Source organism: Mytilus trossulus, chromosome 1 (genome assembly GCF_036588685.1).
Source record: "Mytilus trossulus isolate FHL-02 chromosome 1, PNRI_Mtr1.1.1.hap1, whole genome shotgun sequence".
NCBI classification, from domain to species: Eukaryota; Metazoa; Mollusca; class Bivalvia; order Mytilida; family Mytilidae; genus Mytilus; species Mytilus trossulus.
Window position 1 is genome coordinate 9,866,025 of NC_086373.1, and position 144,179 is coordinate 10,010,203.

The 144,179-nt window shown below is 32.6% G+C and overlaps 8 protein-coding genes and 1 long non-coding RNA gene across 12 annotated transcripts in view; 6 read left to right on the top strand and 3 right to left on the bottom strand.

Annotated features, from left to right (window-relative positions):
• Nucleotides 1–14,384: 14,384 nt before the first annotated feature.
• Nucleotides 14,385–19,589, bottom strand: LOC134714757 (uncharacterized). Its single transcript, XR_010106576.1, has 3 exons — nt 19,424–19,589; nt 15,226–15,367; nt 14,385–14,607 (listed from the first exon to the last, which is right to left on the bottom strand). It is a non-coding gene; the product is annotated as an uncharacterized LOC134714757 (long non-coding RNA).
• Nucleotides 19,590–21,239: 1,650 nt separating this feature from the next.
• On the top strand, nt 21,240–27,949 carry LOC134699276 (melatonin receptor type 1B-A-like). The gene is made up of 2 exons (XM_063560885.1): nt 21,240–21,387; nt 27,166–27,949. Exons 1-2 carry the CDS (start codon nt 21,240–21,242, stop codon nt 27,936–27,938), a joined length of 921 nt encoding a protein of 306 aa, XP_063416955.1. The 3' UTR covers nt 27,939–27,949.
• Nucleotides 27,950–35,024: 7,075 nt separating this feature from the next.
• LOC134699287 (melatonin receptor type 1B-A-like) lies at nt 35,025–40,698 on the top strand. Its single transcript, XM_063560892.1, has 2 exons — nt 35,025–35,292; nt 39,947–40,698. Exons 1-2 carry the CDS (start codon nt 35,025–35,027, stop codon nt 40,696–40,698), a joined length of 1,020 nt encoding a protein of 339 aa, XP_063416962.1.
• A 10,049-nt stretch (nt 40,699–50,747) lies between these two features.
• LOC134714761 (protein sll1483-like) lies at nt 50,748–55,369 on the top strand. The gene is made up of 5 exons (XM_063576292.1): nt 50,748–51,141; nt 51,854–52,077; nt 53,330–53,519; nt 53,944–54,153; nt 54,809–55,369. Exons 1-5 carry the CDS (start codon nt 50,994–50,996, stop codon nt 54,922–54,924), a joined length of 888 nt encoding a protein of 295 aa, XP_063432362.1. The 5' UTR covers nt 50,748–50,993; the 3' UTR covers nt 54,925–55,369.
• A 2,287-nt stretch (nt 55,370–57,656) lies between these two features.
• LOC134714770 (melatonin receptor type 1B-like) lies at nt 57,657–63,364 on the top strand. The gene is made up of 2 exons (XM_063576305.1): nt 57,657–58,152; nt 60,193–63,364. Exons 1-2 carry the CDS (start codon nt 57,891–57,893, stop codon nt 61,032–61,034), a joined length of 1,104 nt encoding a protein of 367 aa, XP_063432375.1. The 5' UTR covers nt 57,657–57,890; the 3' UTR covers nt 61,035–63,364.
• Nucleotides 63,365–76,643: 13,279 nt separating this feature from the next.
• Nucleotides 76,644–80,033, top strand: LOC134714772 (melatonin receptor type 1B-A-like). Its single transcript, XM_063576322.1, has 2 exons — nt 76,644–77,356; nt 79,228–80,033. Exons 1-2 carry the CDS (start codon nt 77,095–77,097, stop codon nt 79,989–79,991), a joined length of 1,026 nt encoding a protein of 341 aa, XP_063432392.1. The 5' UTR covers nt 76,644–77,094; the 3' UTR covers nt 79,992–80,033.
• Nucleotides 80,034–85,717: 5,684 nt separating this feature from the next.
• Nucleotides 85,718–114,050, bottom strand: LOC134714777 (nicotinamide phosphoribosyltransferase-like). 3 transcript variants are annotated; one of them, XM_063576350.1, is made up of 10 exons: nt 113,668–113,767; nt 112,847–112,942; nt 109,198–109,428; nt 106,713–106,841; nt 105,442–105,600; nt 103,594–103,724; nt 94,704–94,929; nt 92,570–92,830; nt 90,164–90,286; nt 85,718–88,492 (listed from the first exon to the last, which is right to left on the bottom strand). In XM_063576350.1, exons 2-10 carry the CDS (start codon nt 112,901–112,903, stop codon nt 88,409–88,411), a joined length of 1,401 nt encoding a protein of 466 aa, XP_063432420.1. In that variant the 5' UTR covers nt 112,904–112,942; nt 113,668–113,767; the 3' UTR covers nt 85,718–88,408. The 3 variants fall into 3 exon arrangements, with proteins under 3 accessions (XP_063432420.1, XP_063432413.1, XP_063432404.1); XM_063576343.1 differs by lacking the exons at nt 105,442–105,600; nt 113,668–113,767 and adding an exon at nt 113,970–114,050; XM_063576334.1 differs by lacking the exon at nt 105,442–105,600.
• Nucleotides 114,051–115,413: 1,363 nt separating this feature from the next.
• LOC134714794 (serine/threonine-protein kinase Nek4-like) lies at nt 115,414–127,829 on the bottom strand. Of its 2 annotated transcripts, XM_063576360.1 has the most exons (11): nt 127,600–127,829; nt 125,955–126,236; nt 125,115–125,215; nt 124,794–124,893; nt 123,971–124,078; nt 122,768–122,948; nt 121,635–121,688; nt 121,172–121,222; nt 119,757–119,841; nt 118,677–118,776; nt 115,414–117,165 (listed from the first exon to the last, which is right to left on the bottom strand). In XM_063576360.1, the coding sequence occupies exons 1-11, from the start codon at nt 127,732–127,734 to the stop codon at nt 117,040–117,042; spliced, it is 1,323 nt and encodes a 440-aa protein (XP_063432430.1). In that variant the 5' UTR covers nt 127,735–127,829; the 3' UTR covers nt 115,414–117,039. The 2 variants fall into 2 exon arrangements, with proteins under 2 accessions (XP_063432430.1, XP_063432439.1); XM_063576369.1 differs by lacking the exon at nt 121,635–121,688.
• A 12,454-nt stretch (nt 127,830–140,283) lies between these two features.
• LOC134714801 (G-protein coupled receptor moody-like) overlaps nt 140,284–144,179 on the top strand; it is a 20,073-nt gene continuing 16,177 nt past the window's right edge. Inside the window, exon 1 of the mRNA XM_063576383.1 lies at nt 140,284–140,406. The gene's annotated coding sequence lies outside the window, so the exon portion shown is untranslated. The remainder of the gene's footprint in view (nt 140,407–144,179) is intronic.

The following is a 144,179-nucleotide window of genomic DNA, read 5'->3' on the forward strand; positions in this document are numbered from 1 at the left end:
CATGTCTGGGCGGTGCTGGGGCAAGATTTTCACTATAATTGACATTTGCCTTTATGTTGGTTTTCTTGGTTTTTATGATGGTTTTTCGTGTTTTTCGCTTAATGAGGCACCTATTTATGTTGGAAAACACATGTTAAAGTTATCCAAGGCCTTTACGGTAAAAATGACACCTTGTATGGACCAATGCCATGCTCAGTTTTGTCTCTACGGTGAAAAGATCCGAGGTAGGTATGGTCAATATTGGCGTCTGGCGATCAAAATAGGGGGTAGGGGTCGATTAAATATTTTCTTGGCTTACGTTCACATATTTCAGTATAAATAAACATTCAGGCATGTAGTAGACACCCTAAGCCTTAGTTTGAGCTATAAAATATCTCAATGGCATGTCTGGGCGGTGCTGGGGGAAGATTTTCACTATAATTGACATTTGCCTTTATGTTGGTTTTCTTGTTTTTTCTGATGGTTTTTCGTGTTTTTCGCTTAATGAGGCACCTATTTATGTTGGAAAACACATGTTAAAGTTTGCCAAGGCCTTTACGGTAAAAATGACACCTTGTATGAACCAATGGCATGATCAGTTTTGTCTCTACGGTGAAAAGATCCGGGGTAGGTATGGCCAATATTGGCGTCTGGCAGTCCAAATAGGGGGTAGGGGTCGATTAAATATTTTCTTGGCTTACGTTCACATATTTCAATATAAACAAAGATTCAGGCATGTAGTAGACACCCTAAGCATTAGTGTGAGCTATAATATACCTCAATGGCATGTCTGGGCGGTGCTGGAGGAAGATTTTCACTATAATTGACATTTGCCTTTATGTTGGTTTTCTTAGTTTTTATGATGGTTTTTCGTATTTTTCGCTTAATGAGGCACCTATTTATGTTGGAAAACACAAGTTAAAGTTCGCCAAGGCCTTTATGGTATAAAATGACACCTTGTATGGACCAATGGCATGCTCAGTTTTGTCTCTACGGTGAAAAGATCCTGGGTAGGTATGGTCAATATTGGCGTCTGGCAATCCAAATAGGAGGTAGGGATCGATTAAATATTTTCTTGGCTTACGTTCACATATTTCAATATAAACAAAGATTCAGGCATGTAAAAGACACCCTAAGCATTAGTTTGAGCTATAAAATACCTCAATGGCATGTCTGGGCGGTGCTAGTGGAAGATTTTCACTATAATTGACATTTGCCTTTATGTTGGTTTTCTTGGTTTTTATGATGGTTTTTCGTGTTTTTCGCTTAATGAGGCACCTATTTATGTTGGAAAACACATGTTAAAGTTTGCCAAGGCCTTTACGGTAAAAATGACACCTTGTATGAACCAATGGCATGATCAGTTTTGTCTCTACGGTGAAAAGATCCGGGGTAGGTATGGCCAATATTGGCGTCTGGCAATCCAAATAGGGGGTAGGGGTCGATTAAATATTTTCTTGGCTTACGTTCACATATTTCAATATAAACAAAGATTCAGGCATGTAGTAGACACCCTAAGCATTAGTTTGAGCTATAATATACCTCAATGGCATGTCTGGGTGGTGCTGGAGGAAGATTTTCACTATAATTGACATTTGCCTTTATGTTGGTTTTCTTGGTTTTTATGATGGTTTTTCGTATTTTTCGCTTAATGAGGCACCTATTTATGTTGGAAAACACAAGTTAAAGTTCGCCAAGGCCTTTACGGTATAAAATGACACCTTGTATGGACCAATGGCATGCTCAGTTTTGTCTCTACGGTGAAAAGATCCGGGGTAGGTATGGTCAATATTGGCGTCTGGCAATCCAAATAGGAGGTAGGGATCGATTAAATATTTTCTTGGCTTACGTTCACATATTTCAATATAAACATAGATTCAGGCATGTAGTAGACACCCTAAGCATTAGTTTGAGCTATAAAATACCTCAATGGCATGTCTGGGCGGTGCTAGTGGAAGATTTTCACTATAATTGACATTTGCCTTTATGTTGGTTTTCTTGGTTTTTATGATGGTTTTTCGTGTTTTTCGCGTAATGAGGCACCTATTTATGTTAGAAAACACATGTTAAAGTTAGCCAAGGCCTTGACGGTAAAAATGACACCTTGTATGAACCAATGCCATGCTCAGGTTTTGTCTCTACGATGAAAAGATCCGGGGTAGGTATGGTCAATATTGGCGTCTGGCGATCCAAATATGGGGTAGGGGTCGATTAGATATTTTCTTGACTTACGTTCACATATTTCAGTATAAATAAAGATTCAGGCATGTATTAGACACCCTAAGCATTAGTTTGAGCTATAAAATATCTCAATGGCATGTCTGGGCGGTGCTGGGGGAAGATTTTCACTATAATTGACATTTGCCTTCATGTTGGTTTTCTTGGTTTTTATGATGGTTTTTCGTGTTTTTCGCTTAATGAGGCACCTATTTATGTTGGAAAACACGTGTTAAAGTTAGCCAAGGCCTCTACAGTAAAAATGACACCTTGTATGGACCAATGGCATGCTCAGTTTTGTCTCTACGGTGAAAAGATCCGGGGTAGGTATGGTCAATATTGGCGTCTGGCGATCCAATATATGGGGTAGGGGTCGATTAGATATTTTCTTGACTTACGTTCACATATTTCAGTATAAATAAAGATTCAGGCATGTATTAGACACCCTAAGCATTAGTTTGAGCTATAAAATATCTCAATGGCATGTCTGGGCGGTGCTGGGGGAAGATTTTCACTATAATTGACATTTGCCTTTATGTTGGTTTTCTTGGTTTTTCTGATGGTTTTTCGTGTTTTTCGCTTAATGAGGCACCTATTTATGTTGGAAAACACATGTTAAAGTTTGCCAAGGCCTTTACGGTAAAAATGACACCTTGTATGAACCAATGGCATGATCAGTTTTGTCTCTACGGTGAAAAGATCCGGGGTAGGTATGGCCAATATTGGCGTCTGGCAATCCAAATAGGGGGTAGGGGTCGATTAAATATTTTCTTGGCTTACGTTCACATATTTCAATATAAACAAAGATTCAAGCATGTAGTAGACACCCTAAGCATTAGTTTGAGCTATAATATACCTCAATGGCATGTCTGGGCGGTGCTGGAGGAAGATTTTCACTATAATTGACATTTGCCTTTATGTTGGTTTTCTTGGTTTTTATGATGGTTTTTCGTATTTTTCGCTTAATGAGGCACCTATTTATGTTGGAAAACACAAGTTAAAGTTCGCCAATGCCTTTACGGTATAAAATGACACCTTGTATGGACCAATGGCATGCTCAGTTTTGTCTCTACGGTGAAAAGATCCGGGGTAGGTATGGTCAATATTGGCGTCTGGCAATCCAAATAGGAGGTAGGGATCGATTAAATATTTTCTTGGCTTACGTTCACATATTTCAATATATACAAAGATTCAGGCATGTAAAAGACACCCTAAGCATTAGTTTGAGCTATAAAATACCTCAATGGCATGTCTGGGCGGTGCTAGTGGAAGATTTTCACTATAATTGACATTTGCCTTTATGTTGGTTTTCTTGGTTTTTATGATGGTTTTTCGTGTTTTTCGCGTAATGAGGCACCTATTTATGTTAGAAAACACATGTTAAAGTTAGCCAAGGCCTTGACGGTAAAAATGACACATTGAATGAACCAATGCCATGCTCAGTTTTGTCTCTACGGTGAAAAGATCTGGGGTAGGTATGGTCAATATTGGCGTCTGGCAATCCAAATAGGGGATAGGGGTCGATTAAATATTTTCTTGGCTTACGTTCACATATTTCAGTATAAATAAAGATTCAGGCATGTAGTAGACACCCTAAGCATTAGTTTGAGCTATAAAATACCTCAATGGCATGTTTTTGGCGGTGCTGGGGGAGGATTTTCACTATAATTGTCATTGCCTTTATGTTGGTTTTCTTGGTTTTTATGATGGTTTTTCGAGTTTTCCGCTTAATGAGGCACCTATTTATGTTGGTAAACACATGTTAAAGTTGCCAAGGCCTTTACGATAAAAATGACACCTTGTATGGACCAATGGCATGCTCAGTTTTGTCTCTACGGTGAAAAGATCCGGGGTAGGTATGGTCAATATTGGCGTCTGGCAATCCAAATAGGAGGTAGGGGTCGAATGAATATTTTCTTGGCTTACGTTCACATATTTCAATATAAACAAAGATTCAGGCATGTAGAAGACACCCTAAGCATTAGTTTGAGCTATAAAATACCTCAATGGCATGTCTGGGCGATGCTGGGGGAAGATTTTCACTATAATTGACATTTGCCTTTATGTTGGTTTTCTTGGTTTTTATGATGGTTTTTCGTGTTTTTCGTTTAATGAGGCACCTATTTATGTTGGAAAACACATGTTAAAGTTAGCCAAGGCCTTTACGGTAAAAATGACACCTTGTATGGACCAATGGCATGCTCAGTTTTGTCTCTACGGTGAAAAGATCCGGGGTAGGTATGGTCAATATTGGCGTCTTGCAATCCAAATAGGGGGTAGGGGTCGATTAAATATTTTCTTGGCTTACGTTCACATATGTCAGTATAAATAAAGATTCAGGCATGTAGTAGACACCCTACGCATTAGTTTGAGCTATAATATACCTCAATGGCATGTCTGGGTGGTGCTGGGGGAAGATTTTCACTATAATTGATATTTGCCTTCATGTTGGTTTTCTTGGTTTTTATTATGTTTTTTCGTGTTTTCCGCCTAATAAGGCACCTATTTATGTTGGAAAACACACGTTCAAGTTAGACAAGGCCTTTACGGTAAAAATGACACCTTGTTTAGACCAATGACATGCTCAGTTTTGTCTCTAGGGTGAAAAGATCCGGGGTAGGTATGGTCAATATTGGCGTCTGGCGATCCAAATTGGGGGTAGGGGTCGATTAAATATTTTCTTGGCTTACGTTCACATATTTTAGTATAAATAAAAATTCAGGCATACAGTAGAAACCCTTAGCATTAGTTTGAAATATAATATACCTCAATGGCATGTCTGGGCGGTGCTGAGGGAAGATTTTCACTATAATTGAGATTTCCCTTTATGTTGGTTTTCTTGGCTTTTTTGATGGTTTTTCGTGTTTTACGCATAATGAGGCACCTATTTATGTTGGAAAACACATGTTAAAGTTAGACAAGGACTTTACGGTAAAAATGACACATTGTATAGACCAATGACATGCTCAGTTTTGTCTCTAGGGTGAAAAGATCCGGGGTAGGTATGGTCAATATAGGCGTCTGACTATCAAAATTGGGGGTAGGGGTCGATTAAATATTGTCTTGGCTTACGTTCACATATTTCAGTATAAATAAAGATTCAGGCATGTAGTAGACACCCTAAGCATTAGTTTGAAATATAATATACCTCAACGGCATGTCTGGGCGGTGCTGGGGGAAGAATTTCACTATAATTGATATTTGCCTTTATGTTGATTTTTTAGGCTTTTATGATGGTTTTTCGTGTTTTCCGCTTAATGAGGCACCTATTTAAGTTGGAAAACACAAGTTAAAGTTAGACAAGGACTTTACGGTAAAAATGACACCTTGTATAGACCAATGACATGCTCAGTTTGGCCTCTAGGGTGAAAAGATCCGGGGTAGGTATGGTCAATATTGGCGTCTGGCGATCCAAATTGGGGTAAGGGGTCGATTAAATATTTTCTTGGCTTACGTTCACATATTTTAGTATAAATAAAAATTCAGGCATATAGTAGACACCCTTAGCATTAGTTTGAAATATAATATACCTCAATGGCATGTCTGGGCGGTGCTGAGGGAAGATTTTCACTATAATTGAGATTTCCCTTTATGTTGGTTTTCTTGGCTTTTTTGATGGTTTTTCGTGTTTTACGCATAATGAGGCACCTATTTATGTTGGAAAACACATGTTAAAGTTAGTCAAGGACTTTACGGTAAAAATGACACCTTGTATAGACAAATGAAATGCTCAGTTTTGTCTCTAGGGTGAAAAGATCCGGGGTAGGTATGGTCAATATAGGCGTCTGACTATCAAAATTGGGGGTAGGGGTCGATTAAATATTGTCTCGGCTTACGTTCACATATTTCAGTATAAATAAAGATTCAGGCATGTAGTAGACACCCTAAGCATTAGTTTGAAATATAATATACCTCAACGGCATGTCTGGGCGGTGCTGGGGGATAATTTTCACTATAATTGATATTTGCCTTTATGTTGATTTTTTAGGCTTTTATGATGGTTTTTCGTGTTTTCCGCTTAATGAGGCACCTATTTAAGTTGGAAAACACAAGTTAAAGTTAGACAAGGACTTTACGGTAAAAATGACACCTTGTATAGACCAATGACATGCTCAGTTTGGTCTCTAGGGTGAAAAGATCCGGGGTAGGTATGGTCAATATTGGCGTCTGGCTATCCAAATTGGGAGTAGGGGTCGATTAAATACATTTTTGGCTTACGTTCACATATTTCAGTATAAATAAAGATTTAGGCATGTAGTAGACACCCTAAGCATTAGTTTGAGCTATAATATACCTCAATGGCATGTCTAGGCGGTGCTGGGGGAAGATTTTCACTATAATTGATATTTGCCTTTGTCTTGGTTTTCTTGGCTTTTATGATGGTTTTTCGTGTTTCTCGCTTAATAAGGCACCTATTTATGTTGGAAAACACATGTTAATGTTAGCCAATGCCTTTACGGTAAAAATGACACCTTGTATAGACCAATGACATGCTCAATTCGGTCTCTAGGGTCAAAAGATCCGGGGTAGGTATGGTCAATATTGGCGTCTAGCTATCCAAATTGGGGTTAGGGGTCGATTAAATATTTTCTTGGCTGACGTTCATATATTTCAGTATAAATAAAGATTCAGGCATGTAGTAGACACCCTAAGCATTAGTTTGAGCTATAATATACCTCAATGGCATGTCTGGGCGGTGCTGGGGGAAGATTTTCACTATAATTGATATTTGCCTTTATGTTGATTTTCTAGGCTTTTATGATGGTTTTTCGTGTTTCGAATCCATAATTCGGATATGTACGGACTTTCATCCATGTGAACCTAGAGTAATGTTAATTCAATTCATCAGGATATTTCAAAACTTTTGTCACTTACGAGATTTACTACATTGTACTAGTATAAGTTGTCATTAAAGGCTAATACACCAAATTTAAATCCAATAAAACCAGATTTTAATTATTTTATTATATGGCTATAAATTATTCGCCATGTCATTTGGTAAAAACAAAGGAAATTATTTTTGTTAAAATATTTTATTTATTGCGGCAAAAATTACGAGAGGTGATTATAAGGCTTAGACTAGCGTCCATGTAGCTTAATATATTTTATTTTTATTTTCTTCTTGTTTTCGGTGTATTTGGTCTCTTCTTTTTTTTTTGGGGGGGGGGGGGCATATTTGTTTGTTATGACCTCATTGAAAATGTAGACTTATGAAAATTATCCAGTGTATTCAAAAGAACTTAGTGGCAATAAAGCATAATCTGGATTGGTCCAGACTTTTATCTCCGGTCCAATGTAAAATAAAAAAAATTGTAATTTTTCGCTCCGGATATTTCCGGACTTGTACCACCGGTCTGAGGGAATTTAATGAGATTTTCACCAAAAATCCGGAAATATCCGGACTTTCAAACCCGGTAAAAGGTAAACCAACAAAGTTATTACTATAACCACTCCGTATAATTACACTCTTTTTTTACCAGTCTGAGGGAACTTGAGATTACCACCCATAATGCAGTTATGTCCGGATATTCAACGGAGGTCATAGGGAACATTGCGAAATGATTATCATATCACTTCCGATATTCAGGACCGAATATTTAGGCAGTCTAAGTACGCTTATTGAGATTTCTTTCTTAAACTCGTATTTGTCTTGGCATTAATCTTGGTCAAATAAAAACCTGCAAAATTGCTTTTATACCACTCCGGATATTTCCGGACTTCTTTATCCGGTCGGAGGGAATTATTGAGATTTCCACCAATAATACGTATACGTCTGGACTTTCGTCCTCAATCAAAGGGGAACAAACGACATTGTGTTAGTAGTTTACCACTCTGATTATTTCCAGACTTCTTTCATCGATCTGAAGAAATCAATTGAAATGTCCACCCATGATCCGGTCATATCTGAATATTTATTGGAAGTGAAAGGAAATCTAGCAAAATTGTTATTGTACTACTCCGGACTACTTTCGCTAGTTTGAAGGAACTTATTGAGATATACATAGGTAATCCGTATATTTCCGGACTTTCGTTCATGGTCAAAGATAGAGAAAACGACGAAATAGTCATTATACCACTTCTTTCGTCGGTCCGAATCAACTTATTTGGATTTCAATCCATAATCCGGATATGTCCGGACTTTCATCCATCGGAACTTAGAGTAATGTTAATTCAATTCACCAGGATACTTCAAACCTTCTGTCACTATTGAGATTTACTACTACCATAAGTTGCCATTAAAGGCTAATACACACAATCTAAATCCAATCAAACCAGAGTTTAATTATTTTATTATATGGCTATAAATGTTTCGCCATGTCATTTGGTAAAAACAAAGGAAATTATTTTTGATAAAATATTTTATTTATTGCGGCAAAAATTACGAGAGATGATTATAAGGCTTAGACTAGCGTCCATGTACCTTAATATATTTTATTTTTATTTTCTTCTTGTTTTCGGTGTATTTGGTCTCTTCTTTTTTTTTTTGGGGGGGGGGGGGGGGCATATTTGTTTTTTATGACCTTATTGAAAATGTAGACTTATGAAAATTATCTAGTGTATGCAAAAGAACTTAGTGGCAATAAAGCATAATCTGGATTGGTCCAGACCTTTATCTCCGGTCCAATGGAAATTAACAAATTTAGTAATTTTTCGCTCCGGATATTTCCGGACTTGTACTACCGGTCTGAGGGAATTTAATGAGATTTTCACCAAAAATCCGGAAATATCCGGACTTTCAAACCCGATAAAAGGTAAACCAACAAAGTTATTACTATAACCACTCCGTATAATTACACTCTTTTTTTACCAGTCTGAGGGAACTTGAGATTACCACCCATAATGCAGTTATGTCCGGATATTCCACGGAGGTCATAGGGAATATTGCGAAATGATTATCATATCACTTCCGATATTCAGGACCGAATATTTAGGCAGTCTAAGTACACTTATTGAGATTTCTTTCTTAAACTCGTATTTGTCTTGGCATTAATAATGGTCAAATAAAAACCTGCAAAATTGCTTTTATACCACTCCGGATATTTCCGGACTTCTTTATCCGGTCGGAGGGAATTATTGAGATTTCCACCAATAATACGTATACGTCTGGACTTTCGTCCTCAATCAAAGGGGAACAAACGACATTGTGTTAGTAGTTTACCACTCTGATTATTTCCAGACTTCTTTCATCGATCTGAAGAAATCAATTGAAATGTCCACCCATGATCCGGTCATATCTGAATATTTATTGGAAGTGAAAGGAAATCTAGCAAAATTGTTATTGTACTACTCCGGACTACTTTCGCTAGTTTGAAGGAACTTATTGAGATATACATAGGTAATCCGTATATTTCCGGACTTTCGTTCATGGTCAAAGATAGAGAAAACGACGAAATAGTCATTATACCACTTCTTTCGTCGGTCCGAATCAACTTATTTGGATTTCAATCCATAATCCGGATATGTCCGGACTTTCATCCATCGGAACTTAGAGTAATGTTAATTCAATTCACCAGGATACTTCAAACCTTCTGTCACTATTGAGATTTACTACTACCATAAGTTGCCATTAAAGGCTAATACACACAATCTAAATCCAATCAAACCAGAGTTTAATTATTTTATTATATGGCTATAAATGTTTCGCCATGTCATTTGGTAAAAACAAAGGAAATTATTTTTGATAAAATATTTTATTTATTGCGGCAAAAATTACGAGAGATGATTATAAGGCTTAGACTAGCGTCCATGTACCTTAATATATTTTATTTTTATTTTCTTCTTGTTTTCGGTGTATTTGGTCTCTTCTTTTTTTTTTTGGGGGGGGGGGGGGGGGGGCATATTTGTTTTTTATGACCTTATTGAAAATGTAGACTTATGAAAATTATCTAGTGTATGCAAAAGAACTTAGTGGCAATAAAGCATAATCTGGATTGGTCCAGACCTTTATCTCCGGTCCAATGGAAATTAACAAATTTAGTAATTTTTCGCTCCGGATATTTCCGGACTTGTACTACCGGTCTGAGGGAATTTAATGAGATTTTCACCAAAAATCCGGAAATATCCGGACTTTCAAACCCGATAAAAGGTAAACCAACAAAGTTATTACTATAACCACTCCGTATAATTACACTCTTTTTTTACCAGTCTGAGGGAACTTGAGATTACCACCCATAATGCAGTTATGTCCGGATATTCCACGGAGGTCATAGGGAATATTGCGAAATGATTATCATATCACTTCCGATATTCAGGACCGAATATTTAGGCAGTCTAAGTACACTTATTGAGATTTCTTTCTTAAACTCGTATTTGTCTTGGCATTAATAATGGTCAAATAAAAACCTGCAAAATTGCTTTTATACCACTCCGGATATTTCCGGACTTCTTTATCCGGTCGGAGGGAATTATTGAGATTTACACCTATAATACGTATACGTCTGGACTTTCGTCCTCATTCAAAGGGGAACAAACGAAATTGTGTTAGTAGTTTACCACTCTGATTATTTCTAGACTTCTTTCATCGATCTGAAGAAATCAATTGAAATTTCCACCCATGATCCGGTCATATCTGAATATTTATTGGAAGTGAAAGGAAATCTAGCAAAATTGTTATTGTACTACTCCGGACTACTTTCGCTGGTCTGAAGAAACTTATTGAGATATACATAGGTAATCCGTATATTTCCGGACTTTCGTTCATGGTCAGAGATAGAGAAACGACGAAATAGTCATTATACCACTTCTTTCGTCGGTCCGAATCAACTTATTTGGATTTCAATCCATAATCCGGATATGTCCGGACTTTCATCCATCGGAACCTAGAGTAATGTTAATTCAAATCACCAGGATACTTCAAAACTTCTGTCACTATTGAGATTTACTAAAATTATAAGTACCATAAGTTGTCATTAAAGGCTAATACACACAATCTGAATCCAATCAAACCAGAGTTTAATTATTTCATTATATGGCTATAAATGTTTCGCCATGTCATTTGGTAAAAACAAAGGAAATAATTTTTATGAGATATTTTATTTATTGCTGCAAAAATTACGAGAGGAGAATATAAGGCTTGGACTATCGTCCATGTACCTGAATATAAATTTTCCAAGGTAACACCAATGACGTCGATTTATGACGTCAAGGTTAATTTACTTTTTTCCCCCATTTTTGCCTCGTTTTCGGTGTATTTGTTGTCTTGTTGTTTGGTTAGGGTCACTCCTACATGCAAGAATCGTTTCTTACTATAAATCACTCGAACGTCAGCCAAAAACAATTTAAATCGATCCTACCCGACATACGGATATTTATTACCTCCCGTAGTAGATTTTCATGTTTTTGTGTGTAATGTTAGTATTGTATTGATATAATTATAGATATATGATGAAAATGAAATGAGCGAACATTGAAGTGATGTTTGGCCTAACTAAAATTGTAAAGTTCTTGATTTTTTGAACACGCGCCAAAAACAATTTTTAATCAATCCTACCTTAATATTTCACACATATAGTACAGTAAAGGGTGTACAACTCAACTACTTGTACATTTAATTTTTAAGGTATGGTTGTTACTAATTAATTCATCATTTAAGATCATATGTTATATTTTTATATAAAAAATGTTTAAGACATCTTTTATGACAAAAGTAATATAATAAACAAAACCGAGCGTCATTAATATATTGTTTGTAGAATTATTTATATTGAAACATTTTAAACTGTTTGTCGTCATCCTTTTCTTTTATGTATTTGTTTTATATAAGGCGTTCTGTGAAACATTTGGGTTGAAATGTGTTGCAGGTGGCAATACTATTATCTTATTAGATATAAGGTGTTTAAACAACTATTTTGGGGGGAGAATAAAATGTCCACTAAAAGAACATGCGTAAGGTTTGAGCCAAGCTGACATGGTGACCATCAGTCTGATCTTTCCGTTCATAAACAACCATAAAACTCATGATGTCATCTATAATTCATTGCTCAACGTTTCAACTGGGTCTACACAATAAACAGGATGAACGTTAATTGTGATCTAAACACATGCGCTTATTATTACTGTGGTAAGAATATTTTAGATTTTTTTAAAATAATACCATATCTATTTTCCGTTCAAATCTGCACCCATTATTTGCTACTATTTCCCGAAAACAATGTTTCATAACAGAAAAAAAATGATTTACAATTAAATCAAGCAAGGAATAACACATTTTAACAGGATGAACGTTAATTGTGATCTGAACACCTGCGCTTATCAATTACTGTGGTAAGAATATTTCAGATTTTTAAAAAAATAATACCATATCTTTTTTCAGTACAAATCTGCACCCATCATTTGCTACTTTTTCCCGAAAACATGTTTTACAACAGAAGAAAAAATAATTTACAATTAAATCAAGCAAAGACTATGCAGCTCAAATTAACCCGTTTTAACTATTTTTAAGTTGTATATTTTATAATTTATATTAAACTATAAAATTAAGATTATATATGTACAGGTCATATCAACGCACAGTTTTTCTGCGGTCTGTCATTTATTTAGATTTAAACCAATCATCTTGGTGGATTCGGTTATATTTTTCGTCTTCGATCGTCCTGAAAGTGAATGAAATATTGGCCACTGCACGTTAAAGTATCAGAACTGAATTAATAGTTCGACTCCTGTCAAATGTGACCAATTGAATTGTTATTTTAATCACTACGGATATGTCCAGATTTCTTTTAACGGTCTGTTAGAGAACGTATTGAGATGTCCATCCATTGTCCAGACATGTTTTAACACCAGAAAAAGGAAACCACCGAAAAATTTAGATGCCATCAAGGCAACGATATTTCTCCACACAAGACAGTTAAATTTAAGGATCGAACAATTATTTGAAACTTTGTACACAGTAAAATGTTTGAAAAGTACGACAACTTTATGTCATGAATATTCTGAACGTTGACAAATTTCAAACGAGTAGCAATTCCTTATAATGAAACCCTGTCATTGAGAAATTAATAACTACAATAAATTGTTTTATTTCTCAGAATACAAATTGCTGTTTTCAACTACAAAGAGAGTTCCAAATTAATCAAATTGTGAAAAAAAAAGACGTGGTAGGAGTGATAACGCTTTACAATAGTCCAAATGACACATAAATTACTATATTATAATTTATGTTAGTATGTTCTGGACCATATGAGTATTTGGACCGTACGCGTACGGTATGAACCGTATGTGTACTTTTTTCAAAATACTCGTGGGGTCTGGACCGTATGTGTACTTTTTCAAAATACTCCTACGGTCTGGCTAATTTTAACCAAGTTCACTGATTAGACTAAAATATATATTACAGATCAAGATAACAAAAATTTTATTATGGAAATAAATTAAGTAATAAAAAAATAAGGATTCATATAGACAATTAAATAAATACTTAATTTCAATTAAAATCCAATGTTCACTTATTCATCTTATTCATGTAATTGTAATAAAATTGATTTTTAAAATCCAATAAAAGATATGTTCCAGCTTGAACTAGACCGTGACAAGTATACGCATACGTGGCGCATACGGTCCGGACCGTACGCGTATTGTCCAAATACGCATATGGTCACGAGTATACGCATACGGTCCGGACCATACGCGTATTGTCCAAATACTCATGGTCTGGATCAAATTTATTACTTTTTTATTAATGATTTTCAGTAATGATTGATAAGTTTGTAGGGGGATATTGAACATGCAATTATCGCAGCATACTGTTGGTTAAAAGGAAGTAATTAAATATAATTTCATCTAGTTTTAGTGGAAACAACATAATGAACATGGTAAGCGGAGAGTTTGGCGCCCGCTAACATGTTTTATACCGTCGCATTCTGTATGTATGGATATGAACTAAGTTAGGAACCTGTTGTTCAGTGTCGTTTGTTGCTAACTTGCTAAGTCACATATTTGCTTTTTGGTTTATTGTTTTGTGTATAACTCTGATTAGTTTTTCTCGATTAAATTGTTTAACATTTGTCATTGATGGACCTTTTATTATAGCTGATAAGTGGTACACGCTTTGATCATTGCTGAACTTTTGTTCTTAATTTTAGCGTTTTGTAAAGAGTTTTCTCATTAGCAATCTTACCCCATCACTTTATATATAAAGCCTTTTTATGACGTAACAATTGGAAATTTGAAAGAAAAAAAAAACAAGAATATTACGTATCATTAACATGATTTAATCAAAAGACAAACGGATGAAATTAAATGAAATATAGGCCATGCTTTCCCAAAAAGGTTCCGTCCTCACTACAACTTTGGATCATGTGCATGAGGGTCTGTTGAGCCGTACCCAGTACTCCATTTCAGATCCGTAGGCTGGATTCTGCCAGGATTTTTGGCCAAGTCGCCTTTAGATACCTTTAAAGGGTTTTGTCACTGCTGAATTAGAAATATAAAAATGTACACTCAATAAATAAGAATGAATCAATGCATGCAATTCCCTTTTCTCAAACACCTATTTTGAACAAACAAATAAAATGTGATGTGAAGGTTTAGCCTTACGACATGCACTTTAATATGTGACATAATTATTTTACCTACCATTTTTCTTGGAAGATACGGAAGATCGTCAGAAAATTTCAATGACTTTCGGTTTTGGAACTCATTTTCTATTGTACCAGTATTAGGTTCAGTTGAAACAGATATATGGAAATCAGTCAATATTTAGTCTAGATACTTTTTTTAATCAATATGAAACAAAGGTCTGTGAATTCGTTCTTGTTAACCCGACAATGAATTGAAGATTGTATTGGCATCAAGATAAAAAAAAATATATTTCGGTATTCTTAAACTGTAACAAGTATCTATCATAGGTCGCTGTTATCAAATTATTTTTGGTCAAGTGCGTGTTTGCTATTTTGTGTTTTTGTTGACTGGGACGATGGTTCGAGGAGAAATGTCGCGTAACATCAGTAGTATGACATAACCATATAACGTTTTTGTATGTATATTTTTCTATTTCATGATAAATCAAAATATATTTTTGTAAATAATTACCTTTCACAAAATGCTTCTCTGCATATTAATGTCATAGGAAACGTGCTCCTATTCAGGACATTCAGCTGTTAAATCTTTGGTGAAGGATTCCTGAGTGCACTAAGGACTATACAATGCCACTCTTGAAGGACTAGAAGGAGTGCTGTAATATGTATTATTTTTACATATGATATTAAATGCATAAATTTCAAATTGTATCGGAAAATAATCATAAATAAACAAGATATTCAACATTATTTAGACACGTGTCCGTTTTTCTTTGATATGCCGAAAATCGATGAACCGTCTGACACGTGCCTGTTACATTTTGTTATTAAGATCATGCTGTTAATTATATTTATAAACCATTTATTTGTAAACATCGCATATCTGCTCGCTGTTTGAATATAGTACTGATCGATTTTAAAATATTGAGAGACATCTGAGATTTTGTAATATGTTTGATAAACAAGTAATTGAAGATGAATATCATTTTATTTTAGTATGTGAAAAGAATAATGAACTTCAAAAGAAATTTATCAAACCATATTATTTGAGAAAACCTTCAAATTTTGAACTCATACAACTACTATCTTTTCATAATGTTAAGGAACTTAACAATTTAGGGAATTTTTCTGGCATTAGGAATGCTTAATGTGTTATGTTTAAAATACTCTGCTGTACTGTTATGGGTATACTTACTTATATGAATTTTTGACTAATTGTTTAAATGTTAATATATTTCACTGATGTAATTGAATATTTGTAATATTTATAATTTCTATAAGCTGTATTGCTGACGAATAAAAGATTATAAATCTAAACCGGAAATAAATCTCAGCTTGATTTGACATCTTAGCTTTATCCGTTAATTAATCCCAGCTTCAACATGCGTGATTTATGACAACTTATTGTTTGGTGTGTAAATATTGACACCTCTTTTTAAAAGATTTGATGTTAAAAACAACAAATGTATATACATGTACTTGTTGATATGAAAAGTATGATCTTTTTAAAAATTTTAATTTCTATTTTCAAAATAAGATTTTCTAACTGAATGTCGTGTTTTCTTTTCAATAATATTTTCAAAGGAAACCAACAACTTTTATACAAAAATACTGCCCCAACCCTCTTTCCACAAAAAAAAAAGAATTTGTTTGTCATTTTTTTTTTTATATATAATCATTAATAAACCGCAATTGCATATTGTAAAAATTAAAGAGGTGATTGTTGGTTACTTAACGTCGTGTCATACATGCTTAGGACAATTATAATAAAGATTAATTGACAAAAGAATAAAGTGAAATGTTAGAAAAAATAACGATAGAGAACTATAGAAATGATGATCTGACATCTGTGATTTAAAATATTAAGTAGACCAATTTCAAAGAAACAAGACCATTTAAAAAAGTAAACGAAATTATTGTAACATAGCGTAATCAATTAAATTCTTATAATGAATAAAATATTACCAGAGACATATAATACAATTTGTATTATATGTCTCTGATATTACTATTACCCCCCCCCCCCCCCCCCCTTCGGACTTCCAGGTTCTTGATACGCCCTTGTTATTTTTTCGGTATATTTTTTATACGTGTTAATCGGTATTCTTTCTCATTTTCATGTTATAAGATAACTGTTCCAGACCGTATGAGGATTTGGACCGTACACGTACGGTCTGGACCGTATGCGTACTTTTTCAAAATACTCATACGGTCGGACCGTACGCATACGGTCGGACCGTACGCGTACGGTCTGGCTAATTATGAGAAGTTGGTCAAGTTCATAAGATACAAATGCATATACCATGTATAACAGATCAACATAACTTAACTTAATTGTAATTGAAGTAAAAAATATATTTTAACTATCTTAAAAATTTACGCTAATTAATTCCATTAATCTCGTGTATTTAGCATGCGATCTGTAATACATTAATTAAATCATGATCACTGAAATCGAAGATATAGGAAATAAACATAATGTGGGAGGATATTTTTAAAAATATTTTAGCCACTTTACAAAAATGCAAATGCAACGGAACATGCATGAACTGCAAACGTGTAAATAAAAAATAATAGTACGTTATACTTGTGGTAGCAAGTGTCACCTTGGGCGAGAGTACCAAAATAGGATTCAGATACAATTAAACAAATATTGGATTTCAATTACTCGTTAATTCATTTTATTTATCTTATTGAAGTAATATTAATTTGTAAAACGAAAAAAAAAAGAATGTGATATGTATTTGTTTATATTAAACCCATATGATCAAATGACACTATTGTTTGCTCGTACTGGACCATACGCGTATACTCATACGGTCCGACCGTTCGCGTATGGTCGGACCGTACGAGTATACGTATACGGTCCGGACCGTACGCGTACGGTCCAAATACTCATATGGTCTGGAACATGACCACTTAAACATTTACCGGCTTTCTTGTATATGTAGAATTGCTCTATACTATAGTGTACTACTTTCCAGACACCTCGAATCGGACGGCATAACAGTTACTAAGTGGTTACTCTATTTTGTAAAAAAGAAAGACTTCCTTAATTGGATTGGATGTTGAACAGAAAAAGAAGCATGCATATAAATATATTACATATCTAAAACTTGCAAAACGCAAAAAAATATACTTCCTTTAATATTCGAACGACCAAAAGACGAGATATATATATATATGTCACAGTATGGCCTTTAACGATGTACAAAACCAATACCATTTAGTAAGCTTTAAAGAAATGGCATTCTATGCGGCCCTTACTATGAAGGGCGTTTAAAAATAAATTTAGTGGCAAAGAACGTATTTGAAGAAGAAGAAAAACGTGTCCGCTTTCATACTCCAAATCTCTCATAAAAAGGAAAAAAGATCGTACCTAAACATTATTTCTTTCGAAAGTTTACAGGTAAATGTTAAATTCGATTACACAGTGTCCGTGTAATTTTGTTTGTTACCAGACTTTACCTGACATTATACAATCTTACATAATAATACCTATGTGATAATAGTATTAATGAGGATATTTGTCAATTGCAATATACAGTAATAAATAACAACCATGTCAAAACTTATTTTGTTAAAGAGTTAATGAAATGATTGTTACATAACATAATTAATCAAATCGTTAGAATGAATTATATATTAGACTTAATCGAAAATTAGAAAAAGTTTCCTTATAACTTAAATGAGGACCCAAAAAACTAGAAAGTAAAGCAGAAAGTCACAGGACAAAAAGTCACAATTCATTTTTTCTGATATTTTCTTTGAATAAAAAACGCCTATTTCTACAAAAATATTTTAGTATTTTTCTTGAACTATTGTAAATAAACCAACTTATTAACAAAATTTATCAAAAGCATATCAAACATGATGAAATGATATTTAAAAAAAACAAAATGTCAAAGTGGCTTCAGTTGGCACTTAAATGGCTTCATGGTGCCCAGAAATCTTTCTTTTGCATTAATAAATTTAAATAAATTAAATAATTTTTCAAGTATAATGACACATTTTCTAAACTTTATTATGAATATATGTATGAAAAAGTAATCATTTCAAGATAATTCTCTTACATATTCAAACAATTGTCAACAGATTATTTGTGACTTTTGTCCTGTGACTGTTAGGTGATTTTTTGTCCTGTGACTTTCTGTCCGTTTACCAAAAAATAGATAGGGCTCTCTGATCTGTTTTTGGGATTGTGATCTATTATAGATAAGAACTGTCACAAACGGCTCAAAAGGGTATACTCAATTCAAGTAAATGATAGCTAAAATACATATATGTATAGGAACATAGTCCCCTATGACTTTTTTCAAAGCGCTTTTAGGACTATAGGACATGATTTTTTTACTAAGGACATGTATGTGCCTTTAGCCTTTTTCAAACAATCGTATATTCGGAAAGTCATAGGAATCGTCTCATTAATCAAATCGACTCTTAGATGTAATTTCAATTTAACAAAGATGAAAACTTAATCGTTCTATTCTATAACATCAAATAAAAGATGAAAAAGGGTTTCAGTCAAGAGTGAGACTCCTTCCTAAAAATGGGAACTCTATATACTTCATACAATGCTATTCTTAAATCTGTCCCGAAGTCAAACTATTATTTTTTTTAAATTTCTTACGAAAATGATCTTAAATTAAAATATATTTTTTTATTTTGATCAATTATAACTGTTAAAACAAAAACAACCAAAATATAAGTACCGTATTCTATCTTTGTTTTCTCGTTGACGATATTCCATTACCAATCTTCTTTTTGCTGGATGAAAGAAATACTGTCGCTCTGTCGAAGTTCAATTGCAAAACTACATATGACAGTACTTTTTTAACCAAAGCATTTTGATTAAACCATGGAAGTATTATATTGTCAATATAATACTTCCATGATTAAACCAATCAAAATACCTACATTGAAAGACTTGTTCCCTGTCCTTTAAAGGATATTTGAGATACCCGGTACGGTATATTAGAGATAGAGGACCAGCCTATTGTATTTCTGCATGGTTTTGAATTCTAGATATCATGTGTTATTATATTATTTCTCACTGAACCTACATTTACTAGAAGTATTTTAAAATTATAAGCGAATTAAAACTGAAAAATACCGTATTCTGTCATAATAAATAAATTGAAGTGCAATCAGCAAAAGGTTCTGTTTGCAACATGTTTGTCGCGTTTATGTTACATTATTTATCAAAAAGCACTAACGATATTTTTTCTATTATTTATTTATGCTTCATAGGTTTGAAGGCTGTACAGATATGATATACATGTATATACAAGTTTAAACAACGTTCGAACCTATGATATTGCTTTGGATTTTGTTTTACACATGTGCATGCAAAACAAATTTCTTGGTAGAGGTGTCTAAATACAGCACAAATAACGTTTTTAAAAGACCGAACAGTGAACAAGTATATTTTGACAAAACGCATTTGACTGACAGGTCGAACAAAGGATGTTAATCCTATGTTCAGTATTTTAGTACTTGATTCAATATAGTAACACTTTTTTCGTAATTTTTTGTTGTAAAACTTGTACTTTATTATATCAATATTTGTTTGCTTTTGTTTTTGTGAGGGCGAGAAAAAGTAAACTTGAAGTATTTGATTTTGAGGATTTACTCAACTTTTTCAAAGAGCTAAACTCAGGTAACTCAGATCCAATTGACTTGCCAACAAATGATACAAATTTGATGAGTGAACTGAATGATAATTTGAATAGTCCAATTACGAAAGAAGAAATATTAAAATGTATTAAGAATTTAAAAAATAACAAAGCTTGTGGTGATGATATGATTATTAACGAATATATTAAGACTTCTGGTGATTTTTTTATTGATGTTTATGCTGCATTGTTTAACCTGATTTTTAGAACTGGAATAGTACCAGTATCTTGGGTGATTGGAACGATTAAGCCATTTTATAAAAACAAAGGCAATAAGTTTGATCCTAAAAACTATAGACCCATTACTATTGTAAGTTGTATGGGTAAATTATTTACAGCTATTTTAAGTAATAGACTTGCAAAATTCTCTGATGAAGTTTTACTACTCAATGAAAATCAGTGTGGATTTCGAAATGGTTACTCAACTTGTGATTGTATCTTTACATTACACTCTTTTTTTGAAATTTTGAAATTAAAAAAGAAAAAAATGTTCTGTGCTTTTGTCGATTTTGAGAAAGCATTTGACACAGTGACTAGAGATGCTTTATGGTATAAGATGTTAGTAAATAATATTAATGGTTATATGTATAAGATTATTCATAACATGTATGCTGATATAAAATCATGCCTGTCATACAATGGTGAAAAATCTGATTATTTTCCAAGTAACATTGGTCTACGCCAAGGGGAGAATTTATCCCCTTTTCTTTTTTCGCTTTTTTTGAACGATTTGGAAGATTACTTTTGTAAAGGGAATTTGATAGGCTTAAAAACTATATCAGATGCCCTAGAAAACGAACTAAATATATATGTTAAACTGTTTGCAATTCTTTACGCAGACGATACTGTATTAATGGCTGAATCAGCCACAGAACTTAATTTGTTATTAGAAAAATTCGAATCATATTGTGATGTTTGGAAAATGAAAGTCAATGTAGATAAGACTAAAATCATGATTTTTTGCAATGGTAGACAACCTGCTGATCTTAAATTTAATTATGGTAATACTGATTTAGAAATTGTAAATGAGTTTAATTATCTTGGGATTTATTTTTCAAAAAATGTCTCATTTAAAGCAAACAAGAAGCATCTCGCAGAAAAGGCGACGAGAGCCATGTATGAAGTTATCAAAAAGGGGAGAAAGCATGGCTTATCCATAAGCTGTCAATTAGATTTATTTGATAAATTGGTTAAACCTGTTTTACTTTATGGCTGTGAAATTTGGGGATTTGGAAATAATGATATATTAGAAAGGGTTCATTTGAAATTTTGTAAACTTCTACTACATCTTAAATCTTCTACCCCGAATTGTGTTATATATGGAGAACTAGGACGTTATCCTATTAGTTTAGATATCAAGGTTCGCATGATTTCATACTGGGCGAAACTGATTTTTAGCAAACCCAGTAAATTATCAGCAATTGCATACAAATTAATTTTTTAATTAAAATGTTTAGTTTATATCATGGAAATAATGTTAAACTTTATTGGATGAAATGTATAGAATTTATCCTTAATGAAACTGGTTTATCTTATGTATGGTTATCTCAAACTTGTGTAAATGAAATTTGGTTAAAGACTGTTGTAAGAACATCTCTCCAAGATCAATTTAAACAAACATGGTACTCAGATATTCAAACGAGCTCAAAAACATTAAATTATCGCCTTTTTAAGGAACTTTTCGGATTCGAAAAGTATTTAGACATTTTGGAACCCCGTGATATTTATACTTTGTGTCAATTTAGACTCATTAACCACAGATTACCTATAGAAAGTGGAAGATGGAAAAAAATTCAGAGAGATAAAAGAATATGCGAACTATGTGACTTAAAAGATCTTGGAGATGAATTCCACTATGTAATGAAATGTAAATTTATGGCTATAGAAAGACAAAAGTATATCGCTAAAAAGTATATTGATTATCCAAATATAATTAAATTTAAGGAAATAATGAATATGAAAAAACAATCATATTTAAAAAAGCTATGTACATTTATAAGGCATATTAATTCATGTGTGTGTTCTCCTGGCTAAACTCAACTTATACATGTATTTGTAAATAGTGTACATATTATGTTTTCTCTAATTTATAACTGTGTTATTTATTACATGTAACTTCTGTATACCATTGTATTTACGAAGGTTTGTCAGAATAAAGATATATATATATATAAGTAGTTGAAAACCATACAGGTACATACACATGTCCGACTTTTTTTTAATATGTCGGAATTATATGCCATAATAAAGAAAGCAAAAAATAACCAATTAATCAACTGCCATGGACGTAGTTTTGTTTTGTAATTCCAAAATGTTTTTAATCAAAATATAAATAAAATAGATAATTTGCTTCGGTTTAAAACATATGCAGCATGGGCTTTGCTCATTGTTGGGCGCCGTACGGTGACCTATAGTTGTTAATTTCTGTGTCATGTCTCTTGTGGACAGTTGTCTCATTGGCAATCATACCACATCGTCTTTTTTTATATGTGTCTGTGTGTGGAACAAAAATACAGGAACCAAAACAATTTGGAAAGTGGAACTTCTTATTGTCCTTTTATTTAGCTGATCATCAAACGTCTTTAAATTTTGCTCATAGGAATCTTTACTCTACAATCATTTACGGTACCAACGAAACAAACACAGAAATAGGACAAGTAGCTCCTCATAATATATCATTTCCCTTGTGTAACTCTGTTAACTTATATAATAAATATTTGTTCAGATTTCTCATGCCTCATGCGTAGGCCTCAAAATATTAATGTACGATACATTGACCACTGTTATACTACTAGTTCCAATCTATATAGAATTCTTATAAATAGCAAACGGCGAAAATCCAATTTCAAACAAAAAGAAATATATATTAATATCAAATGGAATGAAGTTAGGTGATATCTAATCGCCATCGTGGCGGGTTGAGCATACGTTTACGACTTTTCCTTCCATAGACATGTAGGTTGAAAAATCACAAATGTTCATGTAAAATTGTAACCAATTAGATAATTGGTTATTTTGATACATTTCCATGTCTTCATATGAATTGGTAAAACAGTTAACAGTAATTAAGTAATTTTTATTATAGTGACATGTGTAATATATCAGTTCAGTAAAGTTCAAAATATATATTACACATACACAACAAGTGTGGACACAGATTAGTGTTGATAGTATGTTTGGAGGTGTGACAGTGTTTTATATGACAAAAGGAGTTCTGCGATTTTCCTATATGGTGTTATTAATAATGTTAACTGAGACACTAATTGCATTAATTACCAAATGATTTTTATGATAGAATATGGCCGTGTTCACACCAAACGCCGTGTACAGTATAAGCATGTTTACACTTGGTTTAATGTAATCTACACTAGTTTCACATAAGATTTGTCCAAATCTATACACCTTGTTTAGTTACCTGTACATAAGATTTGTTCACACTTGTAAACTATATGTCATTTAAATGTCATTACGTAGAACCGAACTCAAATTTTCGAACAACTTTTCTAGCAGTAAGGGAACGACCATTTGACCTAAAAAAAAAGGGGGGAGGATGGATTTTCCCACAATTTGATTAAAAAAAAACGGGTCATACAGATGATAAAAATGAAAATATAGTCTGATTCCAAAGTTTCCCCATACATTATGGTGTTAAATATTGAATTGGTACCATCGAACAAAATTGAATATTAACTTTCGCGCGAGAAAAAATTCAGACTAAGACCCCCCCCCCCCCCCCCCCCCCCCTTTTTTAGGTAAAGTGGTTGCTCCTTTAAAAAGTCATTTTGGATGATTTGCAGAAGTTTAAAGATGCCTCGACTACGCATTAAAAATATAGGCTGCATCAGCGTGCTTAAAGACAAAGAAACAGAATTGCGATGTTAAGGATCACTACATTTCTATCTTTTCTGTTTGTTTCAAATTATATTTTTTCTCCAATGAGTATTTAGCAAAAAAGGAAGGGGTGATGTTTTTTGTTTTTGTTATTTCTTACTATCTAACGGATCTGAGATACTAAACCTCACCCTTTTTCAGTAATGCATTTTTGAGTGAATCATTGTTTGAGTAAAGGCCAGTGGCAAATATTTCTGTCAGTGTGTACGTCCAGTCGATTCGGGAAGACCTTTTCAAATGGATTATGTGTTCGGCAATAATGGTGAATGAGTCTTGTCTGTAAAGTGTTTTTATAACAAATAAATATATCAAGTATAGAAAAATATTTTTGTAAATAACTTTATTCATAAGTGTTATAAGTATCAATTTTATATAAAAATTGCTTCTTTTTTTAAATATACATGGGAAAATCAGAGTTCTGAATGCTTATTTTTGTGTACACTTAACCTACACAAGGCCTACATCGACTATCGACTGCATGTATACAAAACATGATTTACACTACATGTAAACATTGAGTTTTATCAATGGGAACGTAATTATATAGATATAGGAAGATGTGGTGTGAGTGCCAATGAGACAACTCTCCATCCAAATAACAATTTAAAAATTAAACCATTATAGGTTAAAGTACGGCCTTCAACACGGAGCATTGGCTCACACCGAACAACAAGCTATAAAGGGCCCCAAAATTACTAGTGTAAAACCATTCAAACGGGAAAAACCAACGGTCTAATCTATATAAACAAAACGAGAAACGAGAAACACGTATATATTACATAAACAAACGACAACTGCTGTACATCAGATTCCTGACTTAGGACAGGTGCAAATGTTTAGTTTATGTGTGAGTTACACGAACACAACACCAAATTTAGGTCAATGTGAACACGGCCTATGTTCCGCATCTTTGATTTTGGATACATTTTGTAGCTAGGAGAGCAACACATAAAATTTTAGTTTACATTTGTTTATATAATAACAATCATTGAGGTTTCTGTAATCAACATCAATGTGAAATCATAATGCAGAGACTCTAAAGACACATGCAGCGCTTATGTGAACCCTTGTTCGGTTGCTTTCTGTCAAATTAGTTTTTTTCTAACCGGGTTTTAAAAACCATTATTTAAGAATTGAATGCTTCTTTTTGTAACTCCATCGGGATGTAAAAGCGTTGAACGAAGTACATTTTGTACGAAGCGCGGAAGCGCTCTATTTAAAAAAATGTGCACACGGTCAACGCTATTACAACCTTACGAAGTTACAAAATGAAGCATTCAATACTTATAATTACATTTCTTTTAGCTAGGATCATGAAAACACGGTTTTTACCAAGTTTTCATTTAACTTACTTGTGCACTTTATTGTGGAACCTCGGCGTGTCATTATGCATGAGAAATTTTATTGTGTTATGAAGTTGATTAAGGAATAACGCGAGATTGCAATGTAGCCAATCAAAATAACGTGTTATAATGAAACATACATCTACTGTAATTATATCTTCATGGCAATGGTTTAAACTTTGTTATATATTATGTAAGATGTTGTAAGATTGCCAATGACTAAATGTTATCCTCTGTATGTTGTCGCAAGGCCCTCAACAATGAGTCAGATTCATGTTTTGTTTCATAGTGGACATTTACGACACCCTTATTTGAAAGAGAGATATTTCTGAAGTAAAACCGATCCCAGAATTATTTTGCGATTTAAAAAAATTAAAAAAAAATTCAGACATCATTTTTGTACCAGAAACAAAAGGAACCACGAAATGTTTAATTTTAATCTTTGACCAACCTGATGTTCCAAGTTTAATTTCCATAATCATGACGACCTCTATACTCCACAAAGAATTTATATTAGATGTGAAATAAGTGAAGAAAGTGTTTCGTGATAAATGTACTGACTCATTAAAGGGCATTTGAAGTATACAAATACAAGAAAGATATATTTGATTTTAATACCAAATATTCATCTCCCTTTCATTTATCTCTTTCTTATTCGTGTTACTTTTTATATATATCATCACAGAAACAAGCTATTGGAACCATATTTAACGTATAACTCTTTTGAAAAAACTACACCTATTTGTCACTGCACGAACTCATTATTAAACTGAATTTTAATTTCAAGCACTGAGAAGGACTTCAATCTGTTATTTTTACGAATGTTTACTTGATTTTGATTTAAACGTTCTCCTGAAACACAAAAAGGCCATAAAAATGTGCTCCGGAATATTCCGGACTGGATTGCAATTTCAAAATTGGGCATGGTAAGTGAGTCCGGAATATTCCGGAGTGGTCGGAGTCCGGAGCCCAGGTGACTCCGGAATATTCCGTACCAGTCCGGAATATTCCGGAGTAAGGGAATCGGGATTCACGTCCAGGTCCGGAATATTCCGGAGTGGTCCGGAATATTCCGGAGTGAGGGAATCGGGATTCACCTGGGTCCGGAATATTCCGGAGTGGTCCGGACAGATCCGGAGTGAGGGAACGGGGATTCAGGCGGAGGGAATCGGGATTCGGGCGGAGGGAGGATCCCACCTGGTACATGAATGCACAAACTCGACACGAAGACAAATAAAGTCAACACCGTAAAATTAAAATAAAAAAAAATAACTTCAGCACATAAAATGTTTAACTGAAGACCGTGTGGTATTATTTGTGAATATTTGAATATATGTTAAATAAATAATATTTAAAAAAAAGCTAAAAACCTTAAAAACTAGACGTAGTCTGACCAATGAACAATAATCAATGCAATACAATACAATATAAAATCACTACATTCAGTAATGGAAATTTCATATTTATTATTTCTTTTTTCCCTATATTGTTTTTGAGTTGTTTGTAAATAAATGATAGACTGCAGATTTATTCTTCCTTTTTTAGGTAAAATTGAAGGCCGGCCATTCTTCACGCAGTATCCATTACTGTGCGATATAATCGGAAAAGTGTGTACAGTTTCATGTATTGTGTCCCTAGGGTCAATCACATTTCTCAGTCTGAACAGATACATATTAATCTGTCACAACTCACACTACGAGAAAATATTTACTCGACGATCATGTATTATAATGTGCACATCACTGTATCTCGTTGGTATGATCATGGTTCTACTTAATTCAGCTGGAATTGGTGGACATGGTTTTGATGACAAAAGTTTGGAATGTATTTGGGACAGAATGGCAACATACAGTTATACCGTTGTATTTTCAGTTTGTCTTGTGTGGATTCCATTAATAGTTGTAGGAATTTCTTACTTAAAACTGTTTTTATATGTCCGACATAAACGAAAAAAGGTCACAAGTACAGAAAACGCAACACATGTTGACAATAAATCAATTAGACTAGCAAAAACAATATTTATTGTGTATGCAGTATTTTCGATATGTTGGATACCGTTTGCAATGCTACTTGTTGCGGATGCGGAAGATACATTTTCCCACGAAGTACATCTTTCCATCACAGTTTTTGCTCATTTGCATCCGTCAATTAACTGGTTAATTTATTATTATACAAATGGACACTTCAAAACAGGATGTCTTAAAATATTCAAAATTCGTGGACAACAGTCCTCACCATCGCCTATCGGTACTGTACCTAAATCTGTGCCTGTCGTGAGCATTCATATGAAATCACTTTCCTATGAAGATTTGAATTAAATTAACCTTAATGAACGCATTAAAATCACTTTTTGTTCCAAATTAACATCTTACTGTCTGAACCATACTTCAGCTGAAATTTATTCTAAAAAGCAAATTTCTAATAAATAGTTCAAGTATTTATATAAGTACTTAATGTGCTTTTGCAGGGCAACATATGCAACTAGATAATTATATCTTTTACCAGTATAACTTTCTAATTTTATGTTACAAGATTTGAAAATTTAAGGCTGCCATGATTCACAGATAACGACGGATTCCGATTGTCATAACCACAATATGTCGTCCTTCCCCATAAGATGACCTTTATAATTTGACAACGGGTGCCACTTGTGGAATATATTTGCCTACCTTTCTGGAGTCCTTGCAATCAACCCTGTTTTCTATTTTTTTTTATTCTTTCTTGTAGAGTTGGAGGGGAGGGAGCATCGGTACTTCTTTTTTTTTTGTCAAGTTTAGCAAATGCTTTTTTTTTTAAATTTTGGGTCCTTCAGCTTAATATAGATATAAGAAAATGAGGTATGAGTGCCAAAGAGACAACTCTGATTCCAACTCTGAATCAATTAATACTTGTTTGGCTTTCTAAATATTTTTATCTGATCGTCGCTGATGAAGATGAAACACGCGTCTGTTGCATCAAACTATAAGCCGGGTAGTGGTACCTTAATAACCTATACATTGTATATGATTCATCAAGCGTGCGTTCTTTTTCTCAAATTATTATACCGGCGTCACAAATCAGCGTATATCACCGACGTACGCCAGGCGAAATGGTGTTTAGGACGTACGAGAAGCGTACATACGCGTTTATTGGGCGTTGAAGTAAGGTGTGTTGGCGTATGTGTGGCGTTTGTTTAACGTAAATGAAATGCACGCTGCGAAGGAAAAACATCCCTTTTACGTATTTGAGGCACGTCCTGGTCGTACCCGGATTATCCGTGCATTCGGTGTGTCTTTCATATGTACTGGCACATAGCTGTCAACTGTAATGGGGGGTTAGTGATACCGCTCATATGTTTAACCCCGCCATATTCTGTATGAGTGTGCCTGTCCCGCAGGAGCCTGTATTTCAGTGGTTGTCGTTTGTTCCTGTGTTATATAGTTATCAAAGGTACCAGGATTATAATTTAGTACGCCAGACGCGCGTTTCGTCTACATAAGACTCATCAGTGACGCTCATATCGAAATAGTTATAAACCAAACAAATACAAAGTTGAAGAGCATTGAGGATCCAAAATTCTAAAAAGTTGTGCCAAATACGGCTAAGGTAATCTATGCCTGGGATAAGAAAATCCTTAGTTTTTCGAAAAATTCAAAGTTTTGTAAACAGGAAATTTATAAAAATGACCACATAATTGATATTCATGTCAACACCGAAGTGCTGACTACTGGGCTGGTGATACCCTCGGGGACGAAACGTCCACCAGCAGAGGCATCGACCCAGTGGTGTAAATAGTTATCAAAGGTACCAGGATTATAATTTATTACGCCAGACGCGCGTTTCGTCTACAAAAGACTCATCAGTGACGCTCATATCGAAATAGTTATAAACCAAACAAATACAAAGTTGAAGAGCATTGAGGATCCAAAATTCTAAAATTATATATTTGTTTTTCGTTCATTTGTTTGTACATTCGTTTGGGTTGTTTAACATTTGTTATATCAGGGTCTGTTATAGCTGACTATGCAGTATGTCTTTGCTCATTGTTGAAGGTCGTACGGTTACCTATATATATATATCATGTATATATCTATATTTGATGATTTGTAAAACAGCGGTATACTACTGTTGCCTTTATTTGGTCTTGTGGATAGTTGTCTTATTGGCAATCATACCACTTCTTCTTTTTTATAAGTATGAGGAATTTCACTGAAATAGTACACATTTTTATTTAGGGGCCAACTGAAACCCACCTCTGGATGCAGGATTTTCTGGCTGCATAGGGACCAATCCTCGGGTGTGTTTTATACGTTCATGGAGCGCTGAAACTACGCCAGAAGAATGTTACAAACACGCCTTGCATACGTCTAAGAAAAAGTCCAAGTAAAAATCGGACGATCTTGAGGCGTACACAACGTGCCTTCAACGTGTCTTTTTTGTACCTGTTTAGCAAAGCAGTCTCCACACTACTTTTTTTAATAAATATTCAAAAAGTACAAACTGATACACCAGAGTTCACCAAAAATACCATACAATTTGTATTTACAACTTCAATTTGAAAGTTTATTTGTTCTGCTCAAACAATGCAGTCAATATCATTTATATGGACAACATTTATACGATTGCCACAAAAGTGATAGGTTTAGCTAGCGATAAAACCAGGTTTCAAATTTTGCAGTGATCTGTATTTTTGTTACTTTACTTTTTCTGAACTATAATTTGTTATTTGGTCGTCTTTATAATTTAGTACGCCAGACGCGCGTTTCGTCTACATAAGACTCATCAGTTACACTCATATCGAAATAGTTATAAACCAAACAAATACAAAGTTGAAGAGCATTGAGGATCCAAAATTCTAAAATTATATATATTTGTTTTTCGTTCATTTGTTTGTACATTCGTTTGGGTTGTTTAACATTTGTTATATCAGGGTCTGTTATAGCTGACTATGCAGTATGTCTTTGCTCATTGTTGAAGGTCGTACGGTTACCTATTTATATATCATGTATATATCTATATTTGATGATTTGTAAAACAGCGGTATACTACTGTTGCCTTTATTTGGTCTTGTGGAGAGTTGTCTTATTGGCAATCATACCACTTCTTCTTTTTTTTTATAAGTATGAGGAATTTCATTGAATTAGTACACATTTTTATTTAGGGGCCAACTGAAACCCACCTCTGGATGCAGGATTTTCTGGCTGCATAGGGACCAATCCTCGGGTGTGTTTTATACGTTCATGGAGCGCTGAAACTACGCCAAAAGAATGTTACAAACACTCCTTGCATACGTCTAAGAAAAAGTCCAAGTAAAAATCGGACGATCTTGAGGCGTACACAACGTGCCCTCAACGTGTCTTAAACTTATTTGTAGGGTTTTCCACCTCTTGTTTCGTATGTATTACGTGCGTGTAGCGAACAGGTGTGCGTTTGAAAAACGCGAGAGCTAGATGATAATTTTTATGCTGCTTAAAAATATCCTGGAGTTATAGCGTTCATCAAAAGTATACCTTTGCATTTCGATTTACTGAAAATTACGCAACGCGAGTATGACAATTCGTTTTCGTGGGTGCACATAACGTATACGGACTATATAGTCTATTTTTTCTGAAAGTATAGTGCACTTATGACTATACGCAAATATGTGACGCCGGCACAATAACAAGAAAGCTATTAAACCAAGAGCTCCAAATGATGAATGGTAAATTTTTACGGACGTCATCACGAGTTGATTGACCGTTATGGAATAACCGTTTCACAAATGATATCGAATATGTTCCTTACGTCGTACAATCCCCTTCCTTTTCATATATGTGACCTACCGAATTAAACTATTTACCGGATTTGTCATCACATAAGCAACACGACGGGTGCCACCTGTAGAGCAGGATCTGCTTACCATTCCGGAGCACCTGATATCACCTCTTGCTTTTTGTGGGGTTCTTGTTGCTTATTCTTAAGTTTTCTATGTTGTGTCATGTGTACTATTGTTTGTCATTTGTCTTTTTCATTTTAAGCCATGACGTTGTCAGTTTATTTTCGATTTATGAAGTTAACTGTCCTTTTTGTATCTTTCATCCCTTTTTTAAGAAAGCTATACTTGGAAGAACGCACGTCTGGCTTATCAAATATAAGCCAGGTATCGATGAACAGTGTATATTGAAAAGTGAAATCACAAAAATACTAACTCCGAGGAAAATTCAAAAAGAAAAGTCCATAATCAAATGACAATCCCAAAAGCTCAAAAACATCAAACGAATGGACAACAACTGTGCTATTATTTTTTTTTCTTGAAATGTCCTGTACTGTGTCAGGAAAATGGCCATTGTTATATTATAGTTCGTTTCAGTGTGCGTTACATTTTAATGTTGTGTTTCTGTTTTGTCGAAATTATCTTCTTATATTTGATGCGTTTCCCTCAGTTTTAGTTTGCAAACAGGATTTGTTTTTTCTCTCTATCGATTACTGAATTTCGAACAGCGGTATACTACTGTTGCCTTTATCTATTCTTTCTTATTTGGATCTCAAAACGTTAAGTAATCATCTCATGTTTGAATTTATATTTCAATGTTTAGAAACGTGTTATAAAAATAATGATTAATTAATGCGAAAATGGAATAGTTCAAACAAAAAATTGAAAATCTGTCAGAACTGGTTTTGAAAAGATTGCTTGTTCCATTGTTTGAAATAGAAAAATGTAAATGTTCAAGCATTATGAGAAATTCATCAATATACATGCATAAACTTAACATTGAAATTACTACGTTAAAGCAATCAAAAAGACATGTCAGACCGGAACTAGCTTTGATTTATACATGCATTTCGATAAGGTCAGTTAACAAAGTTTTCAATAAACTACTATTAATATATACTAAGTATTTACGTATTTTAGGAAAAATAATGTCTTTCAAAGTTCAATCGATTAAATGCATTGAAATTAGAATTGAATAGAATGGTTTCAACTGACATTTTGAAAAGATTAGCCTTTGAAATATACTTTCTAAAGTCTTGATAGTCCATGGAATTATAAAATCGACGGATCTAACTTTTCCGGGTTTGAAAGGTGCATTTTCATTGTGTATCTTTATTACAAAGAAAGTGATTTTTTATAGGTAACTTAAATTTTTGTAATTTTTTTTAGCAAAGCAGTCTCCACACTACTTTTTTTAATAAATATTCAAAAAGTACAAACTGATACACCAGAGTTCACCAAAAATACCATACAATTTGTATTTACAACTTCAATTTGAAAGTTTATTTGTTCTGCTCAAACAATGCTGTCAATATCATTTATATGGACAACATTTATACGATTGTCACAAAAGTGATAGGTTTAGCTAGCGATAAAACCAGGTTTTAAATTTTCCTGTGATCTGTATTTTTGTTACTTTACTTTTTCTGAACTATTATTTGTTATTTGGTCGTCTTTCGTTTTTTTTGCCACGGTCACATTTTCAGGTCGTTTTCTAATGAATATTGTCTGTTCTCTATCGCCTCTTTGTCATTATATTAAGATTATGCGCTTTGTAAGCTTCATGTTATACTTCAACGTCATAGTGTCCTTACATCAAAGCCAAAGAAGTAGTGCTGATACTATGTATAAAATGTATGACTGACAGAGATATGGAGACGTTATATGATTGCAATTTAGATCATTATCGATACTGAACTCTGACACGGAAAGTGCAAAACAGAGAACAGCACTTTGTTCATTGATGAGCAAAATCAGATATAGATTACCTTAGCTGTATTTGGCAACACTTTTAGGAATTTTGGTCCTCAAAGCTCTTCAACTTCGTACTTTTTTTGTCCTTTTTTAACTTTTTTGGATTTGAGCGTCACTGATGAGTCTTTTGTAGACGAAACGCGCGTCTGGCGTATATACAAATTTTAGTCCTGGTATCTATGATGAGTGTTTTCATACCATAAGAAAAGAGATAACTTTAGCTTTCCGAATGTTGATCTGCCCATTTTATGCAGTTACCTGTTGTTGGAGTATGCATCTCCTAGATGATACCATATTCCGAAACTTGTGTTTCACCTCATGAGTTTCTTGTTCAAATGGTAAAGTTGAAGTAATTTCCTTTTAATCATAAAATTTGGGAAATTATGAAAAATTATGAAATATATTTCCCCTCATGCAAATTTCTAATTACTTGTACGGAGTTGACTATACTGAATACCCTTTTTGGTTTGATTCGCTTTTCATCATTTGCATGCGTTTTTATATACTCAAATATTTTGGCAGCGAGCATCACTGACATGACGTTGATTGTGGAAATGAGCATTTGCTGCATTATAATTGGCACCGTTCATGTTATGTCTACCACTGGACTGATTCATCTGGTGATGGACTGTAATACCCTAAGGTATCACCTGCCATGTGGCCAGTACTGCGGAACTGACATGAAAATACGAGTATTCTTCCATTAAAAGTTGTTATCAAATTTTGGATACTCATTTTAAGTTAAAGAATATAACCTTTGATTTCTGATCTGTATTTCGGTATTACTTTATGTAATTTATGGTTTGATTCGCATTTTTACATTAAGATTAAATTTGGGATATTCAAACATTTCAAGGTGCACCTCATCACAAAAAACAAACATATATGGTATAAATGTTATCTGCTCTATGGTCGGGTGGTTGTCGCTTTGACATATTCACCATTTCCTTTCTCAATTTTATGGTATGTTTGTAGAGTTGATATGGATATAAGCAATTATATGACACAGCGCAGTCTTAAAAAATAAGACAAACCCGTACCACTTAATGCTTATTAAAGGAATCGAAATGCAAAAATTGAAGCATTTCAAACGAGAAAAACTAATTTATACATGAATATATATACATGTATATATAAATATGGCAGACATGATTTGATAATGGCATTGAACTACAGATTCCTGACATTGAGCAGGCATATAAAAAATATCCCGAAGTTAAAAGTGTGTGAGCAATCAACCCTTCTTGAACCTTGGACAGTGGTGTAACAACACTAAATAAGAACAAACTAAGTTGATTTAACTTAACTCAAGGGATCGGAATGAGGAACATAAAAATACAAACATAAAAACAAGAAATACACAAACCAAAATAAGTTATATAGTTATGCTTTGTTTTCAACATAAGTTGTCGATAAAAAAAACCGTTACAACTTGTACTTTTTTTGTTTGTGTGTGTATTTAAATATCCGTTTCATTTAATGTGTCTTGAATAAAGCATAGAGACTATTGAACAAAATCCAATTTCGTTGGATGAAATTAAACTAGATTTCTTTGGTTGGTTTGGATATTTATGAGAAGCGTGAAAATGTTGCGCAAAGATTGTAGAGTTTTAAAAGTCAATTTCCAACTGCGCTTCGTTAGGTCTATTTGAATCTTTCTTTACGAGTGTATGCTTATTTCTAGATCTGGCATTTAAAAATGAATAATAGCTTTACATCAAACAATACTAGTACCGATAATCTTTATTTCAGACGATTTGAATTTATTCAGGATTCCCCAGTATCTGCTATACTTAGTATTATATTTTTAGCAATTGCATCAGTTGTTGGAACCTTTGGAAATGTTATGATTTTAATGATTGTATCGAAAACAAAGGAACTAAAACAAGTGCAATCTGTTTTCATTGTGAATTTGGCTATTTCAGACATGTATGTTACTTTGATAGCAGATCCTATGAGTATTGTTGGTAAGTAGCTATCTTATTGAGTATTTACAATAATTGGTATGTAGTGGTACGTTAATCTATCGGTGGTCATACAATGCAAATTTTTATGGTTAAAGATAATAGTTTTGTCCGAGGATGACTATTATTTGTGAACTTACTTTTAAATGTTTAGACACCCTTAGTGGACGACCATCACATATTATAGGGGAAAATTAAATAATAAAATATCAATTACATTAACGGTACCAATTTAGCTGCAGCATTTGCGCATTTCGACAATAATGGATCCCTCTGTTTTAAAATGCCATATGGTTTGATTACGTAAGAAGATTATGTGTGCCAATTTTCACGAAATTTTTTTAATTTGATAATATGCAGCAAGAAATGAAGTTTATTTACTACATTCGTGTATATTTAATAAATATGAGTTGTTTGAAAAACAAATTGCAAAAATTTAAAGAAGATTTATATAAAACAGAATTTACGAATAATTTAACAAAAAGCAGCTTGTGTTTGTGTTTTAAACCAAAAAAATTACGTATTCCTGCCGAATGGAAAAATACGTTTACAAATCCGAATTTTTAGCAAATATATAAAATCTGGACCTCATTTTACTCAAACAGTGGGACATGAAGGCGTATTTTTTTTTTTATTACATATTTGATTTAATGAGGCACAAAATATTCTATAATCAAAATGTCAGCAAAATTTCAATATGGGATCATAACTGTATCGTATGCCCTTAAAGTAAATCCGTTTTATAATAACTAATAAATAAAAATACAATATTTCCAGTACTAAATCAAAAACCAGATGCACAGGTATTACCTTAAATGAGAATATATAGAAACAGTTTATAGCTTTTTAGAAAGCTCAAAGTTGTTGACCTCTTATGTTGATGTGTTTCTCGCGTTTTTGGTTAGTAATCGTTTTATTTTTCTCAATCGATTTATGACTTTTGAACACCAGTATACAACTGCTGCCTTCATTCGAAGAATGCACTATCGAGTTTGTTATACATGGGAATTATAATCTTGAACACTAACTAAATGATCGAAATAAAACATAAGGTAAAACGTATAGAATATATTAATGTATTTTATTATATGAGCTAGAAACATCCTTTAATAAACATCGGAGGGTATAGGAACTATTTGCCAATTTTAGCCCGAGTGATCATTACTTTAATATTGGATACGGCAACAGAAGTTTTGATACTGTTCGAATAGAATAGATTTAAGAGGAACATTTTAGATGCGAAACAAAACTTGCATAATCGATATGTAAACAGAGAAATACAATTAACGCTGTCAATACAAACGTTTGAAGATGTGGTATGATTGTCATAAGACGACTCTCTAAAAGAGACATACTAACATGGAAGATAATAACTGTATGTCAACGTACGTCCCTCGACAATGAGCAAAACTAATACCACATATATAGCTTTGACATGTAAAACAATTTAAACGAGAAAACTAACGGCCAGATTTCTGTTACAAAAAATAAACGAAAGAATATATACAGCAGCACACAAGCGGCAGGGTTTAGCATTTTAGAGGGCGCCTAAAACTAAAAAAATCAGGTGAAAGGGTAAAGAACGTTATCTATGCATCACTGGTTATGTATTCAGCGAAGGATTTTGTCACCACAAAATACTAACACCTTGCTTAATTCATTGAAAGTAGGAAGATTTGGTTTCGATGTTTCGCCATTGAAAACGTATTATAAATGGATAGCATTTCCTAAAATTTATCGAGCCCGTTAATTGTGAAACGATCCGGGTTAAATCATCGATCCTTTTAATTAAAATGAGACTAAAAGTACCAGAGGGATATTCAAACTGATAAGTCGAAAAATTAACTGACAATTGACAACGCCATGGCTCAAAGTATAAAGACCAAAAGACAAAAAAAAAAAAGAAACAAAATCACACCACAGAAAACAAAAGACTGAGCAAAACGAACCCTACCAAAAACAAGGGGTGATTTCATATGGTCAAGATGAATAAGCAGATCCTGCTCCATATGTAGCACCAGTCAAGTTGCTCATGTCAGTACAAACCCGATATTCAGTCTAACTCAAGAGGTTATATTTAGGAAAAGGGGAATTTGAATAAACTAATTATTTAGAAATATTATCAATTTAACACTGTAACCACATCTGGTGGATAGTTGTCTCATTGGAAATGATATAGCATCTTCTTATTTTTATGTTCCAATAAATTCACTGTGAAATATTCATACACACCACTGTTGTTAGACTACGTTAAAAACAAATCAAAACAAAACACAAACAAACTAAAAGTATCAATATTTTATTGAATTTAAGAATGCTACCAGTTACTGGAAACACGAAACATTGAAATGTGAAATAACCTTTGCCCAGTATCCATTTACTCGTGGCAAAAAAAGCAATATTCCTCAAGATATGATTATGTCCCATCATGAAGACGTAATTGTTTTTACGTACATGCAGACTATTTCTGTTATATTTCAAGATTTGCAAACTATAAACTTTATGTGAAGATGAAAGGGTAATAATTAAACTTTTCTATTGTTATTATTTACATATTACACAATTAATCCATATAGAAACATAATACCATTATTTTATTCAATAAAGTGTGCGCTCGGAACACACACAACTTTATAGTTGTATGTTTAATCAAACTTGCAAGAACTAAAGCAAACTCGTGTCATAAGTTAAGTTAAACGTAGAGTTACAGAAAAAAACAAATGTTATATAACAAGAATTATGTAATATAACAGATCGTGGGAATCTAAGAAAAGTCATTGATCAAGTCAAAGGATTCATTGATACATGCACTTTCTAGTATAAACTATTGATAGGTGTTAACTACTTAAACTGAAAATATCAGCACGTAAAAGAATATTTTGTATTAGAACTTCAACATATCCGATTGGGGCTTGCTTTTAAGAAATCAACTGAATATAAAATATCTGCTTAAGGTAAAATATTCCAATTAATTTTGGTTCTGGTAAATTATATACAAATGCCATATATAACTTTCCATTGATATTAATTCACAGGCGACTTTATGAAACAGCGTACCAAAATGTAAAGTGAATGTAAATTCTCTTCGGCATGTATGGAGTCATTTCCGATAAAGTGAGTTCAAAAATCATAAAAGTGACAAGAGTACATAGCAAAAAATTGACATGGCTTTAATTGAAGGCCATTTCAAATTTGCTTACTATTATTTTATATTCGTTATCTCTATCATGAATTTTACGGACTCCATCACGTAAGGGTTGATCGTTATGGGCATATTTACGTGAGGTTTTAGCTCATATAATATATATATATAGATTATCGTTGGTCATCTCAACGAGATGGATTTCTCTCGGTTCAGCCTGGACGGACAAAGAATGAAAAGCAATATATTTGAGATTACCAATGATAATCTGTTTATCGATATGCTACCTATGACGACGTTGTTAATTTCGTTGACAATGACACGTGAACCCTGGGTTTATAGCGATAATTTTTCATATCACTCTATAGAAAGAAAATTCCCATTCAGTCCGATCAACGGAAAATTTCGTAAAAAAGTGATAATCTTAATTCCTCAGAACCAATTTAGTATATTGGCAATAACAGACATTTCAGATGTACAGTAGTTGTCGTTTGTTTATGTAATATATACGTGTTTCTCGTTTTGTTTATATAGATTAGACCGTTGGTTTTCCCGTTTGAATGGTTTTACACTAGTAATTTTGGGGCCCTTTATAGCTTGTTGTTCGGTGTGAGCCAAGGCTCCGTGTTGAAGGCCGTACTTTAACCTATAATGGTTTAATTTTTAAATTGTTATTTGGATGGAGAGTTGTCTCATTGGCACTCACACCACATCTTCCTATATCTATTTCAGATATATATGTATCGGAACTCTTCTATCTAAGACATTCCTCTCTCACAAAGACAATCATGCTTCGTAATCGTCTAAATCATATGTAAATAGAAATAAGAATTAATATTCAACGTCTAACATACAATCCAACGATACTAAAACGTTTGTCCTTCATGCGACTCACTAAGGTTTTGGTTGCTATATTTAAAATATGTATCTTTTTATCAATGTATGACATTTGAACATCAGCAAACTACTGTAGCCTAAATTTTAAGTGTATTTCTATTATTTGATAAATAATACCTCTTTTTATGATTTTCAATTCACATATACCTGTATATACATGGATTATTTTATCTGCTACTTTTTTTCTGAGAACAATTCTACAAAATTCCAGACAAGAAAAAAAAGGACAAATTCGGTGATGTCAAAATCGATCGAAGAATAAGTAAGCACAAATATACTGATAGAATATTGTGAATATTTTATACGCAAACTCAATCTGTGTAATAAATATGAATGTATAACTTATGTATGGAAAAAAATATAAAATATATTTTTTTTTTATAATATGGTCCACCGTTTCTCCATGGACGTTGGATCATTGTAAACACAGGCCCCTTTTTGTATTCTTCCCTGGGTTATTCAAGGAAAATTGTATTCAGGTGATTTTCAATAAATGTATTTCAAGTCTTAAAAAAAAAAGTAAGCACAAATATACACGGGCCATAATTGTATTGCACAATGAGTGATTAAAGTTGCAATAATCTAAATTCTATAATTTAAAAAAATCTTTCCTTTCAGGTAAAGTAGAAGGCCGACCATTCTTTTTGCAGTACCCAGTTCTCTGTGAGATCATTGGGAAAATGTGTACCATGTCATGTATTTCATCTTTAGGTTCCATCACATTACTTAGTCTGAACAGATACATATTAATTTGTCACAACTCATATTACGAGAAAATATTCACTCGAACATCATGTATCATAATGTGTATATCGATGTATATTGTTGGAATGGTTATGGTTTTACTTAATTATGATGGAATTGGCGGACATGGTTTTGATGACAAAAGTTTGGAATGTATTTGGGACAGAATGGCAACATATAGTTACACCGTTGTATTGTCAGTTTGTCTTGTGTGGGTTCCCTTGATAGTTGTCGGAATGTCGTACTTACGGTTGTTCTATTATGTTAGAAATAAACGAAAACAAATCGTGAGTAGAGAAAATGTCCCAACCATTGACAACAGATCACTTCGTCTAGCTAAGACAATATTTATTGCATATGCAATATTTTCAACCTGTTGGATGCCGTTCGCTACGTTGCTTGTTGCTGATTCAGATGATACGTTTCCGCACGAAGTACATCTCTTTATTACAGTTTTTGCTCATCTGCATCCATCAATCAACTGGTTAATTTATTACAATACAAATGGAAATTTTAAAGCAGGATTTCATAAAATATTCAGAATTTGCAGCCGAAGATATAAAGCACAGCAAAATGGCCAAGTCTCGCAATCAGGGACTACCACAACGAGAGTTACCCGGTATTAATATAAAATACTTTCAATCTGAATATTGAATTAGACCTATTAATTACAATTAGTTAAAAAAAACTTTACTTTGCTTAATTTATTTCTCTGTTGTATGAATTAACTCACTTTTTATTATAACGAAAGTCCATTACGATCTACCATTTTCTCATACATAGGGATAAATCTAACACATAAAAAGAAATTCAGTCCATAATCATAAATCTAAATTTGAGTTGACAAAATTTACGGAACTGGTAATGGAGAAAGTTTCTAAAACTTGAAAATGAGATAGAAATTTATATGCCCAAGATTATATAACTTTCATAGTCCTATTAGTACATAGCATCCACAATTGTTATATGTATTTTCAGTATATTTCCTGTTGTAATGTAACTCTAAAGTATTTCAAATGTTTCAACTAGATTAGTGAAAACATTTTTGATATCATCAGAAGATGTCAATAACATATACCTCGCATTTAAATGCTTAACTTTACAAAAAAACCCGTTCTGTTTGAACAGCTTATTTAAAAATATTAATATGAATAAAAAGATTAGTCATTCCATTAAAGGGGCACTAGCTACGAGATATATAAAAAATCTGAAGTATGATGTGTTTTGTTCAATCACTAATGAAATGGAAATAGTGAAACAATAATTTGCATTTATCAGCAAAATGGTTCAATTTTGTAAAATTAAGCTAATAAACATTGATAATGAATTATTCACTTGCAAGTGAATAATTTGACCTCATTAAATCCGTATTCATGTGAACTTCAATTTCACCCCTTAGAAAGAGATAGAACAACGCATGCATTGTCCGTGTACGATTATTTAAAGGAAAAGAATGTCAACATTGAAAGTGAAACAAAGGTAAATAATTTGATTAACTGATTCGATCCAAAAAAAATCGTTCGAATAAAGGTAAAAACGACGAGAATTTTTTTTGTTGCTCTTTTACATATATAGTATAGATACCATTATTTGTCCAAATTTTATATAAAAAAAAGTGGTTAACTAAGAAACTATTACATTGTAGTTATCATACATGGTAACTCAACAAAATCTAATTGAATGTACATGGAAAATGTCTTTTTATACAGTTTTTAAGAGACAGTCGAAACTTGCACCTGGTATAGTAAAACTTGTACTATTAATGTTATGCCTACCAATCAAGGTATTACATCTCCCGCATGGAGCCTTTCCCGAATTATTGTTTAAACTTTAATATTAATTCCGGATATTGATGTGAGATAGGAGAAAATTACTAGTTTATAATCTACTGTCTAAATGACATTAATTCTAGTACTTATCAAGTTAAAACAATCTCGCATGTAAACATATAATATGTGTACATAAATTAAAAAAACACAACAAAAAACTACTTTTTTTTAATATAATATTTAAAAAATATATAAAAGTAACTTAGATTTAAAAGAAAACAATTGTATCACATTTGAACAAATATTTGAAAATAATAAAATACAGTTCGGTGTTATGTCATGGTGTTAGTTGTCAGTTCTTTTCCACATATAAGCTTTGAATGTCCCTATGCCATAATCCGCCTATCTTGTCAATAATGAATACACAATTATATTTTATCATCATTATAGTACCTCATGTCATAATCCGCCTCTCTTTTAAATAATGAATATACAATTATATTTCATCATCATTATACACAAGATATAAATATTGACATTGAACTTATTGAGGAAACTAAAACTTTAAAACAGACTAAAATTTTAAAACCCCAATTTAAAAAAAGTTATATCAACTATTATCAAACTCTTAATGATGATAAAATAAATAACTTAAACGAAAATAATAAAATCTATCTATATAAATTTCTTAAATCTAATATGAATAACCAAATGAAATACTACCTATCACACCCAAGTAAAGAAACAAGAAAAATGTTAACCAAATTAAGAATAAGCGATCATTGTCTCTTAATAGAAACTGGACAATATACCAAAATACCACGAAATGAAAGAAAATGTAAAATATGTAATATCTTAGACGATGAATTTCATTTTTTCTTCAACTGTAAAATAAATAAAAATAAAAGAGAAATCTTTCTAAAATATTAAATACAAAAATATGTAAATTTTAATACACTTAATTTATCTGATAAACTCGTGATAATACTAAATCCATCAACACCAAATGATATAAAAGCAGTTGTTTCTTTTATTAAAGAGTCATTAGAACTGAGGAAAGGAGAACAGTAACTGTTTTTATCATATTTCTTATACTATTGTCGAGTTTTCATTGTGTTTGATTATGTTTATTTTGTCAATGTATTTGCCATAACCAAAATTGGTTTTTGTATGTTTTGCAAATAAATAAAGAATTATTATAGTATGTAAGCAAATATGTACATTTTTAATTGAACAGCACGGTTATATATTATCATATATCTGGCACACTTCTTGATTCATTTATTGTAGGGTTAAATAAATTCCCATCAAACATTTGTTCATGTTATCTGAAATCGTCATCTATTGCTAATTAAGAATCGTGATTCTGACCACAAAGATAAGGTATGAGCTTGTTGATTATTAGAATCATAACATCGTCACGCGCCACAACATAGAAGGCACCACGTTTGACTCTTATCTACCCTTGAAACAGGAATACAAATGGATGATTGATCCTAATAAAGGACCCTTTGCAGATGATAAATGAAATAAAAGGATTTTGTATTTAAATAGTATTGTATATCATTTTATTTGTTGGCATATGAGTATCAATCAGAACTGAGTGATATCCAACATTAAAACTGAATCTTGTATGTCAAAACGAGAACGAGTCTTCAGTGTTATTTAAATAAACCCACATCTTAGTAGTACCTGTATTGGGCTTATAAACCAGCAGACCAGACACCCATTTCGTGTACACAAATCTGATCAGTGGCACTCGAATCAAAGGAGTATTTCCGGTAAGGACCGATTTTGGCCTCAAATTTCATGTTCCTCTGACGAAAGATTTAGACCACTTTTTAAAAACTCAAGTGTCTATTTTATTTGAATCAATTACTTTATGTGAAAGATTTTAACGTATTTAGTTATAATTAACGCACCGTTTCAAGCTGAAATATGAAAATCTACCAAATATGCCGAAAAATGTCATTTTTCAGATGTTTTTTTTCAAAATGAAAGTGGCGGCATCCGTGTTCATCATCAACCTTTATATATGTTATGTATTATCATAAAATACAACTTACATTTCAATATTAAGGACGAACACGAATGCGGCCACTTTCGTTTTACACGAAAACCGTCTAAAATTTCCCTAAAATGCTAGAATTGTGAAGATTTCAGTAATTTAGCATGACTTAATGGTGCTAGTATCCTATATATGTGCATTCTATTGTCAAAATCAGCCCAAAGTTATGTAGCAGAAACATTCTACTATCCAATGAATAACTAAAAGTTTATACATTTTAACAATTTTGTAAAACTGCTATATTTTGGGGCTAAAAAGGGGTCTTAATAGACCTACTCCTGTCTATTGAAAGAACTATACGCGTTAACAAAAGACGGATGTGATTAATAAGCAAACAGTGGTTGGATTCAGTTCATTCTTCTGACAGTGTTCTATGTTGTTTTTTTTATACTGATTTTGTGGTTTTGTCTTTTAAATTTTTTTTGTATTAATTTGACATTTAAAGTTCGCTTTCGACTAATGGGATGGTTATTCCTTTGGTATATTTCGCCTATTTTGCAGAATGGAAATGAAAAATACATAGCTGTACGATATTGATGTAAATCTACCGTAATACGGAAGTCGTAAGGGGACACATAAAAAATTAGAATTTTTTTTTTCAATTCGAGATCACGATAAAACATAACTATTTTACCGTGATCTCGATCAAAAAAATATATCGTTATCTCGGTAAAACGAAATTGTTATTTCAAAATCTCTTATTATTATATCGTTATCTCGGATTATTTTTTCAACAAAATAATACGAGATCTTGACTTAATACATAAACGTGATAACGATATAATAATAAGAGATATATATAGCGATATAATAATCTGAGATCTTGATATAAACCACGAAATGAAAGAAAATGTAAAATATATAATATCTTAGACGATGAATTTCATTTTTTCTTCAACTGTAAAATAAATAAAAATAAAAGAGAAATCTTTCTAAAATATTAAATACAAAAATATGCAAATTTTAATACACTTAATTTATCTGATAAACTCGTGATAATACTAAATCCATCAACACCAAATGATATAAAAGCAGTTGTTTCTTTTATTAAAGAGTCATTAGAACTGAGGAAAGGAGAACAGTAACTGTTTTTATCATATTTCTTATACTATTGTCGAGTTTTCATTGTGTTTGATTATGTTTATTTTGTCAATGTATTTGCCATAACCAAAATTGGTTTTTGTATGTTTTGCAAATAAATAAAGAATTATTATAGTATGTAAGCAAATATGTACATTTTTAATTGAACAGCACGGTTATATATTATCATATATCTGGCACACTTCTTGATTCATTTATTTTAGGGTTAAATAAATTCCCATCAAACATTTGTTCATGTTATCTGAAATCGTCATCTATTGCTAATTAAGAATCGTGATTCTGACCACAAAGATAAGGTATGAGCTTGTTGATTATTAGAATCATAACATCGTCACGCGCCACAACATAGAAGGCACCACGTTTGACTCTTATCTACCCTTGAAACAGGAATACAAATGGATGATTGATCCTAATAAAGGACCCTTTGCAGATGATGAATGAAATAAAAGGATTTTGTATTTAAATAGTATTGTATAACATTTTATTTGTTGGCATATGAGTATCAATCAGAACTGAGTGATATCCAATATTAAAACTGAATCTTATATGTCAAAACGAGAACGAGTCTTCAGTGTTATTTAAATAAACCCACATCTTAGTAGTACCTGTATTGGGCTTATAAACTAGCAGACCAGACACCCATTTCGTGTACACAAATCTGATCAGTGGCACTCGAATCAAAGGAGTAGGTCCGGTAAGGACCGATTTTGGCCTCAAATTTCATGTTCCTCTGACGAAAGATTTAGACCACTTTTTAAAAACTCAAGTGTCTATTTTATTTGAATCAAATACTTTATGTGAAAGATTTTAACGTATTTAGTTATAATTAACGCACCGTTTCAAGCTGAAATATGAAAATCTACCAAATATGCCGAAAAATGCCATTTTTCAGATGTTTTTTGTCAAAATGAAAGTGGCGGCATCCGTGTTCATCATCAACCTTTATATATGTTATGTATTATCATAAAATACAACTTACATTTCAATATTAAGGACGAACACGAATGCGGCCACTTTCGTTTTACACGAAAACCGTCTAAAATTTCCCTAAAATGCTAGAATTGTGAAGATTTCAGTAATTTAGCATGACTTAATGGTGCTAGTATCCTATATATGTGCATTCTATTGTCAAAATCAGCCCAAATTTATGTAGCAGAAACATTCTACTGTCCAATGAATAACTAAAAGTTTATACATTTTAACAATTTTGTAAAACTGCTATGTTTTGGGGCTAAAAAGGCGTCTTAATAGACCTACTCCTGTCTATTGAAAGAACTATACGCGTTAACAAAAGACGGATGTGGTTAATAAGCAAACAGTGGTTGGATTCTGTTCATTCTTCTGACAGTGTTCTATGTTGGGTTTTTTATACTGATTTTGTGGTTTTGTCTTTTAATTTTTTTTTGTATTAATTTGACATTTAAAGTTCGCTTTCGACTAATGGGATGGTTATTCCTTTGGTATATTTCGTCTATTTTGCAGAATGGAAATGAAAAATACATAGCTGTTCGATATTGATGTAAATCTACCGTAATACGGAAGTCGTAAGGGGACACATAAAAAATTAGATTTTTTTTTTTCAATTCGAGATCACGATAAAACATAACTATTTTACCGTGATCTCGATCAAAAAAATATATCGTTATCTCGGTAAAACGAAATTGTTATTTCAAAATCTCTTATTTTTATATCGTTATCTCGGATTATTTTTTCAACAAAATAATACGAGATCTTGACTTAATACATAAACGTGATAACGATATAATAATAAGAGATCTCGATTTAATAAATAATCGAGATAGCGATATAATAATCTGAGATCTTGATATAACAATTTCGTTTTATCGAGATAATGATATAATAATTCATGATCTCGATATAATAAATCGATATAACTATTTGATAATCCGAGAACTCGTTATTACAATTTAATTTTATCGAGATAACGTTATATGTTGTGTCGTGACCTCGGAAAACGGTAATGTTTTATCGAGATCTCGAATTCATAAAAAAAAATCATTTTTTTTGTGTGTATCCTTACGGCCAGAAATTTACTCTGAAGAGCAGCCGTTGATAAATTTATGATTTAAAACAAAATTGAGAGTAGAAACGGGGAATATGTTAAAGAGACAAAATCAAAGCACTGTAAGCGCTGTAGGCAGTTAACCAAAAACCAAGGCAAACATAATTATGAAAACTGTGGCAATGTTGCTTCAATTTTTTCAAAAAGTGACCCCACGAACTTCACCTATATTTCATATGATTTGTTATATTGTCCTATAAATGAATATATATGGTTTAAGGTGGAGATCTCGACCGTTTTCAGGTTCTCAAATAGGAGGGGTGTGGTGACCCCCCAGGGACTCCCCCTACATATTTCATTTGATTTGTTATATTGTCCAAAACATTAAGTTATATGGTTTAGGGGTAGGAAACTCGACCAAAACCAAGTTCTCAAACAGGAGGGGTGGGTGACCCCCAGGGACTCCCCCATATTTCATTTTATTATATATATTGTTCCATACATGAATAAATATGGTTAAGGGGTGGGGATCTCGACTGTTTCTAAGTTCTACTTGAAACATGAGGGGTGGGATGACCCTAGGGACTTCCCCTATATTTCATTTGATTAGTTATTTAGTCTTATACATGAAATTATATGGTCGAGAGGTGGGGATCTCATCCGTTTCAAAGTTATCAAACAGGAGGGGGCAGATTGGCCCAATGGACTCCACCTTTATATCATATGATTTGCTTACATTGAGGTATCATATAATATGCACTATTTGTGCCTGTCCCAAGTCCGAAGCCTGTAATTCAGTGGTTGTCGTTTGTTTATGTGTTACATATTGGTTTTTCGTTATTTTTGTCATATAAATTAGGCCCGAAGTTTTCTCTTTTGAATTGTTTTACATTGTCTTATCTGGGCCTTTTATAGCTGACTGTGCGGTAAGGGATTTGCTCATTGTTGAAGACAGTACGATGACCTGTAGTTGTAAATGTCTGTGTCATGTTGGTCTCTTGTGGACAGTTGTCTCTTTGGCAATCATACAACATCTTCTTTTTTATTTAAGAAACTTCCAGCTATTTTAACTGACCCGTCAAAATTGAGAAGAAAAAAATACCTCTTGAAATTGCAGTAATATGTTAACTTTAAAAGCATCTAGACTAACATGCATTACCAACATTTATCACTGATAAAGGAAATTTATACTGTCACCAGGAACATATATATTGTTAGGTATACTGTTCCCAGCTGTCACATTGTATGAATTTTGACATTAAAATTTGTCAAAAAGTAATTTTGAGTGTCTGTATAATTTTTTTTCTCTTGTTTCTTTCTTTAACATATATCTTTTGCTTTTCAATTCTAGTGTTTATATTCATTTACTATACACAGATGTATTTTACATGTCTGGATTTTTTGCATTTGACCGCAAAACCCGGAATTACCCTTATCCGCTTCCGGAATCGGATCCGATATTGTTAAATTAAGTTTTCACGGCAGCCATTTAATTGTGTTTACAATGTCGTTTTTGTCAATCAGATACGATTTTAGTCGTATTAACACACTATTTGTCGGCGATTTTCTGTCTTAATCTAGCGGTTGAACAAAATGAACATCGCTGTCATGAAAAATAATGGTGAAAATAAGTTGAGATCGTTTATTAGGAGACTCAAGGACTTATATATACGTCCCTGGGAGACTAAGGTAAACATGTTTGCAAAGTTATTTTTTTATTTTCTTTCAAGGTCCGTTAGGCATGTCGGGCGTAGCTAGTAACCAAGTAGAAAGTCCGACTGCAAAAGTGGGAGGTGACTGGTCGCAGATCTCTGACAACCGCTAATTTGAACCCCTGCGTCCAAATTGAAAAGATACGAAAAATTCATCTTCTAATTCAAAATTGCCGCCAACAGCGTGAACAGTTGAACTTATTTTAATAGACTACTGACGTAGTCGACTACGTATTGACGACAAAAATATCCCTACGACTTTTGCCATTTGGGAAATCTAAACTACTTGTCTTTAGACGGATTTTCGGGGATTAAATATTTCATACATTTGTTCTTTGACATCTTAGCCAAAAGCTCAGGGGATAATAAACTACATAAGGATTCTTAATGTGCTCCTTCCTATGTGCAACTTCAAAACTTTTGGGAAACTCGACGATCATTGAAGGTTTTTCTGGTCATATATTTTGTAAACCAGAACTAAAAGTATGAAAAAACTGTCCAATAAGTTATAAATAACATAATATCCAGCTAGATAATAACAATGGCACATATTTGAGCATTTATGGGGTAGAACAAAAATCCAGGGTGCTTGCATAAGGCAGCTTAACTGCCTTAAAACGACCAAATAGCAGATAACAACCGAAAGCCACCAATTGCTCTTCAACGCAGCGATAAAAACCCGCACAGAGTCTAATGTTTATAAAAAGATGTGTTCTGAGTGCAAATGATACAACTCTCCATCAGATAGATATAAAACGATGTGTTCTGAGTGCCAATGATACAACTATCCAACAAATAGATATAGAAAGATGTGTTATGTGTGCCAATGATACAACTATCCAACAAATAGATATAGAAAGATGTGTTATGTGTGCCAATGATACAACTCTCCATCAAAGTCATCAGTTTGTAAATTCAAACTAAACCATTAAAGGTCAAAGGACGACCTTTAACACGGAGCATTGGCTCATACAGCAAGCTATAAAGGGCCCAAAAAAATACTAATGTAAAGCAATTCAAACAGGAAAACCAACGGTCTAATTTATATAAAAAATAAGAAACACTTATGAACCACATCAACAAACGACAATCATTCAACATCAGGTTCCGGATTAAGAACAGGTGCAACAAATACAGCGGGTTTAAACTTGAGCACCTGAAACAACAGTATAACACCACAACATAGAAAGACACACTATAAAATATCAATTGAAATGGCTTAATATTAACAAAATCAGGTGAACATACACTGACCGAATAAATTTGATCTATAACATATATTAAATACAAAAATAATAAGTACTAAAGGCTGACTGTGAAATTTATTTTATGTATGATTTGTTACTGTTTTTTTATAAAGATTTAAAGATCTAAGGTCTAAGTGCTTAGAATGTACGGTAATCAAACCTGCTCACTTGCTTTATACCTGTCCCAAGCCTATCATTTATAAACGTCAGTGGGTTGAATGTAATCATATCTTAATCTCTTAATCATTATTTATGTTTATTGAGTTATCAAATACCGATTATTGCACATGAGCTTCACGGTGAGTACCTCAAGGGAAACAGGAGCACACGAGTTCATACTCGGTTTAAGCTGTGTTCATGTTACTTATTTGTCTGAGTAACGTTTTGTGATAAGCATTTGTTTGTCTTTAACATGTTTAAAAGACGGGCGAAAGATACCAAAGGGACATCCCAACTCATAAATCTAAAACAAACTCACACCGCCTTGGTGAAAAAAAAAGAAAAAGACAAACAGTAGTACACAAAACACAACACAGAGATATGAAAACTAAACAACTTGAACCTAACCAAAAACTGGGGTTGATGTCAGGTGCCCTGGAAGGGTTAGCAGATCCTGCTCATCATGTGGCCCCCGCCGTTTTTATTATAATATGGAATCTTGATGATTTTGGTAATTCCGATTTCCCCGTGGTCACTCTCTCTTTCTCTCTTCAAATAAAAGTGATTGGTCTCATGACAGTAATCCAACCACAAGCACTAGAAACCGGAATGACATCAAGTACCTGTATGTACACAGAATTATAAATGTTAAATAACCGCCATTTGAACCTTCTTCATTTTAACCTTGAACACGGGTGTGAACCACGTGATTAAACATTTTATATAACTTTTACTATACACCCAACCGTAACAGCCAGCTGCTATTTTCTAGAACCTTGCTCAATAGTAGGTAGCTTATTTCTAGCTTGTGATTAAAACTGAGCTGCTTTAGGAGTATCAACATGAAATACTCGTACATTTTGCTGTTGAGTGTAATCACTGGATGTTTATGTGAGGATAATATTGTCCAATTGGCACAAAAGCTGGGAGCAAATACGTTAGTGCAACTGGTCAAGGCCGCCGGTCTAGCTGACGTTCTATCATCAGCAGGTATACTATGTATTATCTGTACAATTTTAGTAAGACATATAGTTTACCTGTGAGAAAGATAAAGCGTTACTTATATAACTATACAAGTGTATAAATAACCACAGAAATGTAGGTCACTTTACATATTAAAATACAAGTTTATAAATAGCCATAGCTAACAATACTATTGATTGGAAAACACCGATTACTATTTATCTAGCCAGTTGTATACAAAGTATTCTGCTTATCTCTCTTTTCAATGAAATGTGATGTAAACAAATGTTACATTTCGACAAAAATAATATGTTTAAAAAAAAAACATTTACTGTACATAATTTTTATAAGCTAACAAAAAACATAGCTTCCTTAGAATAAACAATTTGTCCGGGCCAGTTGTGATAAATTTTGTAATTGATAAATATATTTAGATGTCCGTGGCCATTTTTTAAGATGCATAGTACAGAATTATACAAGACAGTTTTTCTTTACATCGGGAAATCAGTTTTCAGATGATAAGTTTTAATCTGTTCTTTATAAAATGTATAATGGACATTTATAATGATCACAGGATGTCAATTAATGACATACTGGTATAAAGAATACGGTCAATGCATACCGTGTTTATCGGCTATTCGGTACAGGTCGCATTATCTTGTAAATTATATGTCATTTTTCATACGCACGCTGTGCTTATACAAATAAAATATTTATCAAGAGAATGTTGACATTTTAGGTCCGTTTACAGTATTTGGTCCAACTGACGAGGCATTCGCTAGTCTACCACCTGGTGTTGTAGATAGTTTGAAAAAAGACCACAAACTTCTAGCTCAAGTATTGGAGTTTCACGTTCTCAAAGGAAGCGTATTTTCTAACCAAATAAAAGATGAAGGGATTGTTCCAACGCTGAATCCAGCTGCCAGTATTAGAACTAACATATATCCATGGTTTGAACCAAAGGTAGTTAATTTTTTTTAAAGTAAAATAATGTTTAAAAAATATTAGTTTTTGATTTCTATTCAAAGATAATCGACAAGGAAAAAGTGTAGTTTTAAGACAGTAAAAAGAAATATTTCATAACAATAGAAAAAATGATAGAGGTAACGTTACACATAAAGAAAAGATTTCTCGACCCTAACTGAATAAGAGTAAAAGATATAGTGGTTGAAAAATCTCAAGTTATAAAAATGGACAGATGAAACCTTACAAATAACGAACGGCAAGGGTGCTAATATTGTGTCTGACTCATACATCATCTTTTATCGATTTGACAAAAAGTGTTCCTGTATTGTAACGTGGTAACAGTGCTACAAACAAAATGGTGAAGTATATCCCCTTCCCCTTATATAACGCAGGGATAAAGCGACTTTAAGATAAACAAATTTATATATTCTGTTGGGTCGTTTATTTCATCTTATATTTGAGTGTGAATTCACATTACTATAAGACGTGTCACGGACTTTTCTATCCCAAATTCATGTATTAATTTCTGATGTTATATTTATTATTCTCATCGAATTTTGTCTAATGCTTAGTTCGTTTCTGTGTGTGTTACATTTCAATGTTGTGTCGTTGTTCTCTTATATTTAATGCGTTAATTTCCCTCAGTTTTAGTTTGTAACCCGGATTTGTGTTTTCTATCGATTTATGAGTTTTGAACAGCGGTACACTACTGTTGCCTTCATTTATCGACTTCAAGTTATTATATTTTGTTGAACAGAGGCGGACAAAAAAAAAGCAGAAAAAAATCTCTCGTGTAATTTTTTTTGGCAAAAAGACAGTGAATAAGACGGCTTTTTCCTACCCTTACGTACAGTCAATTTGACAATTAACGAGAGTCTTGTTTTCGCCCATTCAGGATGAAAGGGAAGTTTGGGAAAAAAGTCCCCTATTGCAAATTTGATTTTGAAGAACAATCAAAAGATAAGACAGTGAACATTTTTCCCTTTAAACTCACGAATTTCAAACTCTTTGATAATTAAACGCGATATAGTTTTGTGATGTATAAAGTCAGTGTCTGACAAAAAGACAGGGTATTCATTACTTCCTTCAAATAGTTTTGGGAATTAAACTTGATTCGCTGTTATATTGTAGTTTCCAGCTAGTAGCTGCTACTTTTTTTTTTTAGGTACAGTTACATTCACACTTTATTCACTGTTATATTTTACTTATAAATACTGATTTTATAACACAAGACCGTTTATATTTATAGTTGGTCACTGCTACAGGAAGTCCAGTAGTATTAGCTGACCAAAAGGCATCAAACGGAGTGATACACGTTATAAGTAGAGTTATGTTTCCTCTCCCAACAGAAAACCTTGTAGCTACTGTGGCTAAAAATAAAGATTTAATGACTTTGGTAAAAGCTGTTACTTTAGCCAAACTGGCCAAGACATTGTCCGGTATGTATATTACATAAAAACTTATGACACATTTAAAGTATTAGATAAAATAGTTATCAAAGGTAATAGGCTTATAACTTTTAAAATACGCCTGTCGCGCGTTTTGTCTACATAAGACTCGTCAGTGACGTTCAGATCAAAATAATTATATAGCTAAACAAGTAAAAAGTTGAAGCGAATTAAGGACCTAAAATTCCAAGTAAAAATGTTGGACTATCAAGAAATGTATCAATATTTTATATGAAGGCACGTGCTGTCAATGTATCCGGATAGGTTTAACACATATCTTTCCTTAGATATTTTTTTTTGCGAAGATCTATGTCATAGTATAATCACAACCCTGATTTATAGAAATTTTCCAGTTTTCCTTGCATCTTATTTTGATCTTATTTGGGATCATTCCAATTTTTTTTATTAAATCTAGGTCCAGATCCATACACATTGTTTGCACCAACAAACGAAGCCTTTGAGAAGTTACCTGCTGGATTCCTTGAAAAGTTGTCGAAGAATATCACAGCTCTGACAGAAGTCTTAACATACCACGTGATACCACTGACCTATTACAGCGCAGGACTTAAAAACCTATCGGTTAAGACTGTGGAGGGAAACAATGTAACAATCAGAGTCAGTCCAGGTAAATGTTAACTCACGTAATTTTATCTTACTCATTTGAAGTTATGAAAATCAGTTAATTATTCTACATTGAATTGCACCAATCTATTAGTCATTTTAGAGAGAAAACGCTCGTTGTATAAAACCCCAAAAATAGGAATCACTTCATATTTTCAGCTATTAGTGTTAATGAGAGGTCAATACAGAAATGAAAGACTTTCAATACAAGCCATTAAACTATTGTTTATTCAATGACAACTTTTTGTCAGTAGCCAGTGCCTGTTATCTCAGGGGTTATCGCTCGTTGCCGAATCTTGATTTAAAATAATTCAAGCTGTTTTTCTTTTTCAATGATTTAAAGTTTTACATGTCGGGTACTTTTAAACTTACTATCCATTATGAGTTTTTTGAAATGTTTTTTGCTGTACGGTGACATATTACAGTTGCTACATCTACGTCACTTAGTCTCTGTTATATAGTTGTCACGTTGAAAATAACACCGCATCTTCATATCTTTATATTAAAAGGACAACCACTTTGCAGTTAAATTTTGTTGGTACTAGTATTATAACTATAAGTCGAAGTTTGATAATTTCAAACATGAAGATAACATTGCATAAGATCCAAAATGTACTTGAGATATGAAAGTCTTGTTTTTACCTATGTTTTGATTGTAGATGGAGTAAAGATAAACCAAGCAAGAGTGATTATAGCAGATCAGTCTGTATCAAACGGCGTCTTCCATGTAATTGATTCTGTCCTGTGCCCTCCTGAAGTATGCACGTCTCTGTAGTTTTACTTATCAGAACTTAGCGAACAGAATAGTACATCAAAAAGTCTACCATAATACTTCTACATGCTGAACATATGTATTCGGAACATTCAGGGGTTATTGCTGTAATACCTCTACTTTCGGAACATTCAGTGGTTATCACCGTTATACCTCTACATGCTGAACAAATATGTTCGGAACATCCAGGGCTTATTACCGTAATACCTTTACGTACTGTATATATCTGTTCGGAACATTCAGTTGCTATCACTGTTTTACCTCAATATGATGTGCATGATTATTCATGTCTATTATATTAAACTGCAGAATCTCATGATCAGAACACATATTTGTCAACAATCTCTAAGTAATTTTTTTGGTAATTATTCTCATTGTTGTTACATATTTCGTTTCGTTTTGTATATGATCTTGATATATTTTATTTTTTTGTGCGTCCTGTATAATAAAAAATAAAAAACTTAGTTTTTGTATTTTGCTTTATACAACGTTTTGACTACCAAGCGACGTTAAATCTAAAACTTGATGACGGGATAGTATTTAAGCTAACATCTTAGGGCAGAAATGTGCTAGTTAACATACGTTCATGTTTTTTCATGTTAAGGTTACTTGGTATGACTTTGAATTTTCACCTCTGTTCTTGTGCTATGAACAACACAATTATTTATTTTGCATAAAGTATTTCCGTATTCTATTACTGTATACCTTTCAACAAAATTATTTTCACCTACCTGTGTACATTTTTTTTCTAATAAAAAAATGTACACAGGTAGGTGAAAATAATCGGCATTTTGTCTAAGGTTGTGGTTTAACATCTTACCCCTTACATTACTGATTTGTATTTACTTTGTGTCATACTTTCTAAATAAATACGTGATGTTGCTCTATTGTTCCAGGTAAGGGTGAATGCTGGTACTATTAAAACGTTAACGATCGCTTGTTTGCACCTGTCCTTAGTTAAGAACCTAATGTTCAGCGGTAGTCGTCTGTTGAAATGGTTTGTATGTGCTTCTCGTTAATTATTTTCATATATATTATACGGTTAGTTTTAATGGTTTAACGCAAGTCATTTTTGGGACCCTTTATAGCTTGCTGTTTGCTGTGAACCAAGCTCCGTGTTGAAGACCGTACTTTGAACTATAATAGTTAAATTATACAAATTGGGACATGGATGGAGAGTTGTCTCATTGGCACTCACACCAATGACCGATGACCTGGCCAACCAACCAAAATGGCCACCACGGCTAAAAATAGAACATAGGGGTAAAATGCAGTTTTCGGCTTATAACCAAAGCATTTGGAGCAAATCTGGCAGGAGTTAAATTGTTTATCAAGTCAATATCTATCTGCCCTGAAATTTTAAGTTGAATTGGACAACCGGTTGTTCGGTTGCTGCCCCCCAATTGGTAATTTTCAAAGACATTTTGGCGTTTTTGGTTATCTTTAATATAATTATAGATAGAGATAAACTTTAAACAGCAATAATGTTCAGCAAAGTAAAATCTACAAAAAAGTCAACATGACCTAAATGGTCAATTGACCCCTTAAGGAGTTATTGCCCTTTATAGTAAATTTTTAACAATTTTCATTAATTTGGTAAATTTATGTAAATTTTTACCAAATAATTTTCTCTGTTACTAATGGGCAAAGTTCATTATAGAATATATAATTGTAAGAAGCAAGAACGTTCAGTAAAGTAAGAACTTTAAACACATCACCATCAATAAAATACAATGTTGTCATGAATCCATTTGTGTCCTTTGTTTAATATGCACATAGACCAAGGTGAGCGACACAGGCTCTTTAGAGCCTCTAGGTTTTCTTTTTTCCCATGGCATTGTAACTTAATTTTCGTGGGTCGATGCCACTGCTGGTGGACGTTTCGTCCCCGAGGGTATCACCAGCCCAGTAGTCAACATTTCGGGTTTGACATGAATATCAAAAATGTGGTTATTTTCATAAATTTCATGTTTACAAAACTTTGAATTTTACGACAAACTAAGGATTTTCTTACCCCAGGCATATATTACCTCAGCCGTATTTGGCACCACTTTTTGGAACTTTGGATCCTCAATGCTCTTCAACTTTGTACTTGTTTGGCTTTATAGATATTTTGATATGAGCGTCACTGATGAGTATTATGTAGACACAACGCGCGTCTGTTTATAATCCTGTTTCCTTTGATAACTATTCGACTAATGAGTTTGAATATCCCTTGGTAACTTCCATCTACCTTTTTGTTGTCTTTATTTTTGAAAAAAGAAAATATACCTATTTTATCAAACTGTCAAAAACGTTTCTGTTTAACCGATAATACAACCAAAATGAAGTGTTCCACATGTAGAGCAGGACCTGCTTTCCCTTCCATAGCATCTGGGATCATCCAAGTTTGGTTTGTGTTGATCAGTGGTTAGTTTTAAACGTTGTTTTTCGTATTATGTTGTTTGTCTTTCCTTTTTTTACTATGTCGTTGTCAATATTTTTTCAACTTATAAGGATGAATGTAGAACAATATGATAGCTAGAAGTCGCATTAAACAAACATTCATCATTTAATAAAGGAATGTTAATTCAAGGATATGAATTAGCAATAATAGAACTAAAAATCCAGAACGTCATCGCGATAAACAATAATTGGCCGGTAAACAAGTAAAAACTTTGTATTTTACTTCCGATGAAATGTTATCTTATTTTTTTATACTCATCATTACAAATATAGTCATATTCTTGGTGCATCGCCAAAATAACCAAAAGATCTTACGCATATGTTTACGTGATATTATCACACACGTGAAGGTGTCTGGACGAACTTATAAAAGTTAAGACATCTGGTTATTATTAAAATATATACAACGACGATTTACCGCCAGCCAAACAGAAATTTAATTTAATATTTTGTATCCTAATTTTCGCCGAACGGACATCGCTTTGGTCAATTTTAGAAAGTAACTTTGCTCACAGTCTTGAAATATGAATACGACTTTTAATACGCCTGGACACGTTGCAAAATATTTTGGAAAATACGAATTCATTCAGGAATCTCCTGGGTTGGCAATTACATCTATAGCTTTACAAACAATTGCGTCCCTTGTAGGGACATTTGGGAATGCTCTAATTTTGATTATAACAGCAAGATCGAAGGGGATGATGACCGTGCAATCAATATTCATCGTTAATATAGCAATATCAGACATGTATGTTACTTTGATGGCAGATCCTATGAGCATTGTTGGTAAGTAGCTATCTTACATTGCGTTTAAAAGGAAATAGTAAATCTTTATCAAATCATGCTCTTAAGCATCGTTTTCACAACATCATTGACATCAGATACTATCATTTTTAATTCTAGTATCATAATCTTGTTAGGTCTTTCTTTGCTGCAATGGTTTCTGATTTGTTTTTAATTTTGCAAATGCATTTGTAAAGCCACTGTCATTAAGATTTAGACATATCGATACAAAAATCTTCTTTGAGTATGATTCTTCGACAATGGTTGGTTTCAAGACAAAACGTCTTTTAAATAACTTGATAAGAAGAAAATATATACGAAAGCTTATTTGTTATATTCGAGTTCACATTAATCCTTTTATATAATATAAAAGAATTCGACTTGAAACATTGCTGTGAATTGCAAATTGTTTGAAATACAGAATAATTATCTTAATAAATTTGATTGATCTTTCACTCCTTGTAATAATGGACAACCTCCATGGAGAACATGGTTTATTTGATACCTTAAAATCAGTACTATCTTTGTCTGTCTTGTTTAAGTTGTTTTTGTGTTCCGAGCCAGTCTAATCAATCAAGCCTCTGCTTATGAATATTTACCGTATGATATCATTCTGAAGTGTTATAGAACAAAGAACATTGGAGGGTTAAGTGTTTAGAAACATACTTTACCCCGCCATATTCCTTTTGTGTATGTCTATAGTCAGGAAGATGAATTTATTCGTATATGTTACTATCTGTCCTACTCGAAACGTTTTAGTATTGTTTTGTCAGAAATCAGGCTAGTTGACTATACGGTCGAAGTTTGTCTAGTTTCAAAGACAGTTTATTGACCTATAGCAACTCATATATAAGTCGTTTAGGCTGTTGTTCATAGTTGTAAGTTTGGCAATCGTACAATATGTATTTTTTATATAGGGTTGTGTCGGTTCATATTATAGCTAAAACGCAAAAGGAAAGAAAACACAGTTTCGAAATTACAATTAATGCGTGTTTAATAAACATAAGTATCTTCTGTCATAAATATAAGTTAAGAGTTTCTGGATGAAATCGAAAATTGTTTTGGATCATCTGAGATTACACGCGATTTTGGGTAAATTGCCTAGTCTATATTTACCTTGTGAGTTTTTTTGTAGACTAGCTGTTGTATGTCCTTTTTTTTTTTATCTATTAGATAAAACCATTATGTACAAAGTACATTACACACAAAAAGAGGGAACAGAGCTTTTATTTCTGTTTTACATCTCACAGTCAGTGAGGTCTTCCTCACGGCAGGTGTTTACGGCCCCGGTTTGAGTTTATAATCAATCAAATGCACAATTAACATTATCGTAAGCCCATACATTTGGGGTTCGTGTTGTTTATTTTTTAGTTTTCTATGTTGTGTCATGTGTACTTTATTTGTTTTTTGTTTCCTTTTCATTTTTAGTCATGGCGTTGTCAGTTTGTTTTCTATTTGTGAGTTTGACTGTCCCTCTGATGTCTTTTGTCCCTCTTTGGTAGCACAGCTGAACATACTGGTTTCATATCCGTGAAAAATATCTGCTGAAGTTTTGTGCTTAAAGCTTTACCTTGAGATTAAAAACAAATGTCAAAGACAGATCATTTTTAATTCTGAATTGTTTCAAAGGAGGCATTCAATTTTATTAAGATAAGTTTTATTATAGTAAATATGTAAAAAATATCAATAACTCCTACTCAGTTAACTATTGAATTCGAATTGTCTCTGGATATTCATCTGATATTTTAAAACCCTTGCACTCTATTATAATCCAAAATACAAAGCATATTTCATCATGCAAGTAAACCAGTAATAGAAAACAATAACAGCATGCGCATGTCTCGCTTATCTTAGGAACACTATCATTTTCTTGTATCTTTGAATAATTTGTTTTAATCAATATTTTCTTTATTAACTCATCCTAGATACCAGGCGTAACATTTGGACGCCACAACAAAGTAAAATAACATAGCGTTTCGTCGTATGCAAAAGACTCATCTCGTAGTGTCACATATAATATCACATATTTATCTTATTTTCCAGGGAAAATTGAAGGCCGGCCATTCTTCATGCAGTATCCAATGCTGTGCGAGATAATTGGGAAAATGTGTACCATCTCATGTATTGTGTCTTTGGGGTCCATCACATTTCTCAGTTTCAACAGATACATATTAATATGCTACAACTCTTATTACGAGAAAATATTCACTCGGACGTCATGTATCATTATGTGCATATCACTGTATGTCCTTGGAATAATGATGGTTCTACTTAATTACGCTGGAATTGGCGGACATGGTTTTGATGACAAAAGTTTGGAATGTATTTGGGACAGAAAGGCAACGTACAGTTTTACAGTGTTTTTTTCTGTTTGTCTTGTGTGGATTCCATTGACGGTCGTTGGAATTTCTTACTTCAAACTGTTTTTGTTTGTCCGAAATAAACGAAAACAAGTAACGAGTAAAAACAGCGCACCAACCATTGACAACAAATCCCTGCGCCTAGCAAAAGCAATATTTATTGTGTATGCCGTATTTTCAATTTGTTGGATACCTTTCGCCATATTGCTTGTGGCCGATACGGATGATACATTTTCCCACGAAGTACATCTTTGCATCACAGTGTTTGCCCATTTTCATCCATCATTTAATTTTTTTATCTATTATTTTTCAAATAGAAAATTTAAATCAGATTTTCACAAAATATTTCATATCGGCAAGAAAGACAATGTTAAAGTTTCACTATCGTCTGTCAGGAAAATCAAAAGCAAATCATCTCTATCTGATATGAAAACATCTTCAACTAATTTGAAAACATCTTCATCTGATATGATAACATCTTTATCTGATATGAAATCATCCTCATCCAATCTGTTTGCATCTTAATCTAAAGATAAAATTACTCTTTATAACAAGGAGTTGAATGGAAGTTCACATGAATACGAATTCAATGAGGTCGCTTTATTCAATCGCATTTATATACCTATATGGAGTTATTTTCTTTCAGAACGTCAGGTCATTCTTTTTCAGAATCAACCCGGACGATACCATGTTTCAATGGTATATGCTCCAAGGCATAAAATAATTACCTGTGTGAGGACATTATTTTCCTTGATAAACATGCAATCTATGATTTACTTCAAAATTTTATTCGTCTAATAGTTTTTTGTTGCCTATTTGGAAATTTATTTTCTAAAGTACAACCGATGATAGATGTAAAAGAAACCGTCATTGTAGACCTGCAATTTAATTTTAGAAACAAATAACGAGAAGTTTTGTTGATTTATCGCTATAATAAAGAAACATTATCAAATAGGTCAGATGAATTTTAATGTAGACTTTCATAAAATAAATCCAGATTTAACATGTGTAAGATTTTGAAAATCTAAATAGGTCGATTGCTAAACGTCCAGGGGCAAATATTTCATGCATGTTCAGAACGATACACACTGAATAGGAAATCAAACTGTGACCTACATGTATTTAAATTCGTCTTCGTGTCAGTTCGTAACTTTTTAAAATTTATGTATACCTTTTACTCTATCAAATGATCAACTTATAAAATAATCTTATATTCTATTGAATAACATTAACGTAACTCACGAAAGGGTTGGGTGCGGAGGGGATATAATTTTATCCTGATTATCATTTAGTAAAATGTATTGCTATTCGAAAGACAATCTTTCTGAATTTTTCATTCGATTCAAGTAAAATGGATAAGTAAATAACAACTTTTCCGCAATAGAAATAACATAACAAAACAAAACGAAAAAACATACCCCTCCCCCTTTTCCATAAGCTAAGTGATACAGATAAGATAAGATAAGATAAATTTTATTTTCCAAATTAGGTCCCCAGGGGGGCATATACACATAACATATATGATTGATACAACATACAGTATTTTACATAACATTGTAAAATAAACTATCGAAATAGTCATACAGGTAGTATTTGTTAAATAAAAAAGTATTTGAGAGTTGCTACTCCAGAGATGTGGCAAACCCCATTTTTTTTTTTTTTTTTTAATTTTTTTTTCTCACTTAATTTTATAATATTTTGCTGAAAATGTACAATAAATAACTTACAATGTGTCTTGTATTTGTCATACACCGTTATCGGATGGTAACAATACATTTGTGTCTTACTTCATGCAGTTACAGTAATATTTTTATTATGTATGGATAACAATTTTTAAAAGGTTTATATCTTAATTATTTAGTGAGTTTTATTTCACATTTTAAATGAGCCGCAGGGCGTATTAAAACCTGAACGCATTAGAAAGGAATATCCCATTTTAGTGATGTCGGTAAAAAAGGATACTAAATTTTACAAATCTTTATAAAATTGATATTTTTTGACGGTATATTCTTTGAACAATCCTGACACCCCTCGGTGTGTTCTACGACAAGAAAAACCTTAAAATATGCATTATCTATCACGTAAATGATTCATTATCAATGTTTCTAAGCTTCATTTAACATTTAACTAAATTGAACCATAATGACTGCTTGAAGGGAATGATTATTTCATTATTTTACTTTCATGTATAATTCAACAACAAAAAAATCACACTTTAGTTTTTAACATGCATCTCCTCGAAACGTTCCCCTTAAGAGTGCATTAACAATAAATCATGATGTATGTTTGAGGGTTCTCATCATTATTTATAAAAATCTTATTATCTTTATGATTTCTATGTTTCTTACCCAATAAATTCATGTTAATGATTTATTCAGTAAAAACAACAAGCTGCTGACCCCTGATGAATTGCTAATCAGTAACAATGTAAATGGCTTTTGTATTTAAACTCAAATAGCATTCATGTCGACAAAAAATAACTTAATCGAGCACACCTTTTAAAACACAATATTTAAATTGCATACGATTAATGAAAAATAAAATTAAAACAAAATTCTGAACACTGATTTTTCAGTCTATGGAAGGTGCGATACGATAAAAACTTTATTATATCAATGAGCGATATTGTCTTATATCAACGAGTTGCATTGTGGGAAATCTCAGACGAATGTTTACATTTTTATGAAGCAACGAAGATTTCTCGGTATAAAGTAATGATTCTTTTCTTAAAAGAGGCTGACATTTAACAAGACATACGTCTGCTGTATAATTTCCATGAATTATTTTAAGTTATACCAAGTAAGGTGTATTTAAACGAGAAAATTGAATTGTTGAATAAATGAGACATAAATGCACGATTTATCATTTGTAGATGTACAAATTCAATTAATGTCATGTAGCAAATTATGTGGAATGCAATTGAGATGAATTCAATTGTTGAATAAGCCAAAATCGTCAAAGATACTGCTATATTTTTTAAATATCAATGCGATGTTTGTCTTATATCATAGCGATATTTTTTAAATATAAAAAAATTATGAATGCGATACTTTTCTAATATAATTGCTATAGTTTTCTTACATAAAATTCATACGATGACACGTCACAATTCATGTCAAAAGAACCGCAAACATAATTCACAAACTTAGTTCATGGCCGGCTTAATGTTTGAGGATCAATATCACTAAAATTTCGTATCTGTAACAAAATTAACTCTTACACGATCTTATCATTTTAAAAATGTTGCTTGACCCTATTGATATTTGAAAGTGTTAACAACCTGTTCATTGTATTGTTTTCAATCACATGGTTTAACCGACTAATTCTGTTTGAAGTGATGATGCAATGGTGGAATTCAAATGCGGTTGTAAATAGACTACCAACCTATTAGATTCTAATATAGGTCCAGTGGCCGATCAATGCATTTGAATTGGGACATATGGTTGGACCCAACTCCCTTATCCTAGGTTTGGAACCCCCGTTTGAAAACGGCTGGATCAGCCCTTGAAGTCACACTGCTATAGCCTATCCACATGGGTAATATCGAAACAGACAAAAACTAGATATGTCAAAGCAACACGAATTGTCCCGTCTTAAAATGTTAAAAAATCTGCTATTTCAATAACAAATGTGGACACAAACATGATGGTAGTCTCACATGTAAAAAATCAGCTCAAATCTAGAGGCGTATAGAAAAAGAGTCAGTATAGCTGTGATTTTCAACAATTTTCGAAGTTGTTAACCCTTAATTTTGCCAAAATTAGCGTAGCAAAACAATTTTAAATTTCATCTGCAAATCATCATAGTTAGCTCATATACAAAAAAAAAGCAGTTCAATATCTGAAAGCATTTAGAAAAAAAGTCTGTATAACTGAGATTTTCAACAATTTATCAAAGTCCATAGCCCGTAATTTCGGCAAAAATTAGCCAAGCCGAACAAAACTTAAACTTGATCTGTTACTCATCATGGTTAACTCACATAACAAAAATCAGCCCAATATCTGAAGGCGTTTAAAAAAAAACTCCGTATAATGGTTTGTTACGGAATGACGGAATTTCGAAATTACGGAATTTCAGAATGACGGAATTTCGAAATTACGGAATGTGGTAGCACTCCACAGTTAGGTGTGTAGTTTCGCATTTTGGCCCCTGTGGATATTTCAAATATGACAGCTAGTGTGAAATAAAATTCATTTTTGAATAGCTGAGTAATGAAATAGCCTTTGTATTGGGTTTATTTGAACATCAAGATTATGTAATGCATGTAATATAGGCTGTTTTCTGTATGACAGTCCGTATTTGCATGCCCATACCATACATTGGTCCGGCAATTATTGTAATGTTTTTTTCCAACTTTTTATCGCACGAACTTTGTGATTAGATTTTACGAAAAAATGAGGCGATAGACACCCAATTTTTATTTGATTATTAGGAAGATCTATGTAAACAGTTTCTTAAAAGGTATCACTCAAAGGCATTGACATTCTAGTTTGATCCACATTTTGGGGGGGATATGTGACATGTTTACCCCCCTTTTTGCAATATTTTATTGTAAATAAATGCAGAATGTTGCCATGGATACACATAAAAGGAATCATTTTTCACCCTTTTAACTTTGGAAAATAAAATCTATGGAAGATACTGATTACATACATATGCACATGTACAACACAAACAGTAAGGTTAATGTATTAGAAGTCCAGGAATAGGAGATGATAAAACATTTTGTGGCTCATTTTTAATTTTATTTTCTAACTGTGGAGTGCTACCTTTCAGAATGACGGAATTTCGAAATTACGGATTTTCGGAATTACGGAATTTCGAACAAGGGTAAAGCTATATGGCACCGACAACTTCGTTGCGGACCATACATATCATTACTTTAAAAAAAATTCTTTCAAACAGTCCCATCCAATACAGCTTCAAATAACAATATATATTCAAATGGTAAAATAAATATTCCAGACAAATTAAAATGTACAAATGCTGATGTCCCGAACTTTGAAGTTACCAACTGAGTAGCCTCAGACTATAAGTTGAACAACTTCAGATACATCGAAAATCAAAAATCTTGTCAAATAGAAAATGTATTTATTATTAACATAGAAAAAATATTGAGAAGGAAAACAGTTCTTTTTTTATATCAAAGACTTTCCCTGTTGGTAAATCGATATCACTATGAATATAATCAGCTCGCCGCCTGGACGCTCTTTTACATCGCGATGCCCGTGAGGGCATTCCGTTGCTTTGATACCACAAAGATTTGACTTGCGTTTTTGACTAGTAATCGATCGTATAAATAACAATCCGTATCGCTTGTTATAAATTCATTTCTTCAATGATACTAAAAAAAAATGTTTAGAAAACAAATGAATAAGATGTAAATTTCTGGTGACGTTAGAAATGTGTATATATTTTTTCTATATTTATACATTAAGATCGTTCAGTGCTTTTTATTAAGTATTTTTATTGACGTAATCGTTCTTGTACCACCATAACTGTCGTCACCTTTAAAGCTTTAGAAGTGTGTTTTTTCATATTGCAATTAACAAAAGATTCAGCACCCAAATGACGTTTTGAAGGACACGAAAGCAGTTATTTATAAGGGGTTTATCTGATATAAGATTTAAAGATATATTAAGAAGATGGTGCGTGAGTTCGAATGAGAGAACTTTCCATCAAAGTAATAGTTTGTTTTAAGTAAATCATTATAGATCAAAGTAGGGCCTTAAACACGGAGCCTTGACTCTCAGCGAACACCACGCTATATAGGAACACAAAAAAAATACTAGTGTTAAACCACTCAAACAGGAAAACCAACAATCTAATTTGTATAAAAAAAAGGAGATTCAAAAATGCACAGGCCAAATTTTGTCGAATCAATCTGAACGAGGGCAGTATGATTCATCTTTGTCAAAAGTTAGTTTCATTGTTTTCATCAAAGAAAGTCTTCCATGCATGCGTTGCGAGCATATCTGATATATATATTATTTTGGTGCGTTCATTATAAATTTGCTAAATGTTATATATATGTGAATAATGATTTTGATACTTAGCTATTTGATTACGACATTGTTTATTAAACCCCATCGGTACTGGCATTTTCAAATTTTGAAAATTGTGGATTGAACCTAGTTAAATTGCGCTTAATCTGTCACGTGTATGACAGTATCATCAAATTCTGTCATATTTACAACGATGCATGATCAAAACAGACATAATAGGTAAAATTGTCAAAATATGGATACAGCAGTCAAATATTAATACTAATAATTACTAATATCGATATTAAAAAAACACCGCTATGATATTTTCAAAGTATCGCATTGATATTTTCAAAGTATCGCATTGATATTTTAAAAATTTATGTATATAAGAAAAACACAGCACTTCAAATTTTACACGGACATAAACTTTAGCTTCTAACTAACTTCTGAATGTATATTTAGACTCAATTGTTGTTTATATTTGAACAATAAGTTTTAAAGTTAGTATTTTCTTAATTTTTCGTTGCCGAAAACAACATTTTCCGCATGAAATGTCTGCATATTTACAATTGATATTAGACAATATCGCTCATTGATATAAGAAAAGTTTTTATCGATACGCTTCTTTCATAGACCGTTTTTACAGTTTTGAAATTGTCCGATAAACGTTTTCCTTAATTAAGGTAAGGTATTGTTTATGTTATAGATAATGCATATTTTAAGGTTTTTCTTGTCGTAGAACACACCGAGGGGTGTCAGGATTGATCAAATGAAAGACCGACCGGAGGGAGGTCTTTCTTTGAACAATCCTGACACCCCAAGGTGTGTTCTACGACAAGAAAAACCTTAAAATATGCATTATCTGACTTATATACCGTCAAAAAATAATAATTTTATAAAGATTTATAAAATTTAGTATCCTTTTTAACGACAACACTAAAGTGGGATATTCCTTTCTAATGCGTTCAGGTTTTAATACGCCCTGCGGATCATTTAAAATGAGAAATAAAACTCACTAAATAACTAAGATATAAACCTTTGAAAAAATGTTATCCATACACAATAAAAATATTACTGTAACTGCATGAAGTAAGACACAAATGTATTGTTACCATCCGATAACGGTGTATGACAAATACAAGACACATTGTAAGTTATTTATTGTATCACTTAGCTTATGGAAAAGGGGGAGGGTTATGGTTTTTTTTCTCGTTTTGTTATGTAATTACTATCGCGGAAAAGTTGTTATTTTTTTATCCATTTTACTTGAATCGAATGAAAAAATTCAGAAAGATTGTCTTTCGAATAGCAATACATTTTATTAAAAGATAATCAGGATAAAATTATAGACCCTCCGCACCCGACCCTTTCGTGAGTTACGTTAATGTTATTCAATAGAATATAAGATTATTTTATTAGTTGATCATTTGATAGAGTAAAAGGTATACATACATTTTAAAAACTTATGAACTGAGACGAAGACGAATATAAATTCATGTAGGTCACAGTTTGATTTCCTATTCAGTGTGTCTCGTTCTGAACATGCATGAAATATTTGCCACTGGACGTTAAGCAATCAACCTATTCAGTTTGACTCAATAAGATTTTCAAAATCTTACACACGAATATGTTAAATCTGGATTTATTTTATGAAATAGATATAGGAAGATGTGGTGTGAGTGCCAATGAGACAACTCTCCATCCAAATAACAATTTAAAAATTAAACCATTATAGGTTAAAGTACGGCCTTCAACACGGAGCCTTGGCTCACACCGAACAACAAGCTATAAAGGGCCCCAAAATTACTAGTGTAAAACCATTCAAACGGGAAAACCAACGGTCTAATCTATATAAACAAAACGAGAATTTTATGAAAGTCTACATTAAAATTCTTCTGACCTATATAATAATGTTTCTTTATTGTAGCGTTAAATCAACAAAACTTCACGTTATTTGTTTCTAAAATTAAATTGCGGGTCTACAATGACGGTTTCTTTTACATCTATCATCGGTTGAACTTTAGAAACTAAATTTCCAAATAGGCAACAAAAAACTATTAGACGAATAAAATTTTGAAGTAAATCATAGATTGCATGTTTATCAAGGAAAATAATAACCTTACACAGGTCATTATTTTATGCCTTGGAGCATATACCATTGAAACATGGTATCGTCCGGGTTGATTCTGAAAAAGAATGACCTGACGTTCTGAAAGAAAATAACTCCATATAGGTATATAAACGTGGTGGTATGTCAGTGAAAATTAGGGCGTTCATGTTAGAATTATTCGAAAATATACTGACTGACTTTAGAAACGCAACACTAGATTATATTTGTGTTATTTTTGAATGAATGTGTCAACGTCAAAAGCGATGACTGCCTGTAACAAACGCCAAAATGATTGTCAGAAAGGTCAACAAATTCTGTCTGACTTTTTTTGGGTTCTGTTTCACACCTTCTGATTTTGCATTTGTTCAACCCATTAATTGGTTTTGGCAATTATGCAGTTGGAACTTGAGGGCTGTTCAGGTTTTCCTTAAGTCAATTCTTTGTCAATGCAGTTCATGGGAAACATTTATGGCATGAATCTGTACTCAATGGCACTCGGCAATTTGGTTAGCAGTTGACGTTGCGGCCGTAAACATGATTGGCAAATGACGTTGCATTATCAAATTCTGTTGATGTTTCATTTTCACTACACATTGATCTGTTCATTGATGACAAGCAACAAATTTTGTCTACTTGTATCGTTGTCGGAAGGACAGTTGGACAGGTTCTGAAGTCATACGGTATGGTTGCAGCATATTTTTGTTTTCATGTTTGCAGTATTCTTAAGGGCTAATTCAGTTCTTTGTTTTTTTTTATTTCTCAGACTTGGCAAAATGGAAATGCAACATTTAAAAAAAATAATTAGTAAGGCAAAGGATTGAAAGAACTGTTTCACAAAGCAAAATAACCTGAAACAATCTTTCCTGGGACCAAAATTTCGCTTTAAGAAATTCGTGCGACTTCAAAAATTCGGTATGTTCAATAACTACATGTAAGTCAGATTTTGATTTTTTGTAAGGAGAAAGAAGCATGATAAGCATGAAAAGTAGTTGTAAGAGAATAAAAAAAGATTTGGTAAAAAAAATCAACAAAATGAGTGTTGCGTTTCTAAAGTCGTTCAGTATACTAGAGTAGGATTTTAAAACTCTTGGATAAGGTTGCAATTCTATAAATATACACAATGCAATTTCCCATAGGAACACCCGTTGACTCTAAAACTGTGCCACTTTTACTACGAAGTAAAAAAATTAAATGATTATTTCCAAGAACGGAGAGTTTTACCCTATATTTTAACAATTTTAACTATTTTGTTTGTTTTGTTCACGCATCGTTGTAAATATAATGAAACTTGATGCGACTGCCATACAAGTGAGAGGTTTAGTGCTATACAATCAGGTTCAATCCACCATTTTCAGGTCAGGAATATGACAGTTGTTGTCCATTCGTTTAAAAAAAAATGGGACGAACGATACCAGAGGGACAGTCAAACTCCTAAATCGAAAATAAACTGACTTTTATAATGAAAAAGACAGACAGACAGACAATAGTACACATGATACAACATAGAGAACCAAAGAATAAGCATCACAAACCCCACAAAAGACTAGGGGTGATCTCAGGTGCTCCGGAAGGGTTAGCAGATCCTGCTCCACATATGGCACCCTTGGTGTTGCTTATGTGATAAAAAATCCGGTAAATAGTATAATTCGGTAGGTCACATTCATGAAAGGGAAGGGGATTGTAGTTACGACGGAAGGAACATATCCGATATCATTTGTGAAACGGTTATTCTATAACGGTGAACCAACTCGTGATGGCGTCCGTAAAATTTACGAAGGGAGAATATCAACTTTACCATTTGGAACTCTTGATTTAATAGCTTCCATGTAAGCAGCAATCCTCTATCAAGAAAATCATGATAGGAAATGCAAGCACGGGAATATCGTTACAATTGGGAGATATATACCCCGTATGCAGGTGCTGCTGGAATGTTGCTACTTAGAAATGGAAAGTTCACAATTGGACAGCTGAAATCATCTCTTTTGCCGTAAAGTTTAGTTTTCAACCGACCCTCAATGTCGATTTCTAAATGTAAGTCAAGATATGAGGCCGACTAAACTACATCTGTAGTATCCTTTATCGATAGTTCGATGGGATAGATGAGTTCAACAAAGTCACAAAATTTTGCATTATTTAGTGAGAGAACATCATATATATAGCGGAAAGTAGAGTTAAAGGATATTGCTAACTTCTTGTCCTTCTTCATCAGAAGTTCCTGTATAAGGTTAGCCTCATAATAATAAAGAAACAAATCGGCAAGAAGAGGGGCACACTTTGTACCCATTGGAATGCTGACAGTCTGTTGAAAAACTTAAACTTGTGTAAAGTGTAGAAAAATCAAATGTTTAAATACTATTACACGATGAAAGAGAGTTAGATTGTATGTACTCTAAAAGATTTTGTGTGTGTGACCTTTTGTATTTGCCGTTTAGGAACTTTACGTTACGAAATTTCCTCGGGGTTCAGTATTTCTGTGATTTTACTTTTTTATATGGACTTTTTTCTTCTTCAAAGGTAAAAAAATATTCTTCAAGATTTATATTTTGTGAACTTGTACGAGTTTAAACTACCTTTTTCATCACTTTTGGGCCTCATAAGAATTAAAATTTCGGCGCTATCATATTTTTTTTTTATACTGGTAACATTCCCAAATTATGTCTCTATGAGATGAAACAAAGAAAACAGCTGTATTTACAAAGTGCAAGTCCGTACGTCGAGTTACGTTCGTATGTTGTTTTATTAGAGATTTCCAATGAAATGACTTTACTCAACATAACTGACCTAACTCAACGTATTTTGTCCTACTGCATTGAAGCATGACGGAGGGGAGCATACACTGTATACATGTTTTGCTCTTTGCTCTTTGAACACGCATTGTTGCTGGAATATGCCTTAAGTAAAAATCAACCCCAGCTTATTGTTTTAACTCTTTAAATATTTTGTCATTAAACTTTGAATGATTTTATTGACATATATACTATAATGAAACAAGTAAATTAGCAACTTGTAATCAAACACACCCATCATTTCTTGTCATTTCACTTGACCCATATTTTAGTTCTTCTCACATTATGAATTTTCAAAACTACCAAGACGACATTTAGCATACAAATATTAAAATGACGAAATCCGAAGCGAGAAGGTTGCCTTTTTATTATTTTAAAAAGATTTAACGTTTAAAGTAAATTCCAACACACCCGAATGTAAAAGCTGTACTCCCCCTTTTCGATTGTTAATTAAGTTTTAAAATATCATGTTTTCCACAATATCATGTTTAGCGTATAATTGTCTAAATTGTTTTTTGCATCGCTTCGCTCGTCAGTGTAAATTCAATTATCGAAAACTAAACCCTCATTCAAATATCTTGGATCCGGCCATAATCACGAACTGTATTGCTCGAAAAAAAGACCTGAAATGATTGTCGTTTGACTTTGATAAATACTTTTTGAAAACAACAATGTCTGAAAATAAGGCATCTCGCATGTGATTTAAAAGTTTAAGACCACAAACTGAATTAGATTTTTCCCGTGATTTAGTAGCTCACTAAATACATAAATGTGACACTGACGTGTAATCAAATGGACACATGGGCACTACATAAAATCTGCTATACAATTATGACCACTGATGGTCCTACAGATGCTTTGTACTTTTGACATGACAAAAGGTCTCGTTTTTCTAGACTGTCTATTATTTTTGTATTCTTAATTTGTGATATATACAAAAATCAAGGTGTAGTATGATTTTCAATGAGACAACTCTTAACAAGAAAACAAATGTCACAGAAATTTTAACAACTTTAGTCCAACGAAGGGGTTTCAACAATGAGCAAAGCCTATACAGCATAGTCAGCTATAAGAGGCTCCAAAATTACAAATGTAAAACAACAAAAACTAACAGCCAAATTAATGTTAAAAACAATTAACGAAAACACAACAAACGATAAGCACTGAATTAAAAGCTTATGACTTGGGACAGTCACATCCGTACTAGGACAATGGTGTAACTGTACGAAATCAATATTATAAACGGAATAATTATTCCTTATTTATTAGTTTTAGTTGATTGAAAGATAGTGTTCAGCATCTGTGGATACTATCATTTCGGTACATGGAGCTTATTTGGAAAAACTAGAAATCGCTAGCTGTTTTTATGCTTCGTTTCAGTCTAACGAGTCAATCCCTTTCTATCTGTTTTAATTGTGACCATGATCATTTGATAAACATACGTCTATGCATGCGTAAAATAAGTTCTCGACATAAACTGGCTAAAATATAAAATAAGAATTTAACCTCACGTTATACTTACGACGAAGAAGCCTCAAGCTATGTATAATACATGTACTTAAGACGAAGATTATGCCTCCAGCTATAGTACTTATGCTGATGATGATACTGGTGTATGTCTTATATCCAGCGACAAATATTACATATATATTGAGGATGATGAAAATTAATTATAATGATAAATACATATACCTTTTTAAACATGCCCGACATTTAAGAGTCTTATTTTCATATGCTAGCTAACAAATGAGCGTACCCATTATAAAGAAACACTTGTCTTTCTACGAGTAAACCAATACCTGCTCTTGCTCGTGAATGTATCATGCTTGGTGGAGAAGCCGAAAATACAGTCTTAAAGTCATTCGATCAGAGGGTCCAATAGAATAATTGAATTTGTATTTGAGGCTAGCCCGCTATCAGACACTCCCATATACAAGTATATAATAATGAATATAAAATGGTTTTTTTTTTGTCAGTCGTGTAACACCTTCACTGGTGATCCTGTCATTGGATCTGTCGCATAGTTGTCACTTTTATATATACATACCTCCAAACCGAGACAAAAATTGAAACTTAAAATTTTCGTTAACTCAATCAATATATCGTAGGCGATAGCTTTAGAATCTACTTCTAATTGAATAAATACGAGTAAAGAAAATTCCCGTAAAGACTGAAATGACATTATAGTTGTCTCAAAAATGTAACAACTATGTAAATTGACATTCTCATCCACTTTTAATTAGAAATACTTGGGGACAGGATATTTTTAGCCAATTACTATAATAGGTTGATAGTTTACTATCCACAGTGGTCAATGCAGGTTATTAGTCATCAACTGATAATCAAGTACACCTTCTAAATTACAATCTCTATAACAAATTGGTGTACACATTTATTTACACACATTATTATCAACTACAATTTTATCTTTTTAATGTTCGTTGACTTTCATTTGAAAGAAAAGTATATGTCAACTACTAAAATTTAAAGAAGTACATGACCTGTAATGGTTTTTTTTAAATAATTTTATTAACTTCCCGTTGACGTACGTTTTCCTTGTTGAAGTTGTTTTTAAAAGATTGTAAATTGAGGAGATTAAGTGCAGAAGAAGAGAACGTTTGAAATGATACTTAATAAAGTATGATGCAATCATAGTTTTCAACTTTAACTGAGACACGTTCTGATTAACATTTTTTCCCCCTGAAATTACGACAAAATCGATATAAATTAATACCCGCGGAAATTAAATTATATAAAACTTTAAAAATCGAAAAGAAGAATCTATCTGAAAACGAGAAACAAAATCAATACAAATATCAAATAATAGGTTCATTAAATTTTGCAATTATATCTGAAAAGCAAAGTCTTTGTCAAAACCATGAAAGACAACTTCAATGAATCGTATGATAGGTAAAGATACGTATATATACGTGGTCTTATGTCAGTGAGGTTTAGGCAGGAATCTCAATAATCACGTGATATATAAAAATCAAGATTTCTTTCGATTTTCATCATCTTAGAAATATTGATATTGATAAAATTCATTATGAATGGGTTTCATAGTTTAGGAATACTTAGTTAAAACTTGAGTAGCGCATTTAACAAAATTAATTGGTTAGCAATAACCGGTCCCGTTACGTGCGTACGTCGAGTTAGGTACGTATGTCATTTTATTGGAAATCTTTATTGGAAATCTTTACTTGTCATAATCATAATCCTATTCTCTTCTCCTTGAACGTGACATTACTCAATATATCTTTCACTGAGCTTGAACGTACATAGAAGCAACACTACGGGTGTTTTGGGTAGAACAGGATCTTCTTACCTTTCCGGAGCATATGCGATAATCCTGTATGGTGTTTGTGTTGCGCAGACTTTAGTTTTCTAATCGTTTATCATTTTATTATATAGCGTTAAAAGTTGTGAAAGACGTATATGAATTTTGAATTTGGTGTCCTTCGCTAGTCTTTTGAATTTTATCTAATCCTATACAGTTTTATTGGAATCTCTCTCTGACAAAAAACAAGAATACTACATTTCTATCATGATTTCCTTGATAGAGGGTTGCTGCTCACAAGAAAGTTATCAAAACAGTAGTTCCAAATGATGAAGTTGAAACCATTCCTTCGTAAAGTTAACGGACGCCATCACGAGCTGATTGACCGTTATGGAATAACCGTTTCAAAGATGATGTCGGATATATCCCTTATGTCGTCACTAAAATACCCTTCCATTTTCACTAATGTGACCTACCGAACTAGACTATTTATCGGATTTGTAATAACATATGCACGACGGGTGTCACATGTGGAGTAGGATCTTCCTTCCCTTCCGGAGCACCTGCAGTTTTGGATAAAATGGCACAGAAATTAACAACTTAGGTCACCGTACAGACTTCAACATAGAGCAAAGCCCATACAGCATAGTCAGATATAAAAGGCCCCGAAATTACACAATGTAAACCAATTCAAACGAGAAAACTAACGGCCTTATTTATGTACCAAAAATGAACGAAAACAAATATGTAACACATTATCAAACATGTGTACTATTGTCTGTCTGTTTGTCTTTATATTTTTTTATCCATGGCGTTGTCAGATAATGTTCAGTCTTTGAGTTTGACTGTCCCTCTGGTTTCATTCGCCCCTCTTTTACAAAACAAAAGTAGTATAGCATCTAAAATGTTAGACAACATGTTTTTTGTTTGATTTAGATACTCGTGTTTATAAGTGCATAAAAATTAGAAATGAAGCAGAACGTTTACAGTATTTCTAAACGAAGAATGAAATAAAAAGGATGACAAAATAGTGTAAAATAATAACAAAAAGATAAAACAGTCATTCCGGAAACAATAATTGTTTAATAAAAAAAAGTACACTTCCTATTTGTAAATCTATTTTCTTTTCTATGACAAATTAACATAACTAAACCTCACCCTAAAAGTCATCTTACAAATGAAATGTTAAAGTACAAAGAGTTGTCGAGTACAGATAATTCCATCCCTTAACATTTGCCAGACACCCCTGAGGACAGATTCATAGTTTTTACATCTGTTGAAAATGCATTCCATCCCCTCAAAAATGATCGATTTATTAGTTTTATTAGAATCACTATATATTAAATGGTGATACAGAGCTGCGTGTTTCTTTGAAATTATCCTTTAATTAGGGATTGTAATGCAAGGATATGATTGAAGAACTATGATGACAGCACGTCATCTCTATAAATGATCGATTTATTAGTTTTATTTGTCTGATCTTACGATTTTAAAAGCAACGTTCACTATTTGCCAGCTCATTCTATTGGCTAGAATGTTGCTCCTATTTTTGACTTTGTTTGATATTTAATATTTTTATTGTCCCAATAGTGTTCTACCTTATTAAAAACAAAAGATTGAAGTATCCCCCCAAAAATAATCGATTTATTAGTTTTATTTGTCTGATCTTTCACGATTTTAAAAGCAACGTTCACTATTTGCCAGCTCAGATCACCAGATTTTAGCTCAGAATTGTGAAATGGTTAATTTTGCACAATATAAATATATAAGTGAATTAACGTATTTCAATGTTAATCGTCTATTGGCTAGAATGTTGCTCCTATTTTTGACTTTGTTTGATATTTAATATTTTTATTGTCCAAATAGTGTTCTCCCCTATTAAAAACAAAAGATTGAAGTATCTAATTTGACTTTACAAAATACTGCTATATACCATCACTCCAAGTAAGGAAAGGCATCACTATATATTAAATGGTGATACAGAGCTGCGTGTTTCTTTGAAATTATCCTTTAATTAGGGATTGTAATACAAGGATATGATTGAAGAACTATGATGACAGCACGTCATCTCTATAAAGGACTTTAGATACTAGGCACCTGTGACCAAGGGAAATGACTTGTATTGTACTTCCGACGATTTTCCAGAATGAAAGATATACTAAACACCAATGCAAGTATACTAATTTTGTTGATGTATTAACCAATAACCAACAGCTTTGACGTATTCATTTACGGTTATAAAGTTTTAAACACGTAGGTGTTATAATAGACTTATAAAGAAGAGAAAAATATTTTACTTAGATAAATATATACAAAACGACGATTAACAATTAGTAAACTAACCAGTTTACATCTGTATGTGATTTTGCAAAATTGTCATCGCATTTTCGATTTATCTGAGTTGCTATACTATCATAATTGAATAATGAATACTACTATCAACATATCTAGATACGTTATCAAATATTTTGGAAAATATGAATTCATTCAGGAATCTCCTGGCTTTGCAATTACATCTATAGCATTACAAACAATTGCGTCCCTTGTAGGGACATTCGGGAATGCTCTAATTTTGATTATTACAGCCAGATCGAAGGGAAAGATGAGTGTACAGTCCATATTCATCATCAACATAGCTATATCAGACATGTACGTAACTATGGTAGCAGATCCTATGAGCGTTGTTGGTAAGTAACAAACTCTTTTCTTACTATATGATTCTTTTATTGGCTTAAAGAATACATATTTGTATCTGAACTTTGCCGAACGGTCATCGCTTTTGTCAATTTATCAGAGTGTCTATACTTATTGATATTAAATTATAATTGTCTAGATACGAAATGAAGTATTTTATAGAATATGTATACAAACAAGTTATGCTGATTTATCTTATTGTTTGTTAACAAAAATAACAACATAATTCTTAAAGATTTACTGAATTAGTTATCGTTACGTTTATTGAAAAGAAAATGCATATACAGTTCAAGAGTGGAATAGGAGTTATATTCGAAGGGTTTGATTGAGAGGGTACTTTAGTGTATGGCAATCATGTTTGCTGGAATTATACTCACATTGTATAAAGTTTAATTTTTGTTTGATTCTTATTTTTTCGTTTAGCATATGAAGTTACACTTAGTTCTATATATAATAATGAAGGACGCGATATGCAACACAACTTTGAATTGCAAGTACAATGAGAGATTGAAGGAAAATTGGGATTACAGTATGTGGTCTAAAAAAATAATTTTCAAGGTGTCAAGTTTGTTTCGAATAAGAACATATTATAAATAGGGTTTTACTTTTGAAATCATATGTATACGATTTTGTTTGTTTCAAACGTACATTCATGCAATCTACCGACACTTATTGGCAATCTCGTCGAAAAGAATAATTTAAAATGAAGTTGCTTGTGTTAAAATGACATTTTTTTCTGTTCATATTTTGATTGTATTAAGCCAGTAACCTTGTGATAATATCTGCAGTATAATTATATAAAGCAACATATCACATAAAGAAACTGAAAGAATTATCTAATGTTTCACTTGAATTAATTACCAAACTCCGTAAATCTTTACGGAGTTTGGTAATTAATTGTTATTCATTACAAAAAGTTAAGATTTGAAAAAGCACTCAATAACAAAGTAAGAAAATAAATTATAACTTTAAAAAAAAAGTAGATCATGTATATCGTGTTCAATTCAGACAGATATTATTTTTAATTGGCTGCAGGTCATTTTCTGTTATAAGTTTCCGATTTATGAATGAACAGCAGAAAAAAACCCATAAAAAGAGTGAGAAGCTCCGCCCACCAGAATCATGTTTTAGCATTTCTGGTGCAGAAGAGTCACAGGAAAAACATAGTTGACATTATAAAATAATGTATTTAATAAAAATATACAACAATTAATTATTATCATATACAATTATTTCAATAGATATTCAAAGAGCTATCAACTGTGAAATTAAGTACATTTGCTTAACCTCAATAAATTTCAAAGAAATCAGTGAAATCTATATCATGCTTATATTTTTACTCATACTAAGTTCTGACGTTATATTAATAATCCAACATTTGTTATCATACAACTTTCAAATGGTATAACATAATGTAAAAATTTGGTTGGTGGTTAGATAAAATAGTACTATGTCAAACCTACAATATTTATTATAAATAAGGAAAAATATGAATAAACAGTTGAATTAATGCTTATAGATGTTTATTAAAATGAAATACTCATAGATTTGACTCAAGTTATCTTATTGGATTTAAAACCATGTAAAACATTTATCCAAATCATAAGATAATTTTCAGGGCATGGACTCGACAAAATGTAGCTGCGTTTCGTGTGAATGATTGTCTCCAAGCCATCTAAATTATCCGGAGGTCATGTAGTCGATACAAACATTATCATAGATACAAATAGAAAGCAAAATTCAAGCAATTGGATTTTCCTAGGTCTGTTTAATTTCATATTACAGATTTACCTTTGTTACATGAATTTTGGAAATATATAATTATGCTTCAACAAATAAACATTTCATTTAATTCTTTTTTCAGGTAAAATTGAAGGCCGGCCATTCTTCATGAAGTATCCAATTCTGTGCGATATAATCGGGAAAATGTGTACAGTTTCATGTATCGTGTCTTTGGGGTCCATCACATTGCTCAGTTTCAACAGATATATATTAATCTGTCACAACTCACATTACGAGAAAATATTTACTCGGCGTTCATGTATTATAATGTGCCTATCACTGTATGTCGTTGGTATGATCATGGTTTTGTTAAATTACGCCGGAATTGGCGGACATGGTTTTGATGACAAAAGTTTGGAATGTATTTGGGACAGAATGGCAACATACAGTTACACCGTTGTATTTTCAGTTTGTCTTGTGTGGATTCCGTTGATAGTTGTAGGAATCTCTTACTTAAAATTGTTTTTATTTGTCCGACATACAAGAAAACAGATCACAAGTAGAGGAAACGCACCAGTCATTGACAATAAATCACTGCGCCTCGCAAAAACAATATTTATTGTGTATGCGGTATTTTCAATTTGTTGGATACCTTTCGCCATATTGCTTGTGGCCGATTCAAATGATACATTTTCCCATGAAGTACATCTTTGTATCACAGTTTTTGCCCATTTTCATCCATCGATTAATTTCTTTATTTATTATTTTTCAAATGAAAAATTTAAAAAGGATTTCCATAAAATGTTTCAGATTGGCAACAATGAAGTAGAACATCAGCCTAATGGCCAAGTTTCTCTATCTTTTGTAACAAGGGTCAATGAGAAATCATCTTCATCAAATTGTTAAATAAAACCTTACACAAAAGAAAACTTCAAAGGAACAACCAGTTTTTTGACTGATTGTTTTACATCTTACTGTGAGGCGAAGGGTAATTGTTTCAATTTCTTATACCAATATATATACTAGGAGTTCAGGATACCAATAGGTCCTTTAATCCATAAATTTTAGTATTTTCATTTGAATTGTCTTGTCCTCGGCAAAAATTACCTAAGCTGTATATGGTACAATTTTTTGGAAATACTAAACTCCGAGGAAAATTAAAAAAAGGAAAGTCCCTTTTCAAATGACGAAATCAACAACTCAAACACCAATACACGAATGGAGAACAACTGTCATATTTCTGACTTGGTACAGACATTTTCAACCAGTTCAACGAAACATTTATATGGGTGCCGTATACGGTGCAGGAAATGCTTACCCTTCCGGAGCACCTGTTTTCACTCCCGGTTTTTAGTGGCGTTCATGTTTTTCTTATTTCTTATTTATTACTGTTGATGTGAATGTCCTTTGGTTTTATGAGTCTTTGTTTACTCTTTGGTTTTTATTGTTATTGTCTTATAATATGACATATCAGTTATGAGTTTGATTTTTATGACAATTAATCATAAAATAAAAAAGAATCACCGCGCTTGAGTACATTATTAGTTTCATGATCTTACCGTTTGAGTAAGAGGAATGAATGACTATTTTTCAAACTGGAAAACAGTTAGCAACTTATTGCTTATTTAGTATACAATTGGAATTGTACGAAGTATAAAAAACGATGAATTTCATTGAATTATAAACTTGTAAAAATGATCAAAGTCAGCCGTGATATAATATTCACTAGCAGATCGATTTTGCATTGAAACAATCATTTTGATCTAATCAGTTCTTGAAAGACTTAAAAATCAGTTATAAAGTAAGGTTCAATCGATGACACTGCTGGTGGAGATTTATTTCTCCGAGGGTATCAGTAGCCCAGTAGTAAGCACTTCTGTGTTGACTTGAGTTATCATTGATATGTGCATACATGATTAAAAATTAACTGTTGACAAAACTTTGAATTTTTGAAAAACTAAGACTTTTCTACCTCAGGAATAGATTACCTTAGATGTATTTGGCAAAATATTAGGAATTTTTGGTCCTCAATGCTCTTCAACTTTGTACTCTATTTGGCCTTTTAAACATATTTTGATTCGAGCGTCACTAGTGAGTCTTTCTTTTTAGACGAAACGCACGTCTGGCGTAAATATAAAAATTTGACCCTGGTATCTTTTATGAGTTTATTAGTTTATTTTTGGTCTCATTCACTGCAACAAATTCAGCACCAAATGGGATTTGTTCAGTCTGTATTTACTTGATCATTTGTAAAGTACTACCGAAGGGGCCTGTGTGAACTATCTCTAATCCCCCACGTAGCAGATGTATTCGATGCATATCTAAACAGTTTTCCTACGGAGGTCGGTGGTTCTTTCAGTTCCTTCACTAAAAGATCTGGCAATCCCAAAATAGAAAGTATTGCTGGAAAAATGAGGGAAATGGAAGAGGCTTTGGATACTTATCAATAAATACTGATGAGATACGGTTTATTTCGAACAGGCAAAATTTGAAATATTATTGTAAGTGATATTAAGTTTTACTACATGTTTTACATTTAACATTTTTATACTACTTTTGTCTTTATTTAGATCAACCATATATAGATTTATGAATATTTGTAGAAACATAACATATTTGTGATGATTGTAGGAAATACAATTCAAACTTCAATAATAAAATGTATTCGATGGACCAAATATCATCACTTTTGTTATGTTATACCTTGCTGATGAAATCTCAAGTACAAATGTCTTTCAAATATTTGAGTCATATTTTGTTTATCATACTTTTTATAATATTTTGGTGTGTTCTTATATCCTTTATTTATTGCAAATTTACTGTATTCAGCCCCATATATCTATATTAAATTGATAATATACAATTATGAGCAGAGCAGAGCAATACCATATTAGATAACAATAATAAATATGGTAGACAAAATTACTTTAACACTATGACCGAACTTGAAACTCTTGAATCGACTTCAGAGTTTCAAATGTATCATGCAGATACACCACGGTTGCTTTTCGGAATAACTCTAAGGTAGGCCCTGATCAAGAGTAAAACTATGAAAACAGCTGATAAGATTGACGTCTAGCAAGGGTTACTAGATTTTAACCCTTGCTCGGTGAGGATTAGATCCAATGAGTATTAGGCATCACATCCGGTAAATATTTGCTTGCATAAATTTCTGCTATATACGTAAGTTCAAAATTGAACCAAAATGTTTCCTTTAAGATTATTATACGGTCTAGTATTGTTATATTTCATTTAACCAGTGTCAGAGTATGATATACCATCTCTGATTTGAAATGTATTCACTTTAACTGTAAACAATACATTGATAATTAGTTTAGAACTAGTGCATTTAGTATAATTCGACTGCGTATTTCTGCATCTTTACAACACTTCGAATCTAATCTTTGTTACAATTTACCCACATTGAGCATTATACATTGTATATGAACATAACATAGGCACTTTATAATAACTTACAATAACTTAAACCTAGCTATAACTGTATTTTGGAAAATAGTGCAACATGGGAACTTATACACGGTGGGTATGGTTGTCCTGCGAGAGAACGTACTGTACTGGTGATTTGGTCCTGACGGGTGCTGGTGGGTCCTGATTCTGTGCTGGTGGGTTTGTTTACATTGTATCAGAACGGCAATAAAACGACTGTTTTGTTGCTTTATTTTTCTCTGATGTGTCACAAGTACCATGCAAAGTATATTACAACAATATTATATTGCAAAAGTCGTGCAAGTTCGTCAAACGGAATTGTCCTGACGCTGTGCTGGTGATAAGAAAAACGGTCCTGGTTCTGTGCTCCTATGTCCTGGTTCTGTGCTTTTATATTTTAGTTAAAAGTGGCATATATTCAAGATCATTGATGCTGTACTGTTATTGACTAATTAGCTGTTGTCTGCTTTCTTGAAATTGACATTGTTGTGAATCTGTTTACTGTTATTATGAGAGAAAAAATACCCCTATTTTTTTATTTATTTTTTTAAATTAACTGTAATCTTATTTATTGGCCTGTTAATGGAACCCTTCTTGCCCCCTTTTAAGATAAGAAAATATGTTTACTATTTTCGGGAAAACGATCATTTTGCAAGATCACCAAAATACGTTGTAGTTATACAAGACTTATATAAAGAAGATGATGTGGTATGTTTGTTGTCAATAGACAAATTTCCATAAGAAACCAAAGGAAGTATGTGTTAACAACCATACGTCATCGTACGACCTTCAACAATAACCCATAAAATAAAAATGTAAAAGGTTTTACATGAAAATGGAGAGCAAAAATATAGAACAAAGGACTTTCTGAGCGTTTGAATCATGTCTTTAGCAGCTTAAAACACATTTGTTAGTGCACAATTGAGTGCTGACTTTAAGAATGACAATAGTATTGCGGGTTTGTTTGTTCGGTGTTATTTGGGGGGGGGGGGTAGGGGTGGGGGAGGGATGGGGATAAGTTAGAGCGAGGTTACAGTGAAAGCTTGGAATAGTTTCCCGTAAGATTTAAAAGTTGTATCGTAAAAGAAAAATGTATCTTATAGCTGTTAAGAATCACTTGCTGTTAGATTTTTCCAACATATTTTTTTTTGTCTAAACGGTTATCAGGTATTTCTTTTTTTTTTTTCGAAAGTTCGATAGACAACTAAAAAAAATCACTATTTTATGAAAGGGCAGGCTAGAATATGTCAGAGAATGAAGACGAGATGACCTAGAGAACACTAACAAAATTAAGATTTCTTAGCTTTTCATTTCAAAATAAAAAGTTTTGATAAAGAATTACGGGGAGGAAGTGAACAATGTGTTCTTCTTTTCTATATTTAAATATTTTTCATGAATAAAAATAAAATGCGCCTTGATTATAATTGAAAATGAGTAAATGGAAAAAATACCCAACTAAAATACACTTTTATTTTAATATTGGAAATATCACTAAGCTTTTAAGTTTTGTGTGTCAAATTCACCATCTCTGTAGTAATGACTCATTACAAAGATATTTCACTTCATTCATTTTTTTTTCTGCATTTTTTTATATTGTGAATTCATAGAATTATTATATTATAATGTAGCCTTAATTTATATTTAAAAAAAATGAATCTAAAGCCAGATATATCAAACATTTTTGTTTCCATCTATCCGTTTTCAGGACTTTAACAATCAACAATAACCCGCCTGGAAAATGCATACTCGGCTGTCTGAAATCGACCATTTTTAGACACCACAGGCTCCTAAAAAAACAAGCCGGGGTGGGGGTTCAAAAATGCAAATTAAGTACTTATATCAATATTTTATCTTTTCGTGTACGCTTTCGTGGCCTGTCAATTCCGAAATGTGCAAACTGCAATAGTATCAAAACAGCACTGACAATGAATAATAGAGATATAAAATTTGTACATATATCAAGGGGAAACTTCTTGCAAAGCATTATTATTTATAGTTCATTATTGTATTTAGTAGAAAAAGAGAATTTAATGAAAATAAAATCACTATTTTTGTAGAGAATTCACAGACCTTTGTACAGAGATTTTTGTTATGTTTAGCATGGGATCAACACAATGGTTCATTACCGAGTAAATAAAATCAAAATGTCTATCTACCTTGCACATTTTAGAAAATTCAGATCAGATACTGAAACTGGGTCCAGCAACATTTATGACCAATTTAAGATTGTGACCCTCACAGTTTCCATTCACCACAAATATTCTCGTTTTAAATACAAAAATACGTGTTACAGCCTTTTGTTTATCTATTAATATATGTATACGGATAAAGTTATGAAAGACAGCAGGGTCATCAGGGTGAGGAGTCCATGTCATCTGAAATAAATGCTGAGCATAGATCTAGAAAGCGGCAGATAATCATGACATTAAAAATAGTCTCTTCTTTTCGACTTTTTTCGAACAAATCGACACATAAAATGAATTATATAGTATTGTTGAATTTTTAACTTATTTTAGATACTATATATTGTTATCTGATATTGGACGAAAGATATTGCCCTTTTATGTTATTATGTAATACAAGTTCAGATCATTTGAAAACACATATTAAACAGCCAAATGGATACACAAGAGCTAAAATAGGAGTTATAGATCCTGTTGGCAACAATTATCTGGCTAACTTTATTGATTTTGTAACATTGGTTTCAAATATGACCAACTTCTTATCCAAAATCACCAGCACCGTATCAGGACCCACCAGCACAATGACAGGACCCACCAGCACAGTATCAGGACATGAATAAATTGAGAAAATGCTAAATTTTAATTAATTGCAATGTTTTTTCACAAAATTGTTTTGTCGTGTGGATTGCGGTATAGAAAGCGGACTCAATGAGCATTTTTGTTTTATTTTTTCAGTTCGAGATTTTCTGAAAATGAGCATTTTTGTGTTACGCTTACTGAAACAGTTTAGAGGGTCAAATTTTTAATGGTTTATATATGAACCCATAAGAAACGAAATTGAAAAATCTCAACTGTTTTCTTCCATTTTTTATAAGTGAAAACGTCAAAAATCATCATTTTCGTCTTTGTTTACATTTTTTCATTGATCACCAGCACCCGTCAGGACCGAATCACCAGCACAGTACGTTCTCTCGCAGGACAACCATACCCACCGTGTTATATAGTTCTACAGTTTCACGAGGTTAAGTTTAAATACAAGAGTAGGTGTTTGTCTACTAATATCCCTAGAATAGTTGAGTGATGTTATAATGTCTACGTGTAATGATATATTAGTGTCAGTCTTAGATTGTAACACGGATTTGTTTTTCCACATTCGATTTATGAATTTCGAACAGCGATATACTACTGTTGACTTTATTCATAGTTTACAAAAGCTCATTTAATATTAGTCGCAATCAGCAAGGACGTTGCTTCGTGGTTAATATATCTTTATACATGTTTTCATATCTATGCAATTGATTTGCGCAGTTATATTATCAGAATGCAGATTTTTAACAACGACAAATTTAGTTCTTTAATACGAAAATATCTTTTTTGCGGTCGAGGTACATGCTTCTTTAGCATGGCATATTTGTTGTCATTTTTTAATTGGTAACCTAGATTTGCCTTGATCAATTTATAATAATTGAACTAAGTTTTCAACTTTTGTTATAAAAAAAATACTAACAATAATTCATTTTGACTGTAACGTAAAGATACATAGATACCAGGATTAAGTTTGACTATAACATAATCTTGTTGTCATGAATAGAATGATAAAAAGATAAGCTTTTTATTCTGTACATCTCTTCCTTTAAAATAACAATATGATAGAAAAAAGTTCTTAACATGTTTATCCCAAGTATTTTTTAATTTGCGTTAATTCAAAACAGTGATCGATTACATACGTAAACATTAGATTTACTAAAATTATTTATTTAAATAGAAAATCAATAGAGAACCAAGTTATAGCACAGCTTTCTTCCAGATTTCATCTGGAAAAAGAATTAAATTTTGATTTGATTATTAAAAAAACCTCAATTACGATAGAGTTTGCTTCGTGGTTAATCTATCTTTATACATGTTTTCATATCTATACAATTGGTATAAATAGTTGTATTATCAAAATGCAGATTTGTTAACAACGACAAAATTAGTTCTTTAATAAGAAAATATTGTTTTGCGGTCGAGGTACACGCATCTTGAGCATGGCATATTTGTTGTCATGTTTTAATTTGTCACTTTGATTTGCATTGATTGATTTATAATAATTGATCTTAAGTTATCAACTATTGATATAAAAAAATACTTCGATTTTAATAATCATTTATTTTGACTGTAACGTTTCAGTATATAAATTTTGATTATAAAATTAAGAATGGAAATGAGGAATGTGCCAAAGACACCACAACCCGACCACAGAGAAAATATAGTTCAATCAACCAAAGGAATTTTTAAAAGTTTTTTTGGTCAACAATTCTCAATACGATTTGGTACAGAAAAATAAACACATCATAGCTACCAGGACTAAATTTTGTACATGCATATACAAAACATGAACATTTCTAAGTTTGACGATAACATAATCTTGTAGTCATGAAATATAATGATAAAAAGATAAGCTTTATAGTCTGCACATCTCTCCTTTTAAAATGCAATATGATAGGAAAAAATTCCTAACATGTTTAGCCCGAGTATTTTCAATTTACGTTCAATTCAAAGAAGTACATAAAAGTAGCGATAATATCATACATGTCGAAGATCAAACAAGATGTCGATATCGACTAACAAGTACATCGTGACAAAACACATTGTCGATATCGAATCGATATAGACGAATGATGATAGCATGAAAATACATAATGTCGATATCGTCGATATCGACAATAACAACATGATATCGAATCGATATCGAAAATTTCTGAATAAATGAATTAATGAACAAACAAGACGTCGATATCGTCGATGTCGACAACAGCGATAAGATATCGACTCAATATCGAAATAGAACATTTTAAACCTCTCCCCGATGATATATGGTATATAGATAAACATTAAAGGAGAATAAAAATATTAAAAGAAGTGTTGACGACCCGGAACTATCTAAGAAGAATGGCAAAAAGAGAACAAAATACAAACCCGGTAACAAATAAGACATACAAGGACAAACAACAGCATTTGACATTGAAACTAATAACAAATGAAAACCGAAGACCCCGAAGTAATTGGGCGACCTAACCATAAATTCTTATTGCGTTAACATCTTTGCATGGGTGAATGTCAAGTTAAGATATTATACATGCTTTCTTAAATGTAATGCCAACATAGACAAAAATCGTATGTAAACTGGATTTAAAAAGAAAATTTACGCATTTACTCCAACCGGAGACAACAAAGACAGAGGTTTCAGGCCGTTGTTCAAGTGACGGCATGTTTTCAATACCGATTCAATATAGTCGATATCGACGGTATCGACAAACAAGACAGAGGTTAAATGCCGTTTTTCTAGTTATGGAATGTTTGTCGATGTCGATTTGATATTGTTGAGATCGTCAATATCGACAACCAAGACGAAGTTTTCAAGCCTTTGTTCAAGTTATGGAATGTTTGTCGATATCGACAACAAGTACAGAGGTTTTAGGCCGTTGTTCAAGTTATGGGATGTTTGTCGATATTGATTCGATATCGTCGATATCGACAACAAAAAGAGAGGATTCAGGCCATGTTGACATAACAACATACATACGAAAAATTGTGATCGATATCGACACAACATCGTGTCTTGGACATACCTCGAAAATATACGTAAACCATTTAATTTACTAAAAATTAATAATGTAAATACAAAATCAGTATTTGTAGAGGAGAATCAAGTTATATCACGGCATTCTTCCGGATTTCATCCAAAGTGTAATCGTTCAACAGAACACCATTTTTATAAACCGGAACAAGAATGTCCTGAAAAAACAACATATGGTAAAAGTGACATATTTCTTTGCACACAGTTTTGGTTTAAGAAGAAAACCGACTTGGTTAAACAAAAATAATACCATTACAAACACAATTTAAGTTTGATTATTTTGTCATGGTTGGAAAATACATGAAATAACACCATTATAAACTCAATCCCAATTTCATATTCTGGTACATGTCTATAGATAAAACAAATATATTTTTTATAGATATTAACATAAACGTCACAAAAAAATTACTCTTTGTGCCGTTAGTACATTCATGCGAAGTGCAGTTTATACTTTGTTTATGGTATCCTGTTGTACTGATGGAAATTCATTGTAAGTGTCTGTTGTCATTCTGTGGTTTAAATGATGTTATGCACTATTATACTGTATATATATTTAGGTATTATCTGTGCGTAATGGTCTTGAGTTTATTTGTACTGTATTTCTGTCACGTAATGTTGTCATTTTATTCATATTACTAATATTACCATATAAGCGAGAGGTTTGGCTACCCATAAAACCATGTTCAATCCACCATTGTTTTAAATGTCGTGTACCAAGTTCAGATGATGGCAGTTGTATCTCCGTTTCTATGCATGCTAGTGTTTTTTTAAGTTCAGTGTTTCTTTAGTAACATTGTTTTCCTCTTATAGTTGATGTATTTCCCATTTGTTTTTGTTTAAAAGATGATACATATAAAAAATGATATAAATGAAATAGCTGACTTTTACATGCATAAAGAAAACGAAAATGAAATAACTGCAATATTAGGCAAGATCATGTAAGACCAATCAATATAAAACAAAAGCACTAAAGACAAACCAAATCTTTTAAGACTCGTCAATACTGACAAATAATTACCGAAAATACAAAATCAATACCGAAAACGCTAAGACTAATACAATATCCAACAGAATCTACAAAAGAAACTTAATACATGATTTTCGGAAGCAAAAAAAAAAACGGTCACTCGCGGTTAAGTAATAAAAAAAGTAAAATCACAAAAATACCGAACTTCGATGAAAATTCAAAACAGAAAGTATCTTTTTGATTGTGACACAGTGATAACTGCTGTACTCATATTTTGACTTTTTTTTACCTATTATGTCTGTTTTGATCACGCATCGTTGTACACCTAATGAAATTTGATGCGACTGTCAAACAATTGAGAGGTTAAGCGCTATAAAACCAGGTTTAATCCACCATTTTCTACATTTCAAAATGCCCGTACTAAGTCAGGAATATGGCAGTTGTTTTTCGTTCGTTTGATGTGTCTTTTATTTGATTTTGACATTTGATTGGGGACTTTCCGTTTTGATTTTCCCTTGGAGTTCAGTATTTTTGTGTTTTACTTATTTTTAATCAAAAATGCAAAATCAAAACCGCACACACATCAAACGAATGGATAACAACTGTGAAATTCTCTCTGGTAAAACAGTAATATTCGGTAATATGTCGAATTCTGTACATAACAGACCAGACGAAGTCTGTGATTTTATCTTTCCTCCTCATTACTCTGTTGGGACCGTCTCGGAAAATGAGCTAGCTCCTATATATTACGGTCTTATAATATGAAAGCCTTCCGCCATAAATAAAGATGGTTGGACATGTCTGAAAACGCTCAACAGCTGTCTATAAATATGTCCATTTGAAAATTTATTACAATTACCTTGCTTTTGTCACCTTTGCCTTCTTCTATTGTTTTATATATCCCATTTTCATATTCAAGAGTCAGGCGACCTTTTTTGCTCATTTTACCAGGATCATCCACTGGATTTTTGAAAACATTTCTCTACGATAGAAAAATACATCTTAATCAGTTCAAAGGGAAGAAATCCATTATACAAAAGAAAATCATTACCAGAAGTAAATAGTTTTGATGAGAAGTTATCAATTTAATGTACAAAAGCAAACAGTCAAAAATCTTCATTCAAATATATTTTGTTCCGTAAACATGATAGAGATTTTAACTTCAGAATGCTTCATTTATTTTTATCATACAATGTGTTGTGAAGAATTATAATACTACACCGCACATTGATTTCAAATGATTTTTGTTCTCGATACCATAAGGAAATAGACAAATCTGAAGTGTAAGAAAAACTAAAACTTTATGACTAAAAAGTAAAAAATAACATATCATCATCGATACAAATTCTAACTACCACTGGGTCGATGCCACTGCTGGTGGAGATTTTTTTCCTCGACGGTATCAACAGCCCATTAGTGAGCACTTTTGTGCTGACATGAATTATCATTGATATGGTTATATTTATAAATTTACTGTTTATAAATTTTAAATTTTGGAAATACTAAGGCTTTCCTACCTCAGGCATATATTACCGTAGCTGTATTTGATAAAACTTTTCGGAATTTTGGTCCTCAATGCTTTTCAACTTCGTACTTTATTTAGCCTTATTTTTTTTAATTTTCTTTTTTTTTTTTTTTTTTTTTGGATTCTAGCGTCACTGATGAGTCTTTGGAAGACGAAACGCGCGTCTGGCGTATATACAAAATTTAGTCATGGTATCTATGATGAGTTTATTGATCACTGCGTTCATCATAGTAATCACAATTACAACTATTTACTGAGTAGAAGTAACTTGTACAAGGTTATATTTCTTTGTCAAGTTAAAGGTCATTTTCTTGGCAGCGAAACTGAACAGGATATTGTTGAACTATGTTTTACGGAAAATTGTATAGTTAGCGAGGATGGCCTTACTGCGCAAGTAAAACTACTTTAACTTTCATCACATTATGTGGCTATATCAAATCAGGCTAGATAACTTATATTTATAGTTATTTGTTTTTATTTGTGTTTTAATACATATTTCAACGAGTTAATCAATATATGATTGTACGATATGGTACACTGGGATTTGACATATTACCATTTTATTTTGTTAACATGAGCAACACGATGGATGCCACATGTGAAACCGAATCTGGTTACACTTCTGGAGCACCTGATATTACCCCCAGGGTTCGTGTTGTTTTGCCTTCATTATTCTATGTTGTGTGTTGTTTTACTATTTTTTGACTGTTTGTCTTTATTTTCTTTTCCATGGCTTTGTCAGTTATTTTTTTTTTAAGTTTGAATGTTCCTCTGGTATCTATTGTCGATCTTTTTTAAGATCAATTTAAAGAGATGATTTCAGCTTTCCAATTGTGAACTTTCCATTTCTAAGTAGCAACATTCCAGCAGCACCTGCATACGGGGTATATATCTCCCAATTGATACGATATTCCCGTGCTTGCATTTCCTATCATGATTTTCTTGATAGAGGGTTACTGCTCACAAGGAAGCTATTAAACCAAGAGTTCCAAATGGTGAAGTTGAAATCATCCCTTCGTAAATTTTACGGAAGCCATCACGAGTTGGTTGACCGTTATGGAATAACCGTTTCACAAATGATATCGGATATGTTCCTTACGTCGTAACTACAATCCCCTTCCCTTTCATGAACTTGACCTATCGAATTAGACTATTTACCGGATTTGTAATCACATAAGCAACACGACGGGTGCCGCATGTGGAGCAGGATCTGCTTACCCTTCCGGAGCACCTGCTATCCTCCCTAGTTTTTGGTGGGGTTCGTGTTGTTTATTCTTTAGTTTTCTATGTTGTGTCATGCGTACTATTGTTTTTCTGTTTGTCTTTTACATTTTTAGCCATGGCGTTGTGAGTTTGTTTTAGATTTACGAGTTTGACTGTCCCTTTGGTATCTTTCGTCCCTCTTTTAAACCTAATTTATACGTGTTTCAAATAATTGAACATTACAGAAACTTTTTAAGTAAGAGTTGTCTCATAAACAATCATACCACATCTTCTTTATTATATAGACAACTGTTCAATGTAAAAAAAAAACGAATCACCGACACACATGTGCAACACTATTTTCTCATGTCAGTGATGGCGGTGGAATAGAAAAACGTACCAACCTGAATAGTTGGAACATTTGACACGTAATAAAACAAAAGATATGTTAAAAATTGTCAACAAAAAGGCTTCAGAATATATACACAAAATTGATTATATTGATAATATATGAGTTTTTATCAACCATTAACCTACCTCTTCTCCATTTACAACAGCAAAACTACATTTGAAAGCACATTTCTGAGTGTCCCTGTCTACTTGCTGTAAGAGAGCACCCCCACTCCCAAACACTACGTTGTCTGCGCTCCATCGATTTTTCTTCATGTTTTCTAAAACTGCACCTAATGTTTCATAGTTAACGCCATCTGCTTGAATGACTCTTAAATAAGGAGGCAATAGTTTGAACCCTTTTGAATTTATAGTTGTTTTGTAATATTTTCCTAAAATATCCAACACCTGAAAGACGTCAATCGAAGCATTCAATAGTAAATATATTATATAGAACGGTTGATTGATTATAGTGAGCGTTTGGTTCATTATTTTTGCATATGACATACTACTTCACGGCACGGCACGGAATAAGGGGTCAAATTCTGATCATATTTGGCTGTGTACATGTATCTATAATTTTCGCACAATTCAAATATTAAAATTTAAAAATTGAAGATCCTTGGAGTGGTCAAACCTTCCAGTTGGAAAACGTTTGGTATCTTCGGAGTGATAACAAAATATGATAAAGGAAAATATATGAATGGCAGATGGGGTTTCAAGCTGATTGTAGAGAATATACAAATTCATCTTGATACCTTACTGTTCACGATACATGTTTTAATTTATACTTTGAACTAATTGCCAGTAAGTGGGAGCTGTACTTAGTGTCTGTTTTTGTTGTTAGGGATGAATAAATTCCTTTCACGTCTATCTATCTGATGATGTAAGCGCTTTTTAACTATATATTTTACAGTTTGTTCTGCTGTAGCACCACTGTTAAAGATCACATACATGTTTGACACCGCCACATTCTATATCTGCCTGTCTAAATTCAGGTACCTTTCATATTTCTTTTTCGTAAATTGTTTTGTTATACATCATGCCTTTAGTTTTCTCATGCAAATTGAAAGTTTTGTTCTAATTGGGTAATTTATATCAGACTATACGATATTGGTTCCTCTCATTGTTGAAAGCCATACTATAGTTTATTATTGGTTCATCTACTGAATTTGTTTAGATAGTTGTCTCATTGATAATCATACAACACCTCTTTATTCTGAAATGAACTGACTGGTAGTAAATTATGACTTATATAGTCTCTTTTGTGTAGCAGAATGGTACCCTGATATCGCGGACTATTCACCTCAATTTCGAAGGCTATGGTGCGTGTTCAACACATCTGGTAAAATTGTAGGCCCTACTTTGGGGACAGAACAGTTGGTAAAGCCATTTTAATCAGATGAATTCATTTCATTTTAGTAAAATTCAAATTGTTAGTACAAATTAATAGATTAACATTGTAATTTACAACATTCTCTACGTTTATCAAGTCTATCCACTGTTCTGGGGAAAGACCTTTTCTATTTATTTCGATTGATTTTTTTTTCTATTTTCATGTGTTGTGGTTTCGCAAGATGTCGCTTAGATTTTGTGCATATGATATTAAACAGTTATTGCGCTTTTGAGACTGACCCTGTTAAACCATGCACTTAACGGTGTAAGAGTTATGCCGCCGAACACTGTTGTCTTTGTTATCAAATCTCCTCCAGAACCATAAAGGAAAGCACCTGACAAAGTTATAGTGTCTTTTGCAAACTGTTAATGACATGTGACCTTGAAAAACATTGATCGGAGGTGACCTTGATTAAACCCGGAAGTAGCTATGTTTGCACTTATTTCATGGAAAAGTACATAGAAACGATATGTTTAAGATATGCATACATAAACCTATCATTTGAGACCGGAAGGGAATTTCACTAAACCGGAAGTACTGAATATCTACCTTATTTCAGGAAAAGTCTATAGAAATCATATATTTTTGGAATCAGTGTAAAGCTATCATGTGAGACAAAAAGAGAAATTTTTAACCTGAATTTGTCACTTATCTTTTTTATTTAAGGCAAAGATATAAAAAAAATATTGATTTTTTGATTGAGTATGAAGAAACTACTTGGACGCCAAAAAGAATTTTGAAAGCAGCTTCTCGTCAATAAATTATAAAAGTGATGTGGAAAGACCATAAATTGTTCACTGAACAATTGGTTTTCAATTGTATTTGATTCTCTTTTAACATTTACATTTGTAATTCGTCTTTGTAATCATGTTTACAATGCTTTACCTTTACAACAATGTCTGGAGGATAACCACTATCAGGACGAACCACTAATGTCCCCTTCCCCTCTCTAGCTTCTACTAAACCTTTTAGTTCTTGTCCCCAGACATTGTTACAAACTCTCCACATATCATAACTGTCACCAACACATGATACTATCCCTGTTGGAAATTGTTTTAACATATTCCTAAACGCATCTATCTCGCCATCTTGCCCCCATGTGGTTATTGTACTGTTCAAATAAATATATTACGTCAAATTAATTGGTATCGCAGTTTACCAAAACATCAAATGATTGGTGTAGAAACACAAGGAAACTATTTTGAGATTTTTGTTTGGAAAAGGTCTCATGTCTCAAAGAAAATTTGTGTTTTGCTTTTTGAGTTGCTTAAAAAAAGAAAGAAAAACAATAATACCATTGCATTATTGTATAAATTCTTTTACATATAGCTATTTTGTCAATATATTAAACTATCTTCTTCTTCTTCCAAATCTTCACATCATTTGTAGGACAACCACACCGTTAAGGCATGTAGAACATAACCCAGCAACATACAAGTAGGAATATATGTACCATAAATATTGAATAATTCTATCCTCCACCAATATATACAGGATCACTTTTATAGTTACACATATATCTTGTTGTATGTATTCTTAGTTTTTTTAGGCTAGTTACCGGACATATATTTAGTGGGATTATATATGTTTACGTAGTAAAATAGTTAATTCTTAAAAGATAAATGTTGTAAAATAAGTTGCTTCAATCAAGTTCGCACTGATAAAAAGAATAATAAACTTGCAGCAGTAAAATGTAAAATAGTTCGCCTTTCGTAATATGGACTAAGGATCTAAAAGCTAAAAACACTTTATTTCCTTTTCATTAACTTAAAATTGATTAAAACGTTCATATTGTCTAAAAACTCAATCCACGCATAGAAATTGACGTTTCACATCATAAAATCTAAAACAAGATTTTTAATATTTCGTTGTATCTATATATTAGCACTTTGTGCGACGTTTACGATCTAGGCACGCACGGTAATTGCAATTGTCATATGTTTATTTACGTAGTTCTAAAAACTTGTCTTTAAAAGGTAAAAGATTTTATCACACATCTATATTGGCACCGGCACACCCATATTACGTATTTGTTGCAGCATTCTGCATAAAGTTCATTGTACGTATGGTCAAAATACACCCAGGAATTCCGAAGTGTTTGAAATTTATAAGATGTTACACAGTGAGCTCGACTTATTTGTATTGGCTGCCCTACACACCCAGACCCCACCCTACCATAGACCCTGACAAAGGCATATTCCAATCAGCTATGGTTGAAGTAGGAGTTTACATCTGGCGCTGTGTATAAGGAATATGAGACGTTTTGCTTGGTGTTCTATCTTTGAGACTTCTTCACTGTTCAGACGAAGTTGTCGTTGTACCATGGTTATGTCCATCAATATCTGTATTTTGGTCCCTTCATTTAGAGATTCCCACTCTATTTTGCTGTTGCTTGTTAGTATATTCTTTATGTCTTTAATTACAGGTCTTCTGATGTTATCCCAAGCTTTACATTTGATCAATAGATGTTCAACAGTTTCGACTTCCTGGCTGCAGGCGTTGCATATCTCCTGGTTTCCTTCTTTGTAGATTTTATATCTCAGGGACTGCAGTGAGTAGGTTCCAGTGAGGAGTTTTTAGTTTGATTGGAATTCTAAAACGGTCTTTGTTGGCGTATCTTTTTATCTTCAGTATGCTGTGGATTTTGCCTGCCATGAAGTTGTCTGTTTAAAGATATTTTAGCCCTTGATACAGGTTGGCAATAACTGATATTTCGTTGACCCAGTGGTTAGCAATTTGTCTTTTTATTTGATTGACAGTGGTTTTAGTCACATCTGCATTATCCAGCATATCCATGGGTCTGCCGAGGTTGTATTTGAACCTGACCCTCTGTTCTTCAATATACCAGCTGTGGCTTCCTGAGGATTTTACAGTGAGCTGTCTTTTACCAAGCTGTTTTTCAACACTATTGTCTGCTTGCTGACATATGCTACATACGAATGTCATCATTTTAGTATGGATTTGTGCCTCGACTGGTAGGATGCCGGTTAGGATGTAGACTGCTGGATCAGGAGTACTCATGGGGACTGAGAGAATTATTTTGAGCATCTTTTTTCTGGGATTTCTCTAGGGTTTCCAAGTGTGCTGATTTTGATGTCAGAAGCTCCATCCCGTAGAGTAGTACTGGTGATATGTAAGTCTTATATAGATGAATTAAGCTTTCAGGATCTAGTCCGTTTTCTCCATGGAATCCACTTCCGAACAAGGCATAGGCACTTCTTCTTGCTTTCTTGAAATTTTCTTCAACATTGGACTCAATGTTTTGTCTCATTGATGTTGTCCTTATTATGCCAAGATGTGTTGATTTTGTGACGTTTGGCATTGGATCTTTTCCTAGCTGGTATTGTTCTGGTTTACAATTGTTCTTGGTTGGCTAAGGTTTGATGTGTATTGCCACACTCTTCTGGGGTTGGAGCTTATAGCCTTCCATTGCTGCGTAGTCGGCAGATATATTTATTTGTACCTGCATATCAGGTGGTCTTTTCCCCAATAATGCTATGTCGTCTGCGCATGCTGTAGTATTGCATAGGACATTCCCAAATTTGCATCCAAGGCCTGATTGCTGTAATCTATTCAGTAGAGGGTTAACATATACCTTGTATAAGTTAGTGTTGAGGATTCCTCCTTGGCGCACACCTTGGCTCACTGGGAACTCATCAGCAATCATTCCTTCCCATTTGATGGTACTAGTTGATTGCCAGTGCATACTCTGTATTATCCTCCAGAGAGTTACGTCGATACCGCAATAAAACAGTCGTCGCATGAGGTGAATGTGTACCACTACGTCAAATGCAGACTTTGCATCTAGTAGAACCAGCTCAAATTCTTGGTTACTGTCTACACTCTCTCGATAAACTTCTTCCTCGACCAGAGCTGCAATCAGTGGCGATGATTTTGCTGTGAAGCCTCGTTGGGTGGGATTTTGATCTTGAAGGACTCTTGGTTGCATTCTGTCCCTGATTATTGCCTCTATTATCTTGTTAACGACTGGCAGTACTGTTATACCTCTGTAGTTGGCAGCATGACATCGGTCTCCCTTGTTTTTGAAGATAGGTATAAGAAGTCCTTTCTTAAGTATGTCTGGGACACAGCCATGTTTAAATACCAGATTGATGAGCCGTTAAAGTAGTTGTTCTAGTTTTACTCCCGCATAGATGAGGTGCTCAACAGTGATGCCATATATGTCTGCAGATTTGCCTCTGTTTAGGGACTTTATGGCCTTCTTAAGCTCTGTCTGGTTTGCCAGGGGGGTTCCTTACTTTTTACCATATCGTTGATTAATTTGATTTCATATTCAACCAGTTCGTTATAGTGGTGGTCCTTCAGCTGGGATGATTTTTCTGCTGATGCTAGATTTCCAAAGTGTTCAGTAAAGCCTTCGATTACTTGGTCACCAGAGTAAAGATTGTCATTTACATGTAGATCCATTGTACCAGTCCTGTTTCTTCCTGTTGCCTTTTACTAGTTTGTGGTACAGCTTAATGTCTCTTGTTCTTGCCTCTAATATCTCTTGTTTTTCTCTGTCTCGCTCTCTAGCCTGCTCAACTTTCACCTGCTTTTTAAATTCCTTTCTGGTGTTAACTCTGTCTTGATTAGACTTGTCATCTGAGTTGGTGGGTTTCCCATTTCTACTCCATATATCATAGCATTTTCTCATCCCCTTCAAGCTACTTTTGATGATTGGTGTCTATACTTTCAGTTTTGGTTTTGCCTTATACTTGGATTTCTTGGATGAGCTCTCAGTTGCTGCGTTTGTTAGCATTTGGTGTATCTTACTGTTTGGAGATCGTCATCCTCTGTTGTCTCAGCTGGGCTTTCTGCCATCGTGTCCACCTGCCAGTTTATAAATGCCAAATATAGATCTTGGTCTACTAATTTGCTGAAGTTTGTTGTTTTGATTTGTACCTCTTTTTGGTATCCCTATTTTAACTTCACATCTAACAGGATAATGGTCGGAGTGGTTTCTAATGACATTTTTCAGGACCTCCTTTTCTGTCACCTCCATATATCTGGACATATGCAGGAAGTAGTCAAGTTCGGAATATTCTTAGCCATTTGTCTTAATAAAGGTCTTCCCGGTATTCCCGTAGCCTAGCCTATAGTCTTCGATTAGTTATTGTAAATACTTTTTCCGCTTGTTTTGCCTTTCTTCATTTCCAAGATCTTCATTGAGGTCTCCTCCAATTATAATTTCATGTGTATCTTGGTATTTTGTGATGATCTCATTTAGTTGGTCAATGGTTTCCATACACTCATCTGTACTGTTTCGCCCTCCTGTTGAAGGTAAATACACTGATACCACCAGTAGTTTTTGATCTTTCCCTGATATTTCTACACATTGGATCCTCTCTTTACCGTCGTCCAATGGTCTGACTTTACTATCTATTTCGTTTTTCCATATAACAGCAACCCCTCCATGTCCCCTTAGTAGAAATGTTGGTTGTATTGGGTCATATTCATCACATCCTTTTGCAGCATAGTTGGTACATTTGCCAATTTCTTGTAAACAATGTAATTGTGCATGAAATAGCCAGTGTTTTTGAAGCAACAGTAAATTGTTATTTTCCATTAGATCGTGCAAGGCGTATATGTTGGATTTTGCATTTTTACAGTTGAATGATATAATTTTCAGAACTGGTACGCCTTCTTCTGCTGCTGTTTTTGTTAACTCATGTTTTTTTGGAGGCTTTGCTGGCATAAAAAATCCTCGTTGTGGGTTCTGGTTTTGTTGAGGGGCTCTTTATTATGGCTCGTTGTAGTCAGTATGGTACTATTGTGCCTATCATGTATACCCTGGTTGTTGTTTGGGTTGTTGTGTTCAGCATATCTTTGATCTTTGACGGTTACATGTCTCCTATCAGGTGTGTGTGTTGCTCTGGGTTGTAGGGTGTCAGCTTGTCTTCTGTTGTTTGGCTGTGAGACTCTCAGTGGGATGGTGTTTACAAATGGAACATTTGGCTGTACAGTGTTACGTATTTGAAATAGGTTGTAGTTGGATATTTTGGTTGATAAATGTTGCCAATTTTGGTTGTTGGATAGGTTGGTTTATAAATGCTGCCATTTTTGGTTGATGGTAGTCTTGTCTGGATTTGGATTGTTGCCTATGCTGTACTTGTAAATGTATGTTTTCATCCACGATATGGTTTGCCATGTTGAGGTTCGTTGCGTATGAGTTGGATGCAGTATCATCTTTAGGATTCTCATGATCGGTACCAATGATTCTAATTCGAAGTTGCGGGCTTCCAAGTATTGTACTCTTGTTTCAAGCTATATCGCTTTTGCCTGGTCTTCTTTTAGAGTTTTTTCCTGATTTTGAGTTGTTATTCAGCTTTTCTTAGTTTCAGTTCTCTTTCTTACACGTCTTTTGTTTTAGTATCTGTTTGGTCTTGTTTACTTTTTGAGGCTTTTGTAACGGGCACTTCAATGCATACATCTGCTGGACACGATATTGTCTTTGAGTTAGCCTGCTGGTGATTTGAAGGCTCGGATTGGGGCTTTCCATTTATATTCGTCTGCTGTTCCTTAGGTGTTTCTCCCAATTTGACGTAAGTTTGATGTTCATCTATATTGCTGTTAATCTGAATTTTGCTAGTTCGTTTAATGGTGTCTATACATGGGAAGCAAATTGTTTGACCATCGCTACATACTAGACAAGATGAATGGGCTATGTTTTGGCAGATCTCACAGGAGTCAGCATTATCTTCTATTGTGCTTTCACATATTCCACATAGTTCAGCTTCATATACCTCTTCATCTCTTGCAGCACCTGCGTCTGCTAGTATACTTGAAGCGTTGTTAATACAGGTTGGTAGGGCGAGCTGGTCATATTGGCTGTCAATTTGGGTTTTAGTGTTTTTTGCCTCTCCCTCAATAGCTATATTACCATTGTATATCTTGCATGTATAGTTGTCGTCATTCTCCTCCTCTTATTCTACCTCCGCTATTTCTTGGGATGTCATCTTCTGGCATTTGTAATGGACCCAGTGCTTTCCTGATGTACAATAGGCGCTACGTGTTCTACAACTCCTATTGCATTTTATGCATAGAATGCCAGCATTTACATTTTTATCGCATGTGGCTTGTGTGATTTTGGATCCAACTGTCTGCTCCAGTCTTTCTCTCATGAGGTTATTTAGTTGGATTAAATTGACTTTGGACTTTCCACATTTGGCATTTTGTGCTATCTGTCTTATTTCTGTCAGGTCCACATCGACAAAACGGTTTTGGTCTTTTCCGTTTACCAATATCTTGCTCTTGGTGTTATAGAAGTTAACAGTGTAACAATAATCATTGTTGTTGTACTTATAGCTGTGTTTTATCTTTTTCTTCTTGGATTAGGATATTTCCTTGTGTCATTCTACTGTAGTAGATTGTAGTTGCTTGCCTTATGAGCTCGAACGTAGCCGCATCAGCAGTTATGACCAATCCACCTCCTGTGTTTTTAAATTCAAGGTGGGCCTCTCTTTTAGTTGCCTCGAGCTTATTCATTAGTGCTCTCTGGATGTTAAGGCTGTAGTCCTTGGTGATCTGTCTCTTGTTTGGTATGCTGCTCCCAACTTTGATGACCTGCTGATTGTCCTCCATATTGTCGGCTGTATACAATCAGTGGAGAGGTACGTAGTGGATAATCCCACGGTCGACAGCTTTCCACTGACTGTGTACAGGCTATATTTTGTTTATGCTGCAGGTATATTTTCCTGGCGATGTTCCTGCTTTTCCTTTATTTGTTTTTGTTTATAGTACAGTTATTTAATTAATAACACAACTCTATATATATAGAAGCTGTATAAGAAGCTTTATAGTTAAGCTTAATAAGATTATATATATATATTAATGTTAGGCTTAAATCAGACCTGATGGTACAAACGGTGAGAACATACAGCTATTTAGCTGTCTTCTTGGGCGTATTGCTCTTGTCTTTGTGGACGTATTTCACAATCAGTGTGGATATAGTTGTCTGTCAGCCGTAGGTCCTGTCAGTTGTAGGTTCCAAGCCTGCTGCCAATCAGTGAGTAGGTACGTCGTGGATAATCCCACTGTCGACTGCTAATCACCAATCCACAGCAAACTTCACCCTACTGTTGGTAACAGTGCCACTGTGCTAACCTTCCAATCTTCTTCAGCCACACTCTGGCCAATAGTACTGAAGTATGAATTCCGTCTATGTATAGATTGAAGTTATATCTGTCAGTAACCCTTTTTGTGTCTGTTTTTTTAGCTCTTTTGCTGGTTATGGCTGACGTCGACTGATAGTGTTGGTGGATAGACCTGTATCTGTTGGTTTATTTCTCGTATTTTGCTGTTTAACTCTAATATGTGTTTTACAAATAAGCAGTCCTGGTTGATAAACTGGTTAATATCTTGGTGGTCTCTGCTTTTGTTCCAATGGTGGATTGAGATTGGGGGTACTTCTAAAAGCGTCACTTTGCAACCAGGGTAATTTTGTACTATTTTAACAATTTCATTTAGGTTATCCACTGTGTCTTTTATGGCTTCAGATGGATCTGGATGTAGTTCTATGTATTTAGTTTTGAAGTTGTAGTATGTCAGGTCACATGTACCTAGCCATACATATATGGAGATGTTGTCAAGTTGGCCTATCTTAGTGGTTGTGTTGTCTCTTAGCCACTGGACTCCTCTCTTTGTTGTCCTACATTTCTCACTCCAAAATTTGATAACCCTACTGATTCCTGGTCTTATCTGTCTCTCTAGGTAGTTTCCTTTACTGTCGCTGAATAAAACAGGTATCAGAACTTTATCTCCCTTTATTGGCAGATCAGGTTTTTTCAGATAGTCATTTAGTTTCTTTATGGACATACCAGTTGGACACTATTTTGGTGTTGTTAGTTGGAAATGGGAGGAATGGTGAGGGCAGGACAGCCAAGATTAAATAAAACGGTGAAGTATGAAGTTCACAGATAATATCGGTTCGCGACTAGCCTATTTTTAACCATGTTAATTTAACAAATATACCAAATATATGATGGAATTCGGTCATTAGTACCAAAAACTTTCGGTTCGGGTCGAAACCCACGTGGGGTCAACGGTCAGAGATGTTTAGCTATTTTTATATGATTTTCCTGATTTGAACGTCGAAAAGTTTGTATGTACATGTATTTGTTTTCCAATGACTGTAGGAGTGTTATTGTACGGTTTTTGGTGGGTTTTGCTATGGTTTGCTACACTTATTCACAAATTTCTTCCAAATTTTTCCTCTGCTCGAAAAAAACCAAGATGTCAGCCGGGGCTCGTTTTAGCACTATCGATAATAATGATCTAGTCACCCTGGTCCAAACATTTAAAAAAAAAATAACAAGTCAAACCTTGCTGTATGTCTAATGCTTAGTTCGTTTCTGTGTGTGTTACATTTGAATGTTGTGTAGATGTTTAATGCGTTTCCCTCAATTTTGTTTGTAACCCGGATTTGTTTTATTCTATCAATTTATGAGTTTCGAACAGCGGTTTACTACTGTTGCCTTTATTTATGATATATATACAAAGCTGAGAAGTCAAAATAAAAGACAAAAAAGCTGATTTAAAAGGTTCAGTTAATGTCAGAGCGTCATTATATCACACCATTAAAACAGAAATATATATAAAAAAGTAGTACTGGATGATGATATACGTTTACGTGATTTAATGTGAATAAACGGATCTGTTGTATATGTCAACTAAGCAGCAACATAACAACACAAATGATATCAAAAACGCTATTCAGTCATTGTATCAATTATACCATATAGTTGCATTATTTGAATAAAATGGATTGGCATACCTGTGCTCTGCAGCTGGTACAGAAAACCCCGCCATGTCACAGCCATAGTACAATTTTGCTGTCATCAAAGCACAAAGTGTATCAGACCCTAGGAAATGTACCAAATGTGCGCAGCCTCCAATACCAGCTGACTGCAGAAAATAAATCACAAATAATTGATGCTGTTCCCGACATTTAGGGCATTTTCGTAAGTTACGAGTATTCATGTTGATTAGGATGATTAAACAATTAAACACACAAAATATTACAATAAACTGGTACCTAATAGAAAACCCTGGCCGTTTATGGGACAGCTTTTTTGAACTTTTGGTCTTCGATGCTGTTCAACTTTGTACTTGATTCGGCTTTCAAACTTTCGTATCTTGGCGTCACTAGTAAGTCTTGTGTGGACAAAATGCACTTCTAGCGTATTAAATTCCAAACTTGTTGCCTTTTGTTAGCTATTATTCGTGTGTTTCTTTGTCAATTGTGTTCTCCTATTTGTTTATATTGTAGTTCTGTAATGTTGTGTTGTCATTTTAATGTTTCAAATGGCCATAAAAGAAGGTTCAACCCACCATTTTTTCCTTTGAAATGTCATGTACCAAGTCAGAAATATGGCCATTGTGACATTATAGTTCGTTTCTGTGGGTGTTACATTTTAACGTAGTGTTTCCGTTGTGTCGTTTGTTTTCTCTTATTTTTGAGTGTGAATTCATATTACTATAAGACGTGACACGGTACTTATCTATCTCAAATTCATGTATTTGGTTCTGATGTAATATTTATGATTCTCAAAGGATTTTGTCTAATCCGTTTCTGTGTGTGTTACATTTTAATGTTATGTCGTTGATCTCCTCTTATATTTAATGCGTTTCTCTCAGTTTTAGTTTGTTACCCCTATTTTGTTTTGTGTCAATGGATTTATGAGTTTTGAACAACGGTATACTACTGTTGCCTTTATTTATTCATATACAAAAACTTAAGATATGTATCATTAACACATAGATTATTGTTGATCATCTCAACGAAATTGATTTTCTCGCGTGAGATGGTATGGCGAAAGCGAGAAAAGAAATCGAGTTGAGATGGCCGATGATAATATGTTTATCGCTATTTTACCTATGACAACGGGCACTTGCGTTCTTAGTTTCTAGCGATAATTTCATCTCATTCGACTCCGCTGAGAAAGAAAATTATCAGTCAGTGAGATCAAAGAAAAATTTCGATAAAATAGCGATAAAGTATATTATAAATCGTTAATTATGTATCATCATTTATACATATGATGACAAAGCACTTTTCACTGTTCAAATATTTACTTGTTGACTTTTGAATTTTAAGTCTCGCTCATATCTGATAAAAGGTGCGCGCTTGGTAATTGTTTTCTCATGTCTAAGTTATCTTGTTTGGTACTTTGTTTTAAATTTTCATATACAAAAAAGCCCATACGTCTGTTTTAACATAAATAACATGATATATTTTAATTTCTAGTTCACCATTAAAATAATTTAACATAACATATACTGAAACTAATATTCCGACATTGAATGCAGTATCTAGTGAAGGGAAAATACAACATTTACTGCCTGTTTTTCACACGTAACTGCTTCCTCAGGAAACCGGAAAATTTCACAGTATTGTTTGAGAAACGTTTTCTTACCTCAAACGAAAATGTTCCCATGAATCCAAAGTCTGATAATTTAAATGGTAAGCTATCGAGTTTATCACCAGTTTCTCCTGAGGTATTCAGGAATAAGTCTTACCTCAAACGAAGATGATCCCCTGAATCCGAAGTCTGATAATTTAAATGGTAAGCTATCGAGGTTATCAGCAGTTTCTCCTGAGGTATTCAGGAATAAGTCTTACCTCAAACGAAGATGATCCCCTGAATCCGAAGTCAGATAATTTAAATGGTAAGCTATCGAGGTTATCAGCAGTTTCTCTCAGATATTTAGTAATCAGATCCTTCTGATATAGAGAAGTTGTTGCTACGGTCATAGGATACCATACCTGAACTAAGTATGACTGGAAATAATCATACATAAAATGTATTTAGACCTAAGCTTCATGCAAAAATGGTAAACGTCAAACATACTGTGTTATTGTTCTCGTTAATTGTGATTTTATTAATTCTGTTTTCATTATTCATAGCTGTCAAATATTTGGCTTTGAGCGTTCTTGATGAATGTAAATCCAGAAAAGCGCCTCGTAAGCAAAAATGTATAACGTGCTGTTTTAACTTTTCAAAGATATGATTCCTAAACTATCAGACCTAATGTTTTTTTACTTATTGATGTATGTTTATGACAATATTTTTCTCGTCCACATCAACAGATATTCTCTTAAAGCTGCGAAGAAGGAGTTTAAAATTTTCAATTTTTTTAACAAAATAGTTTTAATCTTATAAGAAAAGTTAAATTTGTTAATGCTGATAATGAAAATTGCACATAGGGTTCCAAAGTTTAAATCATGTTCAGGACGAATGTTTCCGTTATAAAAGAACTATAAACTGATTTTTTTACTAGCACATATTCTAGTAAATTTTGACAGTACTTTCATAAGTAAAAAAGTCATCATTCTAAATTCGAGACAACGGTTTTATGCACTCTTAGCTAAATATATCATTCCAAATCCAAGCTTTTAACAAATAAAAAAAAATGGTGAACCAAACATGGGGACGTGATCACACAAACAAGATACACAGATGTCATCACGCCACCGACGACTCACGATATATCATTATTGACCCGCAATACGCAAAGCGGTAATTTTGTTATAGTTTTCTTCACATGATATGAATTGAAATTAAGAGTTCATTTAATTGTACTTTTGTATTAATTCTTGATGTTTCTTACTGCATGATCTGTTTTGCTTTAAGTAACGTCGGAAATGGAAACATTTATAGGTACACACTAACAGAATTATTCTGCAAAGGTTATATCCATATATTTTTTATGGCAGGTGAAATGATAAAATAAATTTACTAATTTAATTTCTATCTCAAGGCAAGAAAACATTTTTTTTCAAGTTAGCGATTAATTCAACGACGTAATTTGTTATTTTGCTTTAATATAACTGTGTCTGCAATATTAATTGAAATCATTACGTTTTGCCTATGATATTTTCAATAATATTACCTCGAAATAATTAGTTAACCAGTAGCAATTTGGATCTGTATTCTCCACAGTAAACAAGACATTTCTGGTTTGTATATTTAGTCCTTCTGGAACAGCTTTTATCAACAAAGGGAGATAACCACAGTGTTTCTGAAATAGTAAATAGGCTAACTTAGAACTGTAGCATTTTAATAATTTAAAAAGAGAAACATATCAAAACTAATTTGAAAAAAATAAAAAGACAAACCGTACTTATCACTGATGTCATAATACAGTATTATTTCATGCAATCCATATCAATTTTAAACAATGATTATTTTTTAAACCAATATATCGTCATTAATATGCTTTTTAGGAAACCTATCTTTTTTATCCTCTACTTGCAGATTTGTTTATGTATTTCTATGAAGCAGAATTTATCCAAGGGCTTCTACAGAAAGTAGAAAAGAAATAAGCCTAGTCTTTCAATTTCACCTTTCGGTATATTGGTGATGTACTGTCTCTTAAAAATAATAGATTCAGTGATTCAGATTCACATTTAATATATCCAAGTGAACTTGCAATTAAAGATACTACCGACACAGATACATCTGCTTCATATTTAGACCTTTTTCTCAAAATGACTAATGATGGTAGTTAATTAGCAAAATTGATGATAAACTCGATGATATTAATTTTCCTATGGTCAACTTTACATTTTTGTATATCAACATCTCAGCGGCAACAGCGTATGGAGTATATGTGTCTCAATTGATCCGTTACTCTAAAGCTAGGTCAAAGTACGTTGATTTTGTTGAACGAGGAATACTGCTCTCTAAAAAGTTGCTAAGACATGGCAATGAATCAATCAAATTGAGGTCATGACTCAAAAAACATTTTTTTACCGTGGCCATCATTAGCTGATTGGTCATTATGACACAAAGAAAGGAGGGAAACATAACACAGGAACAGTCAATGTAAAACAATCAACAAATAAGGACGAAAATGTAGAATATCGTTTTGAACAAATTGAATTATTATAAACATGCAAGAGCAATAATAAACTAATAATGTTAAAATATAAATACCAAAACCCTGAATTATATGATCAGGGATATGGGGTTTTATCAACGGGACAGCAATTAAAAAAACATCTATAAAAACATCTAAAGATCAACAAAATAATAATAACTAAATCCTCTTATGACTAGAAATTTTCTGTATTATTTTTAAAAGACATTATCAACGATTTTATATATTTTTAAACTGCATAAACTTCAATGTTAATCAAAAACCATATCACTGACAAGATAACGATTTGGACAGACAAAAATACCACGTTGTACGGTTAATTTGGTACTTGAGAGATTAGATCGCATCCCTGCTTTTCAGTATTTCGATAAATAGGTAAGCAAAAACAGGACTATACTTTACTACCATGACTTATCAATCGATATCATTGTCAAATTGATTAGTAATCTAAACGCAAACAAAACCATGAGGTAAATCATGATATTGTTTAAAATATTAAAAAAAAATACCCCAAAATTTGGTCGAATATGGATAAACATTTAAAAGAGGACGTGTTTTTCAACAGACTGTCGGCATTCCAATGGAAACAAACTGTGCACCTCTACTTGCCGACTTGTTTCTTTATTATTATGAGGCTGACTTCATGCAGGATAGGAACTTCTTAGGAAGAAAGATAACAAGTTAGCAATATCCTTTAACTCTACTTTCTGCTATATAGATGATGTTCTTTTACTAAACAATTCAAAATTTGGTGACTATGTAGAACGCATATATCCCATCGAACTAGAGATAAAGGATACTACAGATACAGTCGGCTTCATATCTTTACTTACATCTATAAATTGACAATGAGGGTCGGGTGAAGACAAAACTTTACGACAAAAGAGATGATTTCAGCTTTCCAATTGTGAACTTTCCATTTCTAAGTAGCAACATTCCAGCAGCACCTGCATACGGGGTATATATCTCCTAATTGATACGATATTCCCGTGCTTGCCTTTTCTACCATGATTTTCTTGATAGAGGGTTACTGCTTACAAGAAAGCTATTAAACCAAGAGTTCAAAATGGTGAAGTTGAAATCATCCCTTCGTAAATTTTACGGACGCCATCACGAGTTGGTTGACCGTTATGGAATAAACGTTTCACAAATGATATCGGATATGTTCCTTACGTCGTAACTTCAATCCCCTTCCCTTTCATGAATGTGACCTACCGAATTAGACTATTTACCGGATTTGTAATTACATAAGCAACACGACGGGTGCCACATGTAGAGCATGATCTGCTTACCCTTCCGGAGCACCTGAGATCACCCCTAGTTTTTGGTGGGGTTCTTGTTGTTTATTCTTTAGTTTTCTATGTTGTGTAATGTGTACTATTGTTTTTTCTTTTTCAATTTTAGCCATGGCGTTGTCAGTTTGTTTTAGATTTATGAGTTTGACTGTCCCTTTGATATCTTTCGTCCCTCTTTTACATAATTTAAGTTATTGTACCTCTAAAATATAATTCCACCCTTCTTCATTAAATATATCGAGACCCAAATGACTGTTACATATTTTCTTAGCTTCTTCTATTTTCTCTTTTGTTACGACCTGACCTGTTAAGAAACGTTTTAGCAAGTATTGCAGGCCAAAGAATGTTGTAGTTGGATATTTCCCACCTCTGCTCTCAAAGTACGAATAAACCAGCGTAGTGTTCGGAGGGTACTGACGATAATGTGTCACCTATAAAGTATAAGATGGTGATAAAAATATAAAAACAGGAATTTGTTGACTTGATTATCTCGACCCTTTATTTCCTGGCTAGAAGACAATGGATCGTAAAATCATTGGAAGTCTAAAATAGATATATATTTCAGTATTTTTATAAAATCATTCATTATAGTATATATTATAGATGTGTAAAACGCTCACATAGTAATGTATGAATAATTTAGGATCAATCAAGCACTTGCAGGTTATCTACTGTTCTGTTTGATCAACTTATTGGTGATATTTATTTTTTAATTAAAGTTACTTCTCGTGTATATATATATCTCTGAAAATCATTAATTGATAGTTATAAGGATATGTTCCAATTACCGCAACCACAACCTCATCCCCATTCTCATGTGTGACCTCACGAATTATAAAAAGTAACCGGGTTTGTATTGCATGAGCAACACAACGGATGCCATATGTGGAGCAGGATCTGCGTACTCTTCTAGAGCACATGTAAACACCAAGAGTATTTTGGGATTCGTTGCTATATTGTAGTCCTGTGGTGTTGTGTTGTCATTATCATGTTATATTCACATAAAAGTGCGAGGTTTGGCATGCCACTAAACCAGGTCCAACCCACCATTTTTTCCTTTAAAAATGCCCTGTACCAATCAGGAATATGGCAATTGTTATATTATAGTTCGTTTCTGTGTGTATTACATTTTAACGTTGTGTCGTTTGATTTCTCTCATTTTTTAGTGTAAAGTCACATTGCGATAAGACGTGTCACGGTACTTGTCTATCCCAAATTCATGTATTTGGTTTTGATGTTATATTTGTTATTCTTGGTCCGTTTTTGTGTGTGTTACATTTAAGTGTTATGTCGTTGTTCTCCTCTTATATTAAATGCGTTTCCATCGGTTTTAGTTTGTTACCCCCATTTAGATTTTTGTCAATGGATTTATGAGTTTTAAACAGCGATATACTACTGTTGCCTTTATTTGCTCAGTCTTTAATTTTCCTTGTTATTATGTACTGTTGTTTGTCTGTTTGTTTTTTTTCTTTTTTATCCATAACGTTGAAAGTTTTGTTTTCGACTTGTAAGTCATAAATGTCTCTTTGGTATCCTTCGCCTCTTTTTCAAAATTAATATTTAAATTTTTTTTTTTTTCATATTGACAGACAATGCGATTTTTAGTTGTATTCATTTAAAAACTGCTCACCTTATGTTAATTATATGGAACCAATGAACACAAACTTGTTCAGTGTAACTTTAATTAAGGGGTTGTTTGGGAATAATTTTAACAAAAAAATGATTGTTTTACATATTTACTAAATTAAATAAATGAATCTGTCAAAGAAATCATAATGTTAATGACTTTTTTTTAAACAAAGGATTTTATAAAAACAACTTTTAGTTCAGTGATATTACAAAACTTCCGGGATTTGACAAAACATACTTTACAAATTTAATGAAGCATAAAGTATATATGTTTTTTCTTATCAATATTTATTGAAGCGGACTGTTGATTTAGTACGTTTGAATATACACTTATCATTGTTACCAGAATTAAATGTTGTATTTACGCCAGATACGCGTTTCGTCTACAAAATACTCATCAGTGACGCTCGAATCCAAAATAATTTATACTGATGATGCCAATAATATATCCTCTGAACTGAAAATTAAAACAAACAACAGCTACAGCTTTCTTTACATCATTTCTAGACATTCCACGCAGTACCAGAATCTATAACAAACGAGACGATTTCAACTTTGAAATTTAATATGGTCTTCACCGTAGCAGCAATAAGACATACATTTCTCAACTCGTACGATATTCAAGAGCTTGCAGCTGCTGCTCAGACTTTAAAAAATCAGTGTTGAGGCAAGACAAATATTAAGCGTTCTTTGAAAGAACCCGGCTTATATTTTTGTTTGTTAACGAAGTCAAAATCAGTTTTTTACAAAATATTATTCCTGGCATCTACCATGAGTTGAATAGAAAAAAGTAAAATCACAAAAATACTTAACCTCGGGGAAATTCAAAAAGGGAAAATCCCTAATCAAATGGCATGATCAAAAACTCTAACACACCAAACGAATGAATAACAATATTATGAGTTAAGGGGGCTCGCGGGTCTAATTCATTTTTTTTTATTTAATATAAGATTTCGCTATATTTGACTATAAATTAACTTTATCTTATACCAAATAGAAAAATGAAATAAAAAAATGGGGTCACCGTTCATTTACGCTCACAATCTGTCTTCGAAAAAAGCATACATTTTTGCTAATGTCCTTTTTTTCTGTTGAACTAATAGGAGAAAAAGCGGTAATATAGAAATTAAAAAAGAACTAAATTACAGAAATGGCTAAAATTTTACAATTATTTAGTTTATGTACAGCTTTTTCAAAAATAACAATAAAAAATATAGGTCACCGATGAGTTAAAAAAGTTATTTAACTTTTAATGCCAAAAAATGGCATTTTTGCACCAAAGGGAAATAATTTGGAGCTTTTTCAATGATATCTACATTTTAAAAATCACCTGGGGCCAACACGTATTGATTTTTTGGAATAATTTATGTACCATATGATAAAGTAACAACTTCTAAAGGTAATTAATAAAATTTGTAATGAAAAATAAACGTTTGATTTTTTCCTGAAAATTTTATACCCGCGAGCCTCCTTAATAACTATCTACTGGACCTTTTCATTTGTCTTTGTTAGATTATCGTGTGTATTCGGTTGAAATTTTAATCAATTGTACTGTATTTTTACATACTGTGGATTCATTTATATTCGTGGGTATCAATTTTCGTGGATTGCTGAAAACTTGCATATTCGTGGATATTTGATTTCGTGGTTTTGCCAATCTGTGTATACAAAGCCTTTTGAAAATATGATATTCGTGGAATATTTGAATTCGGGGTTTACCTGTTCCCACGAAAACCACGAAAATTGGTATCCAACGAATATAAATGAATCCACAGTAGTATAAGTAGCTGAATCCCAATTATTGGCACACTACCCTATAACTTCTGTTTAGGTTGCTTTCCTCATTATGTTTCTATAACGAAACTATAAACAACTGTCATATTTCATTTTTTTTTTTTTTTTTGTCATTTTTCTCTTGATGAAAAGCGTTTTACTTTTATAATGGACTTTCTTTTTCTTATTGAACTTGCGTGTAGTTTATTTGTTTTACACTTTTTTTTCAAATAATAACCGTACATCTTGTATTGACGCTATCGGACATTATATTTGTTCCAAAACTTTCAGAGGGACATACCAGATAAACATTACGACATTTTAAAATATCAAACACCAAAATCTTTTTCTCTGATACAATTGATTATAAACGATGCATGAAAACTGTCCCCATTTGAAGTTTTCTTCGATTCACAGTTTTTGAGATACTTTTCTACACATCTTTACCTTGTATGAATCGGTAACAAGACATATGTTGTTGGTCCCTGCTGCAGGATGTAACATCTTAACGACAGTCTCTACGAATGTTATTGCTATGAATATCTAAAATATATGGTAGAAAAATAAATCAAACATAAAATTACAGCAATAGAGTATTTCATTTTTTGTGGTTCGTGATAAGAATGTTTTATAATTGGATCGCTGTTGCCAAAGTCAATAATGTCAATGAAAATTATCCATTATTGATATTATTACCCTTTTCAAAATAAAACACTGAATAAAGTGTGAACATACTTATATTCATTCTAGAAAGAAGACCATGTAAGAATGCCACAAATAAAAAGTAACTTTGAAAAGTCTGTTCGTTTGCTCCTTATCATATTCATGGAAATCAATTTGGAATCCGTAAACAAATTTAATTACAATTTTTAAAAATGTCAAATAGTTGAAATGTTTTGTCTGGGATTTGTTTTACATACGTTTCATGTTTGCCTCGATTTCAACCAAACGGCAACTAACCGATGTGAAAATGCTAAATAACACTGGAAATATTTTGTGTTTTTAAAGCTTTGTTATAAACATACCGTAATAACGAACTTTTGAATAAAAAAACAAAAACCGGAAGAAAAAATTCCTGAATATGTGAGGAACTATATATTCAAAATGAAATATATAAAACTGAAGGAAATTAAATTTAAAATCAGAATACGATAGGATAATACCGTACCAGAGAGTCAATTGAAACAGAACAATGGAGTCAAAAAAGAGAATATAGTATTAAGAACCATAGTAGCTGCTTAGACAGAGCAAATTACAACAACACTTACTTCGTGATATCTTAGCAGATCAATACCATCCGTCCAACAAGAAAGAATCCCTTAAACTATATTATACAAGTATTAGAAATTCATCAAACCAATATAAACCTGCTACACTATTTATAGTAAAAGTTAATTACGCTTGACTGCAATCCATTCAAAAGTGTTTACACCTTGCTTAGCATACAATTGAACTAAAGTACACGCGAACATACTGAAGCCTGCTTACCTTCCGCAATCTTTGGCTAGAGAATCATGATGAATAGAAAAAAAACAATATTGAAAATGAAGTAAATATAAGTTTTTCTTACCTTTTTCTTTAATGTTTATAAATTTTAAAGGACACCCGATATGGATCACTGACGATACTAACTATGTATATTTTGCAAATGTTATTTGGTGAAATTAAGTGATACAGCTGAGATGATATACAGGTCACGGTTACAATACTTTTAGCATATTTGATTTTCATTCGATATGATGAATGACATTATGTTATATATGATCGGAGAAGCAAGAGCCCTTGTGATTAAACTTTATATAAAATTCCATTTTCTGGTAATATGCTCTGTAGGTGTTCCATGATAAACATGAAGGCATTGTTTCTAATCTGATCAGGAAATGGTAAATGGAATAAAACACATTATTTCATTATAAGGGTTGTGTGTTCCCTTTTTATTTTGTTAAAATGTACTATATTTTCCGTCATATTCAAAGTATAAAAAGTAAAATAACAGAACTCTCGAACTCGTAGAAATATCAAAAATGTTCCTCAACAAATAGCTCATTTAAAAGACAAACCCTTCAAACAAATGGAAAACAACTATCATATTTCAGACTTGGTACAGGCATTTTCTTGTGTGGTAAAATGAAATTGTATGTATGCCCCCCCCCCCCCCCCCCCCCTGATTTTATACTTTTTAATAAAAACAAAATACAAAAAACAAAGATTTTAAGTTGATTACTAAAAATAAATCCCTTGATTGATCACTATTTATTTTTTTACTTTGATCATTTAATATGATTATGTTTTAAAATACGATACTCTCTTGACAAATTAATATCAGAAATTAAGGGCGTACGTGACGTTGTCAATATAAATATCGACGACGTCATAGGCAAAATAGCGAAAAATAGAATATCAATGGTCTCTCAAACATGTGAATGTCCACGGCAATATCCAATCTCAGGGCTATCACACTACGATAAGATTGTTGCTAAGAAATCTTGTTTGAAAATAAACATCGATAATCTATAATTTTTGCCTGCACATTCGACATTTATCAAAACTTTAAGTCAGATATAAATTTCAATAAACACGAAATTTACAAAACGAAAAAGGAGAAAATTCAGAAACGATTCTTTTACTCTCCGGATAGATTTTCCTCTAAGTTCAGTATTTTTGTGATTTTACTTTTTATTGTGAGATAGTCTGCGTTTCTACGACATGTTTACAGCTAAATCACGAACAAATATACCTATGTATGTTAGCAGTTTATGGTAATGTGACAACATCATCAAATCACTTATTTTAATCTAAATTTTAAAAGAAAAGCAACTCTAATACTAACCGTTTGTCCAAAATAAACAACATCCACTGACCGTGTATTGAAAATGAATCAAACCACTGACTTAATTATATATTTAACCTGATTTTTAAAGACAAGTACACACTAATAATATATAAAATATTTTTTATAAAAACATCAATAGAAGTGAAAATGCAAATGGTTTATATATATCACCAGCCCAGTAGTCAACACTTCTGTGTTGACATGCATATCAATACTGTGGTCATTTTTATTAACTTTCTATTTACAAAATTTTGAATTTTCGAAAAACTTAAGATTTTCTTATCTCAGGTATAGATTCGATTAGTCGTATTTGGCACAACTTTTTGGAATTTTGGATCATCAATGCTCTTCAACTTTGTACTTGTTGAGATTTATAAATATTTTGGCATGAGCGTCACTGATGAGTCTTATGTAGACGAAACGAGCGTCATGCGTAATAAATTATAATCCTGATACCTGATAACTATTATAATTGAATCTAGTCAACTGGTTGTTGATATACATATTATTTTCTAAATTCGTTTCTTTAAACGAGCGTCAATTATTCATGTCATAGTCTTATTAAAATCATGTACACCGACTGACCCATCTGTTTCTTTTATCACTCATCTTATGTTCAATTACTAAGACTCTAGTTTTAGATTTTGTCAGACACAATGACAATTCTTAACATCATATATTGCCATATCAAACGATGCCATATTCATTAATATTACATATTGTTTAGCATTCTACTATTTTCATTGGATATTACTATCACGTGTTTCAAAGGTTATTTTACGCATCCATAGCCTTTCTTTCTATTTTTACGTATTTTGACGCTATATTTCTATGTATATTTTCATTGGTGGTCTATCCAAAAAAGTCTACAAGATTTTGATTTATGAAGTCCTGACGTCACACATAAAAACCGCAGAGGAAGCGCCGCAGCAGACAAAAAGAAAATTTGTAAGTTTATCACTAAATATTTCAAGAATTTTATGTTAAATGCAGACGCTAAGAAAACTAATGCAACAGATTATGAAGTTGTCATATTCATATTTTCAATAACATGTTATGATTCTTGCAAAATACAATTTGAAAATTCACAGAAAGATCATTGAACGCCATTTTCCAAATATCTTTTTATATATGTAATATCTAAATTTTAAAAGAACTTTCACTCAGTCAATACGTTATTTTGGGACATGTTAGATTATATTGACACTCGGACTTTGTCATCTGTCATTATAATCAATATATAACGTATTGAACTCGTCAAAAGTCCATAATTTATACGTATTGATCACAGAGTTAGGACACGGTTGAAATATACGAAATAAATTGTTTCAATACACTATCAATGACTATTTAAGAATAACAATACAAAACACATGACAAATAGTTAACGTCCTTGTCGATATTTTTTCAAATCGAGTCCACCTGATTCAGATGCTTGGTTTCAATTCTATTGATACTATAATAGAACTATCAGACGATAGAACTCAGCCACCATGTTCATAATTAAATGCAAGGGGTCTTTTTGAACTCCAATATCAGATTTGTGCTGTTTTTGTTTTTTGCACATATCGTACTGTTGATTGGCCCTAATCACTGTTTACAAACATAAGTATGATGTTGATTTCACCCGAAGTTTGTTCCAGATTAGCGCTTTAACTTAATGCAACACGGATTAACACATTAATGATACCAAGTAGAAATACACCCACAGATATCCATACATTTCATGATGAAAATACAACACACCTGTGTCGTTAACTATGTACTAGAAAGTACACGATTTGTTATCAAGGTCAAATGTCTTTTATTATCTCTTGTCAGAAGAGTTTAACTGTGTCTGTGCTGATATAGCTTCCTCTGTTCCTTTCAATGCCATCACTATAGAATAGGTTTTATCAAATCTCTCTTCCCGTACATATTTCCGAACAGTTTCCTAAAACAACAATTAAAAGTGAAAACAGGAATTACAACAAATTATTAAAATATGGAAACATTAAATAAAGAAATACAACAAATTACTATTATATGGTAACACTAACTCTCAAACATGTTTCATGCTTCCGAATCGCTTTTCTTGATCTGTCTTTATCAGAGAGCTTAAAGTTTGATTTGAACTTACACAATATTGGATGAAGTTTTTGTTTAGTTTGGAACAAGATATTGGCGAATACTGACAACAAAAAATAAATGAACAAATAATTATCAAACATTATATAAATAGATACGCCTTGAAAGCATACATAAAAGTTATAAACACATGATATTGTAACTAGTACATGTATATAAACAAATGCATAGTCAGAACTGTAAAGGTACCCTGTTTTCGTTACGACATTCTAGTGTGATCATGAATATTTATTACATCAGTAAACTTCTATGAAAGATAGCACCATTATTCTGACGTCTGTGTCGTATCTGAATTGTTTTGTAATATAAACAGCCAGTCAAAAGTTCAAATTAGAACATAGACAAACGTTACGTGACGATTGCAGGTTTTCCATTGCAAGCTTCCTTCTTCACAGTTGTAAAGGATTATATAACTTGATCATTCAAAAGCGGATGAATTTTGTTTAACAATAATTTTTCATCAATGTTCTTGGTCGTGAAATGCCATATGACAAAAGGAATCTTAGAGAAATTTCCAAATTAATCAACGGTACAATGTGTCTCAGACAGTTGGAACATTGGTTTCTTACTATTTTATAATATCAACGAGAATTAAAGGAAATCATGTTATGAATTATTTATCATTAATATTTTTACCATAAGAACCCTTGATTCTATAGTGTTATTGTTTGAAGTTAAATTATATCATGTAATCATGATTGGAAACAAAACACCTGAACACATATCATGAATTTATCTGGATTGACTTAATGTCGCGATTTTTTTTACAGTTTTTCTTACAGAGAAGCAACAAGTACTAACTTTTACTAATAACAACAAAACATATTTTATAAATATAACGGAATTTGATGAGACTATCGTACAAAGTGAGAGAATAAGCGCTATAAAACCAGGTTAAATCCACCATGTTTTTACATTTGTAAATACCTGTACCAAGTCAGGAATATGACAGTTCTTGGGATAATAAACACCCGAATCACTGTTTACATCTACTCGGATTAAATTGTTCCGAATATTCATTATTTTGATTGGCTTTTAATGAGGTTGTACTATGTTTAATTGAGCCAAGTAAACTTCAAAATAAAACATCAAATAAACATCATTTTACATATTGACGTGTCATTTTGTGTATTTATGAATATTTGAACTATTCTAATAGTTTAAATTGGGATTGATTTAAAAATTAGAAGTCTTTGCAATTCTATTGGTTTAACCTATAAGGTAGTGTAATATTGTAAGTACAAAAGTGTATATGATTATAGATCTTGAAAAAAGAAATTGGCAAAACATTCTTCTAAAGGCAAAAAACCCTTATACCTTTATTTTATCATAATTCTGTGGATGTCTACGAAGAACTTTCATGATTTTAGAAACTTTTTTACTAGCTGTGTTATCTCCAATCAAACGAACCAGGTCTCTGAAAGCATTAAATTTCAAACATAAATAACACATACCTTAGAATAGAACATTTTGTTGATCATTATAGTCGTGTTTTTGATTTTGTGAAGTTTGTCTTTTTTTTGTTAATGCTTTAGTTTTAATCAAAGAAGTAAAAAAGGTCAGCAAACTTTTGAGTTATGAAAGAACATTACTCTATTCTATTTTGTATCAAAGTAAAAGTCAGTTTAGCGTATGTTTGTTAGGCTTTCTAACTATTTTGATCTGAACGTCACTGGTGAATCTTGTGTAGATGAAACACGCGTCTAGCGTATTAAATTTTAAGCCTGGTACCTGTGATAACTATCAGCATGTCGTAATGTATTATTGTATTGTTTATTTGTGTATTTCTCTATCCTAAATGTTCTTGCATTTATTTGTACTGTTGTTCTGTCATGGTATGCTGTAAGTTTAGTGTTATATTTAACATTGACATAAAAGTGCGAGGTTTGGCGAGCCACAAAACCAGGTTCAACCTATCATTTTCTGTTGCACTTTAGTGTTTCTGTTGTTTCGTTGTTTGCCCCGTGTATATGATGTGATTCCCTCCGTTTTAGTTTGTAACTCGGATTGTTTTCTCTCAATCGAATTATGACTTTTGAACAGAAGTATACTACTGTTGCCTTTATGTACAGGGGTTTTATGTTACAGAAAGATCTAACAAAATGGAAAGGATTATTGGAAATCAAGAAACATGGTCACATTATCGTCTTCTTGTTTTTGGTAGAACGTTGTCTTCTTGGTAATCCATAACTCATTACTCGTAACACTTTGGTAAGCTTAAAAGTTGTTGTCTAACTGTGTGTGATACTATGCATATTAAAAAAGATGTTCATGTATTCAAAAAATTATCTGCAAATAACTATACTGTTTTGGTTTTGGGAATCTATAACACAACACAAATGTCCTTCAACATATTAAATATTTTTAAATGCTTGAAAACAGACGGAGAATACGTACACTTGGTATCGGCATGACAATTTTTGGAAATCATTACTAATGGAAGCCATTGTTGATTCTAATGTTGAACCCAGCCCTCCTGGTACTGAAAGTTATAAATTGATATACTTACATTACAAATTTAACTGAGTAGATATAATAACAGTAGTACTAACAAAACAACGTTACTTTCATGAATATGCTTTAACATTACCGTGGTTTATAAAATAAAGAATTAAGAGAACATTTATAGTATTGCTCTTTGTACGCACATGCTACTGATCCTGTTTCGGTTCGGGTTTTATCACTCTGTCTTAAAGATTTATTGTAATTTTATGGAATATTTCTTTTACTTCATTTTGAAGATTGTCCCCCATAGCATCATATCCGATGAAATTCACTAAAGTAGGACTACGTGGTTGTATATAGTAGGGACATCAATATCAGTCACATGTTTTTGTGGGGTTAAACCTCTTTTAGACATCAACTACTTTGTGAAATCTGTATGGACATTTACGAAGCTGTTTATGATTTTTTTTTATGTAGAGAAAGTTGTCATTTTGCAGTCTTTTACAGATGAAATAAAATTTTCAGCAGCTTATTATATTTTGTATTGAGACAAAAAAATAAAATCAGACACAAAAACTAAGCCAATCCTTCGTAGAAAAATCGGACATATGCTTGTTTATACCCAACGAATATGGGAAAGATTTGAAAATGCACGTATTTCTTTGTTTTACTTATTTTAATGATTTGTGAATTGTTTGCTGGTACCATTTACAGATTAATAACTTTGTCAAATTTAGCAAGATCTTATTCATGATCAATTAATAGGATCTGAGGAAAACAATTCAAATACGTGATTTGTTTTAACTTTTTCGTATTTTACAGATATATGGGCTTTTTTATACGCCGTTTAAATACAATCTAAGGATTAGAACTATTTGAAAATCAATTACTCCTTTCACGTCATAATTAGATTTTAGTAAACTTTGACAGAAGGTGATATTGTAATCGAGTGAAACCATCAAGTCTTAGAGTAATTTAGTTTCACTTTAGAATTCATGATAAGTTTCTTAGTGAAGGGCTTATTTCTCAATGTTTTTACAGTCAACATTATGGTACAGTCGGTTGGTCAAGATAAGAAAGCTTGGAGAATTTTGACTTATTTTCATGGAATGTAACAAAACTCAGACAAAAACATTTTCCAAAAAGAAGAAATGATACTGCTTAATCTTTATATTTATTTTCTGTATTTTACATATTTTCCTTATTTTTTGGTAGTGAACATAAAACTTTTCTTGGAGAGCAGTTGGTATATTAGCAAACTTAAATTGTAAAAAAAAAAAGATATTATAAGAAAGGTGTATCTACATATTTTAAAAAATACATTGTTTTTGCCACGAATTCGATGTACAACAGTATGTTTGACTTACCTGTGATTTCCATCGTTCTTGTCCCACTCGACATGCCACTGTCAGGGGGGTCTGAAAAAATAATGAAATGAGTGAGTTACCTGTCTTGTACGTAAGTTAGGCACGTCGTCTTTTAAATTTCACTTTTTGGGTAAAATCACATGACCACAGGTTTATAAAAGGCTGATGGGAGTAAATTAAAATTGATTTAAATATTAGCAGAAGTTTGTTTAAATTATTTCATTTGCATATTCCGTTTGTGAGAATGAATAATTAGTTGCCTATTACGCGCTCTACAATTGTTATCAAAGGTACCAGGATTATAATTTAGTACGCCAGACGCGCGTTTCGTCTAAAACATTTTCTAACTCCTCTCGGAAACGATTACTAGAAGTATCTCATTTATTTACGCTATCAACCCAATTCACTTAAAATCAAAACAAAAAACATGCTCTCACTAGAGTCCTTCTGTTTTTCTACTTACCAGTAACGCTAGTCTTTCGATGTGTCGTTTCTTTTACTCTATTCGTCGGGGAAACTGTGAACGTATATAACTGCATTTGTATTTATTATAAAAACGTGTTTTCTTCATTTGGCAAACGCGATGTAATATCTGCATATTTTAGTTTGCACCAGTAAAGGAGTAGGTCCAGTAAAACCCTTTTTGACCCCAAAGTATAGCAGTTTTACAAAATTGTTAAAATGTAAACTTATAGTTATTTATTGGACAGAAGAATGCTTATGCTACATAAATACGGGCTGTTTTTTTACAATACAATGCACCTATATCGGGTACTAGCACCATAAAGTCATTCTAAATTACTGAAATCTTCACAACTCTAGCATTTTAGATAAATTTTAGACGGTTTTCGTGTAAAACGAAAGTGGGCGCATTCGAGTCCATCCTTAAGATTGAAATGAAAGTTGTATTTAAGTATAATACATGACATATATATAGGTTGGGGATGAACACGGATGCGGCCACTTTCATTTTTGACAGAAACCATCTGAAAAGTGTAATTTTTTGGCATATTTGATAGATTTTTCATATTTGAGCTTGAATCGGATCGTTTTAATGACTAAATAAGTTAAAATCGTTCACATAAAATGATTGATTCAAATGTATTAGACACTTAAGTATTTAAAAAAGTGGTCAAATTCTTTCGTCAGATGAACCTGAAATTTGAGGCCAAAATCGGTCCTTACCGAACCAACTCCTTTAGCAGGCATGTCGGCTTAATTCATTGAGTTAATGACAATCTCAAGGAATCTTTAGACTTGCAATAAGAACTCAAGTATTTTTGTTCACGCTGACTGTTTAAAAAAAAACTAGAATCGTGTTTAATAACTGTTTTCTTTTCTAACCAAAACATATCTTGCAAAATTGACAAATATAAGCTTGTATTCGAAACACCTCCAGTTTAAAAAAATATAATACACTCTTGTGTAATTATTCAAATATATTTATAGAGATGAAGATAAAGATTCAAATTGAAATAAAAAAAACTATCTTGCATTGCAGTACTTAAACATTTTTCCTATGCTTTATTTGTTTTGGCAAATCAGGGTATATTTGCCATTGATAGAAAAAGGTAAATGTGAATATTTTAAGCTTACCTGTAGCTACAGCTTTGGTGATATCTATTGTCGTCTGCGAGTCAATGGTCTTACATCTATGTGTTTGTATATTGTCTAGAACTTGTTTGGCAGTTGGTCTGTTAACAGACTCATTCTGGAGCATCCACATTATTAACTTTTTAACATTTTGACAATAGTCAGCCTTCTTCATTGGGGGTAACTGTTAGAAATAAATAAAAAAAACAGCAGTTTGACAATAGTCAATCTTATTGGGGATAACTGTTAGGAAATATTTATTTTAAGGAAAATAAGGAAGGTCATAATGTATACCACCGGTTGCCGTTGGTTATTGAAAGCCATCATTATATGTTTCACTCATAATTAAAAGTGCATGAGTCTTAATCTTAATCGGTAATGGTCTGGTAAACGGGCGACTCCATGTTTAACTTATCAACCGATGTGTTTTTCATTAGCTAAAGAATACAAAATAGAGGTTACATTTAAAATTGGCGATTCTCATTTATGTTGTCAGGATTTATAGTTATTGCTTGATGTCGTTTCTATACAATAACGTGTGAACCATTTAATCGCTGCCTTTCAAATTACTGATCACAGAATGGAGTTTGAATCTCGTTACTGGCGAATTTTACTTTTGTCAAGTCAAGTGTTATAGCCCTCGCTCGATTGCAATCAGACCATGTATGTGTATGTCGTTTCTTCGCAATGGATTGAGAACCGAGCAAATATACTTTCACTTTACAGAAAACCCAGTATATATAAATAATAACATTTTTACAGCCATTTTTTCTCATCTTTAAATGTTTCAAAATTGTATGTTTCATGACGTGATTTTGTATAAGGGCATCCTGTTTCGTCAGAACATGTCTTTACTAAGTTAGGTAAACGACAGTTGTTGCCATTCGTTCCGATTATTGATATAGCTAAGCGTTGGAGTTTGTCTAGTTTTAGAGACTTTCTATTTTTGAATTTATCTTTAAGTTCGACATTTCGTTAATACTCTTTTAAAGATAAATAAACGTTTGTTTTGCGCATTGGTGAAGGTTGCACAGTCACCTTTTACACTGCCTTGTTCTTTGGTCTTTTTGTGGATAGTTGTGGATAGTTGTCTCGTTGACAGTAATGACATAACTTCTTAATTTAATATAGAACTAAATAGGCGCCTATAAATCTGAGGCAATTGAATAGTATTTTCGTTATTAATCATCTTTAAGGTATTCCTACCTCATTATTGCGAACCAATTCCTTAATCTTGGTGATACTGTCAGCTTTGAAAGCATAATCACCTGTCCCCATCTCATAACATGTACACCCTAAACTCCATACATCAGTCTGTAAATAGCACAGTTATATCAAGTGACTATTCTATTATCAAAAGACAGAAAAGAGGAAGTGTTGAAAATACAAAATCTATTATTTAATAAGTCCAGTGACGACAGATTGCGAAAAGAATTCAATTGTCAATCAAAAAAGTGCAGCAAATAAACAGAAATAGTCAGCTATATATTTAGTTTGTGTGATAATTCATTTGACAAAAGTGCACGATAACAGCTATCGTCGTAGACTTATCATGACAAGGAAATGGAAATTTCCAATTACAAAAAAATCATCTTTGCTCATTGAATAATAGATGACTATATAAACCCTTTGCATATGACCTTTCATTAGGCTATGATTGTACTATTGCTGCAACTTGATTGTATTAGTGTTAAGTGATGTACTTTGTATAACAACGACGTCGAAGACATGTCAACTCCGATAGACAATGTTTAATATATTAACAATTTCTTCCAAGATATTGGTCTTTTAGACCATTACACTAGTCTAATGTGGAAAAAAAGTATGTTGAATTCTTAAAAAGATACAGAATTTTACTTCTTTTTGTGTGTTTTATTTTCAATTTTGTATTGCTGTTGGTATTTCTGACACATAAACGCTTATCCGTATAAAGCCTGTAGAATTTCAAATCATAGTAATAACAAGAATAAAGTCATCCGAACAGACCAAAGTCTAATCAGAGATATTGTGTTTTCTATAAAATATTTACCTTATGATCGTATGGTTTCTGTGATAACATCTCTGGACTCATATACTGCGGACTCCCAATCATAACAGACATCTGTCCTGGGTCAGCAATGGGTATTTCCCTACATAAATAGATTGATTTATAAACAGAAAAAAATATATTTATTAACTATACTTTGTTGAAATGTCCTGTGGCACATATTTGTTTCAAATTAAAATCAATAGATCATGTAATATCTATATATTAAATCATCAAATGAGAACAAATGATAAAAGAATGATACTTTATGTGTATGTCTTGTCATGATTTGTAAATTATATCTTGATATATAACAATTGTTACCTTGCAACTCCAAAGTCTGCAATTTTGATATCAAGGTGTCCACTTATCAATATATTTTTACTTTTGACATCTCTATGGAGAACATGTTTACCATGCAAGAACTGTACAGAGAAATAGAATGTGATATGTGTTACAAAATGCATACTAGTATTAATATACAAAAATATTTTTGAAATAGTTTCTTTTAACACTGAAGCTGTTTATTTATTAACATTTCCAAAATGTTTCTTTAACTAAGAACCTCTGAAGTAAAATGTTTATTAGTAGCGGCTCTCTTGTAACTTGGATTAATTAAAACTTAAAATTTTACTTTATAATGTGTTAAGGTTTTCTATTTCTAAAGCCTATATAAAGATTTTCTTTACATCACTATTTAATATTAAATATCAATATCTGCAGCTGTTTATTTCTTTTCTCTCTAAAATTCTGTTATTTTCTTATTCTATTCATCGTTCACTCTAAGCACTAGTTGAGTATAGTTTTAAGAAACAACAAAGTATTCTATTTTTCAATATTGTCAGTTCCGTTGAAAATATACAACATGGGTCATAAAATGTCTTTAAACAATTATTTTGCTTAATGTTTAAAAAACTGCAGCGAATTGAACTTTCGTATCAAACTTGAAATGAAATGAAATCTTTTGTAGGTTTTGTCGTAATTTCTAATTAAAAAAAATGTTTAGAACACGATTGGAAGGAGGTGTGGGCTTACACCAATGAGACAGCAAACATTCGATGAAAAATAACAAAACAAAATCTATAGATCTAATTTTAGATCGCATCAAGTGTAACAAACGTCGTTGAGAAAATAACACACAATCGTAAATATGCGGCTACTTACTTCCAATCCAGCAGCTATTTGAGTAAGAATATGAACAAACTTGTCTTCTTGTACTACTTTATTCTTTTGGTCCCGAATGAATTCATATAGTGTTCCACGTTCGCAATACTCCATTATTATACACGGAAAGTTCTTGTAGTGGAAGAAATCAACATATTTCACAATATTTTTATGATCATATTTCTTTAAATCTCTTAGTAGTTGTATTTCTCTCTCTAACAATGTTTGTTCTCTAATATTTGTACCTGCTGTATGTACCATCTTCATGGCGAATGGAGTTGGCTAATATATAAATGTTGAAATGAAGATAAAGTAAGAACATTATAAGGCGATTCAAAATAAAAACACTATTGAATACTACGGACATGGAGGTTGAATAATTAGATAATGTGTCATTTGCTTAAAGATCTATAAACTGTTACGTGTGGACAATTGATTGTTATTCTTTTCCTTTTTGAAACTTCATAACTTCTAGAATCGTTTGAAAGGAAAATATTGTACTTAATTTACATTTGTCTTATAAACAGGCAAATGTTTGTACATTTTTTTTTTAAAGTTCTCTTTATAATTGTGTGCTGGAAATTAAAACTTTTCGAAGAAAGATTTTACTTTACATATTAAACTACCATAACTAATTCAAATGCACTTTAAAGCGCGAACATGTTTTGTCTTCTGAACTATTATTTAAAATTGAGAATGGGAATGGGAAATGTGTCAAAGCGGCAGAGAAGACAACAGCCGAATGCCAACAATGGGTCTTCAATGTAGCGAGAAACTCCCTCACCCGGAGGCGTCCTTGTCTGTTTGTCTTTTTATTTTTAGCCATGGCGTTGTCAGTTTATTTTCAATCTATGAGTTTGACTATCCCTCTGGTATATTTCGTCCCTCTTTTATGTATCTGCTGTATCATATGTTTAATACGCTCATAAACTAAGCATTGTTTACTTGACTTAAATGAAATTTTCCAATTCGTTTTGGTTTGTTCAAGTTTAAAGTTCAAATAAACATTCTGGTTAGTCTCACAAATCAAATTATCTTTTGAGTCTCTTTAACGTTTGAATTACAAAAGCTAAGATAAAGATAATTCGTTCAACTCCGATTGGTTTAAACAATGATACATTTAAATTCTTTTAATCGAATGGTAAATACTTGAACGCGAACCAAGAGGAAGTAATCCATAATGAAGCGTGTTGTAGCATTCAGTTACTTTTTACTCATTACTTAATTGTTTGTCAGTTTTTATCTTTCTCTTTCGAACCGTTGTATGTGCATTTTTGCCAATGGATCATGCACGAATTTCGAATTTGTATTAGCATCATCATATGCAAAGACTTCAAGTTGTGATCAAGTTCCACAGGATCTTTTCTAAGAAAAAAATCCTCTATACCTTAATATGTGTTATATTAAGGTATATAAGTTAAAAAAAATCTGAGACAAGTGCCTGTGTCAAGTTCTCACAAAGATGTCTTTCATCGTTCAAGGTTAAGTGGGATTAGGGGAGATGTAATGATTTAATCAATCAAATTACACAACCAAAAGTTAAACATTTTAACATAAATTCATCGATTTAATTTTAAAAAAAAATTGATATTTTGTACGTTAGTTATCATTAGCATTGATTTAAACATAACACACTACACAATACCTTGTACGTGCCAGTACATGTTGGTTTTTCATTTGTCCTCGTCACTAAATACACATGTCCAAATGAACCCTTTCCTATCTGTTTTTCAACTGTAAATTCTCCACATGTTTTCCCGACTAATCCTTTAGGATCCATGATGATGCATAAGAATGGTCAGTTTGTTGTTCTTTTAACATGCTACTGAAATTATGGAAAGGTTCCAATAAATGGTTGTAAATTCACATAGTTAAAAATAGATGTATCATTCTTGGGTAGATTTAAATATAGACGTTTAGATTCACCTGAGATTATTTTAAAACTTTAGGTCTTAAAACGTAAGTCCGATAAAAATAAGATTATCCTTGCTTCAACAATTAAATGATAATATTTGTCAGAATTTTTTTTTTCTTCGTTAAATTATAGATTATTGATGATGATGATGATGATGGAAGGCAAATCAAATCTATATCATAACAGATTTACACTGCTTTGCACTAGACCGATAAGCTGAGCCGAATTTTGAACGTGAAAGTTCACAAGGAGCACAACAGTCCTCAGGAAGACATGCAACCTCACCTGGACATATTATTCTGACTCCGAGTAGACCAGTGTTTTACTTATAAATAACGCAAGGTTAGCGAAGAAGCATCAAATATCAATTTTTAAGTAAAGTTGGTTTTACCTCTTGCATTCGAGGCGAACACAAGACCACAGATGCGGTTATAAAAGTCGCCATGTATTATTGAAAAGTCTATCCGTCCGTGATCAGAAAATACACCGATTGAGTGTAGAATTTCAGATATACATTGAATTCACTTAATAGCTTAATGGCTTTAGTTTTGATTTTTTTTATGTGTTATACCTTCAAATACTTGCAATATTATTTTATTGAAAGAAAAAAAAACGTAAAACGTTTTATCAAACGTTGAATTTCTTTTTCTTGAATAAAATAATGCTAATGAGAACACGTCTTGAAGACCTATGATTTGCTGATTACATTTGTACACTGTCTCATCGCTTCCGAGATGCACAGCACCAGACCAAAAAAAGTCTTAAAACAGTAGCAAAACTAAAAGAAGTATACATCAACGTCCAGAAAACTAAATCAATAAGGCTAAATACAAATCAGCAACATTGTCTTAAAAGAGGGACGAAAGATACCAAAGGGACAGTCAAACTCATAAATCTAAAACAAACTGACAACGCCATGGCTAAAATGAAAAAGACAAACAGAAAAAACAATAGCACACATGACACAACATAGAAAACTAAAGCATAAACAACACGAACCCCAAATAAAATCGCCGACTCTACTGTTGAAGATGAACAACAATTCACTTACCTGGGATGTATCTTGAAGCAAGAACATACGTTCGATGAATAAAGGTAACAGCAGTATACCGCTATTCGAAACTCATTAATCGGTTGAGAAAAAAAATCCGGTTCACAAACCAAAACAAAGGGAAACGCATAAATACAAGAGGAGAACAACGAAACAACAGAAACAAAATTAAAATGTAACACACACAGAAACGAACTATAATATAACAAAGGCCATTTTCCTGACTTGTTTCATTTCCTTAAAGCATATACAACCTATCATCTCATATTTATTTAAAATGCAGGTGTCGACTTTCAAATAACACCATATTTCTTTTGTCCAGACAGAGCAGATCGAAGAAAATGTGGATTTAGCAATAAAATATGACAGTTTGGGAATACATTCACAGACTAAATGCTCCAATGTAATCTAAATGATCTGTCATTTCTTTGCATGACGAGGGAACATTCCAGATAAATAGACATATAAATCTAACTATGTAATGTGTTTTGAGACATTTATATTGAAAGTCGTATTGACTTGTCTCAAATCAAGTACAAGAAAAGATTCATTATCTGCCTGTTCAAAGACAGCAACGTGGTGTCAAGTGATTTTCTGTGTTTTTGTCTGTGAACATTATTTGTCCTGCGATACTATTAGTTTAAGTTATGCTGTTAGTTTGTTGGATTGATTCAAATTATTATATGCATGTTCTATTTTAACTTATAATACGGTATTATTGTTGAAGATAATCAGTGGTTGTTTACGTTCTCGTCCTTTGGTCTATATTTGTCTCATTGACAATCATACTGCATCTCATTTTGATTCGACAATGCGATATATGAAACCTAAACATCTGATAATTTATTAAGTTAGATTTTTTTATAAACTTTTGTCTGGCATCAAATTATTATTCGTTCAAAATCGTATCGAAAAAAACGGCGGGGGGGGGGATTTATGTCGTTGGACTTGTGTCTAAATAACGTAAACCTTAATAATTTTGTTTATTCGTCTTTTCCCTGTAAATATTTTGACGTATGATTCTATGCCTTTACAAGAAAACTGCCGAATAAACAGTTCCAAGTGCAAAATTTGTCATGCATTCAAAAATATTGCAGAGGTCATTACGATTGTTTTTGCCGCAAGGGAATGTATATCTCGCAAAGGACGACGAATATTTTCTAATTGTCTTAAACACAATCACGTCCTATTTTCTCCAAAATGTAAGCAACCGAGTTTAACTTTATCACTAGGTTTGCTTATGAGAAACAATACGGGTGCCACATGTACATGTGGAACAGGATCTTTCTAACCTCTACATAGCACCTGACAACATCCCCGGTTTTTGATGGGGTACGTATTGCTTTCACTTTCACTTTGATTTTGTGCTACTGTATTTGTAGACTGTTACGCGATAAGTCAAGATGCGTGTTTTCTTCACTCACACCATAGTTGTAACGTTTATAGGATGTACTTTTCAACAAACAATCGACATTTCCATGAAAACCATCAGTGCTCATCTTTTTTCAGACCTGTTCCTTTGTTCAATATAAGGTTGACCTCATACAGGAACTTATTAAAAAAATTCATCTATAAGGATGATGCTCTTTCACTAAATAATTCAAAGTTTGATCACTATCTTGAACGCATGTATCTAAGCGAACGTAAGTTGTATACAGGACACAACAGCTATATTTAAGTTTGCCTCATTTCTTGAAATTGACAACCAACGAGGATCGGTCGAAACAAATGTTTACAACAAAAATGATGATTTCAGCTTTCCATTTGTAAACTTTTGCTTTCTATGTAGCAGCTTTTTAGCAGCGCCTGCATTCAAAGTATGTGTCCCTCCGTTGAAACGATATTCCAGGGCTTGTTAAACCCAAATTAAATCATATCTGTGTGATAAGACACGTTCCTAAAACGCCAACATACAATATAAAACGTACAAACATACACACTAATCTGACTTGTCGCTTATCACATACAAAGGCAGACACAATCATTTGAAAATAAACTCACCATGTATACCAGGATTAAATTTTGTATTTTCGCAAGACGCTCGTTTCGTCTAGAAATAAAGTACCAAGTTGAAGAGCATTGAGGATCACCAATTCCCAAATGTTTTGCCAAATACAGCTAAAGTAATCTATTCCTGAGGTAGAACAGCCTTAGTATTTCAAAAATTGAAAAGTTTTGTTCACAGTTAAATTATAAATATGCCCATATCAATGATAATTCATCTCAGCACAGAAGTGCTGACAACTGGGCTAGTGATACCCTCGGGGAATTAAAATTCCACGAGCAATATGATACTGTAATATAACTTGTTTCGTCTGGTCTGTGTTTTCCCATTTATATACTGTTCCTAATGGTGACATTCTGATGTGTGTGAATTCATCGAAATGTGCGTGGTGCATGCATAAAAGGTTATGTTACTCTATCGGTGCTCCAGCTCTATATTTTTTGGAGTTCATTTGGTTCCCTCAGATTTGTTTGTTGCTTCAGTTGCTTTAGTCTTTTTAATCGATTTGCGAGATTTGAACATCTGTAAAAAGAAAAAAAAACCTTTGGACTTCATTTATCGGACAGACTTACCTATAAAAAGAAGATGTGGAATGATGGCCATTGACACAATTCTCCACAAGAGACCAAAATGATATAGAAATTAACAACTAACAATGAGCAAAGCCCATACCGCGCATTCAGCTTTAAGAGGCCCCGAAATGAAAATGTTAAACAATTCAAACGAGAAAACTAATGCCTTATTTAAAAAAAAAAAAAACCTTTCATACTACCGATAACACTATGACTTATATGACACGTTCATAAAACCCGTCCCTTTCAATGCGACCTATCATATTTATTCACGAATATTGACACTTATTATTAGATCAATGATTCACACTTATCTGACTTGTTCCTGAAAACAGCATCTGGAGCAGGATCTGCTTTACCTAACTGTCCTTCCGGAGCAAAAGAGATCACTCCCTGTTTTAGGGTGGGGTTAATGTTGCACAGTCTATGTTGTTTGTTATTCTTTTTTAGCCATTGCTCGTCAGTTAATTTTTGACTTATTAGTTAGAAAGGCCATTTGATTTATTTTGCCTCTTTTTCAAAACACGACCAATCAGACACATTCCTTGTTTTTTGGTGCTATTTCTGGTTTAGAGGTTGAAACATATGTTGGTTTAAATGATAACATAGGTGAAAGCTTAGTATTATACAGACCCTACTACATCTTATTCTTAATACAATCAATATGGGTTATGGCGATGTTAAAATTACAAGTAACTAATTGTACCATTATGTTTAGCGTTATTAGTCCATTTAATATTCTCTAGACGTTTCCACATGATTGAAAGACATATTTATTGCCCTCAAATGACCAAGAATGGATGTTTAATCATCAAATAAAAATCAGTGACCTTCTCCTGGCCGAATGATGTCCAGGGTTAACATTATATCACCGATTAATCGTCTTAGTATTTATGATATTGGCATTTAATTAAAGATCACGACGTGGGAACGGATGTGTAAATGTTCTCGATACGAAAAACTGACAGTCTCTGAATGAAACATTAACTCAAAAGTCAATGCTCTGTGTAGAAAATTAAAAATGAGACATTTCAAACTTAAATCTATTATTTGAATAAACAATTCATAGAATCAAAATAAGAAATTTTAACCATTAATCAGTTATGTCAACAGTGTATAGATTGGACAGTTATATATACATGATATAAATGTATCGTGGGAGTATCCTCTCACATAAACATTATACTGTAAACCTAAAACGGTTTCTCTAAAAAAAAATCCTTGATTGATAGATTTTGACAATGCATTCTACGACAGTTGATTGACGAACAAATGTTGGTTCACTATTGGGAGCTAAAATCATCTTCTTTGGAATAATGCAATACATGTATTACAAAAGAAAACGTATGATTCTTTAGTCATTTTAGATCACCTCTGTCTTAAATTGAGTATTATAAAGAAAAGTATATCAAGTATCTCCGACAAAGATGTTCAGTATCCTATTTTAGAAGAATTCCTTGTTATGCATACTACAAGTCGTCAATCATACGTAATTGTGTAGATTGGTATTTTACATAGAAGATCTGAATTATGATTGTGTTATAACACATCTTAATAGGAATCTATTCGAATGAATAATTTGAATCGTGAGTGATTTTATAGTATTGTGTATCTTGACTGAGTATTAACGACCGATACTTTATGGACCTTTCTACAGCTATAGTTATCAGAGGTCCAAAGAGCGAATTATCTTTCACATAATGAAAACAACACATTTTAAATAGTATGATGGTATGATACTTAACCCCTAACGGGAAGGATTGTGCCTGATGTTCATATAATGAAATCATAATCTTTCAGTCAGTTTAATTGAAGTCTGGAGCTGGCATGTCAGTTAACTGCTAGTAGTCTGTTGTTATTTATGTATTATTGTCATTTTGTTTATTTTCTTTGGTTACATCTTCTGACATCAGACTCGGACTTCTCTTGAACTGAATTTTAATGTGCGTATTGTTATGCGTTTACTCTTCTACATTGGTTAGAGGTAAAGGGGGGTTGAGATCTCACCAACATGTTTAACCCCGCCGCATTTTTGCGCCTGTCCCAAGTCAGGAGCCTCTGGCCTTTGTTAGTCTTGTATTATTTTAATTTTAGTTTCTTGTGTACAATTTGGAAATTAGTATGGCGTTCATTATCACTGGACTAGTATATATTTGTTTAGGGGTCAGCTGAAGGACGCCTCCAGGTGCGGGAATTTCTCGCTACATTGAAGACCTGTTGGTGACCTTCTGCTGTTGTTTTTTATTTGGTCGGGTTGTTGTCTCTTTGACACATTACCCATTTCCATTCTCAATTTTATCCAAAACTCCTTTCTTGATATTTCTGCAACGCTCAAAGCCGAATATTTGTAAGACAAGGTTGATTAGTACCAAAACATTTGAAGATCAATATTACAAATCTTCTCCTTCACAAGTGAATAGAGTCCTTTTGTAACTTTGTAGAGCTTCATTTTTTTTGTATTTGTCATTTTTTAGAATAAGTGTATTTGAGAATAAAACTCATCTCATAAAACAGTACTTTCACAAACTGATAAATGTTCTCGTATTAGTAGGAATTATAAAGATATATTTAGCCTTGCCAGATAAATATCACAGAAGGGAATACAGATAAAAAAAAGTAAGAAAACAATAATGCATCTACTTTAGTTAAATGATTGTTTTTGTAGTCCCTTGTTGTGATAAAATACGCAATTTCCTGGTACAAATTATTTCAAAAGTAAATATCGTGATGTTTTTATACCTAAACGTAATATTCTGTACACTTACGTAACGTGAGAACTCCGTTGATATCCGCTATTAAAATAATTATCTACAAAAAATGGCTTTTTTATTCAAATAAGTATGAATTTATTAAATACAGGTAAATATCAATACTGAAATCAAAGGATACACATGATTGATGTTTCTTTAATGACGATAAGGGAAATAAGAAATACTTTTGGTCTGCATATTTACAAAACATGATTGATGTCCATCAATTTGATGTAATTGTTATACAATCTTACATCTGCTAACCATCTGTTTGAGCAGAAATAGTCTTTCAGTATCGATACTTTATTCTCTGTTTTTTAACTCCAGTTAAGGATCCATTGTGTTGTATTTATCAGTTATTAACATTTAACTATAGTCAGCGTATATTCTTTTTGGGAGGGTACACAACAAAAACTACAAGAAAAATATCATTGAATTGGTAAAAAAGAATTCACCCGAGATTGTTTTTTTCCATTAACCAATGTCATCGAAAAAGAATCTCTACCCAACCCCAAATAATTTCTATGTCTAATACGTAAACTGGGCATAATCTAATTGATTTAAAACATTTAAAAAAATGTCTATACTAAACTGAACAAAAATCAGTAAAAAAGGTTTTCAAAAAGTAAAATTTAATAGATGGAAGGAAAAAAAATATATTGTACATTTTCAAACTTTTTCCGTTCGTCAGTAACAACCCATACCAAGTATTGAAGTTCAATACTTTGGCGCTTATGTCGAAATCCTAAATCAAATTATTTAATAAATTTAGAAAGAATAAGAATTGTTTTTCTACTCTTTTGCGTATCTAAATATTGCTTCGGCTTGTTCAAATACCTTTTATATAATATGATGATAGCTCACACGCTTCAAAATATGGCAACAAATAAAGTATGGAATTTCTATTAAATCTAGATATAGTGTCTGTCTTCGATTAATTCCAGGCAAACGTATTACCTAGATTTCCATTTACTCTCGTGGTTTAATCAATAGATATTAACATTGTGTTGCAAGGATATATGTAATTCTCAACATTTCATCAAAGATACCGGCTTGAACTTCTATTATCCAGACGTGCGTTTCTTCTATAAAATGCTCATTAATGATTCGAATAAAATAAAAAAATAAAAAAATAAAAAAAGTTCGAATTCGATGTTCAAAAGCATTGATGACGCAAGATTCCGAAAGGTTTTGCAAAAAAATAGCTGTGATAATCTTTTCCTGGGGTAGAAACCCTTAGGTAAAAAAATTCTTGGTGACTTGAAACGTTGTTGCGGTCTTCGATCTTTTTAAAGAAGTATAGCCAGTGACGTTGCTGTTATCATGCGAATACTATGCAAACTTAAACATATAAAGAGGAACCAATGGAAGATCAACAATAAGGAAGGAAAAAACAACCAGCTTTTTATATATTTTTTGAATTTTTGAAATTGCAATTTCAATTCGAATTTTGATTTCAAAATCAACATAAAGCAACGAGCAATATATATATATGTATTTGGTAAGAGTGCATGCGAAAAATCTGGATATTTCACACACAGGGAATATGTTTTCTGAAAAAAAGGTTTATTTTTGAAAACTACTTTCCTATGTGTGTTGTTAGGTTTTTATAAATCAAAGCCAGAGATTTTGATTCATTATTAGTAAGGTACAAATCTGTATAACAAGATCCACTGGCAACCCTAATGGTAATACATATCAGTGGTAATATGTTTTCGTCGAAACGAACAAAACAATTATTGAACAAAAACTAATTGTCAAGTTTTCGTTTTGAAGTAACAATGTTTTTTTCATTGTTCTCACTGAAACTACATGTGTCGGTTGAACAAAAGTTCCCAGCATGCAGCCTACTTGATGTACTGTACTTCTCAGACAATTAATGATTTGAGTTAGGAATACCAGATATTCCGCAAAAAGTCGATAAACAGGAAGAAAAGGCAAAGCTTAATATAACAACCTCCATGCACAGGGGCAATGCATTTATTTCGTGAAAAGTCACTCAACCGGGACAAAATATAAACTTGTTTAAAATCAGCATTCTAAAATTCTGTATAATAAATTCAGGTTCAATCCACCATATTCTGCATAAGAAAATGACTATTCCAAGTCAGGAATATGTCAGTTGATATCCATTCGTTTGATGTGTATGAGCTTATGATTTTATCATTTGATTAGAGGTTTTTCTTTTTGAATTTTCCTCGGAATTTAGTATATTTATGAATTTACAATTTCAAAACCGTAGGCACAAAAATTTAACTTAATAAGAAATGAAAACTAGTTAACAGCCAAACTGATTGATTGTTACAGTTCTTTTGATTAAAAGGGCAGATATCTGATATTATTTAAGTTATCTAATTAAAACGTCATTTGTTTTAATTTTCACATATCATAACGTATTTTTTTTTTAAATTATCATTTTTTTTTATTCAAAATTTCAAAGTGTGTTTTAATTTGTCTTCGTGATAAATTTATAGACAATACGAGATTTTTTCATTATGAACATCTCTTCATGCCCTGTTTTTCGCTACAATATCAGCTACGTTTGACAATGTATCAATGTTTATTTTGGCCTGGTAAATCATTGCATACACCATAATCTTTTATGTTTGTGTTATTTTTTTAGCTCACCTGGCCCACAGGGCCAAGTGAGTTTTTATCATCACTTGGCGTCCGTCGTCCGTCGTTCTTAACTTTTACAAAAATCTTCTCCTCTGAAACTACTGGGCCAAATTAACCAAACTTAGCCACAATCATCATTGGGGTATTTAGTTTAAAAAATGTGTCCGGTGACCAGGCCAACCAACCAAGATGGCCGCCATGGCTAAAAATAGAACATAGGGATAAAATGTTGTTTTTGGCTTATAACTCAAAAACCTAAGCATTTAGTGCAAATCTGACATGCGGTTAATTGTAAATCAGGTCAATTTCTATATGCCCTGAAATTTTCAGATGAATCGGACAACCGGTTGTTAGGTTGCTGCCCCTGAATTGGTAATTTAAAGGAAATTTTGCTGTTTTTTGTTATTATCTTGAATATTATTATAGATAGAGATAAACTGTAAACAGCAATAATGTACAGCAAAGTAAGACCTTAAAATGGTCAATTGATCCCCTAAGGAGTAATTGACCTTCATATAAAAAAGAAGATGTGGTATGATTGCCAATGAGACAACTATCCACAAACGACCAAAATGACACAAACATTAACAATTATAGGTCACCGTACGGCCTTCAACAATGAGCAAAGCCCATACCGCATATAGTCAGCTATAAAAGACCCCGATAAGACAATGTAAAATAATTCAAGCGAGAAATAGTCCATTTTTAACAATTTTCATAAAATGTTCCACAGAACCTACTGTTATCAGATAGAGATAATTGCAAGCAGCAAGAATGTTTAGTAAAGTAAGATCTACAAATACATCACCATCACCAAAACACAATTTCGTCATGAATCCATCTGTATCCTTTGTTTCATATTCACATAGACTAAGTTGAGCGACACAGGCTCTTTAGAGCCTCTAGTTTTAAATACTAAGAATTTACTACCCCTTTGCTGTGTTTTTCAAAACCGTTCGAAATGTTGTGCTTTTGTTTTTAACGCGCTTCTGGCGTACATAAATTTAATTTTTGTATTTATGATGAGATTATGTGCAATTTCATCGGAATTTACCTCCGACCCGCTTTTATTCATTGTTTTCATTTGCTCACCATTATCCTAATTGAATAAACACGTATATCATATGGGTACTATGACAAGTGCATATTTTCACAGAAGAGAATGAAATACATTATCAAAATACGAAAGTTGTTAAAGAGTCGGTTTGAGAAAAGTCTTGGGAAAGCATTCAAATTGAATTTTACAAAGACCAGGTTAATACTTGGACTTAGATCATTGGACACAGTTTAAAAGTTTTTATTTCTTTCTTTACGTTTGCAATTGCAAATGCATCAATTTATTTTTCAATACTTTTGAGCAACGGAAATTACTCCTGTTTTGATGTGGTCCTTTTTGCTCAGTCTTTAAATTTTAATGTCGTGTTTTGTTGAATGTAAAATCACAAAAAAATACTGAATTACGAGAAAAATTCAATACAGTCCCTTATCAAAAAGAAAAATCAAAGTAAAACACATCAAACGAATTGAGAACATCTGTCATATTCCTGACTTGACACAGACATTTTCAAATGTAGAAAATGGTTGATTGTCTTTTCATCGTTTCTCGTTATTTCACTTTGTGTTGTCAGTTTGCCACTTACTTTCAAATGAGTATATCTATTTTGTATTTTTATTCCGCTCTTCTAAAGGTAAATCATTTGTTGTTATTTGTTATATTCTATTTGTCTCACATAACAAACACAGCAGTCTAGATTTTAACGGTCAGTACACTTCATTTGAATTAAACGACACGTTTTTGTTTTGGATCATTCATGTTACCAATTAGTCAGCCGCGTGTGTAACAGGCTCTGTCTTCTCTTCAATGCCAAATGCTTTAAAGATAACGTTTTGACTATTTTCAAGACTAGGGGTTTGTTTACTCCTGAGTATAAAACCCTTCATTGTTTATCCATATATATTTAAAAAGATGTGGTATGATTGCTAATGAGGCAACTCTCCACAAGAGACCAAATAACACAGAAATCAACAACTAAAGGTCACCGTACGGCCTTCAACATTTTTTTGTTTTAGTATAATCTTAAATTTAGTAACAGTGAATCGTCTGGGATTATTTCCAGTGAGAACTAATTTTACAACTAAGAAAAAAATATGTTCATTTCCTTCGTAATGTTGCAAAAAGAGACAATCCTTTTTTAACTTCTGATCGATATAAGGTTTTGAAAAGTTGGATTTCAACTTGAAATATTTTTATATAAATAACAGTATTGCCTTCAAGTATATAGAATATAATGTGGTATGATTGCCAATGAGACAACTGTCCACAAGAGAACAAAATGACACAGAAATTCATTCATTGCTGGTGTCTTTTAAGAGTAGTACGCTGAAGTTGTAAAACATATGAGTGCAGTGCATTCTAATTTCAATGCATCTTATAGGATGATATTATTACTTCATATACAGGCACACAGTAAGAACACGAGAAAGTGTCTGTACCAAGTAAGGAATATGACAGTTGATATCCATTCGTTTGGTGTGTTTGATCTTTTAATTTTGTCATTTGATTATGCACTTTCCGTTTTGAATTTTCCTCGAAGTCAGTATTTTTCAGATTTTACTTTTTACACATGTTAATGCTTCATCACGTGCCTCTTTTCTTGTAAAAATAAAATATTTACAAATTGATAACCGAATCAACGACAATTTATTCATTTTATTTCCAATTTTGATATATATTTATGCCGTTACACATAAATGGATGGAGGATGCACTTATTTATTGATAGAATATTATAAAAATACACTCATCATAGATACCAGGACTAAATTTAGTAAATACGCCAGACGCGCGTTTCGTCTACAAACTCAGACTCATCAGTGACGCTCGAATCCAAAAAAGTTAAAAGGGCCAAATGAAGTACGAAGTTGAAGAGCATTGAGGACAAAAATTCCTAAAAGTTTTGCCAAACACAGCAAAGGTAATATATGCCTGAAGAAGAAAAGCGTTAGTTACATTGCATTGCAATTTGGGAATAAATTTTAAAGTGTCTGATATATTCTAATTATTGAAATAATAACGCTTTCCAGGAATCATTTCTTCTATTATGTCAAGATTGAAATTAACCAATGAAGGTCAATTTAGATAAGCACTCAGAATGCATGCAATTTATAAGGTTTTATTTTTATTCATTAACTTTAATATAAACTTATTGTTACTATTTGAAAGGCTTTGCCGTTAGTCTACTTAAACTATATTTTGATGACCCAACTGATTCAAACAATAATATTACAGGGACGTCCAAAAGTTGAAACAAAAGCATTCTGGTCCAGTAAGGACCAATCACTAATTGAGGTATATTTAATCACAAATACGGGTAACATTAAATTATTGATATCAAATACCACATACAATCACCGTACAGCCGAATGCTACAGAGGATGCCTTATTGTAAATCGATCATCGCGATTCAGCCTTGATGTAAATGAGTTATAAGTAAGGTGAACTTTGTTAACTAAATCACAGTAGAAATATTCAACAGACGAGGTAAGTCATGTTACAAAGTTACAGATTGTGTTTGCAGTATCGTAATGTAAAATATTTATAATATAAAGATACATACATAAATCAAGCATTTGATATAAGATTACATAATATATATTTTCATAAATTGCTGTCATCGATTTTATCATAAAGTTTTTCATATGCCTGAATATAGCGAAAAACTAAGACATTACTTAGTTTGTATTGTAAAGAAGACAAATTTATACTTCTTGCAATTACATACGTTAACCAGGACAGTAGCTGAAAAATATTTATATATGATACATTTTCATTTTAACTAATGTCAAAGTATTTCTATTGACATTCTAAGTAATAACTGATGCAACTTTATTTATTGACCTCCATCTGTGTTTTATTGGGGGTCACTAATGGTTGTTGTATAGACAATATGCACCTCTAGAGTATAGATAATACATGTATGTCGAAATATTTGTTCTAATCCTGTAGACGCACTCGGTTTAAAGACTTTAAAATATTCATGAAAAGTATTTTAGTTGAATTTTTAAGTTACTATAACAAACATACAAAACTCTAAGGTATACATTCAAAAAAGGGGAAGAACATAAAAACTGACAAAATGAAACGTAAGACGTTATGAAACAGCGGAACAAAAGCAATTCAGCTGTAATATTCCTGACTTGGTAAATGCATTTACGAATAAGTTTAGGTGTTATACAGAGTTTTTTCAACAACTATTAATTGGATCTGTATCGTTTTGATATTAAAGCTGTCGTTAATGCTTCGATATCCACATCCACATATTTATATTCAATGTTTATATTGTTTTTGAATCTCACATTTATAAAATTAAGAAATATGTTAATTGCACAGTACTAGTAATTGTTGATTGCAGCGATTGTAAATGATTATAAGTTAAAATATTTCTTCGGTACAAGTGCCATTCTTACCACCTGCCATGACTGGAAGTTGTTGTATATCAAATTAGTTAATAAACAATGTTAAGAACAATTATTTTCCAATATCTTAAAAAAGACTGCATTTTGTGAATATTGTTTTGAACATTTTCATAAATCTAGGTGGATGAAAAAGTTATCAAATAATATTGGCTGCGTGTAGATTTATGTTAATGACAAAAACTGATTCACAACTTTTTAGTTTGTCAAATATTAGCATATTTGAAACAATTCTGAAACAAATCCATCATGGAATACAACTCCAAGACAGACCATGTCATCAGCAGTGTAAATCCGATATTTATATTTCCAAAATGAAAAACCTTGATAAACTTTAAACCTTCCATTAACTTTGAATAAGTGCAGTGAGATAGACATTTCTGTTTCTTTTTTTAAAACTCTCTGTCTTCCTTTTGTTTTGTCCTTAATAAAAGACAGCGAGCTACCTTATCATTCGTGTCTCTTCGAAATTAAAAACCAATTCATCAAATCAATTCGACAGGAGGTGATTATTAAGTATAATTATTTTTACCATTTCTACTTCCGTCTGTAATGAGGACATTTATCTTTTCTAACCCCTATAGCTACATATTATTTAACTGCGCACTTCATTTGATTATTTACTAAATGCTAAACAAGGAAACTATAAGATTCTAAATACAGATGATATTTAATGGCTGGCTGGTTGAGTTCAAGAACGTAATGGCAGATATTAATTGTTTTATAACTATCATTAGTGGCATACTTGGCTGACTTTGTTTTTAAATATCAACTTATTTAATGGATTATGAGGGCTTAGATTTGAAATGAAACGAGTAAATGTGTTGTTCAATTCTCTCGAGTCGCCGCATATCATATTACATTTAAGATGTTCTCATGTACCAAACTTATAAAATTACTTTGAAAGGTATTTCCCAAACGTAAAATGAAATCTAAGAAACAAAAAACAATAATAACTCGTGTGAGATAACACAATTGGGAAATCGGAAAGTTTTTTTATCGGTTATTATTTTTATATAATTTCTATTAAACAAGTATTAAGAATATTGTGAAATGTTTACATTTACAGTGAACCTAAGATGATCATTTTGATGGGTTGCTGCTTAACGTCCAGCGGCAAAAATAGTATGCATATTCAGGATGAGAACATATTAATATAACAAACATAATAACCCTGTTTTGTCCTAGACCAACACTCTGGTCCGGATTTTGAACGTGCTTGTTCATAAGGTAACAGTTTTTATGAAGACACGTTACATTGCCAGAACACATTATTCTGACACTGAGCCGACTAGTCTTACGTTGACGAATATTGTGAAAATAAATGATTATGTTCTGGATTCTGGTCTATGATGGCTTCGTTTATTAAAGAAACCAAACCTTCATATCACATTGACCACTTCATTGATAATTTATCATATGTATCAATATCATATAATGATAACTAACGCTCCATTTAATTTGAGAATGAATGAAATCTGGAGCTTCATTGTTAAAATATTTTTTTGTAATATTTAAAAACAGGAAGATATAAGATTGATGGAAGATATCTCCATGTAGTAGTTGAATAAGTAAAGCACCAGCATGTCAACACTGATATTATGAGTTAAAATCAATCATAGTAGTACTATAGTGTATAAAGTGGCGTTAAACATCAATCAATCAATGAATGAGCATAAATAGGCATAATTTTATAGGTTTTCGGAAACCTAGTATTGTTTTGACGATAATTTCGTATCATATAAATCTGAATAAAATCGAAGTATATGGAAGAAGTTTTTCATTTATATATTCAGTCGTATATCTTGAATACTTAGATAAAATTACGATTAAGGAATAAATGCTTTCAATTGTTATCTAAGATACCAGAATTATAATTTAACGCACGTTTCGTCTAAATAAGACTCAGTTAAAAATGTATATTGTAACAATCATTAACTTTAACCGATATCAAGAGATCTAGAGAGTTCGGTAAAGCTCTGTTATTAATTCCTTGTGCTTCTTGTCTCCAGAGAAAATTCAGTATCATAATAATCATTTATCCTTCTTATCTTTTTATCTTACATAATGACTGAAAGTTATCATTTTCAGAACATTTGCTTAATGAGCAATATTTCATTGAAATCATGAAGGCTAAACATAAGTACTACATATATGCATTATATAACATAATATGACAATCAAAATATGTTTGCAAAGATAACATTTGGAATTAGCCGATCGTTTCTGTCATTCTTCTCTCTTGGGTCGCCCATAACGCTGTACAATTTCTTCCATATAAGACATTATTCCTGACATTAAAACAAAGTGCAAGACTGACAAAAAAATGTTAAATCAAGGATTGGAATGAAACTACGTATTACCACCACAGAATAGACAATTGTTTGCAGCGTTGAACATGTGATTATTTTGTTACGTTCTCTGTCAACGACAGAAATGAACAAATGAAAGCAAATTTATTTGATCTACATACTAAGACGTTATATTTACAAACCATCTGAACTTTAGAAACAAAGAATAAAAAACAATAAGGAGCTTACTCGTCACTTTAAAAATTGTTTCTGCATTTAGAAAAAAAAATTCTTGTCAGTACTACAAATCTTATGTCTATCAAGTTTCTTGCTATCTTACAAACTTAAACGAATGCATCAATTAAATTAGATAGGCTCATTAAGTATCAAGTATCACTTTTTGTAACAATTTCTTCGTTAGTTTTGTTCTAAATGATTTGGTCACATCATTTCCGTATTCTATGTGGCACTGGAACATGATTAAAATGTATGTCACTGACGACTTCATAGGTACTTTACCAACTTACAAAGAAATATACAATGATAAGTT

Coding starts and splice junctions, on each gene's coding strand:
- LOC134714777 (XM_063576350.1), bottom strand. CDS start 112,903: ATGTTACATCCTGCAGCAGGGACCAACAACATATGTCTTGTTACCGAT. Junction 109,429..112,846: donor TTGTTACCGATTCATACAAG/GTAAAGATGTGT, acceptor TATACTTTATAG/GTGACACATTATCGTCAGTA. Junction 90,287..92,569: donor CTGTTGTAAATGGAGAAGAG/GTAGGTTAATGG, acceptor TTTCTATCGTAG/AGAAATGTTTTCAAAAATCC.
- LOC134714772 (XM_063576322.1), top strand. CDS start 77,095: ATGAATACTACTATCAACATATCTAGATACGTTATCAAATATTTTGGA. Junction 77,357..79,227: donor AGATCCTATGAGCGTTGTTG/GTAAGTAACAAA, acceptor TTCTTTTTTCAG/GTAAAATTGAAGGCCGGCCA.
- LOC134699276 (XM_063560885.1), top strand. CDS start 21,240: ATGGCTGAATCAGCCACAGAACTTAATTTGTTATTAGAAAAATTCGAA. Junction 21,388..27,165: donor TGATCTTAAATTTAATTATG/GTAATACTGATT, acceptor TTCCTTTTTTAG/GTAAAATTGAAGGCCGGCCA.
- LOC134714761 (XM_063576292.1), top strand. CDS start 50,994: ATGAAATACTCGTACATTTTGCTGTTGAGTGTAATCACTGGATGTTTA. Junction 52,078..53,329: donor ATCCATGGTTTGAACCAAAG/GTAGTTAATTTT, acceptor TTATATTTATAG/TTGGTCACTGCTACAGGAAG. Junction 53,520..53,943: donor ACTGGCCAAGACATTGTCCG/GTATGTATATTA, acceptor TATTAAATCTAG/GTCCAGATCCATACACATTG.
- LOC134714794 (XM_063576360.1), bottom strand. CDS start 127,734: ATGGATCCTAAAGGATTAGTCGGGAAAACATGTGGAGAATTTACAGTT. Junction 126,237..127,599: donor CATGTACTGGCACGTACAAG/GTATTGTGTAGT, acceptor TTTATATATTAG/CCAACTCCATTCGCCATGAA. Junction 121,223..121,634: donor TCGAAAGACTAGCGTTACTG/GTAAGTAGAAAA, acceptor TTATTTTTTCAG/ACCCCCCTGACAGTGGCATG.
- LOC134699287 (XM_063560892.1), top strand. CDS start 35,025: ATGAATAATAGCTTTACATCAAACAATACTAGTACCGATAATCTTTAT. Junction 35,293..39,946: donor AGATCCTATGAGTATTGTTG/GTAAGTAGCTAT, acceptor CTTTCCTTTCAG/GTAAAGTAGAAGGCCGACCA.
- LOC134714770 (XM_063576305.1), top strand. CDS start 57,891: ATGAATACGACTTTTAATACGCCTGGACACGTTGCAAAATATTTTGGA. Junction 58,153..60,192: donor AGATCCTATGAGCATTGTTG/GTAAGTAGCTAT, acceptor CTTATTTTCCAG/GGAAAATTGAAGGCCGGCCA.